Source organism: Rana temporaria, chromosome 9 (genome assembly GCF_905171775.1).
Source record: "Rana temporaria chromosome 9, aRanTem1.1, whole genome shotgun sequence".
Taxonomy (NCBI): Eukaryota; Metazoa; Chordata; class Amphibia; order Anura; family Ranidae; genus Rana; species Rana temporaria.
The window spans coordinates 167,410,695-167,554,873 of record NC_053497.1 but is presented as its reverse complement, the minus strand read 5'-3'; the positions used below and the strand labels follow the sequence as shown (position 1 = coordinate 167,554,873).

The window sequence follows — 144,179 nt, the reverse complement described above, 5'->3', positions numbered from 1 at the left end:
GACCTTTCTGCAAGGCCTCCCAAAGATGTTTCATCTTCTGCTCCCTCTGCGCCAGCAAGCTAAGGACCGCAACCTTACCCTTGTAACAGAGATCAAGGAGGGTTGCCAGCCAGTAATAATCCCTCTCCTTGATAGCACGTACACGAGGATCCTTCCGCAGGCTTTGCTGGGAGGCCATACAGCGTAGGTTTGCTGAGGCAATCGGTGCAGAGTCCTCTGGGTCACTGAGGATGACATGATCCGCAGCCACCTCGTCCTAGCCATGTACAAGTCCATGGGTTTCTTGGGACTGTAATTGATCCCTTGAAAACTGCTGCTGATGCTGAGTGCTAGGCTCCACCTCCATGCTGACACAATCCTCCTCCTCCTCCTCCTCTTTCTGTGTGATAGGCGGGCAAGCAGGAACACTGTCTGGATAAAGGGGGCCTTGAGAGGTAAGGAAGTCCTCCTCTTCCTCCTCTGTTCTGCCTTAAGGGCCCTGTCCATTATTCCACGCAGCGTGTGCTCCAACAGGTGGATAAGAGGGACAGTGCCACTGATGCATGCACTGTCACTGCTCACCATCCTCATGGCCTCCTCAAATGGTGACAGGACAGTGCATGCATCACTGATCATGGCCCACTGGCATGGGAAAAAAAAACAAGCTCCCCTGACCCTGTCCTGCTGCCATATTGGCACACTCATTGATGGCCCTCTGCTGCGTGTGCAGCCACTGCAGTGTGGGCATGTCACAGATTAGGCGGTTCTTGGGCAGGTTGTATTCCTTTTTGGAGGTCTGAGCCGAGCACTGGCATTATATGACCGTCAGAAATGCACACAGAGTTTCCTGGCCTGCTTCAGGACACCCTTTAAGCCCGGGTACCTTCCCAATAACCGCTGCACCACCAAGTTAAGGACGTGAGCAAAACAGGGCACATGGCTCAGTTGTCCCTGTCACAGGGCAGAGAGGAGGTTGGTGCCATTGTCACAAACCACCATTCCTGGCTTAAGCTGGCGTGGCGTCAACCACCTCTGAGCCTGCCCCTGCAGAGCTGACAGAACCTCTGTCCCAGTGTGGCCCTTTCCCCCAAGCACACAGCTCAAGCACCGCATGGCATCTCTTTGCCTGCGTACCTGCGTAGCCCCTTGAACGCCTATGGAGCACCGCTGGTTCCGAGGACACATCAGCACAGGAAGAGGCCACAGAGGAAGGAGAAGAGGAGGGGGTGGAGGAGAGAGGTGTGTCACAACCAGTAGTAGCATTTTGGAGGCGTGGTGGCAGAACAACCTCCAACACTACTGTTACTTGTCCTGCATCCTTCCCAGCTGCCAGCAGAGTCACCCAATGCGCCGTGACAGATAGGTAACGTCCCTGTCCATGCCTGCTGGACCATGAGTCAGCGATAATCTGCACCTTACCACTGTCCGCCCTGTCCAGCGAGGCATGGACATTGCCTTCCACATGCCGGTAGAGAACCGGAATCGCCTTCTGTGAGAAAAAGTGGCGTTTGGGAACTTGCCACTGAGGTACCGCACATTCCACAAACTCACGGAAGGGGGCAGAATCTACCAACTGAAAAGGCAGCAGTTGAAGTGCTAGCAATTTAGCTAAGCTAGCATTCACCCGCTGGGCATGTGGATGGCTGGGAGAAAGCTTCGTTCGGCGCTGCAGCAACTGGGGCAGGGAAATTTGTCTGGTACAATCTGGCGTCGGTGTACCGATAGTAGATTGCCCGCAAGTACTTGGCTGTGACACACCTAATTCTACACCTTCAGTCCTATCAGTGCAGGCTTCAGAGAGGACGGAAGGTATAGTGGGGTTGGAGATCCCAGCAGATGAGGAGCAAGGAGAGGTCCGCTTTGTTCTTTGGTGTGGGTCTTTGAGGTACACTTGCCAACGAACTGCATGGCAGGTCGACATATGTCTGGTCAAGCATGTGGTGCCCAAGCGGGTGATGTTTTGGACATGCGAGATACGCTTGCGACATATGTTGCAAATAGCAGCGGTGCGATCTGATGCACTCGTCTCAAAAAAGGCCCACACCAAATAACTTTTGGAATAACGCTGAGAGACAGCAGCGCCCTGCACATGCGGAGCTCTGTGTTGTGATGCAGTCGGTGTGCTGCCCTTAAGCTGGCCCCTGGAGGGCATCCTGCCTCGTTGGAGATGTGCCTTCTCCTCTTTCCTATCAGGCACTCACGTGGAGTCAGTGACCTCATCATCCCCTCCCTCCTCATCACTGTAGAAAACCTGGCAGCTGGCGGAACATGACTGCCAGATTGCTGTCCTTCTTGGGCACCCACTCTCTCTGGGCCCACGTTACTGCCTTCCTCTAGCTGCGTACCATCATCGGAGCCTTCAAAATGCTGCGCATTCTCCTGCAGCATGTACCCAACACTGTGGTCAAACAGTTCGGGGGACTCCTCAGGAGGACATGGTGGGGCTAGGGAAGGAGTGACTCATGCCATTGAGCAGAGGGAAGAGGCCCTGAGCCTGGGTGAGAGAGGATGAGGACGGCTTGGTCATCCACTCTACCAAGTCTTCGGCATGTTGCGGCTCAGCACGGCCAGCTGCCGAAAAAAAGAGGAGGAGCGTGTCCCACGGCCACGTGCTGATGAGGATGCACCGTGTCCACGACCAGCACTGTTGCCTCTAGATGCAGAGCCTGCTTGACCTCTTTTATCGGCTCGTGACTCTCTGCCTCTCCTTGTTGTCCTTCCAGACATACTAATGGCCTGCAGGGAGATGTAGCTGCACAAATACTGACAATACCTGCTGATCCCTGCCTGTGGTATTAATATGAGCAGGTCTCTGCCTGTAGGAATCAATAAGAGAACACCAGCTTTACGTAGCTTTAGGTGCACACTGTGCAGAGAACACAGACAGTACACCACGTGAAAGTACTTGCAGAATGATCCCCTGCCTGTGGTATTTAATATGAGCAGATCTCTGCCTGTAGGAATTAATATGAGAAACACCAGCTTTACTTAGCTTTAGGTGCACACTGTGCAAAGGACACAGACAGTACACCACGTGAAAATACTGCAGCTAGCACAATCACCTGCCTGCCTGTCAGTATATTAGGAAGAGCGGATCTAGCTAAACTTAATACGGTGTATAAATATATATACAACACCTGGGATGCATATATATCCTCTACACACTCTGGCCTGGATTCAGAAAGGAGATACGACGGCGTATCTCTGAGTGTGCGGCGTCGTATCTATGCGACTGATTCATAGAATCAGTTACGCATAGATTTCCCTAAGATCCGACCGGCGTAAGTGTCTTACACCGTCGTATCTTAGGCTGCATATTTACGCTGGCCGCTAGGTGGCGCTTCCATATATTTACGCGAGGAATATGCTAATTAGGTAGATACGACGATTCAGAAACGTACGTCCGGCCGGCGCATTTTTTTACGTCGTTTACGTTAGGCTTTTTCCGGCGTAAAGTTACCCCTGCTATATGAGGCATAGCCAATGTTAAGTATGGACGTCGTTCCCGCGTCGAGTTTTGAAAAATGTACGTCGTTTGCGTAAGTCGTTCGCGAATAGGGCTGTGTACGTAAGTTACGTTCACGTCTAAAGCATTGACGATTTGCGGCATAATTTCGAGCATGCGCACTGGGATTTTTTCACGAACGGCGCATGCGCTGTTCGTAAAAAACATCAAATACGCGGGGTCACATGTAATTTAAATAAAACACGCCCACATCATCCACATTTGAATTAGGCGGGCTTACGCCGACACACATACGTTACGCCGCCGTAACTAAGGGCGCAAGTTCTTTCTGAATACGGAACTTGCGCCCTAATTTACGGCGGCGTAACGTATCTGAGATACGTTACGCCACCCGGAAAGATACACCAATGTATCTGAATCCGGCCCTGTAACTATAACTGATTAGCCTGCCTGCCTGTCTGCTCTATCTAACTCCAAAAAATGACACTCTCTCTTTCTCTGTAAACCAGTGGTCCCCAACCTTTTTGGCACCAGGGACCGTCTGCGTGGAAGAAAATTGTGCCAAGGACCGGGGGGGGTCGCGATTTTTCGCGGGCAATGGCTGGGGTTGTCGCTTCAATCATCCCGGTACCATGCTTGTTATGGTGTCAGGGTGATTGAAGCACATTTTTTCTATTATTACATTGTAGTAATAAATTAAATAGTTCAACTCACCATAATGTAGAATCGGTGGGAGCCCTGAGTGTGTCACTTGCCACTGTCGCCTGCTACCAGATATGGATAGTCACTTGCCACGCTGCCTGTCACCAAATGCGGAATGTCACTTGCCACATGACCTGCCACGCTTACTGCCACAAGATGTGGATTGTCACTTGCCATGTTGCCTGTCACCACAAAGCTCATCCCTACTACCGACACAGTCCATGCCTTATCATTGCCCATCAGTGCCACCAGTGGCGGTGTGTCTATAGAGGGCGCTGGAGCGCCGCCCCCTCTGGCTCCCGCACACGCCACTGATTACAATAACATAGATTCATGCATTGCATGAATCTGTTATTGTTGCCGGCCGCTGGTCTATTCAGATGGCCGGACGGTGAGTGCCGGCCACTTGAATAACGGCAGCTGATTGGCTGTGCGGAAGTGCCTATCAGAGCCGCTGGCTCTGATAGGCTTTCCGAGTTCAGCCTTCAGCCTTCTGGATGCTTATCCAGGGGACGTACGGGGGGTGCGTTCCTTGGATAAGACTGACAGGTGTCTCAGCCAATCAGGTTCACCGGTTCTGGTTACCGGTAACCTGATTGGCTGAAGCGTCATCGAGGGCGGGAGAAGACATCGAGGGACGTGGAAAAAGGATGGCTGACTCCCAGAAAGGTAGGTGCCAGGCGGGGGGGGGGCATTTTATAGGGCACAGTGACATCAATGGGCACAGTGGCGACAATTAAAGGGCACAGTGACATCAATGGGCACAGTGGCGACAATGGGCACAGTGGCGACAATTGATGGGCACAGTGGCTGCGTTTGATGGCATAGCACAGTGGTGACAATTGATGGCACAGTGGCTGTGTTTGATGGCATGGCACAGTGGCTGCATTTGATGGCATGGCACAGTGGTGACAATTGATGGCACAGTGGCTGTGTTTGATGGCATGGCACAGTGGTGACAATTGATGGCACATTGCATGCATTTGATGGCATGGCACAGTGGTGACAATTGATGGCACAGTGACTGCGTTTGATGGCATGGCACAGTGACTGCATTTGATGCCATGGCACAGTGGTGACAATTGATGGCACAGTTGCTGCATTTGATGAAAAAAATAAGGAAAAGTTGCGCTAATCATGAAAAAATATGAGTGTAAATGCTAGCAGCCAGCACCAACAATGGAACAATGTTGTATGCAAAAATAAAAGAAAAAAGTGCAGCGCTAAGTGATATCTGGTATGAAACCAAATATGCAAAGTTTGTACTCAAATCAGATGCGCCCAATAAGGAGAAAATAGATGAGTATACTAAAATAAATGAGTGTAAATAAACAAAGTATTAAACACAAATTATAATAGAAATAGATGTGGTACCACAGGATACTACCAGGGTGCTCGCAATCAAGTGAGAATGGATATCACAGGTGAATGTGTCAAATACCTGGAAGGAATGTAACCAAACTAAGAGTACAAACAGTATCAATGAATGTCACAAAAGCAATATACATGGAAAAGATTCAAAAAAAAAACCAGCAAACAAAAACTATTGTTATAAAAAGTCCCAATGCAAAAATAAGAAGACCGACGTTGAGGCAAACTCAATTGCAAAAACGTGTGAGGAGAGTCTTCTCAAACACAGGAATCAGATACACTTCAATATTCAGGCAGGTAATAGAAGCCCCATCCAGAGGTCACATTCACAGTATCTGCAAAAACATCCAACCGGTAAATATAGAAGATGGATACCTTTACCAGATGGAGTGGACACACTCGTCAGCGACGGTGTGTCGATCAGGCATGTACGAACTCCTGGAAACGATGATGTCAATGGGAAGCCGTTAGAACAGCAGGCAATCGATCATCAGAAGTCGGATGGATCCAGTATGGAATAAATCACTCAGGAAAACCTCATGGATGGTGGCATATAGCAAGTATGCCAATCATGGAGTCATGGAAAGGAAGAAAAAAACACAGCTCCACATGGTGTGGTTACTCCCAATAAAAAAAACCTTTATTAGGCAAGAAAAGATATAATTAAATGACAAAAAAATAAAGTTCAATAAAAAGGTACAGGACTATGGAAAGACCAATACAGGTGATCACATAAGAAATGCAGCGTGGTTGGCAGGTAGCGTATAGGCTATGTTCCCTTTTTAACCCTCCAAGTACCACAGCATCCTCAATCAAGGTTTTCCGAGACCTTGTTCTTAAAGATTTGGAGTCAGCATCCAAGAAGCGAACATATGATCACCCTGATATTAAGGTTGGCCTTGAGTCCTTGTGTGAAAGGAAGGATTTAATAATTCGGCCTGCCGACAAAGGGGGGGGTCTAGTAATTTTGGATAAAAGTGATTATCATCTAGAAATGTGCCGCATTTTAGAAGATACAAGCACCTATTCCCCTTTGGCTATGGATCCAACAAAAACACTTCAGGCTTTATAGATGGGATTTTGGATAAAAAAGAAAAAGATTATCTTGTACCGACCGTTCCCCGCATTCCGGTCATGTATTATCTTCCCAAGATCCACAAAAGTATTACAAATCCCCCAGGTAGACCCATTGTGAGTGGGATTAATTCAGTGACCTCCCGTGTTGGGAGGTACATTGATTTTTGCCTACAACCCCTGGTGCGTTCTGTCCCCTCTTTTCTAAAGGATACTGGTGACACTATACGCAAATTACAAGCTGTCGATTACCAAGAGGGTTGCCTACTGGTAACGGTCGACGTAACATCTTTGTATACGTGTATTCCACACAAATTGGGTTTTAGAGCCTTTTCTTTCCAAGGATAATTCACTTCCAGCTGTGCAACAAAGATTCATAATGGATTTACTCAAATTTGCCACCCAAGGCAATTATTTTTGGTACAATGAGCGGTTTTTCCTTCAAACACGAGGTGTCGCAATGGGGGCCAAATTCGCCCCCAGTTTGGCGAACCTCTACATGGCCCAGTGGGAGGAGGATGTCGTCTATGCTCTTCAGCGTCCAGAAATCCTGCTGTGGGCCTGTTACATAGACGACATCCTCCTCCTATGGCAAGGTGATGAGGAATCGTTGCACGATTTTATGGTCACCCTTAATGACAATGTGATGGGCATCATTCTAACCTATGAGCTGAGTCACACTCTGATTCACTTTCTTGATCTCGAAATATCGGTGGAAGATCGCCGGCTAGTGACAAAAACTTTTTCAAACCGACCGATAGAAACGGATACATTCCTAACGACAGTTGTCATTACAGCTCTTGGCTCAAGTCGATACCCTATAGCCAGTTGCTCCGCATCAGGAGGAACTGTACGAATGTATCCGATTTCTATACACAAGCAGAGATTCTTAAGGTTAGATTTGTTGAAAAGGGCTATGTACCAGCTAAGGTTGATGAGGACATAGATTGTGTTTCCAAACTTGACAGGGATTCTATTATCTCAGAAAAACCTAAACGCCCTCACGATACTAAGTTCAAATGGGCATTTACTACTCAATACTCAGTGCAACATAAACAAATTAAAAATATATTCAATCGGCATTGGAATGTGCTAAAAAGTGATTCTCTTCTGGGCCCGGTCCTTCCTGATAGGCCTGGTGTTGTCTTTAGAGGGGCTATGTCGCTTAGAAACAAACTTGCCCCCAATGTATCGGACCCTCCCACAAAACCTTATTTTTTCCTTGAACTGAAGGGATTTCATGCCTGTAGAACGTATGTCTTTTGAATACGCTTACAAGTAGAAAAATAGAAAGTTTCTCTTCCACGGTAACATCTACTGTCTACAGGATGAAAGATTTTGTTACATGTGACACTCGCTATGTGGTATATCTTCTCACATGCCCGTGCAAAAAACAGTATTTCGGTAGGACCATACGCACATTTTCCATCAGGGTTAATGAGCACATTGCACGTATTAGGCTGGGTAAGACTAACCATAGCGTGCCTAAGCACTATCTGGAACACCACCATAAAAATCCAGAAGTAACGAGTTTTCAGATAATTGGGAAATTTACCTCCCACTGGAGAGGGGAATCCAGAGTTAGAGGTGTGTCCCAACTCGAAATGTTTTGGATTTACCAACTTCGATGTTTTTTTCCACATTTATTAAACATCGAATGGGACATCAATGCATTCATTAAAGAGGAGTTCCACCCAAATTTGGAACTTCCTCTTATCCCACTCCTCTCCCCCTTACATGCCACATTTGGCATGTAATTTTTTTGGGGGGGGAGTGGGGGCTTCAGCACGAGTGGGACTTCCTGTCCCACTTCCTCCTTCCTGTAGGCGACTAAGCTTAGTCGCCTTCAGGAAGTGGCTGCTGTAGGCGATCGCCTAGGACACGTCACAGGTCCTAGGCGATCTCCTGGCCAATTACAGGGCGCGGCGCCGGGCCGCGCCGCTCGCGCATGCGCAGTGCCGCGCTGCTCGCGCTCGCGCATGCGCAGTGGGTGCCCGGCCGTGAAGCCGAAAGCTGTCACGGCCGGGTGCCCACACTGAAGATGAAGACGCCGGCCGGGGAGGGGGGGAGAGGAGCGGAGCCCCGGCCGGCGCGTCGCTGGAGCGCTGGAGCAGGTAAGTGCCTGTTTATTAAAAGCCAGCAGCAACACTTTTGGTTGCTGCTGACTTTTAATAAACATACAAATGGCTGGAACTCCCCTTTAACAAATCCTAGATTGAATTTTGCTTATATTTCTGTATACATCTCTGTCTCAGGTTAGGCTCATTATGACTATTATGTAGTTTAATTTCCTCTTTTCACTCTATTTACATACAATGGCCCAGATTCAGGTAGCAATTGCGTCCGCGCAACCATAGGTTGCGCGGCGCAATTGCTGACTTGCTCCGGCGTAGCGAATGCTCCTGATTCAGGAACATCGCTACGCTGACTGGAGCCTAAGATATGACAGGCATAAGCCTCCTTATGCCTTCATATCTTAGGCTGCATTCTTGCGTTGGCCGCTAGGGGGTGCGGCCATTGTGATCTGTGTATAGTATGCAAATTGCATACTATCACCGATTCACAAACTTGCGCGGGCCCTGCGTACGCAAATTACGTAATTTGCGTACGTCGGGTTTCGCGTAACGTTACACATCCTAATACCAGGCGCAGCCAATGCTATAGGATAGCAACGTTCCCGCGTCGCAACGTTTGAAATCTACGTCATTTGCGTAAGTGATTCGTGAATGGCGCTGGACGCCATTCACGTTCACTTAGAAGCAAATGACGTCCTTGCGACGTCATTTGTCGCAATACACGTCGGGAAAGTTTCCCGACGGAGCATTCGCTCTATGCTCGGCGCGGGAGCGCGCCTAATTTAAATGATTCCCGCCCCCGGCGGGATCATTTACATTAGGCGCCCTTACGCCGGGCAAATTAACACAGCGCCCCCGCAATTTACGGAGCTACTGCTCCGTGAATTGCGGGCAGCGCAGCAAATTTGCGCGGGCGCAGGGCAAAAACGCTGCCCTGTGCCTGCGTAAGAAAGGCGCAGATTCTTTCTGAATCTGGGCCAATGTTATACATGTGACATGATGTTTTAACATTTTGCGGTTTTTTGGCTTAGGCTCTATTTTATATCTTTTAATATGTACATTAAATTAGATTTTCCGTTTGTTTTCAGGCGGCAAATCTTTGTTTTTTTTTTTTTCACTTTAATGTTTTATTTTATTGATGAAGAGATAATTTAATACAATGTACAACATGAAGCTCTCAGTACATTCCAAGTCAAAAAGTCAACGACAAATAAATAGTGAAGATACAATACAAACTTCAATTTTCATTTTAGATTATTCTAGCACCATAAAGGGGGAGCAATTAAAATATAAATCGATGTCCCCGTAGGAGATCCCCTACTCAACTATATGTAGGCTGGGCTAAAGAGGGGCGGGGAACCCAATCAACGCTTTCCGTACAGAGTCTCATCCGACACCCCGTAAAGGGAGCAAACTGTGTCGGATAAATGGGTAGCATAACTAAGTATTGGTAAGAGACTTCTGTGACCCCAGATAACCTAGGACCCCGCCCAAAATGTGGAAAAGAGCGCTAGACAGCCCATCCCTTCCCAAGGGACCTGTGAAGAAAAAGACCTCCCACTCCCCACCATACTCTCCCCCTCTCCCAGGGCGCTCCCATGAAAGTATTGCCTATTAACAGACTAGTATGATAACTAAATCAAAGATCTCGAGGAGGAGAATGTACCAAGGTTAGCATAAAAGAAGGAGGGAAAGAGAAAGAGAGGAAAAAAGAAAGATAGAGCAAATGAGAAAGAATGATTGCCAGTAGGCTAGTTAAGTGCCCGAAGGGGACGGCGCATGACCCGGCGATAGAGATACGCCAACATGTCTGGCCCAAGGCTCCCATGTGGCCTCAAATTTATCGCTTGTATTAGAGATGGAGCTGACCATTTTTTCCTGTGTCATGATCCATGAAATCTTCCCCTTAGCTGCCAAGAAAGAGACCCTAGGTTGCTTCCAGGCCGCCGCTAAAGTGGTTTTAGCTCCTATGAGCATGAAAGCTATCAGTTTTTGTATGGGTTTGGAGACCCGAGGGATCTCGGATCCCAGCAGAGCTATCTGCGGAGACTTCACCAGCGGTACCCCCGTGACTTTTCTGATAAGGCAAAATATTCTGTTCCAAAACCCCCTGATTCTGGGGCACTCCCACCAAACATGAAGCATCGTGCCTTGGGCTTGGCAGTTGCGAAAGCATAACGGGGAAGACGTAGGAAACATCGCAGCCAACCTACTGGGGACCAGATACCACCGCATCAGAACCTTTGTGTTGGCTTCAGCTAATGAAGTATTTACTAAACCTTTGAAAGATTTCAAACCTACCTTGTGCCATCTACTCAGGTCCCAGGTCATCCGCAGGTCTCTCTCCCATGCCTCCATGTATGAGAATTTTGTGGACACCTCAGATAAAGCTATATATATTATAGATATTCCCCCCTTGTGTTCCGTCATTTGTTTACACCAGCTTTCGTAACTAGTAAGAGTTGCGTGCCTGAAATTGTCAGTCCAGAAGGATGACACGAAATTAAAAATTTGGGTGTACCGGGCTCTTTCCGTTAGGGGCAAGTCAAGTGTCCTCACACAATGTTCCAGTGAAAGTGGGCCCATGGGTGTCAGAAAGTCGCCTATTCTATAGATCCCTTTGTCCAGCCACCATTGGAAAGCCGAAATGTCCATCCCTATGGGAAACTGAGGGTTGAGAAAGATCCTTGTCAAAGGCTTAGTCTCCGAGACCAAAGAAGGAAGGTGTCTCAGGCCGTCCCAGAGTCTGAAGGATTGCGACAATGTGGGGGATAGTATTGAAGGTCTAGTTTTTTGGGGAGACCAAAAAAGGCTCTCTATCGAAAGATTAGGGATCGCCAACCCCTCCATTTCTATCCACTCTGGTTTTTCACATTCCGCAAAAATAGCAGAAAATTGTGCTAGTCTGGCAGCTTGGTAGTATTTAAACAGGTTTGGTAGTCCTAGGCCCCCTTGTGTTCTGAGCCCGTATAGGACATTTTGTGCCACTCTATAACCCTTGCCCTCCCAAACAAATTTCAGGATTTTACTCTGTAGTGGTCTGAGTTGGTCTTTTTTAACCGCTATTGGTAGAGCTCTAAACAAGTAGAGTAACCTTGGTAGGAGAGTCATTTTGACTGCGTTAACTCTACCTGTCCAAGAAAGTTTGTGTCGATCCCACGTCTGTAGATCTAATTCTAGTTTACGAAATATAGGGGGATAATTAGCCTGGTAGAGATGTTCAATTTTGGTTGTGAGGTTTATACCTAAGTAACGAATGGATGATTCGGCCCACTGGAATTCAAAAAAGGGTTTCAAGTGATTGATCACTGAGGGGGGGGTGGAGATGTTTAAGGCTTGGGATTTATTCCAATTAACCCGCAAACCCGAAATCTTCCCGAAAGACTCCAGTAAGTTGCAAAGAATTGGAAGGGAGGTGATCGGGGAGGAGATATACAGAAGAAGGTCGTCTGCAAAGAGGGCGCATTTATGGATTTGGGAACCACATGATACCCCCCTAATATCCGGGTCTGACCTGATCGCAACAGCAAGTGTCTCAATCGCTATTGCGAAAATCAGGGGGGACAAGGGGCAGCCCTGTCTAGTACCCCTAGCAATTCTAATGGGGCCCGAAAAAAATCCCTGTAGTTTGACCCGTGCACTGGGTTCAGAATAGAGAGATTTCAACAATCCCCGGAATTGTTCACCAAAGCCCCAACGCCGCAAAATCTCGAAGAGGTAATACCACGATACAGAGTCGAACGCCTTTCGTAGGTCTAAAGAAAGGAGGAGTCCTTCCTGCCGCGGGTTCCCGTCCCAGCCCGACTGAAGCAGAGAGATAATATCAATTGCTCGCCTCACCTGGTCTGGACCTTGCCTACCAGGGACGAATCCAACCTGGTCCCTATGGATATAAATGTTTATAAAAGAATTTAACCTGTTGGCTAGTATCTTGGTCAATATTTTTAAATCGTTATTGATTAGGGAAATAGGTCTGTAATTTTCAACGAGCTCTGAGTCCTTATCTGGTTTGGGGATGACTGAGATAAATGCCTCATTCAAATTCGGGTGCATGGATCCGCCCTCCCTTCCCCGTTTTGAATTAAAAAATTTAGTGAGGTGAGGGGCCAAGATTTCACAGAAAGTCTTGTAATATGGGACTGAGAAACCGTCTGGTCCAGGGGCCGAACCATCCTTAAGTCCCCTAATTACCTCTATAGTTTCTTCTGTGGAGATCGGTGCCTCCATCAAATCTACATGACTCTCCTGTAGGTTCGGGATCGCTAACCGGTCCAAAAAGGAATTGACCTCGGGGTGTCTGGCCATCCCCGACCCCCGATATAGGGAGGTATAAAAGGTTTCGAATTCTTGCAGTATGCGTTTAGGGTTAAGGGTTGTTGTCCCGTCCCTGGTCTTAATCTTGGGCAGAGCAAACGTTCGGAACCTCGGCGAGAGCTTGGTGGCTAGCATCGTGTTCATTTTGTTCCTGTGTAAATAAAATCTAGCGCTGGACCAATTTAATGATCGTTCCGCCCTAACCGTCAAGGCTAAATTTAAAGCTAGTCGAGCGGCATCAAGCTGCGAAGCCTGAACCGTCGTTTGGTCCTTCTTATGTTGTCTGCGCAGGGTTAAGAAATCTTTCTCAAGCCTCGTCACCTCCGCAGACTTTTCCTTCTTTCTTTTAGAGGCTATCTGGATGATCCTGCCGCGAATGGTAGCTTTATGAGCTGCCCACAATATCTCGGCCGAGGTCCCTTCAACGCTGTTAAATCCAAAATATTCCTTGATGGCCCCTTCAATCTCTAAGACCACCTTAGGGTCGTGTAGTAAAGTTTCGTTTAATTTCCAGTGTGATTTGTGAGGATCTGAGTTTTGAGTTTGTAGCGAGCAAACCACCATGGAGTGGTCCGAAAGGGCTGTGTCCGTTATATTAGCTTTCGTGATCAGGGGAATATGTCTAGCAGATATAAATATATGGTCAATCCTAGAGTACGATCTGTGCGGATGGGAATAGTGGGAGTAGTCCTTTTTGTTTGGGTTGAGTTCCCTCCAAATGTCTACCAGGTTATGCTGATATATCAGTTTTGCTATGTGTGAGCTAGCTCTAGTTGGGCGTGTCAATGCTGTGCTATAGGTTTGGATTTGTCCAAGCTTAGGTCGAATGCAATGTTGGAGTCTCCTCCGCACACTATCATTCCCTCCAAGAGAGGTTCTAAGGTATCAAACATAGTTTTAAAGAATTCGGTCTGTCCTCTGTTGGGAGCGTAGTATGAGATGAATGACACTAGAAGTTCATCCAATTCCCCCTTAACCAACAGGAACCTACCATTAGGATCTCTGTGAGTCAGGAGCGGATTAAATTTGCAGGATTTCGCGAAAAGGATAGCCACCCCTCTCGTTTTATCCTCGGCGTTAGCCAGAAAAAATTGTGGGTATTGTGCATGAAGAAAGGAGGGCGTGTAAGTGGCCGGAAAATGTGTCTCTTGTAATAAGACGACTGACATCCTCCGGGAGTGGTAAGAATGAAACACCTTCCTTCTCTTAACGGGTGAATTCAAGCCCTGAACATTGTGTGAGGCAACTCTAATCAAGTTCGGCAAAGTCGGGTTATGTGGTGAAGTCATTGGGAGAACAAAGTGGGTGCAATTTGGAACTTACCCCTTCAACATGGAGGCATGGGAGACAGCAGAGCGGAGCAGAGCAGGAACCGAGCCGAGGCCTGGAATACTATGGGCAGGATGACACAAGCACGGACTGGCAATCAAGAAAAAAAGGTTAGTGAGAAGAGAGATAAGCGAGCAAACAAAAGAAGAGATAATACATTTTAAAATATAAAGTTTGTCCTCACAACGAACGTGGAAGGGAAAAAGATCCGTTCCACCTTCGTCAGACGGACCAATAACGTAGCCCTTAACTCGGGCTACAGGACCAAACCCCGACAGTGACATAGTCCCCGTCCAGGGATGATCTGAGGCGCAAGGCAACTGCCTCAGCCCCTATCAACCCTTTAGAGTCAACCAGGAGACGATAGCTTATCATATAATACTCTAAATGTATACTATTGTGATACATGAAAAAAAATATACGGATCACGGTCAGTGCGGAGAACATAAAACTAGGAAACAAAACAGTCTCAATAAAAAACTGTGTGGGGATTTCATGGGTCCCCAGCCACGGATAGGGTACCCGTAACCAATATACCTAACAGGTATAATATCCTCCGTTAGAAACACCAAACAGAGGGAAACTCCAGAACAGTGAGCAGGGCCACTATGATGATTATTTCAGGTCTTTGTGGTATCTTTGGTGCGTCTGCTTTTGCTTGTGTGCCAGGTGGGGGATAAAGGACTTGCCGGGGTGGATCGTTTGGATGAACCTGGTGGAAAATTTGACGTGTCCATTGCTGAGTCCAGTGAGATCAGTTTCAAGGCTAGCAAAATTTTTTCTCCTTCAGATAGCGTGGTGAAGGCGTGGGTTTTGCCCTTGAAGGCGAATTTTAAGGCAAACGGAAATCCCCACCAATATTTGATGTCCTTTTGGGACAAAATCAGCAATAAAGGTTTCAGCGATCTGCGTCTTTGTATGGTAGCTGCAGAAATGTCAGCGAAAATTTGAATATCCTGACCCATGAAGGATATGCGGGGTTGCTGACGGGAAGCCCTCATGACCTCTTCCTTCACTGAGAAGTAATGGGGTTTTACTATGATATCCCTGGGAGATCCGTCCTTTCTCAGAGGGCCCAGGGACCTATGGGCCCTGTCCAGCTCCAGCTTGTGGGGTGCAATGGAGGGGATCATGCTTTTGATGAGGTCCTGGATAGCTTTAGGGATATCTGTAACGGACTCAGGGAGACCCCTCACCCTGAAATTGTCCCTTCTGGAACGATTCTCGAGGTCGTCAATTCTAATAAGGGCCACGTCCAGTTGCTCCTGAAGTGATTGTATTTGGTCGGTGTTCTGGTTAGTTCTAGATATAGTGATGTCCAATTTATTTTCAATAATCTCCATCCTGGAGCCCAGATTCTGGAAGTCAGCATGTATTTCCCTAGTAATATTAACTGCTGTTTGGGCCAGGCCTCGTTCAAGTAGTTCAGAGAACTTCAAAAAGAGCTCCCCTGCATTCTGAGGTATCTCAAGTTCTGAGTGACCAGCAGCCATAGAGACTGGTAAAGCCTGTGTTACCCCCTGTGCAGGGCCAGTATAGTGGACCAGTGGGGAGTCCGACTGGGTACCTGAGGCGGCTGATATTGGTGACAGGGAGCCTGGTGTGCCTTGGACCAGCATAGGAGGAAAGTTTAAGGTGGCAGGGGCGATCACTTGCCTCAAGTCTGTGCCTCCTTCTGTGTGAGGTAACTGTGGCTGAGGCGCGGCCGCCATCTTGGAATCGGCCTTAGTTTCCAGCGCCGTGAAACTCGTCCCCAGGCCCCTCCGGACCGCGCTGCTGTACATGGGGAGCTCGACCGAGCGTTCCCCTATCGATTCCGACCCTCGGGGAGCTTGGCACCGCCGTGAATCCGGTGCTAGGGCTGACGTGGGGCTGAGGCAGAGCGGAGCTCCTGGCTTACGCGGCCATCTTGGACGCCTCCGCGCATGCGCCTCGCAAATCTTTGTTTTATTTACATTTTTTTCGATGAGTAATTATGTCATGCAGCCTTTTTGCATATTAGGGGTTACCTAATATGAGAATGACACTCCCCCCTAATAGCAAGTCGGTGTTCTCTATCCCCATTGGTTAGCCTATTTTGTTATGGTCCAGTGAGGTTACATGTAACGCATTGTGTGTGGCGCGGCGTGATGACATCACGACGCCAACTTGTTGACACAGTGCGCTGTCCAGTTGCCCTTCCACGATTGGCTGCTCACAGTCCAGCTTGGAGCGCAGCGTTGTCACGTTGGGGGCGTGATTGCGTCATCGCGGGTGCACGCGATGACGCGCACGCACCTCGTGACCCGCCCTCTGATCCATAGCTGTGCCTGTGTAGGCACCCTACCATCACAGTCTGGTTTGGAGTGTATTGACGCCGCGTTGGTGGCGTGATTGCGTCATCACGGGTGAGCGTGATGATGCATGCGCACCCCGCGGCTGTCCCTCTGACCAATGGCTGTGCTCGTGGGGGCAATACTGTATGTGATTTGCACTGTGTTATGTGGCTGTTCCCTGCTGACATTAGTGGGTGTTGTCAGCAGGACACCACTGTGATTGGCCCAATCCCCTTTAGCTGTGTTTCACAGCTGATTCGGCTCACCGACATCATTGCTCTAATCTTATGCAGTATAAATATATGGCGTGGTGCAGATGTATGGGTTTATGCCCCAGTTGAAGAGCTATCTGCTCGAAACATGTCGGGTACATAGCCTATACGCTACCTGCCAACCACGCTGCATTTCTTATGTGATCACCTGTATTGGTCTTTCCATAGTCCTGTACCTTTTTATTGAACTTTATTTTTTTGTCATTTTATTATATCTTTTCTTGCCTAATAAAGGCTTTTTTTATTGGGAGTAACCATACCATGTGGAGCTGTGTTTTTTTCTTCCTTTCCATGGCTGCATTTGATGGGCACAGTGAGGCTGCAATTTTTTTTTCTTTCGTTTGCTCCCCCAAAAATTTTGAGCACCAGCCGCCACTCAGTGCCACCCTATTAGTGCCCATCAGTGCCACCCTATCAGTGCCACCTATCAGTGCCCATCAGTGCTGAATATTAGTGCCACTTTCACATTAGTGCCACTGTCACATGTCACAAAAATATCGGTAATCGGTATTGGCGAAAAAAGTATCGGTACTTGTACTCGGTCTTAAAAAAGTGGTATTGGTGCAACGATAGATCAGATTATAGTACAGTCACTGCAAAAGTGGTATTTTTCGTCCAATTTTCTGATTGTGTCTACTAGGCATAAGAGGCTGAAATGTTTTGCAGATGGATGCAGCTTGACACTGTACTGAGTAGTTATCAAATTTAGGGTAAGGATTTTCAAAATCAAATCCAGGGACACCCTACTGACCATGCCCCCTTTTAACCACACTTACAAAGTTACACCCCTTCTGTAGCCACACCCACAAAATGACACAAATTTTTAATGACACACACACAAACAGTTGGTCACAGAATTTGGGATTGAGTAGCAAACATTAAAGTTACAAAGAAAAAATTAACAGTAATAAATAAAGCAACAAGATATGTATGTGAACATAATTTATTTATTCTGGAGCAATGCCCATGTGCCCTGGGTTTGAATTTAAAGCAGTGTTCCAGCTGTAACATTTGTTTTTAAAAAGTCAGCAGCTACACTGTAGCTGCTCACTTTTAATAAGGACACTTACCTGTCCAGGGAGCCTGTAATGTCGGCCCCCCGAGGCCGATCTGTCCATCCGATCGGGTGCCGGCGCCACCATCCTCACTAAGGGAAACAGGCAGTGGAGCCTTGTGGCTTCACTGCCCGTTTCCTACTGCGCATACAGAGCTTTCTGAATGGTCGGCTGTCTTCTGGGACACACACAGCTCCCAGAAGACAGAGTGCCCATATTTGCCAGAAGACAGTGTGCCCAAAATTCCCAGAAGACAGCGCGAGGAGGACAAGAATGAAAAGTGCCGCGTTATAGGAAGTGTCAGATTAGGAAGACTGCCTAGCAACAGCCATTTCTGGTAAGTAAAAAATTATTAGTTTTTTTCAAATGTTTTTTAATGTATTTTAAGGAGCGCGTTTATGTAATTTTTTTTTTTTAGGGTGGACCTCCGCTTTAAGGGAATGCCAGAGAGAACAAGCCCCTGTGACCACCACTGCCTAGGGATGAACATGGGTGAACCTAAAGTGGTTGTAAAGGTAAAATGTTTTTTACCCTAATGCATTCTCGATTGATACGTGTTTTTAATGCTTTTTGCAGAAACGCATCTAATTTTTTTAACATGGGTTCCTATAAAACACGTTTAAATCAATGCATTTTTGTGTGTTTTCGGAAAGGGTCGGGGACTTTTTTTCCGGCAAAATGCAGCGTTTTGCATGTACTAGACTTCAATGGACCTGCATCCAAAGTGCAAGTACTGAGTTTTAACCGCGATTTGTGTGTTTTTTTTTGCTGTTACATTCACTGGCCCAGATTCAGGTACATTTGCGCTTTATTTGCGGAGGCACAGAGCAACGATTTTGCCCTGCGCCGCCGCAAATATTTTGCGCTGCCCTCGATTCACGGAGCAGTAGCTCCGTAAATTGCGAGGGCGCGCCGGCAAAATAGCCCGGCGTAAGCGTGCGCAATGTAAATGATCCCGCCGGGGGCGGGAATCATTTAAATTAGGCGCGCTCCCGTGCCGAGCGCAGAGCGCATGCTCCGTCGGGAAACTTTCCCGACGTGCATTGCGGCAAATGACGTCGCAAGGACGTCATTTGCTTCAAAGTGAATGTGAATGGCATCCAGCGCCATTCACGATTCACTTACGCAAACGACGTAAAATTTGAACGTCGCTACGCGGGAACGGCGGGTAGAATTGGCTGCCCCTACTATTAGAAGGGGCAGCCTTACGCTAAAGACGCCTTACGGAAACTCTGTAACTTGCGTACGCAGGGCCCGCGCAACTTTGTGAATCGGTGTTAGTATGCAATTTGCATACTATACGCTGATCACAATGGGAGCGCCCCCTAGCGGTCAACGCAAGAAGGCAGCCTAAAATCAGCGTGGCATAAGATCCTTATGCCACGCAGATTTTAGGCTGCAGTCGGCGTTACGATGTTCCTGAATCAGGAGCATTCGTAACGCCGGAGCAAGTAAGCAATTGCGCTGCGTAACCTATGGTTACGCAGGCGCAATTGCTTCTTGAATCTGGGCCATTGTATATAGCTGATTGCTAAGGAACGGGCCAGGAAGCTGGCCGCCGTGTCCTTAACAATCGATCAGTTATCAGCTGTCAGCAGGCTTCCCTGCTGACAGCTGATAACTGATCGGTTGTTAAGGAGACAGCTGAATGTAAATAAATTATTTGCCGGCTAAACAAATTCACAAAATACACAGCATGGGGTCCCCCCAAAACCACACCGGACCCTTTGGTCTGGTATGGATTTGGAGGGGACACCCCCGCGCCCAAATTCTTTACAAAATGGCATGGGGTCCCCCAAAATCCATACCAGACCTTTATCTGAGCGTGCAGGCAGGCAGTTCAGGAAGGGGAGTCGATGAGCAAGCGCCCCCTCCCCACTCCTGAACCATACCAGGCCACATACCCTCAACATAGGGGGGTGCTGTGAATGAGTATAGGGTACTCATATAAAAAAAGAGTAGTGTAGTGTGACAAAAAACAATAGACCGTTTTTGACGAGTCCTTTATTCCTCCAGTCTTCTTCTTTCCCCGCTTCTTCCTCTGGTCTTCTCCTTCCCCAGCTTCTTCCTCTGGTCTTCTTCTTCCTTCAGTGTTCTTCCTGCTCTGGTCTTTTTCTTTCTCAGATCTTCTTCTTTCACTGGTCTTCTTTCTCCGGTCTTCTTCTTCCTCTGCCAACCCGCTGAAAATAAAAAAAATGACCCTCTCCCAATGCTGCGACCCGCCGATCTGTCCGCTTTAATGTAGCACATTTCATATATAACTGTGGGGTGTGGTCATCAGATGGTGTTACGGCATCATGCCCCGGGCGGTGACTTCACAAGGAGGCTTGGTCTCCGAATGACGTCATCCACCCCATCGCAGCATCGGAGGAGGTTCTTTTCCTATTTTCAGCAGGTCGGCGGCGGAGGAAGAAGAACACCAGAGAAATAAGAAGAGGACCAAAGGAAAAAGCGAGGGAAGAAGAAGACGGTGGAAGAAGTGGAGGAAGAAGAAGACATTTTTAATAAAACACTTTAACCACTTCCAGACCTGCGCACGGCAATGTACGTCCTCTTTTTAAAGATGGATATCTCGGTAACGGCAGCAGCTGCTGCCACAACCGAGGTATCCATCTTTAGTGTGCGCGGTCCTGTACACGATAACGGCGGTCTTCGCGGCGGATTCTCCGCAAGATCGCCGTTATCGGTGGCGGGAGAGGGCCCCCCCTCCCGCCACTCTCCCGCTCCCTCCGCCGCTTACCGGAGCCGTCGGTAGCGGCGGAGGACATCGGGTGCGTTCGGCTGCTGACTGGGGACGAGACTGAAGGAAAAATCTCCTTCACCCGTCCCCATAGCTCTGCTGGGCGGAAGTGACGTCAAAACGTCAGTCCCGCCCAGCGTCTTAAAGAAACATTTCTTTTTTTGTCATTTGAAAAAATGACAGTTTCAATTTTTTTTTCTTGCATTTTAGTCTAATTATGAGATCTGAGGTCTTTTTGACCCCAGATCTCATATTTAAGAGGACCTGTCATGCTTTTTTCTATTACAAGGGATGTTTACATTCCTTATAATAGGAATAAAAGTGATCAAATTTTTTTCAGTGTAAAAAGTAATAAAATAAATAAGAAAAAAAAAAACATTTTTTAAAGCGCCCCGTCCCGACGAGCTCGCGCGCAGAAGCGAACGCATACGCGAGTAGTGCCCGCATATGAAAACGGTGTTCAAATCACACAAGTGAGGTATCGCCGCGATCGTTAGAGCGAGAGCAATAATTCTAGCCCTAGAGCTACTCTGTAGCTCAAAAAATGCAACCTATAGAATTTTTTAAACGTCACCTATCGAGATTTTTAAGGGTAAAAGTTTGACGCCATGCCACGCGGGCGAAATTTTTAAGCATGACATGTTGGGTATCATTTTACTCGGCGTAACATTATCTTTCACAATATATAAAAAAATTGGGCCAAATTTATTGTTTTCTTATTTTTTAATTCAAAAAAGTGATTTTTTTCCAAAAAAAGTGCGCTTGTAAGACCGCTGCGCAAATACGGTGTGACAAAAAGTATTGCAATGACCACTATTTTATTCTCTAGGGTGTTAGAAAAAAATATATATAATGTTTGGGGGTTTTAAGTAATTTTATAGCAGAAAAAAATGTTTTAGTCTTGCAAACACCAAATCTGAAAAACACCTAGGGCCAAATCCTCAAAAGGGATACGCAGGCGGAACTGCTGTTCCGCCTGCGTATCCCTGTGCCTATCTTTGGAACTGATCCTCAGAAGCAGTTTTCCAAAGATAGGCAGAAGATCTGACATCTGTAAGACACTTACACTGTCAGATCTTAGGATGCAGTACCGCATCCACCGCTGGGGGCATTTCGCATTGAAATGCCGCTTTGCGTATGCAAATGAGGACTTACGGAGATCCACAAAGCTTTTCAGCTTTGTGTTTTCTGCATAAGTTTACGTTTGCATACGTAAAATTAGTTCTGCTTTTACAAAGTGTAAACTAGTAACACCTTGTAAAAACAGACCTTTTTTTCGATCGCCGCGTTTTTTTTAAAATTTTGAATTTTTTTTCCCGGCACGTAACTTTTTTTTTTTTACCCGACGCAACTTTATTGTCCCGTCGCAATCCACAAAGCCCGGCGTAACGTAATTTTGCGCGCTGCCCGTCGGGAAAATGATGTCACGAGCATGCGCAGTACGGCCGGCGCGGGAGCGCGCCTCATTTAAATTGTCATCGCCCCCTGCAGAAGAGGACCGCCTTGCGCCGGAGACATTTAAGTTACACGGCCTGAAATTTCTAGGTAAGTGCTTTGTGGATCGGGCACTTAGGTAGAAATTTTAAGTCAGTGTAACTTAAATGGGAAAAGATAAGTTAGGCAGGATTTTTGAGGATTTGGCCCCTAAGGTCTGGAAGTGGTTAATAAAACACCAAAAAACTGTATTGTCTTACTACACTACTTTTTGGGGGGAATGGGTAGGGGTACCCCATACTCATTCACATGGGGGGAGGATCTGGGGGCCCCTTGTTAAAAGGGGCTTCTGGATCCTGATAAGCTCCCCCGCCCGCAGACCCTCACAACCACTGGCCAGTGTTGTGGGGAAGAGGCACCACACCCTTCATGTTGAGGGCATGTGGCCTGGTATGGTTTGGGGGGGCTCGCTCTTCCCCTCCCTTTCCTGACCTGCCGGGCTGCACGCTCGGATAAGGGTCTGGTTTGGATTTTTTGAGGTGACCCCACGGCATTTTTTTTTATTTTGGCGTGGGGGTGTCCCCTCCAAATCCATAGCAGACCAAATGGTCTGGTTTGGTTTTGGGGGGTGACCCCAATGCTGTTTTTTTTTTCGTGAATTTTTTTTACATTCATCTGTCAGCAGGGAAGCCTACTGACAGCTGATGACTCATCAGTTGTTAAAGAAGCGGTGGATGGCTTTCCAGCTCTCTTCATAGGAACTGGCTATATACAGTTATTGTAAAAAAATAAATAGAACTCAAATCACAGTAAAAAGCATGCGATCCATTTGCTCTACTTGTAAAGTAGTACACGCACTATGGACTGAAATTGCACTGCACCCGGATCTCATGTGAAATGCACAGGGATGCACAGTGTACGCTATGGGGCCAATTAGCACTGTAAATCATACCAAAGTAGTGCAAGGAACCTTTTCCAAAATGGCACCATGCTGTTACCATTGAAAATGATGGTCTGGATTCAGGTAGATTTGCGCTTTTTTTACGGAGGCGCAGGGCAACATTTTTGCCCTGCGCCCCCGCAAATTTACTGCGCTGCCCTTGATTCACGGAGCAGTAGATCCGTAAATTGCGTGGGCACGCCGGCAAAATGCCCGGCGTAAGCGCGCTCAATTTAAATGATCCCGTAGGGGGCGGGAATCATTTAAATTAGGCGCGTTCCCGCGCCGATCGTAGAGCGCATGCTCCGTCGGGAAATTTTCCCGACGTGCATTGCGTCAAATGACGTCGCAAGTACGTTATTTGCTTCAAAGTGAACGTGAATGGCGTCCAGCGCCATTCACGAATCACTTACGCAAACTACGTAAATTTGAAATTTAGCGACGCGGGAACGACGGGTATACGTAACATTGGCTGCCCCTGCTAATAGCAGGGGCAGCCTTACGCGAAAACCGCCGTACGGAAACAAAGTAAACTGCGTACGCAGGGCTCGCGTAACGTTGTGAATCGGCGTTAGTATGCAATTTGCATACTATACGCTGAGCACAACGGGAACGCCACCTAGCGGCCATCGCAAGAATGCAGCCTAAGATATGCAGGCATAAGAGCCTTATGCCGTGCATATCTTAGGCTGCAGTCGGCGTAACGAGGTTCCTGAATCAGGAGCATTCATTACACCGGGGCAAGTAAGCAATTGCGCTGCGTAACTATGGTTACACAGGCGCAATTTGCTTCTTGAATCCATACCAATGAGATTTCCCTGAACAGTGTATGCACTACTTTTGGTGTGATCCACTGCAATTTCAGCCCATGAAAATTGCACTGCACTGGTTCGGCGCAGGAATGTGGACTGCACTCCTGTGCTATTCAGTATACGGTTAGGTGTAAACCAGTCCTATAGCTCTGTCCACACCTGGGCATTTTGAATCTCAGACAGAATCGCTGCGATAACGTCCGCAATCCCAAAATGCTCTGCAAAAAATGACAAATCGCACCAAGTGTGTTTAGGTGCCATTTAACCTTACTACAGAAGGATTTGCTGTTGAATAACTGATACCTCTCTTTCATGCATGTACATGTAACCAAAGCCATCTACCCAGCAACTATTGTGTAATAAGCAACAAATATTCCTATTGGCTGAAAAACAGAGAAAATTGCTTTCTTTTTATGTCTTGGGCGGAGTTGCTCTTGCTCAAATCTACGTGAACTGCGGACGCTTATTAGAATCCTTCTGAAGTTGTGTTGTTTCACTACAAGAACAAAATGCCTGCAAAAAAATGTGTGTTATTGATGATAAGTGTGTTCTGTCTACACAGCGGAGAAGCCGTGAAACGTAAGTTGAAACTTTAAACATAATACATGTTGTTAAGACATTAGTGAATGCAAAAAAAATATGTTTTACTAGAAATACATTACAGATTTTTTTTGGACATTTTTATTTGTGTTTATATTTTGACATTTCAGTTACTGTGCTTATCAATAATGAAAAATATTGAAAAAATGTCAAAGGGGATTTTTATTTACACAAACACCATCAGAACTACAACTTTTCTATATGTATTTATGTAAATAGTGTTGACTGTTTTGAAACAGTAAGTTGCAAAGAATACAGAATAATCAATAGCTTACAATCTAATGTACCCCCTACCTGAGTCATATACACTATTTGACCAATTTCAGTGGAAGCCACTACCAGAATGTTTTTTTTTTAATTGTGGAGGAAAACTGGGTCATCTGAAGGAAACCTTATGCCCCATACACACGAGCGTTTTTCCCGTCGGAAAAAAAGAATTCCTCTCAAGCCTGCCTTGCATACACACAGTCACACAAAAGTTTGGTTAAATATTGACTGCCAAGAACACGGTGACGTAAAAGAGCATGCACGTTTTTTCTTGTCGGAAAAGCATACAGACGAGCGGTTTTCCCGCTAGGATTTTTCCTGATGGTGGAAAAAAAGAGATCCTGCTCTTTTTTTTCCCCCGGCAGTTTTCCTGTGGGAAAAGGTCAGATGGAGCATACACACGGTCGGGATTCCCGACTAAAAGCTCTCATCACAGTTTTTCAGACGGGAAAATCGATCGTGTGTACGGGGCACCAGGCTACTCAAAAGGTGATATTTCAGTGATAGATTCTGGAGATATAAGCAGGTTCTTAAACCTCTTGGAGAGTGTTGCTGAGATTTTTGAGTTGAGTTTCTGGCTCTTTTGGGTGGACCCTTTAAACTTCTTTGTGATTTTTAAACCCAGCAAGATAAGACGGCTAGTCATTTAATCATCATGCATCCCATGAGATAAATAAATAGAATGGCCAAGGGTGGAGGGAGTGGACAAACAACACTAGGGCTTCTAAAAGAACCACAGCACTCATATCCACAGCAGGTTGGAAGTACAGCTAGCCACTTCAGCTCTGGAAGATTTACCCCCCACTTCCTGACCAGGCTATTTTTTGCGATTCGGCACTGCGTTACTTTAACTGACAATTGCATGGTCATGCGATGCTGTACACAAATAAATGGGACATATTTTATGTAATTTTTATTTTTATTTTTTTTACTAGTGTTGTGGAATTTTTTTTTAATGTATGTTGCCAGATGTCCCCCAGTGTCTGTTTTGTGAGCGTATTCGCACATACAGATGTTGGTGGAAGACCATTGGCACGAAAACCTTCCCATGGACACAGCAGATTTGCACGCTCCTTTTAGGGACATTTATTTATGCCTCAGCAAGGGACTGACCACTTCTTGTCGACTGCATTAACCACTTAAGCCCTGGAACAATATTCAAGTAAAGGACCTGGCCCCTTTTTGCGATTCGGCACTGCGTCGCTTTAACTGACAATTGTGCGGTCGTGCAACATGGCTCCCAAACAAAATTGGTGTGCTTTTTTTCCCACAAATAGAGCTTTCTTTTGGTGGTATTTGATCACCTCTGCTTTTTTTTTATTTTTTGCGCTATAAACAAAAATAGAGCGACAATTAAAAAAAAAAAAAACAATGGGCTGGATTCAGCAAAGAATTACGCCGGCGTATCCATAGATACGCCGCGTAAATTCAAAGCTGCGCCGGCGTATCTACTTTCTGTATTCAGACAGCTAGATACGCCGTCATTAGCCTAAGATCCGACTGGCGTAATTCTATTACGCCGTTGTATCTTAGGGTGCATTCTCACGCTGGCCGCTAGGTGGCGCTTCCGTTGTTTTCGGCGTAGAATATGCAAATTACCTAGTTACGTCGATTCACAAACGTACGTGCGCCCGGCATTCGTTTTTTACATCGTTTGCGTGAGGCTTTTTCGGCGTAACGTTGTGCCTGCTTCTATGAGGCGTATGCAATGTTAAGTATGGATGTCCTTCCCGCTTCGATTTTTGAATTTTTTACGTTGTTTGCGTAAGTCGTTCGCGAATAGGGCTGGACGTAATTTACGTTTAAGTCGAAACCAATGACGTCCTTGAGACGTCATTTGGAGCAATGCACACTGGGATATGTACACGGACGGCGCATGCGCCGCTCGTACAAAACGTCAATCACGTCAGGTCAACACACATTAACATAAAACACGCCCCCTTACACATTTGAATTATGCGCGCTTACGCCGGCCCCATTTACGATACTATTGCTTTGTGAATACTGCACTTGCTCCTGTAAGTTGCGGCGGCGTAGCGTAAATACGATATGCTGCGCCGCCGTAAGATCAGGCGCAGATACCTGAATCTAGCCCAATATTTTTTACTTTTTGCTATAATAAATATCCCCAAAAATATATATATAAAACTTTTTTTTCCCTCAGTTTAGGCCGATACGTATTCTACCTATTTTTGGTTAACATAAATCACAATAAGCGTTTATTGATTGATTTGCGCAAAAATTTATAGCGTTTACAAAATAGGGGATAGTTTTATGGCATTTTTATTAATATTTTATTTTTTACTACTAATGGCGGTGATCAGTGATTTTTTTCGTGACTGCGACATTATGGCGGACACATCGGACACTTTTGACACATTTTTGGGACCATTATAATTTTCACAGCGAAAAGTTTTTTTTTTTTTTTTTTTTTGAAAAGCCTATGGCGTGTGAACACACCCAAAAACTCCACCCGGTGCAGAAAAATGTGCACACACATAAAGAGTGTTCACAAAAACGTGCAGACGGGTGCAACGTCAAGTGGTCCTCCTGTGAAGAGGGACCCAAACCCTGATCCCCCGGGGCGTTAGGCTCCAGACGGGGACTAAGGTACTGTGGTCCGAGCAACCGAAGCCGACACGGACCCAACTTCCTCGGAGGGACTGCCGAAACAGAACCCTCCCAGTACTAGGTGGGGCTCCCCCGAAGGGAGACCCCATGAGAGCAAGTGAACTAAGCCAGAAGGCCATGTCCACCTACTCCCAAGACGTTCAGGGCTGGCCCGAGGACCGGCACCCTACTGATCACACAGTGTCACAAAACGTGCACAACAAAAAAAGACAAAAACGTGACAAAACATAGGCAATAACTTAAATAAAGTGGGGGAAAGGGATAGTGAAGAGGAGAGTGAAAGAAGTGGCCATTGTGTTCAACAATGACCAGGCCCTCTGGCCAGGAATAAAAAATTCCTCCGGTCCTAGCCAAAAGGCCCGGCCCAGGAGGCAGGTGCTAAAAAAAGCGCTTATAAAAATGCAATGATTACTGTGAAAATGACACTGGCAGTGAAGGGGTTAACCAGGAGGGGAGCTGTAGGGGTTAAGTGTATACTAAGGGAGGGTTCTTACTGTGGGGGGGGACGTGGCTGTGCGTGTGATGTCACTGATTTGTCTCACAGAGAGCATGGCCTCTATACCCAGCCGTTTGCTCACATCACTGCTAGCATTCTATTTGAATATATACATGTCTGTGATTGGTTCTTTTGAAAGAAAACAAAATGTCTGATTGGCTGTTTTGTAAAGCCACCACCTTCTTTTGTTACTCATGTTGACACTATAAATAAAGGGAGCAGGCTTTCCTAGAGAGGACTCTGCTAAGCTCAATGTAATACCAGCATTTATGTCTGTGTTACTAAGAGATACTCCAGCGCGCTGAACCCGGCATTATACAAGAGAGCTATATTTGTGAATCAAAAAATTAGGACGGGGGGAGCACTCACATTTACCAACATCCGTAAATTTTGCTTTTAAGCGCAAGGAAATTATTTGCTAGAGGAGAAACTTAATATTTCCCAGACACTAATAATAGCGGCGATCAGTGATTTTTAGCAGAACTGCGACATTACGGCAGACAAATCTGACCCTAAGGCCCCATACTCACGAGCAAACATGTCTGCTGAAACTGGCCCGCAGGCCAGTTTCAGCAGACATGTTTGGTCGTGTGTGGGCGCGAGCGGGCCGAATTCCAGCAAACATTTGCCCGCCGGGCCTTTTCCCAGCAGACAAATATTCCTGGACTTGTTTTAAAACAGTCCGCTGGAATTCTGCCCGCTCGGACATGTACGGTCGTCAGTACAGACCTACCGTACATGTCCAGGCGCCCGCCGTCCCTCGCATGCGTCGAATGACTTCGACGCATGCGTGGAAGCATTTTAAAGGCGGGCCGCCCATGTCGCCGCGTCATTGTCGCGGCGACACCGCGTCATCGACGCGGCGACACCGCGGACACGCCCCGCGTATTGTTTACGCGCGGACTTCTGTACGATGGTGTGTACAACCATCGTACAGAAGCCCTCTGGCAGACATGTATGGTGAAAACGGTCCGACGGACCGCTTTCACCATACATGTTTGGTCGTGAGTACCCGGCCTAAGGCTGCATTCACACCTAGGCGTATTTACGCCCGACGCTCGTGCCGCTGGAGGGGCGAATTTACATTGATGTCTATGAGATGGTTCACATCTCACGCCAAACGCCGTACGCCTGCCGCCTAAAAAAACAAGTCCCGGACCCTTTTTTTCAGGCAGCGTTCGGCATAGACATCAATGTAAATGTTTTGTAAAAAAAAAAAGTTTACAAATCGCTGCAAAATGCGCCGCGTTATAGTGTGAATGCAGCCTAAGTGATACTTTTTGGGGGACGAGTGACACCAATACAGTGATCAGTGCAAAAAAAAATGCACTGTCATTGTACGAATGACACTGGCTGGGAAGGGGTTAACATCAGGAGCAATCAAAGGGTTAAATGTGCTCCCTGGGAGTGCTTTCTAACTGTGTGGAGGATGTGCTTGTACTGTGGGAAGATAGAGATCCGCATTCCTGCTTAACAGAAACAGAAGATCTCCATCTTCCCCAGAACCGAGATCTGCCTTGCTTACATAGGCAGACCGCTGTTCTGCCTCTCTCGGGAATGCTGGGTGCTGTCGAACACCGGACCCGCTGATTGGCTCCTGCTGTGTCCAATCACAACGGGAGTGGGTCGCTGGCGGTGGGCGTCCCAAACCCCCTGATGTGAAATCATGTACATGATTTTGCACTGCTACAGTAAATGTACATGGGGCAGGAGCTGAACTATCTGACATGAATGAAAGTATGAACTTTTATTAACAGGCAGCAGTCCTGGAGGAGGTGTACACCTCATCAGAGGTAACTCTTTTATACAGAAGAACTTACTTAAATCAATTTACCTAGAGTTCCCCTTTAAGGTGCCTTTAGTGCTTGTGCAGATAATGTAAACACTTTATTATGCATTTTCTGGGCACAGGTGCATTTTAAGTCACAGACAAATAGCTAGATTCAGAAAGAGTTAAGCCGGCGTATCAGTAGATAAGCCGTCGTAACTCTGAATCTAAGCTGTCGCATCTTCATCAAAATGAGATACACTTAAATCTTAGCTAAGATACGATGGCCTGCGCCGTCGTATCTTAGCTTTCTACTTAGGCCAGCCGCTAAGGGTGTGAACGCTCATTTACGCCTAGAATGCGTAAATCAGCGAGATACGCCTATTCACGAACGTACGCTTGCCCGTCGCAGTAAAGATACGCCGTTTACGTAAGGCGTTTTCAGGCGTAAAGTTAGTCGAACAAAAAGCTGGCCTAGCCAATGTTAAGTATGGACGTTGGTCCCGCGTCGAATTTTGAAATTTTTACGTCATTTGCATAAGTCGTCCGTGAATGGGGCTGGACGTAATTTACGTTCACGTCGAAACCAATAAGTCCTTGCGGCGTAATTTGGAGCATGCGCACTGGGATACTTCCACAGACAGCTCATTGCGCCGTTCGTTCAAAACGTCATTTACGTGGGGTCATGGTTAATTTACATAAAACACGCCCACCTCTTTACAATTTGAATTAGGCGCGCTTACGCCGGCCCATTTACGCTACGCCGCCGTAACTTAGGAGGCAAGTGCTTTGTGAATACAGCACTTGCCTCTCTGACTTACAGCGGCGTAGTGTAAATACGATACGCTACGCCGGCTGAAACATACGCCGCCCTACGTGTCCGGGTCCGGATGCGGACCCAGGGAAGATTTGTGTTGTTCTCGAGTGGAGGCGCGTCGGACCTCGGACTGTCCTGCCCCGCTGCTCGGAGCTGGCCGTCCGGATCCTGTCCTTCATCCGGTGCAAAAAGTGCAGGGCCTATTTGTTCCAGATTGAGCCACAGACCAAAGCTCCCCGGGAGTACAAGGTGGACTGGACTGCCGGGACTGTGACCGCAGAGGAGGAGGCCCCATGGCCGGAGCCCTCACCATCTTCGGTAGTTGCCGATTCGGAGATTGTGACCATCTCATCCACACTGACTCTGCCATCGACTGCTGCCCTAATAGTTCATTTGGAGGTAAGCGACACGGATGAGGGAGAGAATGTGCCGGTATGGAAGCTGATGCCGTACCGGAGGCGACACCATCTACTGTGGTGTCTGTGTGGCACGCTAGGGCTAGCATAGGCCCCGAACAGGCCTCCCACGGCTGTGGTAGAGGACTACCAGTCTGCCCGAGGGATCGAACCGATGTCCCTATTAGTCAGCGCACCTACTTGCCTGCGGAGGAGTATGCATCCTCAGACCTGGACCCGAACAAATGGTTCGAGCCCGAATTTCCCGAGTCTCGATTTGGAGGAGGTTCCCGAGCCAGAAGGTCCCAAAGGTGGAAGAACGCTCTGGCCGGAGCGCACTGAGCGCAAGTGCACCACAACTGACGTGGGGAGTTGGTGCGCCCAGCGCCAGTGTCGCCAGCCCCCAAAGTTCTGCTCTTGTACCAGTAATTAAGAGGGCTCCTGATGCCATCGTGTTACAAGGCTTTGGAGACCCTCATACTCTACCTAAGTTGGCGCGCCTGCAGCGTATCTTTATGAGGACGGTGGCCAAGGATTACAGATGGGAGTTCCCGTACGTGCCTGCAGACCTGATGCAGGAAATTGAGGTAAAGCGTGAATAGGGTTGCCACCTGTCCGGAATTCACCCGGTTTGTACGGGTCTTGAATCATCTGCCCGGGTTTTGTACTGCCTGTAACCCAGACACATGATTCAGCCCTGAACAGGGACAGACCATTTGGGCAGGGGGGACTATCAGCACACCTGTCACTGTGAGACAGCAGCAGCGGCGGCATTTGGTTGTAAAGAATACACTGTGACTGTAGTGTGTGTTCTCAATCCAAAGCTCCTTTCTGTCTCCCCCCCAGAGTCCCTGTTATCTGACTCAACCCCCCCCCCTCCCCCCTCCAATCACCAGTGTGGTGTGCTGTGAGCAGGGCCAGATTAAGAACATCATGGGCCTGGTGCTGAGGATTTTGGTGGGGCCTTTTAGGCTGCATTCACACCTCCGCGACAAGTAACGCCGCATACGCGGCGTATTTTGCTGCGAATAGTGTAACTTTTTTTTTACAAATCCTTCCTATTGCTTTGTATGGCCGAACGCCAAAAAAAGGGTCCGGGACTTTTTTTCATGCCGCAGGTGTACGGCGTCTATGAGATGTGAACCATCTCATAGACAGCAATGGGAATTCTCCCCTCCAGCGGCACGAGCGGCCGGCGTCGGGCGTTTTGTCGTGGAGGTGTGAATGGGGTGTAATAAATAATAAATAAATGCGTGGGAATGACATGAACGCAGCCCAGCCAAGGCAAGTGACCAAAGGCACAGAACCCAGAAGGAAGACCGGGTGAAGATGGAAGCGCCCGGGCCCCGCCTGATTCAGCGCAGCACTGGAGGGCTCAGTCTGAAAATTGAAGTGTACACTAATGTGCTAATATGCTGTGCATACTTGTACGTTGTGGCATAACCTACCCCAGGGCCTCTAAAAAGTAGTAATGTCAGGAAAGTTTACTACCGCTTTATTATCACAGGATCCCAGGAGCCTCTCATGGGGCCCCCTACTGACCCGGTGGACGGTGGCCCTTGGGCAGTGCCTAAGTGCACAGTTGCCAACATTTAAAAAATATTTTCAGGGCCACTTTTTTATATAAGTGCTATATTTAGAGTAGCTGAGATCCCCGATGTTCCTCTATACATCATAGTAGTAATCACAAAATTAAAGGAGTACTAATAATGGGGCAGAAAAAATATGAGAACTGATATTTCCTTTAGTTGAACTAACAAAAGTGTGTCCATTCTAGAGCTGGTAACATTGAGGATATTCATTATAATTTTAAATAACTGTTTTTGTGGGTAAGCGACATAGGGGAGGAGTATGGACGGTATATAAGTGGGAAGTATGTGCAGGTGAGGGAGAGGAATGTGGAGGGTCGAACAGTGGGCACTATGTACAGGAGAGGAGTGCAAAGGGTACGGAAAAAAGCACTATGTACAGGAGAGGAGTGTGAAGGGTATGACAATGGGCAGTATGTACAGGAAGAGTGAAGGGGTATGACAGAGGGTAGTACGTACCAGAGAGAAGTGTGGATGGTATGATGGGGCAGTATGTACAGGAGAGGAGTGTGGAGGGTATGACAGTGGGCAGTATGTACAGGAGAGGAATGTAGACGGTATGATAGTGGGCTCTTTGTATAGGAGAGGAGTGTGGAGGGTATGACAGTGGGCACTATGTATAGGAGAGGAGTGTGGAGGGTATGACAGTGAGCAGTATGTACATGAGAGGAGTGTGGAGGGTGCGACAGTGGGCACTAAGTACAGGAGAGAAGTGTATGACAGCAGGCACTATGTACAGGAGAGGAGTGTGAAGGGTATGACAGTGGGCGCTATGTATAGGAGAGGAGTGTGGAGGGTATGACAGTGGGCACTATGTACAGGAGAGGAGTGTGTAGGGTATGACAGTGGGTACTATGTATAGGAGAGAAGTGTGGAGAGTATGACAGTGGGCACTATGTACAGGAGAGGAGTGTGGAGAGTATGACAGTGAGCACTATGTACAGGAGTGGAAGGATATTTAGGGACTGAGTAGTGGTTAAGCGGGTCATACATGGATTGAAATTACGCCAATTATGCAGAGACCAGCCATAGTCAATCGATGTATGGGCTAGCTGGTTTTACACAAGTCAATCTATTAATCAACTTGAGTACAACCAGCCTGTTTTTTTTTTCTTAAAACAATCAGTGCTGCCAGCTAAAGTAAGCAACACTGATCATTGTACTCACTGGCAAAACACAATGGGCCAGATCCACAAAAGAGATACGCCGACTTAACTCGATTTTTCTAAATTTACACGGCGTGTATCTTTGCGCCCGATCCTCAAAACGAGAAGCGCCTGAAATTCGGGCTTTTCCGTCCTACCTAAAAATATTACGCTGGCGCATTCTCGTGCGCAAATTACGCTAGGCACGCCGCTTTATTTGATAGGCAAAGATGCAAATGAGGGAGATAGGGCGATCCACAGAATTAAGTGTGTGCGCCGTAGATTACGCCCTGTGCGCACCTGTTAGTTTTTTGGTGGGATTTTACACATTATAAAAGCAGCCCTAATTTTACACATGCCGTCTGAATGTCTGCTGAAGCAACACCATTCAGGAAGAGCTCAGCACACAAACGTTCAGGACTGAAATCTCTCTGCCAAAATGCCAGGACCAGCAATGATACTAGCTGCATTAGTTGATATAGAGACACAAAGAAGGAGGAGGGCACAGAGGAGGAGGATGAGGGCACAGGAGAGGGTCTACCGCCCACGGCAAGATTTGTTTGGCATGCCTGCTTGTGAAGTTTACCGCACCTACAGATTTACCCGTGAGGCCATCCTGGAATTAACATCAATACTTCAGGATGATATTACCAGTCCAACCCAACGCTCCCATGCCCTGCAGCCACTCACCAAAGTACTGGCCACTTTGCATTTTCTGGCCACTGGCTCATTCCAACGCACAAGTGGAGGCGTGGCTGGGATGGCACAATCCTCCATCAGCAGGTGTGTGCACCAAGTGGTCCCTGCAATCCTGCTGCGCATGGGAAATCAGTTTCAGAAACCCACCCAGGAGGATCAGCGTTTAAAGTCAATGACCGACTTTTACAACCTTGCCAGATTTCCACGCACCATCGGGGCCATTGATTGTACCCATGTGGCACTACAACCACCCCATGATACTGAGCACATGTTCCGGAATCGTAAAGGCTGGCATTCCATTAATGTGCAAGTCATCGTCGATGCCCATGGCCTCATCTGGCACGTCTGTGCTAAATTTCCTGGATCCTGCCATGATAGTTACATTTACCGGCAGACACAGATCTCAAGAGATTTTGACCAGAACATGTATGGAGACAGCTGGCTGATTGGTGAGTGACATGTGTGTCAGGTATGTCCCCCCCATGATGCTGACATCACAAGGGGCACATGCATGACTAATATCCTCCTGTCTTTTCCCTTACAGGTGACTCTGGATATGCCTTGGGACCTCATCCAATGACCCCATTCAGGAACCCCCAAACCCCAGGAGAGCAACGCTACAACCAGGCGCACATACAAACCCGGGGAGTGGTTGAACGGACCTTTGGGCTTCTGAAGTCCCGCTTCAGATGCCTGGATAAGTCTGGGGGTACCCTGCTGTATTCCCCTGACTTTGTGTGTCAAATAATTGGGGCATGTTGCATACTCCATAACTTTGCCCTCAGAAGGGGACTGCATATTGACTTATGTAATGACCTGACCCCTGACCCAGGCAATACTATCCCAACCAACTCTACCCGGTCTGCTGAGGGCACAACAGCTAGGAGACGCCTTGCAGAAGGCATTTTTTCCCAGTAAATGCACATGATTAATGTCACAATAAGTATGTTTTTTTTCACTGTAAATGCACATGATTAATGTCACAATAAGTATGTATTTTTTCACTGTAAATGCACATCAATAAAGTCACAATGATAATGCATGAATGCACACCACTGTGGTTCCTTGCACAGACACATCACATGCACATCGAATTGGATTAGATCCAAGTCCCCCCCCCCCCCCCCTTGGGACTTGGGAGCAGTAACGCCACGCCACGGCTCCAATTATGTCACTGTGCATTCATACACCATTCAGGAACCTGGGATTGCACTTCTCCCTGGTCCTGGGGATCCCTTCTCCACCAAAACTGAGGGTGACAACCTTAATTTCTTAGGAATGCCACCCCCCCACATTCACACATCATTCACACACATAAACCAAATCATAAGTACAGAAGACCAAATAAAAAAAAAAAAAAATGCATAAACCAAAAAAACAAGTATCCCAGCAAATTTTTTAGCGGCGGCGATTGCTACGCCTTGGCTGGGCAGGGGCACGGGCAGGGGCACGAGCACGGGCAGGGGCACGGCCACGGCCACGGCCACGGCCACGCCGTCGCGGAGGATGTCCATTGGGGGGGTGTTGAGCTGGGGAAGGAGGAGCCTCCTGGGGGTGTTGAGCTGGGGAAGGAGGAGCCTCCTGGGGGGGTTGAGCTGGGGAAGGAGGAGCCTCCTGGGGGGGTTGAGCTGGGGAAGGAGGAGCCTCCTGGGGGGGTTGAGCTGGGGAAGGATGAGCCGCCCCTGCTGGCCTGCCCTCCATGGCCCCTGCAATGCGAGTGAGACAGGCAGTGAGGGCAGCCGCATTGGCCTGGCCAGACCTTGTATTGTCCTGCACAGCCTGGGTCAGGGCACTCAGCTCATGGGCCACGCGCGTTGTGGCGGTCTGTATGTCATTCAAACATGTTATGACCGCCGTTGAGTTGGTGGCCACATCACCGAGTGCCTCCATCATTTCACCATGGCTGTGCTCCATCTGCGTCAGTTTTTCCAGAATTTTACCAAGAATGCGGGTCTGCCGGGCATTGTCCTTCACCACACTGGCCGACAGATGCTCGCCCACAGCCACGGTCTCCTGGGTTGTCCCCCTGGCTGCCGCTGAGTCTTGCGGGCCTGGAGGAGGGGAGAGAGTGACCCTGGTGACTGGAGGCCTGTTGGGGGAGAAGTGGGAGGGGCTACCCCTGATGGTGGCCTGACTGGTGCCAGCCTCAGGGGTAGTCTCAGGGGAAGACTCAAAGGTCATCATATCAGTGGCCAGGAGGACTTCCCGGCCAATCTGCATATTTTCCTCCTCCTCCCCCTCATCATCCTCCTCCCACTCAACCTCAACCTCCTCCCCCTCAACCTCCTCATGAGTGTAGGTTTGGCCAATCCCCTCCCCTGGGGAATCCTGCCCTTCTTGGGACTCATCATCTGCCTGTCTTGGGGGTGGTGCTGCAGCCTGGCCCGATGGGCCTGCAACCTCCTGGCCTCCAACCTCCTGGCCTCCAACCTCCTGGCGTGGAACCTCCTGGCCTCCAACCTCCTGGCGTGTAACCTCCTGGCGTGTAACCTCCTGGCGTGTAACCTCCTGGCCATCTGTGGAGGACACAAAACAATCACATGTTTGAGGAACCACACACTTGGCACATCTTCCCTTCCCCCACCCACACATGCTAATCAACAGAGAATAAACCAAAAAACATACCTGTCCTCCTAGGAACATCTGACGTATAGCCAGGCAGGCCCACCACCTGCTGTGGGTGGAAACACTGGGCCACTGCCCATTCCTCCTCCGTCAGTCTGACTGGGCAGGGTCCCCCTCCTCCAGTGCCCCTGGTATGGGCGTCGATCCTTGCCATCTTAGTCCGGACGACGCTTCTCAGATCGTTTATTTTTTTCTGTATGCCAGCGGGGGTCCTAGTCTCCCCCCCCCCCGCCGCATTGATCTGGTCCGTTATCTTTTTAAGAAGCTGCCTCCTCCTGGCCGGGGTGGTGTTCTGGCTCTCAGGGCCATGCAGAAATCGCCCATATTTCACAATGCCCCGAGCAAGAATTTGCTTCTCTCCCAGGGTGAAATTAAGCTTCCTGCGTTTAGGGGGCATCTCATACACCACCCAGCAACAACAAACACACCCGACAAACAATCGACAATACACACCCAAAAACCTGACAAAAATCTATACCACAAAAAAATCAAGAAAATCTAAACACACAAGGACACAGCTAATAGTAATTCAAAAAGAAACACGCACCAACAAACAAACAAAAAAGAAACACCAAAAAACAAACACCAAAAAACAAACACCAAAAAACAAACACCAAAAAACAATCAGCAAAAAACAATCAGCAAAAACAATAACAAACAAATTAAATAAATACACTTCTCAAACACAAACAACAACTAGACTCTCCAACTCCTCAAACACTTTTCTCACAAACACAACTTACCAACACACAAACAAACAGAGCAGAAGCAAATTGCTCATGGAAGGGGAACAATGGGATATACTTTAGCAAGGGAAGTGTGTGTGTGTGGTGCTTTTTAGACACAGGGCGATCCTCAAACTAAGTACACTTGGCCTTTTACCTATCTCACTGATTGCGCCGAGATAAGTTCTGCACATGCCCAGTGAGGTCCCGATTCGTGCGCGCATGCGCAGTAGGGCCGGCGCCTCATTTGCATGGGGTCACGGCTCATTACAATGAAGCACGCCCACTTCCTTCCCACTTGCAAAAACCCCGCCTTACGCCTCTGAATTTAAGTTACGCTGGCGCACATTTAGACGCAAATGCGCTGTGGATACGGCACTTACGACACCAACTTAGGGCAACGTAACTTAAATCACATAAGTTAGGAAAAACTAAATTTGCACCGCTGGCTGAGGATCTGGCCCAATAACACTGCAGGAGTGATTCCCCCATCCACAGGTCAGCAGGTGAGAGTGTGTGTGGGGACAGGCTGGGGAGAGATACTAGTCAGTGGCTGGGTAGGCACTGGCTAGTATCAGAGCCAGATACACACAGGTTACATACGCCACGATCGTTAGAGCGAGAACAATAATTCTAGTACTAGTCCTCCTCTGTAACTCTAAACATGTAACCTAAAAAAATGTAAAGCATCGCTTAGGATACCAAAAAAAAATTGTGCTAACTTAACTAACTAACTGTTTTTTTAATGAATGAAACATTTTTTTCCAAAAAAACATGTTTGAAAAATTGCTGCGCAAATACCGTGCTAGAGCTGCACAATTAATCGTTAAAAAAATCGTGATCTCGATTCAACCCCCCTGACGATCTTCAATGCAGAGTTTGCTGATTCTTTCATATAACAAGTGGAGAGACTTTCAGCTGTCAAAAGAAAATATCTGGGCAGTCTGCCAAGTTTTTAACAGGAAACATTGTAACTGACACTTCCTTCTTAGATCAAAGGGATACACTTCTGTGTGTAAAGAAAAAATCTGGGCAGTCTGCGAAGTTTGTAAACAAAATGAAACATTGTAACTAACTAACATTGTAACTAAATTTAACCACTTAAAGTCCAACACTTGTTTCTTAAAGCGGATGTGCCATGGGAACAAAATATTAAAAGTCAGCAGCTACAAATACTGCAGCTGCTGACTTTTAATAATAGGACACTTACCTGTCCTGGAGTCCAGCGCCGATCGCAGCAGAGCACGAGCGATCGCTCGTCACTCTGCTGCTCCCCCCGCCATCCATGCTGAGGGAACCAGGAAGTGAAGCGCTGCGGCTTCACTGCCCGGTTCCCTACGGCGCATGCGCGAGTCGCGCTGCGCCCGCCGATTGGCTCACACGCTGTGTGCTGGGAGCCGAGTGTTCCCAGCACACAACGGGCGACAGACGGGATGTGACGGAATGCCCGTCTTTCGCCCGTATCGTGTGGCCGGAAGTGGGTGCAAATACCTGTCTTTAGACAGGTGTCTGCACCCCCCTCCCCCCTGAAAGGTGTCAAAAGTGACACCGGAGGGGGGGAGGGTTCCGATCAGCGGGACTCCACTTTAGGGTGGAGGACCGCTTTAAGTTAGAAAGCAATATTATTTGCTAGAAAATTACTTGGAACCGCCAAACATTATATATATTTTAGCAGAGACTCTAGGGAATACAATGGCTATTGCTGCAATATGTTATGTCACACTGCATTTTCCCACTTCAATGAATAATAAAAACCATAAAAACAAAACAGTGAAGTTAGCCCATTTTTTTGTTTTGTTTTGTTTTAATGTGAAAGATGATGTTACGCCGCAACAATCGTGAGAGAATCGTGATCTATCTTCTAAGCAAAAAAATTGCAATTCTCATTTTAGCCAGAATCGTGCAGCTCTGTACCCTGCAACATAAAAAGTGCAAAGACCACCATAGAGTAATTTTCTAGCAAAAAACAAATGATGATTTTTACATGTAGTAGAGAAGTGTCAGAATTGGCCTGGGTGGCAAGGGGTTAATTACCATGAGTAATATACAAATAATTATTATAAGCACTGTGATCCTATCAGTCTGCTGCAGTGTGTCAGCTTGTATTTATATTGGCCGCTCTGAATGTAGCTTCTGACAGGCTGTGCACGCAGGCCCGTATCTCCGGAACCATAAATGATAGCCGTCCCATATTTTAACCAGTTGTGGGGTAGCTCTTCCCATGCCTACCCCCAAATGTGGGGTTTCTGTGACCTCTGGTCATCGAGCTACAACCCCCCAAATTCGATCTTAAAAAAAAAAAAAATTATTTTTTATTTTTTTATTTTTGGGCAAATGGGCCTATCTTGAGAAAGGGGCCTGGAGCTGCAGCTCCATCAGCCCCATTGTTAATCCGGCCCTGGCTGTGAGACCTGGAAGGCGGAGCTCACTGTAGCTCCTGTCGGGCTGGCCAGAGGAAGGGAGGAGGTGAGTGAGCTGAATTTTTTGTGGGAGAAGTCTTCTAGGGTGGATAGTTTCAAAGTTTCAGGAGGATTTGTTCTTCAGGAGATGCAGTGAAGGGTTAAGTTGTCAGGAGACTCGAGGAGATAGTGAGTGTGGGGGAGGGGGGTTGGCAGCCCATCACATTTGACAGGTAACTTCTAAGCCTGAAGTCTGTGCAAACATCCCCCAATTGTTCAGACTAGATAATGTGCAGTAATTAATGACCATTCATAAAACCTGTATATATGTGATGAGTTTACACTTCTGATTGGCCAGACTCAGAGCCTGGAGAACACAGGGTTACATGAATGGTCATACATTACCTTCACATTATCTGGGTATGCAGAGTGATAGGAGCTGGACTACATAGATCTGTACTTACAGTTTACAGATTGTTTCCATCAAGTAGTACTGTTATATGATTTATTGTTTTATGTTCCTCTCCTATACATACTGCCCCCATCATCCCCTCCACACTCCTATCCTATACATACTGCCCCCATCATCCCCTCCACACTCCTATCCTATACATACTGCCCCCATCATCCCCTCCACACTCCTCTCCTATACATACTGCCCTCATCATCCCCTCCACACTCCTCTCCTATACATACTGCCCCCATCATCCCCTCCACACTCCTATCCTATACATACTGCCCCCATCATCCCCTCCACACTCCTCTCCTATACATACTGCCCCCATCATCTCCTCCACACTCCTCTCCTATACGTATTGCCCCCATCATCCCCTCCACATTCCTATCCTATACATACTGCCCCTATCATCCCGTCTGCACTCCTCTCCTATACATACTGCCCCCATCATCCCCCCCACACTCCTATCCTATACATACTGCCCCCATCATCCCACTCCGCACTCCTCTCCTATACATACTGCCCCCATCATCCCCTCCACACTCCTATCCTATACATACTGCCCCCATCATCCACTCCACACTCCTATCCTATACATACTGCCCCCATCATACCCTCCACACTCCTCTCCTGTACATACTGCCCCATCATCCCCTCGACACTCCTATCCTATACATACTGCCCCCATCATCCCCTCCACACTCCTCTCCTGTACATACTGCCCCCATCATCCCCTCCACACTCCTATCCTATACATACTGCCCCCATCATCCCACTCCGCACTCCTCTCCTATACATACTGCCCCCACCATCCCCTCCACACTCCTATCCTATACATACTGCCCCCATCATCCCACTCTGCACTCCTATCCTATACATACTGCCCCCATCATCCCCTCCACACTCCTATCCTATACATACTGCCCCAATCATCCCCTCCACACTCCTATCCTATACATACTGCCCCCATCATCCCCTCCACACTCCTCTCCTGTACATACTGCCCCCATCATCCCCTCCACACTCCTATCCTATACATACTGCCCCCATCATCCCACTCCGCACTCCTCTCCTATACATACTGCCCCCATCATCCCCTCCACACTCCTATCCTATACATACTGCCCCCATCATCCCACTCTGCACTCCTCTCCTATACATACTGCCCCCATCATCCCCTCCACACTCCTATCCTATACATACTGCCCCCATCATCCCCTCCACACTCCTATCCTATACATACTGCCCCCATCATCCCCTCCACACTCCTATCCTATACATACTGCCCCCATCATCCCCTCCACACTCCTCTTCTGTACATACTGCCCCCGTCATACCCTCCACACTCTTCTCCTGTACATACTGCCCCCGTCATACCCTCCACACTCTTCTCCTGTACAATACTGCCCCCGTCATACCCTCCACACTCTTATCCTGTACATACTGCCCCCGTCATACCCTCCACACTCTTCTCCTGTACATACTGCCCCCATCATACCCTCCACACTCTTCTCCTGTACATACTGCCCCCTTCATACCCTCCACACTCTTCTCCTGTACATACTGCCTCCTTCATACCCTCCACACTCTTCTCCTGTACATACTGCCCCCTTCATACCCTCCACACTCCTCTCCTATACATACTGCCCCTGTCATAACCTCCTCCTGTACATATTGCCCCGTCATCCCCTTCGCTTTCCTTCCTGTACATACTGCCCCCGTCATCACCGTCGCATTCCTCTCCTATACATACTGCCCCCGTCATATCCTCCGCACTCGCGTATGTGTGCGCCAGATTCACAAACCAATATACGCCGGCGTAGCGTGGGCACAAATATGGGCTGGACACATGTCGCTTCTCCCATTGATTAGTCATTCAAATATGCAAATGAGGGAAATACGGCGATTCACGAACGTGTGTAAGCTTGGCGCATGCTACGTGGGGCGCATGTAAGTTGTACGTCCGGCGCAAAGTTATTCCCCATAAAGGAGGTGCAACCCGGCAACAGACGTGCACTGGTCAGCTGGAGAGCAACTGCAGCAGCACCGTTACGGACGAGCTGAGCAACCACACTTGCAGGACAACACATCTGTATGCCAACATGCCAGGGGCAACCATGGTCATAGCACTACTGCGTCCACAGGCACGGAGGAGGGCACAGGAGAGGATATACCGAACACGCATTAACGTCTTTGGCATGGGGGAATCGGAGGTGTATCGCATCTTCCGATTCAGCCCTGATGCCATCCTGGAATTAGCCACAGCCCTGCATGATGAAATCACCAGCCAGACAGAACGCTCACATGCAGTGCAGCCACTGGTCAAGGTACTGGCAATAATCCATTTTCTTCGCCAGTGGACCTTTCCAACGTACAAGTGGAGTCGTGTCTGGGATGTCACAATCCACCATGAGCAGATGCGTGCACCAGGTTTTCCCCGCAATCCCCACACGCATGTCCCACCACATCATCAAACCCACCCATGAGCATCTGCGGCAGAAGGCAATGCAGGATTTCTCCAGAATTGCCGGATTCCCATGCACCGTGGGGGGCCATTGATTGCACACATGTGGCACTACGGCCCCCCGTGCCACAGAGCACATATACCACAATCGTAAGCAGTGGCATTCCATCAACGTACAGGTGATAGCCGATGCCCAATGCCTCATATGGCACGTCCCTGCCAAACACCCAGGGGCCAGCCACGACAGCTACATATACCGTCAAAGCAACATCCCAACAGAATTCGAACATAACGTGTACAGGGACAGCTGGCTGGTTGGTGAGTGACATGGGAGTCAGGCATGACTGTCCGACCCCATGATGCAGACATCAGGAGGGGCACATGCACGACTAACATCCTCCTGTCTTTTCCCTTCCAGGTGACTTGGCATATGCACTTGGGCCCCATCTCTTGACTCCATACCGGAATCCCCAAACCAGAGGCCAGAGAAGATACAATGCTGCACACATACGCACCCGTGCAGTGGTGAAGCGCACATTTGGCATCCTGAAGTCCCGTTTCCGATGCCTGGATAAATCCGGGGGGGCCCTGTTGTATTCCCCAAACTTTGTGTGCCAGATCATCGGTGCATGTTGCGTGCTGCACAACTACGCCATGAGAAAGGGCCTGAAGATTGACATATGTGATGACCTGACCCCCGAACCACACAGTCCCCCCCTGCCTGAGGCTACCCCATCTGCTGAAGGAACAGCAGTCAGGAGTTGCCTCGTGGAACGCATCTTTGCACGTTAAACACACACATTCATCATGGCACACAGACAATGCACGCATGCACACCACTGTGGTCCCTAGCTCACACACACCACATCCACCTCACATTGGTTTAGCCCAAGTCCACCGCGCGGGACTTGGGAGCAGCAACGCCACGCCAAGGCCCCAATGATGTTGCTGTCCATTTATACCACATTCACACGGTCGTGGGGATAACCTCTCCCCGACGATCCAAGGTGACACCCCTTGCTGGCAGGAATGTCACACACACATACACACCAGTCACACTGTAGCATCACCGGGCAAACCCTGCCCCTGCAAACTGGTGTCCAGTCACCACTTCTGCACACCTGACCGTGTGCAATGGTGCTGTGACTAAAAAAAAAAAAAATAGGGATCATGCCATTGTCCGACATGGCATGCCCTTACAGGAGGAGGGCACATGCATCTGTGCACGTCACACAAAACAAAAATAAAGCTCATACTCTGAGCTGCAATCTTCCAGAGGAGAGTCATTTGCCCTCTCGTGGGCCAGGCCTCGTGCCCAGGGTGCGGCTCCTCAATTGCCATGGCGACGACTCGGGTGGGGGGGGGTGGGACATCACGAGGAGGTTCATCCCCTGGGCTGTCGCTCCTGGAGCTGATGGCAGATGTTGCCTGCATCCCCTCCAAGGCAACGGCAATGCGTGTGTCAGGGAAATGTCCGTAGAAGTACTGGCAATCTTGCCAGTAGAAGAAATGGCTATAGAAGAAGTACTGGCAATCTTGCCAGTAGAAGAAATGGCCATAGAAGAAGTACTGGCAATCTTGCCAGTAGAAGAAATGGGAGCCATAGGCTCAACATGTGACAGGAAGATCCTCCATTTGCTAGCCTATAAAAGGCTGCCACTGTCTGATCCAAATTGCTGGATTGTCATCAGCCTTCCTGAGTCTCTGTATTACTGCTGTTTGGATTTCCTGTTGTGACCCGGCTTGTTCCTGACCTGTCTGATCCGCTCTCCTGGTTTGACCCCCTGGCTTGCTTTACGGACTTGTTACCTTCTCCAGCACCTGATCCCGGCTTGTTTCACGGACTTGCTTCAGTTATCTGTTCCTGCCTGTTTTCCAACACCAGACCTTTGGCTTGTCTCCACTCCTGCAAAACCTGCATCTCCTGCCTGGATCCACAGTGTTTGATCCCCAGCCAGCTTCCACTATTGCTCCTTGTGCACACCTTGCTAAGTGTTACCGAGGACTCCTAGAGACTGCAGCCCAGCGGTGTTTCCTGTATTCTCCAGTATTCTTCAGGCACCCACCAGCTCTTCTGTCCTGGATCCATCTGGCAACCAGTGCTTCTCTGGGCACTACACCCTCTGTACCCAACCTCAGGGGTGTACTGCACTTAGCCGCAAGGGGAGCCCTCTCGGCATTTCGGCCTCCAACCAGGTACGTGACAGTACAATCCAGCCATGACCGAGGCTGACAGAGGTGCTCCCCTGCTCGAGATGATGTGCCAGCAAGTCACCACCTTTACACAAGCCATCCAGAAACTCCAGGATGGTTACGTTCATTTGGAAGATCAGCTGCAGCATTTGCCTGTTTCTCCAGCGTTGGTGGACTCCAGCTCATCTTCCACTAACACATCATCAGCCTCCCTGCCTCAAGAATCTGCTAACCCGACCCATACAGTGATGATGCCCTCTCCTGAACCACGGGTACCAACACCCGAACGATTCTTCGGTGACCAAAAGAAGTTTCGGGCTTTTAAGAATGCGTGTCTGCTGTACCTGGCCCTCCAGCCTAGAACTTTTTCCTCTGAGTTTGTAAAAGTAGGATTCATAATTTCCCTACTATGCGAGGAACCCCAAGCTTGGGCTCATAACCTACTAGAACAAAGGAGCCCAGCTTTGAACTCTATGGACACTTTCTTTGAGGCTATGACTCTTTTGTATGATGACCCCCAGCGTATGGCCTCCGCTGAATCTGCCTTAGTCGCCTTACAGCAAGGAGAACGCCCAGTGGAGGATTATACAGCGGAATTCCGCAGATGGTCCACTGATACTAGCTGGAATGAGGCAGCACTCAGGTTTCAGTATCGCCAAGGAATATCCGAGACCCTTAAAGATGAACTAGCCCGAGTTGCTGTTCCAGACACTCTTGACAAACTTATCCATCTAGCCATTCTGCTTGACAGGCGCCTGCGGGAGCGGCGGTCGGAATGCGCTCAAACCTTCCAGCCTACCAAGAGGCCACCCAGGTCTCCACCTGCTGCTGAACCCACGCCTGCCTGTTCTGCAGGTCCCAAAAGAGGTCCAAAGCAAGTTGGCCTTGTCCGTTCTCCCCTTACCTTTGATGAGAGGCAACGCCGTCGGCGGGCCTATCTCTGCCTGTACTGTGGAGGGGCCGGACATTTTTTACGCAGCTGTCCCATAAGACCCAGTAAGGCCTACCCACCAAGTTCCACTTATCTGCAAGTCTCTGTATCCTCCCATTCTTACCTTGCTCTTCCTATCTCCTTACAAGTGGCAGGAGGGGAGGTTCGACTACCAGCAATTATCGACTCCGGGGCATGTAGTTGCTTTATGGACTTATCTCTGGCCAAGAAACTTGGTGTGCCCCTTTATGAGAAAAAACAAAGACTGGAAGTTCTATTGGCCGATGGTTCCTTGCCCAGTTCTGGACTTGTCTCCCGTGAAACCATACCCATCTTCACAACTACTGATACCGGTCACCAAGAATTTATCCGTTTTGACATTTTATGTTCTCCCATGTTTCCCATCATCTTAGGAATTCCGTGGCTACAGGCACATAACCCACGAATCAACTGGGCCAAGAAGGAAATCTCTTTTTCTTCAGACTATTGCTTGCAACATTGTTTTCCTCCCAGTTCCAGTAAGCCTGCTAGCTGTCTGGCCATGCAACCTTCTCCTGATAACCTCCTGCTTGTCCCTTCTGCTTATCATGAGTTCATAGACGTTTTTGACAAGAAAAAGGCCGATGTCCTCCCACCTCACCGGCCTTATGATTGTCCAATTGAACTGCTTCCAGGGGCTGAGATCCCATTCGGACGAATCTTTCCTCTATCTGAGAACGAGCTGGAAGCCTTACGTTTATATATTGATGAGAGTCTTGAAAAGGGGTTTATCCGACGCTCTTCTTCTCCTGCTGGAGCGGGTATTTTCTTTGTGTAAAAGAAGGACGGCACATTACGGCCATGTGTAGACTACAGAGACATCAATAAAATTACCGTAAAAAATCGATACCCTCTCCCCCTTGTTCCTGAACTCTTTCAAAGGTTCCGAACCGCCCGGATCTTTACTAAATTAGATCTAAGGGGCGCTTACAATCTTGTCTGCATCCGCCAGGGAGACGAGTGGAAGACAGCATTCCGGACGAGGTTCGGCCACTTCGAATACCTTGTCATGCCGTTCGGATTATGCAATGCTCCAGCCACGTTCCAGCATCTAGTGAACGATATCTTCCGGGAATTCCTTGACTACTTTGTAATTGTATACCTCGATGATATTCTTATCTTTTCTGCTTTTTTGGAACTTCACCGAACCCACGTAAAGATAGTGCTCCTAACCCTGAGAAAACATGGTCTTTATGTCAAAGCAGACAAATGTGATTTCGAAAAGACATCTATTCAATTTCTGGGTCTCATCATCTTCACAGAAGGAATTGCAATGGACCCAAAGAAGGTGGAAGCAATACTTAACTGGCCAGCTCCCTCGGACAAGAAGGGTGTCCAGCGCTTCATAGGGTTCTCCAATTTTTACAGGAAATTTGTGAAGGGTTTCTCCAACACCATAGCACCCATCACTCAATTGACCCATCAGACGATCCGGTTCCAGTGGTCCCTAGAAGCTCAGGCAGCCTTTGACAAATTAAAGAATCTGTTCACGTCTGCACCAATTCTGCAGCACCCAGATCCAACTCTTCCCTACGTTTTGGAAGTAGACGCCTCTGAAGTAGCTACAGGGGCAATCCTGTCCCAACGGCAAGGACCCAAGGCTCTTCTTCACCCCATTGCTTTCTTTTCCCGAAAGATGAGCCCACCAGAGAGAAATTATGACGTTGGGGATCGAGAACTATTGGCCATTAAATCTGCCTTAGAAGAATGGAGATACTTATTGGAGGGTGCCGCTCATCCCATTATGATTTTTACAGACCATAAGAACCTGGAGTACCTCAGGACAGCCAAAAGTTTAAGACCTCGGCAAGCCCGATGGGCTTTGTTTTTCTCCAGGTTCAATTTTCATCTTACATATCGCCCAGGTTCCAAGAATGGGAAAGCGGATGCACTTTCTCGAATGTTTCCAAACACCCCTGAAACAACAGAGCCAAGTACGATCCTTTCAGCTCAAAATTTTTTACTCATCCAACCTGACTTAAAGACTTTGATTAAACAAGCCTCAACCCAGTGCCCTGGGCCAGAAATATCCTCATTGAGAAGCCAAGATGGATTTTTATGGCACCAGGACAAGATTTTTGTTCCCCAATTAGTTAGACTCCAAGTTCTAAAGATGTCACATGATCACAAACTTGCCGGACATTTTGGAATACGAAGAACCACTGAACTTGTTCAGCGCTCTTTTTGGTGGGCTAGCCTAAGACAGGACTGTAGAAAATATGTTAACTCCTGCACCACGTGCCAGCACAATAAGGGTTCCAATGCCAAACCATGGGGACTTTTGAGGCCACTACCCATCCCTGAACAACCCTGGAAAGAAATATCCATGGATTTTATAGTAGACCTGCCTCCCTCTGGGGGATGCACCACCATCATGGTAGTGGTAGACCGCCTTTCCAAAATGGCACATTTTCTCCCAATGATTGGCACACCTTCCGCCTCGGAGACAGCAGACATGTTCATTAAAGAGATCGTCAGATTACATGGACTACCAGATAGTATTGTCTCTGACAGAGGGGTACAATTTACCTCCAAGTTATGGAGAGATCTCTGCAAATCTCTATCAATTGAAGTATGTCTTTCCTCAGCGTACCATCCCCAGAGCAATGGTCAAACAGAAAGGACTAACCAGACCTTAGAACAGTATCTTCGATGCTTCTGTACTTGCTCACAGGATGACTGGATCTCCCTTCTTCCCTGCGCTGAGTTTGCATATAACAATTCTTTGCATGCAGCCATCAATCAGTCTCCCTTCTGGGCAAATTATGGATTTCACCCTTCCTTCCTTCCGAATACTATACCTGAAACATCTGCCCCCGCTGTCCAGGATCGGTTAAAGTTCATTCAAACCAACTACAAAATACTTCAGGATGCCATGCGAATAGCCCAAGAGGACTATAAGAGGTTTCATGATAAAAGAAGAAGAGGGAATCCTGGGCCAGATCCACAAAAGAGATACGCTGACTTAACTTGATTTTTCTAATTTTACACGGCGTGTATCTTTGCGCCCGATCCTCAAAACGAGATGCGCCTGAAATTCCGGCTTTTCCGTCCTACCTAAAATAATTACACCGGCGCATTCTCGGGCGCAAATTACGCTAGGCACGCCGCTTTATTTGATAGGCAAAGATGCAAATGAGGGAGATAGGGCGATCCACAGAATTAAGTGTGTGCGCCGTAGATTACGCCCTGTGCGCACCTGTTAGTTTCCCGGTGGGAATTTACACTTTATAAAAGCAGCCCTAATTTTACACATGCCGTCTGAATGTCTGCTGAAGCAACACCATTGCTGAAGAGCTCAGCACACACACACTTTCAGGACTAAAATCTCTCTGCCAAAATGCCAGGACCATCAATGATCCTAGCTGCATTAGTGTCTATAGAGGCACAAAGAAGGAGGAGGGCACAGAGGAGGAGGAGGAGGGCACAGGAGAGGGTATACCGCCCACGCCAAGATTTGTTTGGCATGCCTGCTTCTGAAGTATTCCGCAACTACAGATTTACCCGTGAGGCCATCCTGGAATTAACAACAATACTTCAGGATGATCTTACCAGCCCAACACAACGCTCCCATGCACTGCAGCCACTCACCAAAGTACTGGCAACTTTGCATTTTCTTGCCACTGGCTCATTCCAACGCACAAGTGGAGGCGTGGCTGGGATGGCACAATCCTCCATCAGCAGGTGTGTGCACCAAGTGGTCCCTGCAATCCTGCGGCGCATGGGAAATCAGTTTCAAAAACCCACCCAGGAGGATCAGCGTTTAAAGACCATGACAGACTTCTATCACATTGCCAGATTTCCACGCACCATCGGGGCCATTGATTGTACCCATGTGGCACTACAACCACCCCATGATACTGAGCACATGTTCCGGAATCGTAAAGGCTGGCATTCCATAAATGTGCAAGTGATCGTAGATGCCCATGGCCTCATCTGGCACGTCTGTGCTAAATTTCCGGGATCCTGCCATGATAGTTATATTTACCGGCAGACCCAGATCTCCAGAGATTTGGACCAGAACATGTATGGAGACAGCTGGCTGATTGGTGAGTGACATGTGTGTCAGGTATGTCCCCCCCATGATGCTGACATCACAAGGGGCACATGCATGACTAATATCCTCCTGTCTTTTCCCTTACAGGTGACTCTGGATATGCCCTGGGACCTCACATGATGACCCCATTCAGGAACCCCCAAACCCCAGGAGAGCAACGCTACAACCAGGCGCACATACGTACCCGGGGCGTGGTTGAACGTACCTTTGGGCTTATGAAGTCCCGCTTCAGATGCCTGGATAAGTCTGGGGGTACACTGCTGTATTCCCCTGACTTTGTGTGCCAAATAATTGGGGCATGTTGTATACTCCACAACTTTGCCCTCAGAAGGGGACTGCATATTGACTTATGTGATGACCTGACCCCTGACCCAGGCAATACCCCCCCAACCAACTCTACCCGGTCTGCTGAGGGCACAGCAGCCAGGAGACGCCTTGCAGAAGGCATTTTTTCCCAGTAAACGTACATGATTAATGTCACAATAAGAATGTATCTTTTCCCTGTAAATGCACATCAATAAAGTCACAATGATAATGCATGAATGCACACCACTGTGGTTCCTAGCACAGACACATCACATGCACATCGAATTGGATTAGATCCAAGTCCCCCCCCCCCCCCTTTGGGACTTGGGAGCAGTAACGCCACGCCACGGCTCCAATTATGTCACTGTGCATTCATACACCATTCAGGAACCTGGGATTGCACTTCTCCCTGGTCCTGGGGATCCCTACTCCACCAAAACTGAGGGTGACACCCTTAATTTCTCAGGAATGCCACCCCCCCACATTCACACATCATTCACACACATAAATCAAATCATAAGTACAGAAGACCAAATTAAATAATAAACAAAAAAAAATGCATAAACAAAAAAACAAAAGTATCCCAGCAAATTAATTAGCGGCGGCGATTGCTACGCCTTGGCTGGGCAGGGGCACGGGCAGGGGCACGGGCAGGGGCACGGCCACGCCGTCGCGGAGGATGTCCATTGGGGGGGGGGGGTGAGCTGGGGAGGGAGGAGCCTCCTGGGGGGGGGTGAGCTGGGGAAGGAGGAGCCTCCTGGGGGGGTGAGCTGGGGAAGGAGGAGCCGCCCCTGCTGGCCTGCCCTCCATGGCCCCTGCAATGCGAGTGAGACAGGCAGTGAGGGCAGCCGCATTGGCCTGGCCAGACCTTGTATTGTCCTGCACAGCCTGGGTCAGGGCACTCAGCTCATGGGCCACGCGTGTTGTGGCGGTCTGTATGTCGTTCAAACATGTAATGACCGCCGTTGAGTTGGTGGCCACATCACAGAGTGCCTCCATCATTTCACCCTAGCTGTGCTCCATCTGCGTAATTTTTTCAAGTATTTTCGCAAGAGTGCGGGTCTGCCGGGCATTGTCCTTCACCACACTGGCCGACAGACGCTCGCCCACAGCCACGGTCTCCTGGGTTGGCCCCCTGGCTGCCGCTGAGTCTTGCGGGCCTGGAGGAGGGGAGAGAGTGACCCTGGTGACTGGAGGCCTGTTGGGGGAGAAGTGGGAGGGGCTACCCCTGATGGTGGCCTGACTGGTGCCAGCCTCAGGGGTAGCCTCAGGGGAAGACTCAAAGGTCATCATATCAGTGGCCAGGAGGACTTCCCGGCCAATCTGCATATTTTCCTCCTCCTCCCCCTCATCATCCTCCTCCCACTCATCCTCCTCCCCCTCAACCTCCTCATGAGTGGAGGTTTGGCCAATCCCCTCCCCTGGGGAATCCTGCCCTTCTTGGGACTCATCATCAGCCTGTCTTGGGGGTGGTGCTGCAGCCTGGCCCGATGGGCCTGCAACCTCCTGGCGTGCAACCTCCTGGCGTGTAACCTCCTGGCCTGCAACCTCCTGGCCATCTGTGGAGGACACAAAACAATCACATGTTTGAGGAACCACACACTTGGCACATCTTCCCTTCCCCCACCCACACATGCTAATCAACAGAGAATAAACAAAAAAACCTACCTGTCCTCCTAGGAACATCTGACGTATAGCCAGGCAGGCCCACCACCTGCTGTGGGTGGAAACACTGGGCCACTGCCCATTCCTCCTCCGTCAGTCTGACTGGGCAGGGTCCCCCTCCTCCAGTGCCCCTGGCATGGGCGTCGATCCTTGCCATCTTATTCCGGACGACGCTCCTCAGATCATTTATTTTTTTCTGTATGCCAGCGGGGGTCCTGGTCTCCCCCCCCCCCCCCGCCGCAATGATCTGGTCGGTGATTTTTTTTATAAGCTGCCTCCTCCTGGCCGGGGTGGTGTTCTGGCTCTCAGGGCCATGCAGAAATCGCCCATATTTCACAATGCCCCGAGCAAGAATTTGCTTCTCTCCCAGGGTGAAATTAAGCTTCCTGCATTTGGGGGGCATCACATACACCACCCAGCAACAACAAACACACCCGACAAACAATCTAGAATACACACCCAAAAACCAGACAAAAATATACACCACAAAAAACTAACCAAAATCTAACCACACAAGGACACAGCTAATAGTAATTCAAAAACAAACACGCACCAACAAACAAACAAAAAACAAACACCAAAAAACAATCAGCAAAAACACTAACAAACAAATTAAATAAAGACACTTCGCAAAAACAAACACGCACCAACAAACAAACAAAAAACAAACACCAAAAAACAATCAGCAAAAACACTAACAAACAAATTAAATAAAGACACTTCGCAAAAACAAACAACAACTAGACTCTCCAACTCCTCAAACACTTTTCTCACAAACACAACTTACCAACACACAAACAAACAGAGCAGAAGCAAATTGCTCATGGAAGGGGAACAATGGGATATACTTTTGCAAGGGAAGTGTGTGTGTGTGTGGTGCTTTTTACACACAGGGCGATCCTCAAACTAAGTACACTTGGCCTTTTACCTATCTCACTGATTGCGCCGAGACCAGTTCTGCACATGCCCAGTGAGGTCCCGAATCGTGCGCGCATGCGCAGTACGGCCGGCGCCTCATTTGCATGGGGTCACGGCTCATTACAATGAAGCACGCCCACTTCCTTCCCACTTGCAAAAACCCCGCCTTACGCCTCTGAATTTAAGTTACGCTGGCGCAAATTTAGACGCAAATGCGCTGTGGATACGGCACTTACGACACCAACTTAGGGCAACGTAACTTAAATGACATAAGTTAGGACAAACTAAATTTGCACCGCTGGCTGAGGATCTGGCCCCCTGTCTTTAAGGTTGGGGACAAGGTATGGCTTTCTTCAGTAAACCTCAAGCTCTCATGTCCAGCCCGGAAGCTTGGACCTAAGTTCATTGGTCCCTTTGAAATTAAAAAAGAAATAAATCCAGTGGCTTTTGAGCTGGCACTACCCAATACCTACAAGATCCATCCAGTGTTCCACATCTCCCTGCTTAAGCCCGTGGTACCCAGTCCATTTCCTGGAAGAGAAGAGCCACCTCCACCTCCAGTCCTGATAGAAGGGGAAACTGAATTTGAGGTTGAAGCCATTATGGATTGCCGGAGGAGAGGTAGACAGATCCAGTATCTCATCAAATGGAGGGGATACCCTCCCGAAGACAATTCCTGGGAGCCTGCAAACAATGTGCATGCTCCTAGACTGGTACGGGACTTTCATAGCAGACATCCCGAAGGATCGGCCCGTTGTGGCATCCGGAGGCTGCCCCTTGGGGGGGGGCACTGTCAGGGAAATGTCCGTAGAAGTACTGGCAATCTTGCCAGTAGAAGAAATGGCTATAGAAGAAGTACTGGCAATCTTGCCAGTAGAAGAAATGGACATAGAAGAAGTACTGGCAATCTTGCCAGTAGAAGAAATGGGAGCCATAGGCTCAACATGTGACAGGAAGATCCTCCATTTGCTAGCCTATAAAAGGCTGCCACTGTCTGATCCAAATTGCTGGATTGTCGTCAGCCTTCCTGAGTCTCTGTATTACTGCTGTTTGGATTTCTTGTTGTGACCTGGCTTGTTCCTGACCTGTCTGATCCGCTCTCCTGGTTTGACCCCCTGGCTTGCTTTACGGACTTGTTACCTTCTCCAGCACCTGATCCCGGCTTGTTTCACGGACTTGCTTCAGTTATCTGTTCCTGCCTGTTTTCCAACACCAGACCTTTGGCTTGTCTCCACTCCTGCAAAACCTGCATCTCCTGCCTGGATCCACAGTGTTTGATCCCCAGCCAGCTTCCACTATTGCTCCTTGTACACACCTTGCTAAGTGTTACCGAGGACTCCTAGAGACTGCAGCCCAGCGGTGTTTCCTGTATTCTCCAGTATTCTTCAGGCACCCACCAGCTCTTCTGTCCTGGATCCATCTGGCAACCAGTGCTTCTCTGGGCACTACACCCTCTGTACCCAACCTCAGGGGTGTACTGCACTTAGCCGCAAGGGGAGCCCTCTCGGCATTTCGGCCTCCAACACTGCCGTCTGGATGGCGGCAGTGTTGGCCTGCACAATCTCCCCCAAGCTCCTAACCTCCGCCAGGATCCCTGTTGCTGTGACCTGCAGCTCCACAATAGCCGCGGTGTGCCAGTCCTGGGTGGCCTGCACGTCCCCAGATCCCTGGTCCACAGATGTTGAGGGACCCCCTGCTACCATGTGGTGATGCATGGCATCGAGGGTCTGGGATTGGTCGCAGAGGCATGTGGCCATGGCTGCTCAGTTGGCATTCACCTCCTGCAGGCAGTCCGAGATGGCCAGGGTATGTGCAGCCTGTTGGGTGAGGCACTGCTGCATAGCGGCTGCGGTGCCCTGCACAGCTACTGTGCACTCAGCCTGGGTCTTGGCCGAGGACCCAACAAAGGAGGCCAGGCTGTCAGCCACTCGGTGCAGGTCGCAGGCAATATCTGCCATGTGGCGCATCTGGCGGGCCTGTTCCCTCTCAAGCCCTTCTTGGAGGGATCCGGCTACACCCCTAGTCTTGCACTGAGCCTTCCTAGGAGAAGTAGCCGGTTGTGTCAGTCTGGACGGGGTAGCCCTTGAGGGGGTTACCCTGGATGGTGTAGCCCTTGAGGGGGTTACCCTGGATGGGGTAGCCCTTGAGGGGTTCCCCCGATGGGCGTCGAGGACGTCAGGGGGTCCACCATCTCGGAGGGTCCGGCAAAGATGGAATCCTCTTCAAGGTAAACACATTCCTCCTGATGGATGTCCACCTGCTCCTCCTCAACGACCTCAAGACCAGATGTTACGGGCTACCCAAGGGGGCAGACTCAGGAAGATGTTGTTCCCTGGATCGCGTGGGTCATCCAGCAGCAGAGGATGGCCCAGCTCCCTCCAGCACATCTGTGGATGACACAAAGCATTCATATGTTGGTGAACCCACACACTTGTCACATGTTCCCTTGCACCCCCTCACATGCTACACACCGGATGGGGGATGAAACACACTTACCTCTCGTCAAGTCCTGTTCACTGGAGTCAAAACCTTCCAGGCCCTCCACTTGCTCCTGCTCCAGGCAGCTGCCGATCACCTCCTCCTCAGCTGTCAGCTTGCCCCTGAGGTGCCTTCTCACCCTGGCCAGCTTCTCCCTGACCTGCCGACGCATATCGTTTATCTTTTTTTGGACCTCCTTCCAGGTCCTGGTTTCATGGCCAAGTGTATTGATCTCCAGGGTCACCTTCTGCAGGATCTCTACCTTCCTGGCCTTGCTGGTACTCCTGCTCTGTGCGCCATGGAGGAAGGAATCGTATTTGAAGGTGGCAGAGGTCAGGATTGCCCTCTCATCAGCTGAGAAAATGTTCTTCCTCCTCCCTGTCAGTCTCAGTATCTGACATCTTGGCACAGATCACAAAAGTACGTCTGCACCAGGGAACAAGCGGGTGTACTTTTGCGCTGGACGGGCGTATGGCTGAGCGTACTTATGTTCTCGGCGTACGCCGGTGGGCCGGCGTATCTTAGGCAGTTGTGCCGGCGTGGTTGTGAGCATGCGCATAGGGGTGCTGTGCGCATGCACAGCACCCCTAGCATACGTCACCACAGCATACGTCACGGCGCATGCGCCGTTCATGATATGCCGAGCCTAAAACACTGCACCACGCTCAAGCCATCATTTGCATGGGGTCACACCCACTTCCACCTATGCTGGCCTGCGCCTTCAAAAACTACGCCACGCCAACGCAGCGTTGGGAGCAAGAGCTTGCTGAATGCGGTGCTTGCCTCTCTGCGCTGCGTCGCTGTGGCGTACGGCGTTTGCGCTACAGCGGCGTAATGTGCGCCCACACTCTGGGCCTTATTTTATATGTTCATTTTTTTTTTGCAACATAGGTAATGCCTAGCACTTGCTGATATCTCTTTGGGAGGAAGGGAAATTTTGTCCTCTGGCTAGAGGGTGCAGCTTCAACTCCAACCTTAGTGATTGTGTATATATATATCTATAGTTAATATATGTGTGTGTGTTTTCCATTTATTTGTTTTGCAGGTTGTTGATCATCTATCAAGACTGTCGGAGAATGGGGCAGACTAGATAGTTAGGAGTGTTTAATGTTGTGATGTATCATTGTGAATGCTGTACAGAATAATGTTTTATATTCTTGTGTTTTTCTTTCTTCTATTCCTTTCCTTTTACTGTCAGAGCAGGTTCAGGTTCAGGTGTTCAGGCTTGAACACTGGTTATAGGACACTGGGGACAGTGTCTATTTTAGTGGGGGGAGTGTGTAGCGCCTGTGTACTTTCAGGTACAGGTGCTGCTCTAAATGTAAGGGGAATGAGAGAGTTAATTAGCTCTCATCCAGTTAATTGGTTTAAATTGAGTCTCTGCTCCTGCTGGGCTGTGCTGTGGGTCATCCTATTGTTTTCGGGGTGCTATACCACCCCAAGGCGATGGGTGGCGCAGGTGGTGTCCAGGCTGGGGTGTCTCTTGCCAGCAGCCAATCATGAGGGAGTTTCTCTCGCAGGGCATGCTGGGAGAGAGTACTTCAGGGGCAGACGCCATTAAGGTGGGGTCTTGTTCCTGGTGTGGCACCCACCTTCAGGGTGTCCACACATCACAGCCCCCGGCGATGTGGCCTTCCAGGCCGGGGTGCGCATGCCACGCGGTGTTCCTGGACCATGTTGGCCCGGAGCAACTGAAGCTATGGCAGGGCCCCAGTAATCTACTGGGTCCCCAAATTCTGAGAACAGATCCCAAGCGAGTTAGCTGTTCGGTGGGGAGTCAGCCTGAGGAGAGCCAGGGAGGCAGGCAATCCAACAGGGCCTTGACAATCCATCGGGGATCAAGGTGACCGGACACTGAGAGGTTGGATGTCAGCAACCTGTCAGTCGGTGACCAGTTGAGAACTACCTGAGGGAGATTCAGGCACTAAATTCACTAAGGAAGATTTCTACTTGATCTACATTCTAGGGAAGGGTCTGTGGCAGAGACTTGATTCCCTCCAAAAGTTCCGAGTGATACCCTGGCTGCCAGGTCGGTGTGAGAGGCCTGTCCGGGTACACTATACCCACTCCGGCTGGAGTGGCGACGAAAGCAAAGTGCCGTTAGAAGCAGAACTGCTTCTGTATTGTTTAAGCCTGAATCTGCTATTTTCCTCTCCTCATACATCTTTTCCTATCTACCTCAAGTTTATTGTTTTACCGTGTTGGGTAAAATAAAGCACAAGAAAAAGACACCTGCTGTTTGGACATTCCATCATTGCTGCTCTCATCAACTACCCTAGACATCGGAGCTATAGAGGTAACACGCCATCCCAATTCTAACCAGCGGCTCCTGCGGGGGTGAGCGCTACACTAGCATACAGTACTGCTGTGTGCAAGCTTCTTTGGTAGAGGGGAAATTATAGTTCTTTTGTATATATTTTTTCCTCTTGTTTTTTTGTTGCCAAATATATTGTATTTGTACTGATTTAAAATGATTGTACCCTTCGTTCACCCCTTTGCGTTTCTTAGTGCTTTTTGGAGTTTGCAGAAACGCAATACAGTCCATTTAACATGGTTTCCTATGGTACTAGTTCACACCTATGCGTTTTGCATCCGGTGCGTTTTTGGAAAGGGCCTGGACTTTTTTCCTGTGATTTGCAGCTAATAGACTTTAATAGAGCTGCACCAGAAACACAAGTGGTACATTTTTGATGTGTTTTGCGGTTCTTATTTTACCACTGTATATAGCTGGTTGCTAAACAGGAGGTCGGGAAGCCCGCCACCGCATCCTTAAAGGATCACTAAAGGAAAACATTTTTTTTGCTGAAATGACTGTTTACAGGGTATAGAGACATAATAGTTAACTGATTCCTTTTAAAAACGATTAAAATAGATAAAAATCAATCATATAATGTGCCTCTTAGATGCAAAAACAAAACTGAAAGTAGTTTAGTCTTTGCATGTTATTTTATGCCTCTGTGCTGGACAGTGCCATAGAGAGTCATGGCTAAGAAAACTAAACTAAACTCTCCCATGACTTTTTTCATAAGGAGCTAGACAACTTGCCCTACTGCAAGGGTGAAAGTAAACGGGATAAAATCAGATACTTTCCCCATCCTGAATGGAACCCGACAGGGTTGCCCTTTCTCCCCTATTATATTTATCCTTTCTTTGGAACCATTTCTGAGAGTAATTAGAGCAAACACAGACATAAAGGGGTTACGAGGTAAGGGAGAAGAATACAAGGTGGCAGCATATGCCGACGATCTACTGTTTACAATAACCGCCCCAACAACATCGTTACCATGCTTACTAGCAGAAATAAAAAGATATGGGGAAATATCTAATTTTAAAATTAATTACAACAAGTCGGAGGCGATGGGAGTGGAGGTAGATAGTCGGATGAAACAGCAATTAGCAGCTAACTTCCCTTTCAGATGGACAGACTCCCATGTAAACTACCTAGGAACTAAGATACCAAAGAAGCTAAGTAGGATTTTCGAACTAAATTTTGCTCCTCTGATAAAACAAATAAAACTCGATCTGCAAAAGTGGGACAAAGACATTTTTTCTTGGTTCGGCAGAATAAACATAGAGTATTCTTGGCATCACATTCATTTTTACTATCTGTTTCAGACTTTACCAATAAAAATACCGCCGGGATTTCTGAGAGAAATGAGAACCAGATTTATGAAGTTTATATGGGCAGGCAAACCTGCAAGAGTGCGGAGGAACATATTGAGCCTACCTAAAGAAAAGGGGGGAGTTGGACTCCCAGACCCAATGGGCTATTATGATGCCTCGCACCTAGCCCGTATAGCGGACTGGTGCACACATCAGGAAGACAAACCATAGGTTAATATGGAACGTGAGGTGTGTGGTATCCCATTGGAGGGGCTGGCATGGATAGCAGAAAGTAAAACACCTCAGAGTGTAAAAAAACACCCAATGATAAATGCTACACTTAGAGTGATTAGAAAGATCGCCAAGAAAACAAAACTGTTGAAATATATGGGCCCTTTGACACCCATTCTGGGTAACCCGAGCTTTGAGCCTGGTCTGAAAGACCGATGTTTTAAAAATCTGAGACGGAAGGGAATCAGTAGACTGACACATTTTATGATTGACAATCATGTGATGCATAACGAAGAGATGGAACAGGCATATGGGGAGGATATAGATTTATGGAGACGAAATCAGTTGAGAGCCTTTATAGGTTCTCTAAAAATCCGAGAGGAAGATATAGGAGCACCGTCGAAATTTGAAGAAATCTGTTTAAAAAAAGAACCAAAGAGACATATGCTATCATATATGTGCAATCTACTGATTGAATCAAGCTCGCCTCAAGAACTAATCTTTATACAGGCATGGGAAAGGGATCTGGGTATAAAGTTTTCAGAGAAACAGAAAAATAAGATCTTTTTATTCACACACAAAGCGTCAATTGCATCGAGATACCAGGAGGGGGGATACAAAGTACTGACCAGGTGGTACAGGACACCAACGTTATTGAATCGGATCTTCCCTAACACATCAAATATTTGCTGGAGATGTCAGAGAGAAGAAGGCACCATGATACACATTTTTTGGAGCTGTCAAAAACTAAAAGAATTTTGGGAGATGGTCTCAGACACTATTCGGGAGATTACTGGGGTAAACCTAGGAGATAGACCTTCAGCATTTTTGCTTTTTGACATCCCACAGTCACTGGAAAATTACAAGCAATCGTTGCTAAAACATTTATTAACAGCAGCGAAGGCTTGTATACCAATCTTATGGAAGAGCACGATCCCCCCAACAAAGGCACAATGGCTTAGCAGAATAATTGAGATCCAGCTGATGGAAAATCTTACTATGGGTCTTAGGGAGCGAGAGGAGGAGTATTGGAGGACTTGGACTCCATATATTGAGTATGGGGGGCGTGGTGACTAGGAGGGGGAGTGGGGAGGGGATCGGAGAGAGAGGGGGGAAATTGTTTCTGCTTTTCCTTTTTTTTTTTTTTTTGGGGGGTGGAAGGGAGGGGGGGATGGGAGGGAAATGATTGTCTTACTATGGTTAAGATGCTCCCTCGAAGGCGGTAGCTGTGGGAAGTGAGAATATGTAGAGACTGTACCAGAGCCAAGGAAGGGGAGAATTTTTTTGATATAGAGTGTAGATATTTAGAAGGTGGAGCATTAGTCATTTAGTTAATGATAAAAATGGTTGTTATGATATAGATGAAACCGAAATGGCTGTATTTTACTTTCTGTATATGGTAAAAGAAAAGATATATAAAATAAAGAATTATAAAAAAAAAAAAGGAGCTAGACAACCAGGAAGTGTCCAGAACAGAGTAGTATTACAGCAACATCAGAACAAAAACGAGCAATGAGGACATGAAACCAGGACTGCAGTAAGGTAAAGGAAGCTATTTAGCTAAAAAAAAAAAATCCTTTAGTGATCCTTTAACAGCTGATGAGTAATCAGCTGTCAGCGGGGTTTCCCGCTGAAAGAAAAAAAAATCATAGTAATTTTCCAGCGAAAAAAATGGCAATGCCAACATTTTAAAAACAAATATGGCATAGGGTCCCCCCAAAATCCATACTAGACCCATTATGAGAAAAGTCAGGGAAGGGAGGGGATGAGCAAGTGCGGCCGCCCTCCTGAACCATACCAGGCCGCATGCCCTCAACATGGGTGGGTGCTTTGGGGCAGGGGGGGGGGCAGATGTAACCAATAATCATTCACACGGAGGGGGCAGGATCTTAAAGGGGGCTTCCAGATTCAGATAAGCCCCCTGCCTGCACACCCCGATAACCACCGGCTAGGGTTGTCAGGAAGAGGCCCTTGTCCTCATCAACAAAGCACCCATCCCCCCCCCCCATGTTGAGGGCATGCAGCCTGGTATGGTTTAGGAGGGGAGGGGCCGCTTGCTCTTCCCCTCCCTTTTCTGACCTGCTGGGCGGCATGCTTGGATAAGGCTCTGGTATGGACTTTGGGAGGAACCCATGCCATTTTTTTTTTACATTTTAGCATGGGGGTCCCCTCTGAATTCATACTAGACCTGAAGGGCCCTGTATGGACCTGGGGGGGGGAGCCCCCACGCTATTTTTTTTGCCAGCAAATTTGTTATTTTATTTTTTACAGCTGATGACTCAACGGTTGTTAAGGACACAGCAGCCGGCTTCCCAGCCCCCTCCTTTGCAACCAGCTATATACAGTGTGTTTTAGTGTGCGTTTAAAGAGAAAAAAACGCAAACCACGAAATGCATGAAAACTGCATGCAAAAATACATAAAAAACTGTTGTTTAAAAATGCAAAATGCACTGAAAAACGTGCTTGAAAAATGCATCAAGCACAGCCGCAAAGATGTGAACCTAGACTTAAGGAAGATTTTTTTTTTTTAACTACTTCCAACCCAGGCAAATTATGACATTTTGAATACAGTGGATTCCGCGCCAAAATTTAAAAACCTAAATGTTAAATTATTTTAATGTAAGCGCTTACATTAAAAAGTGACCAAGCCCGGCACTGGGGCTGCAGGCTTGTCAGTGATAGCACAAATTCTTCCACCTCCATGTCGGCATGCGTTCCATGTTTTTTATTTTATTTTTTATTGCACTATGGAAGTATCTTTCTGTTACATGTCTCATCTATAACATGCCGGAGGAAAGAGGTCTTCGCATTTCACACCTGTCTATTGATATGTTTTGACCATCTGAGGTCCACACAATCTGATAAGCACACTACAATTACCTGTGCACTTTGGGTGTCGTACCTATGATTAACATGGTGAAGGATTAAAGTCACATTACCTTATTTTGGAGATATCATCGAGCACAGCAAAATTTGTTGTTAGTGGTTGTTGTTTCCATAGGATTTGAAGCATTTATTATGTTTCATCTGACACAAGTTGGGACTCTATAATTATTTTTTTGGTTTGGCATCGGTTATCACACTGGACACTAATTTAATATATCATTTAATTTAATAATATATATTTTTTATCACATGATAATACTAATGAATTAGCAATTGATATCAACACTGTACACTTAAAGGGGTTTTCCACCCATTTTTTAAGTTTATTAAAAGCCAGCAGCTACAAAAAGTGTAGCTGCTGGCTTTTAATAAACTGACACTTACCTGCTCCACGTTCCAGCGATGCGCCGGCCGAGGGGGTCCGCTCCTCTCCCCCCCTCCCCGGCCGGCGTCTTCATTGTCACTGTGGGCACCCGGCCGTGACAGCTTTCGGCTTCATGGCCGGGCACCCACTGCGCATGTGCGAGCGGCACTGCGCATGCGAGCGCGGCCCGGCGCTGCACTGTTTGATTGGACAGGCGATCGCCTAGGACCTGTCATGTGTCAGGGAGGGGCTGCCAAAAGGCGAAATGATGTATACAGGGCCGTCTTTACCGCAGGGCAAATGGAGCAGGTGCCCTGGGCCCTGTCACTGTTGGGGGCCCAAAGCAACCCCCTTTAAAAAAAAAAAAAAAAAAAACATTTTTTTTTTTTTAGGGGTTCGGAGGCCCCCTGGGCCCCAGATGGCAACCCCCCCTTTTTTTTATTTATTTTTAAATAAAAAAAAATATTTTTTTTTAATATATTTTTATTTTTTATTAAAGGGACAATTTTTTTTAGGGGTTTATTTTATTTTTTTATTAAAGGGACAATTTTTTTTTAGAGGTCTGGGGGTCCCCAGGGGCCCGTAGTTCCCCAGGGCCCTGGATGACAACCCCCCTTTTTTCATAAAAAAAATATTTTTTTATATATTTCTTTATTTCTTTTATTTTTTAATTTTTTTAATATATATATATATATATATATATATATATATATATATATATATATTTTATATAAATTTTATTATTATTATTATTATTATTATTATTATTAAAGGACCCAGAGGTCCCCAGGGCCCCGGATGGCAACCCCCCTTTTTATTTTATTTCTTTTTATTTCTTTTTTTTATATATATATATTTTTATTAAAGGGCTCAGAGGTCCCCAGGGCCCCATGTGGCAAACACCCTTTATTTTTTTTATAAATGTTTATTTTTTTATTTTTATTTATATATATATTTTTTATTTTTTTTTATTAAAGGGCCCAGAGGTCCCCAGGGCCCTGGATGGCAACCCCCCCCTTTTTTTTATAAATGTTTCTTTTTTATATATATTTTTTTATTTTTTATTAAAGGGCCCAGAGGTCCCGGATGGCAACCCCCTTTTTTTTGTAATTTATTTTTAAACCCCCTTTTTAAAATATATTTTTTATATATATTTTTTATTTCTTTTTTTTCTTTTTATTAAAGGGCCCAGAGGTCCCCAGGGCCCCGGATGGCTACACCCCTTTTTTTATATATATTTTTCTTTATTTATTTATTTTGTAAAGGGCCCCCTGCTTCTAAATTCGCGGCAGCCCCCCCCCCCTGCTTCTCAATTTCAGGTGGCAGCACCCCCCCATCCCGGTTCTCTGCTCCAGGGGGCCCATGCCTGAAGCTATGTAAGTGGCCCCATAATTCCTGATGGCGGCCCTGCCGCCCGTTAAGCCCCTGTGCTGCCCACAAATCAGGCTGAAAATCATCAGCGGCACGCAGCCAGTGACAGTACTGCTTCCCTTCCCAGTGTTTTAAAATGTACAGCACCCCTGGCTTCCCTTTAGACGTGCACTTCTCCCTTCCTGCCACTGGGTGCTGCTTGTATATAAAAGTGAATTAGAATGTGAATTTATAACATCCCCAGTTTGCTCTTCCTGAGGCTGACTTCTTCATGTCCTGCTCCTCAAGGTATGTCACTGTTTGCTAATCTTTATTGTAAATAGAAGTTTTCTGTAGAGTGTGCCCAAAGTCTTTATAATATTTGATCATTCACTGCAGGTCTGGTCAGTGTTTTAAAAAGTTCCTCTATTTTACACATGGCATGGCATGGGGTCACAGCACCGTCTGTCCATTCTGCTTTAGCACCATGGGACCCCATGCCATGTGTAAAAATGAGGAACTCTTTAAATCACAGACCAGACCTGCAGTCCAGGCTGAGTAAGGCCTCAGAGCACATGGCATTACTGTCTGTATTTAACTGCTTGATGGGCTTATTTTGGGCCTGGCTGGTTCACATATATGTGTTTTGGAGGCCCACATTTGCGCAGGCACAGCAGCCCATTCATTTGAATGGGCCGCCATGCCTGCGTTTCCTGCAAAGAAAAGCGCATGCCTCATGTAATAGGCTGCGCACACGGCACGCCTAGGCCCATCAAGCACTGAAATACAGCACTGTCTGTCCATTATGCTGTCTGCTGTGACTTATCTGCAGTTCCCGCACTGTCAAACTTGCTGCATTTTTAGATGTTTAGGTCATGCTTTTAAAAACACAGTGCATTTGCGTGTGCAAGAACTGCAGGTAAGTAGCATGGTGCAAAAGCAGAATGGATTTCAAGGCAACTGTATTTTTAAAATGCTGAATGCACCTTTTTTCTGCAGGAAACAAAGGCATGGCAGCCCATTCAAATCAATGGGCTGCTGTACCTGCACAAATGAGGACCTCCAAAACATACATGTGAACCAGCCAGGCCCAAAATAAGCTGGAGGGGGGCCCAAAAAAAATGTTTGCCCAGGGCCCAAACCATATTAAAGATGGCCCTGGACGTATCGCCTTTGCAGCCCCTCGGCGGAAGGAGGAAGTGGGACAGGAAGTTCCCTTCTCCTGAAGCCCCCACTCCCCCCCAAAAAAAATTACATGCCAAATGTGGCATGTAAGGGGGCGAGGAGTGGGTTAAGCGGAGGTCAATTTTGAGGGTGGAACTCCTCTTTAAATATTGTTACATCAACTAGCGCCCCCTATCGCATAAAATTCTGACATTTCTCTCCTACATGTATGTGACGGTATCGGTATGATATCCCCGTCAAGCATTCCCTCCTCTCCATACAAGAACATCACAGGATCATCCATACATGAGTCAAGACTGAAGGCTGGAACCAAGACTGATTTATTGGCAGCTTGCTGCTGGTTATAAATACAGTTTTACAAGCTAAATCCTTAATCAAGGAACAATGGGAGCTCCACCCCCTTTTCACCCACTCTGGAGTTCTCATACAGAATATAGCCAGACAATTCGGAGCCGACCTGAAAACACATTTTCTTTAGATAAGGACATCAGTGGAGTTAATTACTAGGTGTAACAGCCTGACCACAATGAAGCAATCAGAATAATTAACATGAGCCACTTATCTAATCATTGTAAACAGTAAGGCCGGTCTCCTTCCCACACACAATAAATCAATTACCATTTGAACTAGGGAGCTGGCTGAGGAAGGGTCATTAACATATCAATCAGCCTGTAACACATGAACCCTTTTTACCTCTAACACACACAATATATCTAAAACAAGCAGGGAGAATTACATGCTTCACAATGGCCCCCCTTTTTCTCCCTGCTCCGCCAAACCCGGTTGGACCTTCCCTGGTCCAGTAGGGTTGACGGGTTCAGAGCTTTTAGTCCGAGGTTAACTCCGTTTGGCGTGACTGACCTCCCTTTGCAACTGCTTCCGACTCAGGTATGTCACCGGGTCGTCGGATCACACGCCGGTCAGTCCCCAAGTCTTTGTGCGATCTGCAGAGTCACCAGAAGTCAGTGTGAAGATGGCGAATGGGTCTGTGCGCCGCTATCTAGGTGTCCCGCTATGGGAGGGGCAGGTTATGGCTCTGAAGTGACAATCACAGGAGATTCATAAAAAGAAAAAGTTATATTTGTTGAAATGCTGTAGCACTGGTGCTCAGAGTTCGGGGGGGGGGGGGGATCAGTGCCCCATAGGGTCAGCCACCCTCTGCTCCCTCCGCAGCCACCGGTTCTCCTCTTTGAGCTTCTCCAGCTCCATCTCCAGTTCATGGAGCCTGGGGGGGTCAGCCTGCTGTGACCTCAGGTGGTTGTTCTCCTCCTCCATGCGGCTTATGCACTCCTCCAGCTCTATGTACTCACGGATCAGCTCCTGCTTGCTCATGTCCTGCAGGCTCTCCACGTGGTCCTTCATCATCAGGAACTGGGTGGTGGTGTAAGGGGCCACCGGTGGGCCCTTGGCGAACATCTCGGCCCGCATCTGGGACGCCCGCTGCGACTCCCTCTCCTCCAGTCGCTTCTTCTCCTCCCAGGTCTGCTGGTTATATGACTTCCAGGACCTCTTCTTCTTGGAGGGTAGCTGGCGGTGCCTCTTTCTGCCCAGCTCCCTCCAGGGCCCCTCCGGCTCATGGCTGTCGCCCATGACCAGCTGACAATGGTGTTCCCTGTTGTCCGTAATAACAGATTGTACCATGAGGGCTTCGTAAGGGGTGCCCAATGGTTCTTCCCGACCCAGCTCCTGGGGATCCCAAGCCGAGTCTACACAATGGGCTGCTGCTGGTGGGCGGTACCCAGGTTGAGACCAATTTGACCTGGTGTTGTCATTCAGGGGGCTTGTCATTCAATTCTGCTTGAAGTGACCCAACTGTTTGCACCGGAAGCAGCGTTGTTCGTTGTCCTCCTGGCGTGGATAGCGAGGGCTAGATGTCACCGGTCTGTTAGGAGGTTGGTATCTAGCGGCTGGTGGGTGTGAGGGCGCCGTTGGTCATGGAGGTTGTACCCGTGGTGGGACCTGGTTTGTCTTGCGAGTATCCGCATATTCATCCGCCAACTTCGCGGCCTCTGGTAGAGTCATGGGCCTGCGATCTCTCACCCAATCTTTGACATCTGTCTGGATGTGATTGTAAAATTGCTCCAGGAGCATTAGTTGCAAAATGTCCTCTGCGGTGGTGGCCTGGCTGCTGTTAACCCAGTTAGAGGCCGACAGGGACAACTGGCATGCCCATTCCGCGTAAGAGTCTTTCGTGGTTTTGCGCGAGTCCCTGAACTTCTGTCGGTGGGACTCTGGGGTTACTGCATAACGAGCCAGGAGCACTTCTTTAACCCGGGCGTAGCTATGGATATCCTGATCTGGCACGGTCCGGAAAGCATCAGAAGCTTTGTCTGACAGTTTGCCTGACAATATTGCAACCCACTCTCTTCTAGCTATTCGGTGCAGGTTACATTGTCGCTCAAAGTCTGCCAGGTAGTTATCAATCTCACAGTCCTTTTCATCAAAAGCTTTAAAAGCGCTAAACGGAATCTTCCTTGCGTCTGCTGTGCTGTACTCACTGTTTGGAGAATGTGCGGCTGCTTGTCGGACTGCTGCCAGTTTTAACTGTAGCTCTGCGTCTCTTATTTGTTTAGTTTCCTCCGCTAACAGGTCCATCACTTTCAGCACCACATCCGGCGTTGGGCTCGGGCCGAACCACGCTAGCTTCTCTCTCATTAGCTTGTTGGTTGGTGACTCCTCCTGAATCACTGGTGTCTCCATCTCTTGTACTGCTGGCGTTGCTGCAATCACGTCCTCCTGGTCTATCTCCATTGATTCTGCTATGATGACCCGCTTGGTTTTGTTGCTAGCAATCCTTCCACGAACTTCCAGTAGTTCTTTCAGTGTATTTCTTTTAACTACTTGCCGTCGCCGCACCGTCATAATACGTCCACAAGGTGGCTCTCCTAGGCGAGATCACGTATTATGACGTCCTACCCTTTAGCCGCCACTAGGGGCGCACGCGCGCCGCCGGAGGCGCGCGCACGCGCCCCCCGCTCGCCCCCGACTCCCGTGCGTGTGCCCGGCGGGCGCGATCGCCGCCGGGCACACGCGATCGCTCGGTACAGAGCGGGGAACGGGAGCTGTGTGTGTAAACACACAGCTCTCGTTCCTGTCAGCAGGGGAAATGCTTTTCTTCGGTTCATACACTGTATGAACCGAGGATCAGTGTTTCCCCTAGTGAGGCCACCCCCCCCCCCACAGTAAGAACACACCCAGGCATACTTAACCCCTTCCCCGCCCCCTAGTGTTAACCCCTTCACTGCCAGTGGCATTTTTATAGTAATCTAATGCATTTTTATAGCACTGATCGCTATAAAAATGCCAATGGTCCCAAAAATGTGTCAAAAATGTCCGAAGTGTCCGCCATAATGTCGCAATACCAAAAAAAAAAATCGCTGATCGCCGCCATTACTAGTAAAAAAAATATTAATAAAAATGCCATAAAAATACCCCCTATTTTGTAAACGCTATAACTTTTGCGCAAACCAATCAATAAACGCTTATTGCGATTTTTTTTTACGAAAAATATGTAGAAGAATACGTATCGGCCTAAACTGAGGAAAAAAAATGTTTTTTTATATATTTTTGGGGGATATTTATTACAGCAAAAAGTAAAAAATATTCATTTTTTTCAAAATTGTCGTTCTATTTTTGTTTATAGCGCAAAAAATAAAAACCGCAGAGGTGATCAAATACCACCAAAAGAAAGCTCTATTTGTGGGAAAAAAAGGACGCCAATTTTGTTTGGGAGCCACGTCGCACGACCGCGCAATTGTCTGTTAAAGCGACGCAGTCCCGAATCGCAAAAAGTACTCTGGTCTTTGGGCAGCAATATGGTCCGGGGGGTAAGTGGTTAAGCAGGGTGTAGCAGCCTTCCATTCACTGTTCCCAGTGTCTGCTTGGAATCCTGGTGTAAGGGAGAGTAGAAGGGAAGATCCCGCTGCTGTCATCCAATTGTGACAGTATCGGTATGATATCCCCGTCAAGCATTCCCTCCTCTCCATACAAGAACATCACAGGATCATCCATACATGAGTCAAAAATGAAGGCTGGAACCAAGACTGATTTATTGGCAGCTTGCTGCTGGTTATAAATACAGTTTTACAAGCTAAATCCTTAATCAAGGAACAATGGGAGCTCCACCCCCTTTTCACCCACTCTGGAGTTCTCATACAGAATATAGCCAGACAATTCGGAGCCGACCTGAAAACACATTTTCTTTAGATAAGGACATCAGTGGAGTTAATTACTAGGTGTAACAGCCTGACCACAATGAAGCAATCAGAATAATTAACATGAGCCACTTATCTAATCATTGTAAACAGTAAGGCCGGTCTCCTTCCCACACACAATAAATCAATTACCATTTGAACTAGGGAGCTGGCTGAGGAAGGGTCATTAACATATCAATCAGCCTGTAACACATGAACCCTTTTTACCTCTAACACACACAATATATCTAAAACAAGCAGGGAGAATTACATGCTTCACAATGTAAAAATCTGTATTTTTTTTGCTAGAAGCTCCAAGACCCTAGAGAATGAAATGGTGGCTGTTGCAGTTTGTTATGTCACACGGTATTTGAGCAGCGATTTTCAAACACAATTGTTTGGGGGAAAAAATATATTTAATTAAAACAGGGGTGTCCAAACTTTTTTGAAAGAGGGCCAGATTTGATGAAGTGAACATGCGGAAGGGCCGATCATTTTGCCTGACATTCTTTGAACCATTAAAATTCGGTCTAATGCCACGTAAACACACAATCGGATTTTCCGTCGAAAAAACCTTGGATGGTTTTTCCAACGGAATTCCGCTCAAGCTTGGCTGGCATACACACGGTCACACAAATGTTCTCTGAACTTTCGACCGTCAACTACGCAGTGACATACAACACTATGACAAGCCGAGAAAATTAAGTTCAATGCTTCCGAGCATGCGTCGGAATTTTGCACGTCCGAATTGCTACAGATGATCGGAATTTCCATTTGGAATTTTTCCTGTCGGAAAAATAGAGAACCTGCTCTCAATATTTTGCTGCCGGAAATTCTGACAGCAAAAGTCCGATGGAGCCTACACACAGTTGGAATTTCCAACCAAAAGCTCACATCAGACTTTTGCTGCCGGAATTTTCGACCATGTGTACGCGGCATTAGTGTGTTCTTCCGAGCACTAATACACCGCCCAACAACAATTCTCTTGCCTTCACTTTAACTACTTCAGCCCCGGACTATTTGGGTGGTGAAAGACCAGGTCACTTTTTGCGATTCGGCACTACGACGCTTTAACTGACAATTGCGCGGTCGTGCAACGTGGATCCCAAACAAAATTTACGTCCTTTTTTTCCCACGAATAGAGCTTTATTTTAGTGGTATTTGATCACCTCTGCAGTTTTTAGTTTTTGCGCTATAAACAAAAATAGAGCGTCAATTTTGAAAAAAATTCTATATTTTTTACATTTTAATAAATATCCCCCAAAAATATATATAAAAAAAGTTTTTTTCCTCAGTTTAGGCCGATACATATTCTTCTACATATTTTTGGTAAAAAAAAAAAAAAAATCGCAATAAGCGTTTATTGATTGGTTTGCGCAAAAGTTATAGCGTTTACAAAATAGGGGATAGTTTTATGGCATTTTTATAAAAAAAAAAATAGTTTTTATTAGTAATGGCGGCGATCAGTGATTTTTTTCATGACTGTGACATTATGGCGGACACATCGGACACTTTTGACACATTTTTGGGACCATTGTCATTTTCACAGTAATCAGTGCTATAAAAATGCACTAGGTGGCGCTGTAGGGGTTAAGTGTTCCCTGCATTGTGTTTCTAACTGTAGGGGGATGGGCTTTCTGTCACATGACACTGATCTCCATTCCGAGTACACGGAGCTGAGATCAGTGTCATTCTCACGAGGCAGAGCAAGGAGATGCTTGGTTACACAAGCATCTCCCCGCTCTATACCTCCGTAAGACGATCGCGGTGATCGAGTCCGCATGACCCGCAGTCCAACTCACGGGGAAGGCGGCAGGGTCGCGACCACACTTGTCCGTGCCATTCTGCCGACGTATATATACAGTGGGCGGTCCTTAAGCGGTTAAGAGGGAAGTTTCAGGAAAATGTTTTTATTTTAAATAAAGAACTGTGAAGCAAAATAAGGGTCGGTGCCCATCAATGCAGCCTAATCAGTGCCCATCTGCAGCCTCACGAGTGCCAGAATGCAGCAGCCCCACCATTGCCATAAATGCAGCAGCCCCACCATTGCCATGAATGCAGCAGCCCCATCATTGCCATCAGTGCAGCCTGATCCGTGCCCATCTGCAGCCTCGGAGGGGACAGGGAGGGGGGCGGGATGAGCGCCAACAGATTACATACAGGAGAAACTCCTGTTTTCTCGGCAGCCTCTTTAATACAAAGTCCCGCCTCCTTTGATAGACAGAACAATGGAATGGTAGACGGGACTTCCTATTACAGAGGCCACCTGCAACGTAAACAGGCAATACTCCTGCAAGTACGGCACTCCTTCCGCCCCCTTCCTGTCCCCCTCAGAGGCAGCTAGAATATATATCTTTTGTGGCCCCGGCGCTCGTAGATTCGTTGGGGGCCACAAAAGATATATATGTCCAAATTACCAGGCGGGTCGTTCGAAAACGGAACGCAGGCCGGACTTTGGACATGTCTGCCTTAAAGGATATGTTCACGTTTGGGAACATGTAACCTCTTCCCTCTCCTGCAGCCAATCCCCTCCTCCCTGTGACAATGGGCTGGGAATCTTCTCCCTATATCAGCTGTCCCTATTTGGAAAGAGACCAGCCGTGCGGGGCTCTGTCCACACGACTGTATCATTCATTCACAGTTTTGTGGATGAATGAACTACAAGTTCAGACAGCCTTTTGCGGCTGATGGCTTGTAGTTCTTAATGAACTACCAGGGTGCTGTTAAGCGCTCTAGATAGTTTATTGATGCTTCCTGTCAGTGTGTAACTGCCTGCCTGTACGGGGAATGAACAGACAGCTTACACTGACAGTCTGCCAATTGTGGCTCGCGGACTGGATATTGGACATGCCTGAATTAAAGTCATTGTTAGGTCTGATGCATTTTGCGTTTTTCAATACATGCTTTTTCTCCATTGAAGTCTATGGGACCAAAAACCAGAAAATAGTCCCTGGTCCTTTCCATAAAGCGCACAGATGTGAACTACATCCATAGAAAACCATGTAGGACTGTAGTGTGTTTCTCCAAAAGTGAAAACGCGCTAAAAAATGCATAGGTGTGAACCAGGCCTCAATGATCACCTTGTAAAACAACCCATTCAATGTAAAATAGAAAAGAAAGACAATACAAACATTTTGTATAGATACCGATTTTTGTCTGGCATTAATTTCCGCACCCGCAACCACCGCTGCAGAATCACCATGAAGTTTCCCTGTGCCCGCATTTTTATAAAAAAGGTGCATACACCTCTTTTGTGCGTTTCACAAGCAAACACTGGATGCACAGCCTGCACTAGTTTAAGGCCGCATTCACATTGTAACGCCGCGTATGCGGCGTATTTTGCCGCGATTTGTTTACTTTTTTTTTTACAAATTATTTCCATTGATGTCTATGCCCGAACGCCAATGCCGCCTGAAAAAAAGGGTCCGGGACTTGTTTTCAGGCGGCAGGCATACGGCGTTTCGCTGTGAGATGTGAACCATCTCATAGACATCAATGGAAATTCGCCCCTCCAGCGTATCGAGCGTCGCGCTTCAGGCGTTTTGTCGCCTAGGTGTGAATGCAGCCTAAGTGAAACTGCAAAAACAAACAGGAAGGTGCAAGCGCTAGAAGTGACTGCTTTTTGGTGTAGGGGTTTTAACCCTCCCTTTATTTAACCAAAAAAATAAATAATGAAGTACTGTAGTTTGTCGCCTTTTCATGAGCGTGCACACTTTTAAAGTGTGATTTTATCAGGTATCTATTTACTCAGCGTAACATCATCTTTTACATTTTACTAAACAATTGTATATTATATTGTGTTTTTATACATTCAAGTTCATTAAAGGGTCACTAAAGGAATTTTTTTTTTTTAGCTAAATAGCTTCCTTTACCTTACTGCAGTCCTGGTTTCATGTCCTCATTGTTTGTTTTTGCTTTGATGTTGCTGTAATTCTCCTCTGTTCTGGACACTTCCTGGTTGTCTGTTTCCTGATCACCACAGTACTGGGAGATTTCTTACTGTGGTGACTAATCAAGGAGGTGTGATTACTGTTTGTAAAACGAAACTGGATTGGTGCTGAGGAGTTTTAGACAAAGCATCACTGCCCTCTATTGGCTCTTCTGGCTCTGTACATCAGAGAACCAGGAAACAACAGCAAAAACGAAACTAAACTGTAGGTACATTATATGATTGGTTTTTACCTATTTTTAATCATTTTTAACTATTATGTCTCTATACCCTGTAAACAGTCATTTCAGAAAAAAAAATTCCTTTAGTGACCCTTTAACCACTTCCATACTGGGCACTTAAACACCCTCCTGACCAGACCAATTTTCAGCTTTCAGCACTCTTACACTTTGAATGACAATTACTCAGTCATGCAACATTGAACCCAAATGATTTTTTTGTCCTTTTTTTCCCACAAATAGAGATTTCTTTTGGTGGTATTTGATCACCTCTGCGTTTTTTATTTTTTGCGCTATTAATGAAAAAAGACCGAAAATTTGGGAAAAAAATGATTTTTTTCTTAGTTTCTGTGATAAAATTTAGCAAATTATTAATTTTTCTTCATAAATTTTGGCCACAATTTATACTGCTACATGTCTGATAAAAATAACCCAACATTTTTGGAAATTATTTGGTCTGTGTGAAAGTTTTAGAGTCTACAAGCTATAGTGCAAATCATAAAAAATTATCACATCTGATCACACCTGATCTACTGAAGGCCTATCTAATTTCTTGAGACCCTAACAAGCCAGGGAAGTACAGATGGCACTGATGAGGCGGCACAGATGGCACTGAGATGGGTACTGATGTGCACCGATGAGGCCTGTGTACTGGTGGACACAGATGAGGCGGCACAGATGGCACTAATGAGGCGGCACAGATGGCACTAATGGCACAGAGATGGGCACTGATGAGGTGGCACAGGTGGGCACTGATGAGGTGGCACAGGTGGGCACTGATTACAGATGTGCACTGAGGTGGCAGATGGGCACAGGTGGTACTGGTGGCATAGGTGGGCACGGTGGGCACGGTGGCACAGGTGGGCATGGTGGTACTGGTGGGCACAGTGGTACTGGTGGGTACGGTGGTACTGGTGGGCACGGTGGTACTGGGGGGTACTGTGGGGGGCACTGTGGTACTGTGGGGGGGCACTGTAGTACTGGGGGGCACTGTGGTACTGTGGTGGGGCACTGTGGTACTGTGTGGGGCACTGTAGTACTGGGGGGCACTGTAGTAATGGGGGCACTGTGGTACTGTGGGGGGCACAGGTGGTGGCACTTGTTAGTCACTTTTTTTTTTTTTTGTGCTGGTTACCGATCTCTTTCCCTCCTCACACGCGCTGTCTGTGTGAGGAGGGAGACCCGGCAATGAGAGATGATCTCATATGTTTACATATGAGATCATCTCTCATTGGCCGCACAGATCGCGCTGTAAATAGCCGCTGTGATTGGCTATTTACCGCGATCTGTGTTTGGCTGTGTCCAAGGGACACGGCCAGCACAGCAGTTCCCCGCTGCGCGCTCGGGAGCGCGCGCGGGGAACGAGCAAAGGGGCGGCCGTAAAAAGACGGCCTGTTAGAGATTGGGAGCCGCGCTGCGGCCGTACAAAGTCGTACGGCCGTCAGCTAGTGGTTAAAGTGTATTTTTTCCCAAAAACTTGTGTTTGAAAAACCACTGCGCAAATATCGTGTGACGTACAAAAATTGCAACTGTGTGCAGCAGCCCCCCTAATACTTACCTAAGCCCATTTAGATCCACCGATGTTGGAGGAGTGTCTTGGCTGCCCAGGACTCCCCTCCTCATTGGCTGAGACAGCAGCGCCATTGGCTCCCGCTGCTGTTAAAGTCAGTCAGCCAATAAGGAAAAAAAGGGGGTGGGCCAGGCCGCAGCTCCTTGTCTGTATGAACACATGGAGCTGTGACTTGGCTCGGGTACCCCCATAGCAACCTGCTTGCTATGGGGGCACTCAGCAGGAGGAAGAGGCCAGGAGAGTCGAGGGATCCGAGAAGAGGAGGATTGGGGCTGCTCTGTGCAAATCCACTGACACAGAGGAGGCAAGTATAACATGTTTGTTATTTTTCACAAAAAAAAGGAGAATTTACAATTACTTTAAAGTCCAGCCTGTGTGACAACCTCGGCTATTTTCATAGATATAATGGAGAAATCTGTGTAGCTGCAAAGGGTAGGAAGTGTGTTATTTTGCTGGATAACAAGGTGAAAAAAAAAATGAATGGGGAAAAAAGCCTGAAAAAAAAAATGAATGCCGCCATCGCATCTCAAGATTGGTTAACTGCATTATATTACTTTATTTGGGTTTAGATACACTTTAACCACTTAAGGACCGCCACACGATGATATACGTCGACAGAATGGCACGGCTGGGCACAAGTGCGTACATGTACGTCCCCTTTAAGAACCCAGCCGTGGGTCGCGAGCTGTGACCCGGTCTGAAGCTCTGCAGACCCGATTGCTGCCGGTGTCCCGCGATCAGGTCACAGGAGCTGAAGAACGGGGAGAGGTGTGTGTAAACACACCTTCCCCGTTCTTCTCTGTGGCAGTGACACTGATCGTCTGTTCCCTGTCATAGGGAATGACGATCAGTGATGTCACAGGTCCAGCCACGCCCCCCTACAGTAAGAAACACACAATAGGACACACTTAACCCCTTTAGCGCCCCCTAGTGGTTAACCCCTTCACTGCCAGTGTAATTTTCACAGTAATCAGTGCATTTTTATAGAACTTTTTGCTGAGAAAATGACAATGGTCCCAAAAATGTGTCAAAAGTGTCCAATGTGTCCGCCTTAATGTCGCAGTCACAAAAAAAAAAAAACGCTGATCGCCGCCATTACTAGTAAAAAAAAATTATTGATAAAAATGCCATAAAACGATCCCCTATTTTGTAAACGCTATAACTTTTGTGCAAACCAATCAATAAACGCTTATTGCGATTATTTTTTAACAAAAATATGTAGAAGAATACGTATCGGTCTAAACTGAGGAAAAAAAATATTTTTTTATATATTTTTGGGGATATTTATTATAGCAAAAGTAAAAAATATTGTTTTTTTTTTTAAATTGTTGCTCTCTTTTTGTTTATAGCGCAAAAAATAAAAACCGCAGAGGTGATCAAATACCACCAAAAGAAAGCTCTATTTGTGGGAAAAAAAGGACGCCAATTTTGTTTGGGAGCCACGTGACACGGCCGCGCAATTGTCAGTTAAAGCGATGCAGTGCCGAATCGCAAAAAGGGCCCAGGTCCTTTACCTGCATAATGGTCTGGGTCTTAAGCGGTTAAATACTTTAGGGGCCAGTTCATACCACATGCAGTCCAGTGCGTTTTTTTTTCTGCATCAAAAACGCATGGAAAATAGGTTATATGGTTTCCAATAGTTCACACCAGTGCGGTCAGTTCCAGGGCTTTTCAGTTCCAGAAAAAAAAAGTAGAACATGCTGAATTTTTCTTGGACTAGACTGTACTGGAACGTGGTAAAATGCATAAAAAAAAAACACTGGAATGCACTGTAAAGCATGTGGAATGCATCCGGAAACGCATCAAAACACACCGAAACTCGTTAAAAACATGCATGCAGAAATGCATCCAGAACAGATCTGGAGTGAGTTTTTGTGCCGTGAACCAGCCCTAAAAGATTTCAGGCTTATTTTAACTGCTGCAGTGGTCAAATCTATACATATAATTAATCATGTTTTTTTTTTCTTCCACAGGTGAAAATGTTCTGACGCAGGCCGTCTTTTACCAGACACTGGAACCATCAGGAGAATACATGTTTCAGTTTGACAAAGATGAGATCTTCTATGTAGATTTGGATAAAAAGCAGACCGTGTGGAGGCTCCCACAGTTTGGTGAAGTGGCCGGCTTTGAGGCAGCTGCAGCTCTGCAGAATATGGCTGTGCTGAAACATAATCTTGATTCTTATAAGCAGCGGTCAAACTTCACAGAAGCAAAAAACGGTAAAAATAATTTTCTATGTATTAAATGCACTGTGCACTGTAAAATTTACAAACGTGAGTGACCTTTACATTTGTTTTTTGAACCAGGTGCGTCCAGCTGTAAGGCTCGGTTGGTTCACATATATGTGGTGCGGGAAACGCAGGGAATCCTGTGCATTTCCTGCACCATATTAAAATCACACGCATGAACCGCAGGGAGTGTCAATATGAAGTTAACGACACCCCAAAAGGTTTTGCAAATCACAGTGCGGTTGACAGAATCGGATGACGTAGGTCTGAACACCCATGCGATCCGATTCCAGTGCGGGAAAAAAAAAAGGATCCTGCACCTTTTTGTGTTTCCGATGCAGTGCGATTTGAGCCATACAAATGAATTGCTCAAATTGCATTGCACAGACATCGCATGGGATTTAAATGGGAATGCGGTGCGATTCCTATTTGAATCACATGCGATGTGCCACACCACATGTCTTTATAGACCTTACTTTGTGCACTGGTGTGCTGTCATGTTGGAACAGGAAGGGGTCATCCCCAAACTGTTCCCACAAAGTTGGGAGCATGAAATTGTCCAAAATGTCTTGGTATGCTGACGTCTTCAGCGTTCCCTTCACTGGAACTAAGGAGCCAAGCCCAACCCCTGAAAAACAACCCCACACCATAATCCCTCCTCCACCAAATTATTTGGACCAGTGCACAAAGCAAGGTCCATAAAGACATGGATGAGCGATTTTGTGGTGGAGGAACTTGACTGGCCTGCACAGAGTCCTGACTTTAACCCGATACAACACCTTTGGTATGAATCATGTGGCTCTCCTCTCCTCATGCAGAAGTTGTCAGTGAGGAGAGGAGAGCCGATCGCTGCAGCTGGCTGGTGATCAGTGAGTATGAGCTGTTTTTTAAAGCTTTTTACTCACTGATCACCATTCTAGTGTCACACACAATGTAAAACACAAAATAAACAAACATGTCCCCAAAACACATATCCCCACACATGTCCCCACATATGTAACAGTAAAATCACATGTCCCAATGATAATATGCAAACATATGTCCGTGATCACCTGTGCACATCTGTACATGATAATTTGCGTACATGTCTGTGATCACACAAACCAATTATTATACACTTATTATTATACACTTAACAGGATATTTTTTACCAAAAAAATGTAGAAGAATACATTTGGTTTAAATGTATGACAAAATTTGATTTTATTGGATTTCTTTTAAAATAGAAAGAAGAAAATATTGTTTTTTCCAAATTTCCACTCTTTTTTCGCTTATATCGCATTTATAAATAAAAAACGGAACCGTAAATAAATACCACCAAAAGAAAGTTCTATTTGTGTGAACAAAATGATAAAAATTTCATTTGGGTACAGTGTAGCATGACCGCGCAATTGTCATTGAAAGTGCGAAAGCTGAAAATTGGTCTGGGAAGGAAGGGAGCGAAAGTGCCCAGTATTGATGTGGTTAAACCTGACAAATAGTAACCCACGTTTAAAATGTCCGTTTTGCCGAGTTTACATGCCGCGGTTAGCAGCGATTTGTCGCGTTTGGCATCTGGAAATCTCTGGCGTCTGAACTCATTTTTTTGCTTTAAAAGAAACGCTGTTAAAAGCAACTGCCTAAAAATGACTGTAAACGGGACTGTGTACATTGTCACATAAGATAACATTAAATGTGTTCAGAGGCAGTTGAAAAAAGCGTCCCACTGCCTCTGAAAGTCCATTTAACAGCGTCCCGTGTACATGGGGCCTAAACTGAGCACCAAAAACTAAAAGTACTATTTAACCCCTTCCTTACCGGCGCATTGTAAAATGACGCCGACAGGAACCCTCCCTCGATCCGGGTGGACGTCATATGACGTCCTTTGTTCCCGGCGATGCCTGCGGCACTGCTCGTGACCCAGCGCACGTGCCTGGCGGCCACGATTGCCGGTGATCACAGCAGGAGTGTGGATCTGTGTGTGTAAACACACACAGATCCACCTCCTGTCAGAGGTGAGGAGACCAATGCTGTGTTCCCAGTACAGAGGAACACACATCTGTCTCCTCCCCTTGTGAGGCCCCTCCCCCCTACAGATAGAACACACTTTAGGGAACATTTTAACCCCTTCAGCGCCCCCTAGCGTTAACCCCTTCCCTGCCAGTCACATTTACACAGTAATCGGTGCATATTTATAGCATTAATCGCTGTGTAAATGTGAATGGTCCCAAAAACGTGTCAAAAGTGTCCGATGTGTTCGCCGCAATGTCACGGTCACAGAAAAAAATCTGCGCCAATACTAGTAAAAAAAATAAATAAAATAAAAATGCCATAAATCTATCACCTATTTTGTAGACGCCATAACTTTTGCGCAAACCAATCAATATATGATTATTGCGATTTTTTTTTTTTTTTTTTTTTTACCAAAAATATGTAGAAGAATACGTATCGTCCTAAACTGAGGAAAAAAATATTTTTTAAAAAAAATTGTGATATTTATTAAATAAAAAGTAAAACATAAAAAATTGTCGTTCTTCTTTTGTTTATAGCGCAAAAAATAAAAACCGCAGAGATGATCAAATACCACCAAATGAAAGCTCTATTTGTGGGGGGGGAAACATAAAGATTTAGTTTGGGTACAGTGTTGCATGACCACGCAATTGTCATTCAAAGTGCAACAGCGCTGAAAACTAAAAATTGGTCTGGGCAGGAAGGGGGTGAAAATGCCCTGTATGGAAGGGGTTAAGACCCGGACCATTACGCAGGACCTGGCCAGTTTTTGCGATTCGGCACTGTGTCGCTTTAACTGACAATTGCGCAGTTGTGCGACGTGGCTCCCAAACAAAATTGGCGTCCTTTTTTTCCCACAAATAGAGATTTCTTTTGGTGGTATTTGATCACCTCTGCGGTTTTTATTTTTTGCACTATAAACAAAAATAGATTTCAATTCAATTTTGTAAAAAAAACTATAACAATGTATTGTTTACTGTGAAAATCACAATTGCAGTTTATGAGTTAACCACTAGGGGGCGCTGAATGGGTTAAGTGTGACCTCATATGTGTTTCTAACTGTAGGGGGGTGGGGCTGGATGTGTGACATCACTGATTGCTTTTTCCTATATCAGGGAACAGACGATCAATGACATTGCCACTGTGAAGAACGGGGAAGGTGTGTTTACACTCAGCTCTCCCTGTACTTCAGCTCCTGTGACCGATCGCGGGACACCGGCAACAATCAGGTCCGCGGGTCCCACGGAGCTTTGGACCGGGTCATCGGCACACGCGCAACCCACGGCTGGGCACTTAAAGAGGATATACTGGTACGTGCCTGTGCCCAGCCATGCCATTCTGCTGACGTAAGTGTGCAGGAGGCGGTCCTTAAGTGGTTAATGAATTTTTAATGTTCAAAGCAAACTCATGCATCCATCCATGTCTCCATGCTTTATGTTGCTGAGAACCCTCACACCTAGCCATGGCCATCTTGAGTAAGGGCAGATGATTCATGTAGCATTTACCATCTGCCCTTAGTTCAGGCATGCAGACTGAAATTTAAAGTTTGACATGTTGGGTACCTGTTTAAATTTGTCTTTTATATTTTATCAAAAATTGTGTAATATATTGCGTTTGTGTGTCCTTAAATTAACTTTAGTGCAGTTTTTACTGATAGTTTGCACTTGATAAACTGTTGTGCAAATATCATGTGACATAAAAAATTGGAATGATCAGGAATGATCACTTTTTAATTTTCTAGTGTGTCTGCTTTCAGAAAATATATCTTTGGGGGTTTCAATGAAACTTTCTGCCTAAAATTATTTTCTCTTTCGTTCATTGACGGACTAGAGGTGCGCATCTTCGCTGGTCTCATGATTCCAGTCGATTACGATTATCCTGTCAACTATATGAATCGATTTTGTGATGCACTATGGTGACTGCCCATGGTTTTCCTCAAAAATTCAAACAGTCAGAAGAACTTCATTTTATTTATTTTTTTAATCTGCTCTGGTATGTAGCAAAGTCAGAACACGGCAGACAACAACTTAAAGAGGAGCTCCTGGCTCCACCTAAAATACTACAGGAGATGGTCAGAGACTGCAGACAAGATACAAGAAAGGGTCAGGGAATGCAGACATGATACAATAGATGGTCAGAGACTGCAGACATGATACAAGAGATGGTCAGAGACTGCAGATATGATACAAGAGATGGTCAGAGACTGCAGACATGATACAGGACATGGTGGGAGACTGCAGACATGATACAAGAGATGGTCAGAGACTGCAGATATGATACAAGAGATGGTCAGAGACTGCAGATATGATACAAGAGATGGTCAGAGACTGCAGACATGATACAAGAGAGGGTCGGAGACTGCAGACAATATACAAGAGAGGGTCGGAGACTGCAGACATGATACAAGAGAGGATCAGAGACTGCAGACATTAAAAAGAGAGGGTTAGAGACTGAAGACATGATACAAGAGAGGGTCAGAGACTGCAGACATGATACAAGAGATTATCAGAGACTGTAGCCCTGATACAAGAGATGGTCAGAGATTGCAGACATACTACAGGAGATGGTCAGCAGGCACGTACTGTATGATATATATATATTTTTTTAAACCACTTAACGACCACCCACCACAGATACTGTGACAGGGCGGCTATATTGCGCGAATCACTGTACCGGTACGGCACTTCATGTAATAGATACATACAGCAGGCACACGCCAGAAACATTGTTATAATTTTTTTATATATCTATACAAAAATGTTTTGCCTTTCTATTTTAAACTGAATGGGTTGTTTTAAATATATCAATCAGCAACTCAGATGCTAGTTTTGAGTGCGCAGGACACAAAACAAAAATCAAAATGCAGGAGACTGTAAAACCAGATACAGTATAAAAGAAACAAATAGTTTGGGACATAATATTCTGTTCTTCCCTACAGTTCCTCCTGAAGTTCATGTATTTCCTGAAAGCTCTGTGATTGTGGGTGAGCCTAATATTCTGATCTGTCTGGGTACCAAGTTCTTTCCACCTGTGATCAAGATGAGCTGGCAGAAGAACAGTGTGCCTGTGACAGAAGGAGTGTCAATGACGGACTTCTACCCCACACCAGATGGATCATTCAGCAAGTTCCTGTACTTAACTACCATCCCACAGGATGGAGAAGTGTACACCTGTTCTGTGGAACATGCTGGAAAGACTACGAACACTTTCTGGCGTAAGTAGTGGTCACATAGGTAAAAATCCGATCTCTCATTTAAATTTTGATTACAGAATGTGCACAATGCTATAGATGTCGTGTTTCTGAGCAGGTATACATGGGTGCCTGTTATGTGAAGATATGTATTGTACTCAAGTCTCAATGTATATTATTTTTGCAGCTCAATCATTGTTAGGTATTTTTATTTTAACGAAAAGTTTTATTATAGAACTTTACAACATCAGACAGAAAAACACAAAAACTTCCACCATGGATTCAGAGAAAGGTTGAGAAAGTTAGATCAGTGTATGGATTTATTTATAGAAGCCTTAAAGCAGGGGTGTCCAAAATTTTTTGAAAGAGGGCCAGATTTGATGAAGTGAACATGCGTGAGGGCCGATCATTTTGTCAGACATTCTTTGAACCATTAAAGTTTGTTCTAAGTGTGTTCCCCCGAACACTAATACACGGCCCAACAAGAATTCTCTTGCCTTTGTGGCTGTGTGTGGTGAAGAGATGAGCTTGGGCGTATTATTTGGATATACCGTATTTATCGGCGTATAACACACACCTTCACTTTAAGGCTGCATTCACACCTGAGCGACAAAACGCCCGACGCCGGACGCTTCTGCCGCTAGAGGGGAGAATTCCCATTGCTGTCTATGGAGATGGTTCACATCTCATAGACGCCGAACGCCTGTCGCCTGAAAAAAAGTCCCGGACCCTTTTTTTCAGGCAACAGTGGCGTTTTCCCATTGACAGCAATGGGAAGACTTTTGAAAAAAAAATAAAAAAAATTGAAAGTTTCACACCCGCGGCAAAATACGCCGCTACCGCCGAACGCGGCTGTCGCTCAGGTGTGAATGGGGTCTTAGAGGGAAGTTTCAGGGGGAAGAAAAATTAAATAAAGAACTGTGAAGCAAAATAAGGGTCAGTGCCCATCAATGCAGCCCAATCAGTGCCAATCTGCAGCCCCACCATTGCCATGAATGCAGCAGCCCCACCATTGCCATGAATGCAGCAGCCCCATCATTGCCATGAATGCAGCAGCCCCACCATTGCCATGAATGCAGCAGCCCCACCATTGCAATGAATGCAGCAGCCCCATCATTGCCATCAGTGCAGTCTGATCCATGCCCATCTGCAGCCTCGGAGGGGACAGGGAGGGGGGCGGGATGAGCGCCAACAGATTACATACAGGAGAAACTCCTGTTTTCTCTGCAGCCTCTTTAATACAAAGTCCCGCCTCCTTTGATAAACAGAACAGTCGTCCAATGGCAGCGCAGTAGACGGGACTTCCTATTACAGAGGCCGCAACGTAAACAGGAAATACTCCTGCATGTACGGCACGCCTTCCACCCCCTTCCTGTCCCCTCCGAGGCAGCTAGAATGTATATCTAGGAAAGAGGTTACATGTTCCCAAACGTGAACATATCCTTTAAGGCAGGCATGTCCAAAGTTCGGCCCACGTTCAGTTATCGCCTGGTAATTTGGACATATATATCTTTTGTGGCCCCCAACACCTACGAGCGCGGGGGCCACAAAAGATATATATGTCCAAATTACCAGGCGGTAGCGGAACGCGGGCCGCAATTGGCCCGCAGGCCGGACATTGGACATTTCTGCCTTAAAGGATATGTTCACGTTTGGGAACATGTAACCTCTTCCCTCTCCTGCAGCCAATCCCCTCCTCCCTGTGACAATGGGCTGGGGATCTTCTCCCCATACCAGCTGTCCCTATTTGGAAAGAACTCAGTTTAATAGATGCCCATTGATAAGTATACAGGGTCACATTTGAGTACCAATGTATTAGCAATACCATGCCACAGCATTTACTTGAGTGCAACAAATTGCTTAGTTTACAGCAAGGTCTGTTCACAACAAAACAACACAAACAAATCCAGCCTTTGAATGTTTTCCACAATTTCGTCAAAATTTTTTTGTCTAATGCTGGTACTTATGGTTGCTGTAATAATGCTCGTAATTATTTTCTTTACATTCAGCTGTCAGTGGAAAAAAATCCACTTTTTTCCTTTTGGAATTTCCAATCGTGTGTACGCGGCATTAAAGGACCTCTCAATGCCTGGTCACCTATATATGTTGTATAGGATTAGATTACCATAAAATGATTTCGATTTGTATACAGTAGAACCTCGGTTTACGAGCATAATCCTTTCCAGGAGAATGCGCGTAATCAAAAGTACTTGCATATCAAAGCGAGTTTTTCCCATTTAAGTCAATGGAAATTAAAATAATTAGTTCCGCATTGACTTCAATGGGATAAAATACCGAATGCGGCCAGAGGTGTGGGGGGGGGGGGGGTAGGCCAGAGAGCACCAAAAACGTCCGAAAAGGCTGACCTCGGCAAACATCGGAAATGCACAGAAACTGAGTATTTCCGTGTCTTTCCGAGCATTGCTGAACTGCGGCAAAAGTCGCTGTTCGGCTCTGCTTGGCTCCTGCGCCCCCGTACCTCAGGCTAAATGCGGTACTGCAGCAATTGCTCGCAAATCAAATTGCTCTCAAACCAAGTTGCTCTTAAACTGAGGTTCCACTGTATCTTTAGAACCCATATTTTAGATTGGTGTTTAAACATTTAAAACCTGTTTGTTCCTTTATGACAGACCCTGAGGTATCCAAGCCGATTTCTGAGGCCACTGAGAACGTGATCTGTGGTCTGGGTCTGCTTTTTGGCATGTGTGGTGTCATTGCTGCAATTGTGCTGATCTGTAAAGGAATGAAGAGTATGAATCAAGGAAGAGGGCACTAACACTGCAGGTATGTTATATTTACTTTTATTGCTGTTTCTGCACTCTGCTCTTGTTCTAAAATTTCTTTTGATTCGTATTCTAGTGACAGTTGGTCAAAAGGACAAATAAATAAGGAAGAATTTCACAAACAAGTACACATTAGCATTAGGAACCTGACATTAGTTCTAACTAGTGCTGTCAAACGATTACAATTTTTAATCGCGATTAATCGCATTAATGTCATAGTTAACTCACGAATAATCTATCTAATTTATGACGAATTTCCCCACAAATATCGCACAATTCTGCAAGTGATTATAATTTATGATCGCTGTTTTCTAGCTGATCTAAAACCATTTTTGACATAAAGGGACACTTTTGGACAATCTACAGTTTTTCAGGCAGAAAGAATAGTTTTTATTATATAAAAGTACATGTAGGACACTGGGCAGACCACTAGGGACAAGGGGGGTGTGTATTTTTTACATACAGTACTGTAATCTATAAGATTACAGTATACTGTGTGTATTGTGTTTGTTGACTTTTTTGAATTTGGCGCCGTTCTCCGCTCCCGTGCGTCGTAACGTCGCAGGGAACAGAGATCGGCGGCACACAGGCACTGTGAATCGAGCGAGGAGGACCCGCCAAGCGAGGAGGACCCGCTCGATCACACAGCGGGGTGGCATCGCTGGATCCAGGGACAAGGTGAGTAACTTGCCTGTGAATCCAGCGAAAAGGTAAGCCGCGCCGCGCCGCTGCACACTCTGCACGTCCACCCCGAGCGCTCCTGCGTTAATCGCGCGATAAAAATATTGACGTCGTTAACATGGGTTTGCGTTAACGTCGTTAATATCGCGTTTAACGCACAACCCTAGTTCTAACCATTCCCCATTCTAACCAGCACCCCATTCTTAGACCCCTTTCACAATGAGGAGTTTTTCAGGCGGTACAGCACTAAAAATAGCGCTGCTATACCGCCTGAAATCTCCTGCCCAGCAACCTCAATGTGAAAGCCCGAGGGTTTTCACATTGAGGCGATGCGCTGGCGGGAGAGAAAAAAATCTCCTGTCAGCAGCATCTTTGGAGCGGTGAGAGGAGTGGTATGTATACTGCTCCTTCCCATTTAAAACAATGGGATACTGCGGAGGCGCATTGCGGGTGCTATTAACCCTTTATCGGCCGCAAGCGGGGGTTAATACCGCACCGCTAGCGGCCGAATCCCGCGGCAATTACAACGGTATAGCTCCCACCCCATTGTGAAAGGGGCCTAAGTCATCTGCTGACATTTTGGTGTTTGGCATCGATCCTTTCCCACGCAAGAGATATATTGTATGTCACTGTGTGTCACTGTTGGAGCAATGGGAACCCATAAACTGTATATGTTCTCACTGGCAGATGGTTTTCTGAAGATGTGTGATGTGGTCAGTTTTATACAAATCATTTTGATTGAATTCTGTAACTTTCTCAAGTAATATTTTTTTGGTCAAATGTGTAGTTAACTTTACTATGTTGAAACTATCAAAATAAAAAGATAAGATAAAGATATTCTAATTTTATAACACAGTAAATAATGTTCATTTTTTTTCTTTGTTTTATAGGTTTTGTCATCACTCTTTAATGCTTCTGAGCTGTTCTCATATTTAAAGTTTTCAAAATGCTAATTGAAATGCTGGATGAAGAAATAAGCATTATAGGAGATCATCTGATACTGAAGAGTCATCACACTGCACTTTCTCTCAATTCAAAGCTTTTAGTACCATAACCTTTATCCCATGCTTTAAGAGAACAGAAATAAATGTACTAAACATTTTACTATCAGCAGTTCTAAATGACAGCTTTTGTGATTTCCCCCCTTGAAAATAAAAGAGAAGAAAAGAAAAACATTGATTGGTGCAAATTATATTCCATAATATATACAAACATATATATGATTAAATGGTGGGTGAAATAATGATTGTTATACATATTGAGGCTGATAAACCCATGTAGATGTAGATGTGCACAATGAGGTTGTCCTACCATTTGAAAAGCAAATTCCTGTTTAATTATTTAATCTGCACATGATTAACCACTTCAGCCCTGGAAGAATTTACCCCCTTCCTTACCAGAGCACTTTTTGCGATTCGGCACTGCGTCGCTTTAACTGACAATTGCGCGGTCGTGCGACGTGGCTCCCAAACAATATTGACGTCGTGTTTTTTCCCCCCCACAATCAGGGCTTTCTTTTGGTGCCATTTGATCACCTCTGCGGTTTTAATTTTCTGCGCTATAAACAAAAATAGAGTGACAATTTTGAAAAAGATGCAATATTTATAGATTTATTGGATTTTTATTTATTTCATTTTTTTTACTAGTAATGGTGGCGTAGTGCGATTTTTATCGTGACATTGCGGCGGACACATCGGCACCTTTTACACATTTTTGGGACCATTCACATTTATACAGCGATTAGTGCTATAAAACTGCACTGATTACTGTGTAAATGTGACTGGCAGGGAAGGGGTTAACACAGGGCGCCAGGTCGCAGTTGCGACAAGAAATTGTGACCTGGCGCCCGCCGGTAATTGAGGCCGTGGCTTTGTGGCCTACAAGGTCGCAAAGGTGTGGCCTCAATTACCGGCCGTCGCGAGCCCGCCGCGATCGCGCGGCGGGGGAGGTGGGGGCGCACGGAGGCACAGGATCCTGTGCCTCCGTGTGCCCCCACCTCCCGCGGCGGGCCCGTGACGGCCTGTAATTGAGGCCACGGCTTTGCAGCCTTGTGAAGTCCCAAGCTTCCTTCTGTGACCTGCGCCATCTGGTGGTGGCCGTTGGCATTTCAAGTAAAACAGCAGTTCTAATGTGTAATTTTTCACTCTTTTCACTGCCCTCTAATTAGAACCCCCAAACATTATATATATTTTTTATTCTAACACCCTAGAGAATAAAATGGCGATCATTGCAATACTTTCTATCACGCCGTATTTTTTATTTTTTTTTTGAAAAAATACACTTGTTTTAATTAAAAAATAAGAAAATAGTAAAGTTATCCCAATATTTTTTTTTTTTATATTGTGAAAGATAATGTTACGCCGAGTAAATTGATACCCAACATGTCACGCTTCAAAATTGCATCCGCTCGTGGAATACCGACAAACTTTTACCCTTTAAAATACCTCACATGTGTGGTTTGAATACCGTTTACATATGCGCTACTCACGTATGTGTTTACACATACTCGTCGGGACGGGGCGCGTTTTCTGGCTCCTAACTTTTTTAGCTGGCTCCTAGATTCCCAGCACATTTGTCAAACCCTGGGTTTACACTAGGGGGCGCTGAAGGGGTTAAATATGTTCTCTAGTGAGTGATTCTACCTGTAGGGGGAGGGGACTCACAAGGGGAGGAGACCGATCTGTGTTCCTCTGTACTGGGAACACACATCAGTCTCCTCACCTCTGACAGGTGATTACTGTGATTGCGGGCAATCGTGGGTGCCCGGCGGCCGTCAGGCACGCTCACCGTGTCCCGAGCAATGCCGCGTGCCCCCTAGACAGCCAGGAAGCCCAGGACGTCATCAGACGTCCAGCCAAGATGGGAGATCCCTCCTGCGGATGTCATTTGACGATGGGCGGGATGTGAAGTGGTTAAACAGTGAATCTTCTGTCCCTTTTTTGAGTGAAGATTTTCAGCTCTTTTGATAAACCAGCCTTACTGCTGTTCATATTCATACTCATACAGTTCAAAACATGTGCTCATGCAACTGAAGTTGGTGTGAGACCATCAGGAATCTAGGCATTACCTACAAATTGTATTTAAATCGCTCATCACTAAAAATAAATAAATAAAATAGCTCTTTCTCAGAGTCTAGCTTTGAAACCTTGGGGCTTGAAAGGTTTTGCTGAAATGAATGGCTTAGCACACATTTCAGAATTTACCAAATACTGAATGAATCTGTGCTCACCTGAAAGTCAACATTCAGGCCACACTAAGCCATTTCAATTAAGTATACTTAGGTAGATTGAGGTAGATAGGATTAACTTTAGGGCGGCGTAGCCTAGCCTTTTTAGGCTACGCCGCCGTAAATTAGCTAGGCTAGTAATGATTCTAAATCAACTTACCTGCTAATCTACGGCGGCGTAGCCTAAAACGAGCGGGCGTAAGGGCGCCTAATTCAAATTGTTTGGAGGGGGGCGTGTTGTATGGAAATGAGGCTTGACCTCACATTTTTTGAAGTTTTTTGCTACTGCGCATGTGCCGGGCGCCTACATTTCCCAGTGCGCATTGCGGCTAAGTACGCCGTACGGGCCTATTGATTTCGACGTGGACACAAACGACGTAACTCCAGATTCGCGGACGACTTACGCAAACGACGTAAAAAATTCGAACCTCGCGGTGGGAACGGAGGCCATACTTTAACATTGTTATTCCACCTCAGAGGTGGAATAACTTTAGGCCGCCTAAGGCCTTACGGAAACGACGTAATTCGACTGCGGCGGGCTGGCGTACGTTCGGGAATCGGCGTACAGGCTCATTTACATAATCTACGCCGGCCGCAACGGAAGCGCCACCTAGCGGCCATCCGAAAAATTGCAAGCTAAGATAGAACGGCGCAAGCCGTCCTATCTTAGCTTTGTTTAAGCGTATCTCTGTTTGAGCATACGCTTAAACATACGGCGGCGTAGATTCGGAGTTAGGTCGGCTTATCTACTGATAAGCCGGCCTAACTCTTTCTGAATCTACCTAACTGTATCTAAACTTCTAGAGGAACTTCCCTTTAGTTTTGGCCTTTCCCCTACAGTGAGGGTACAGACATGCCTCAGGGCTCATGCCCAGCCTTCAATTCCTGACAGAGCCCTGTGACATGTCTGAACACATGCGGGTAGATTGCCTGCACTTGCACAAACACATACAGCTTTGCACTTCCATACTAGCCCAGTCTTTGTGCATGCACAGGAAATCCCATGCATGCACAGATGTGCCACAGGGCTCTTCCGGGATCCAAAGCACGCACAGTATCTAGGGAGGCAAATGTCATTCTTGCTTAGGTGATAAATATGGAAGTAAAAACTCTGAGTGGGAAAAAAAATTAAAAGAATATCCAAATGTGTGAGCTGGAGGGGTTAGAAGACAGGGGAGAATAAATGGCAATTTACGTTGAAGGTTTGCTTTAAAGTGGAGTTCCACCCAAAAATGGAACTTCCACTTTAAGTGAAAGTGACCCCCTGTCATACCACATTTGGCATGTAATTTGTTTTGGTAGGGGGGTGGATACCTTCTTTTTAGGGGCATATAGCTCCTACTTCCTCCCTGGGCTTTACGGCGCCAGAAGGAAATGTGCCTTTCCCCCTTTCGTGCAATCTTCTGGGACATGTCACAGGTCCCAGAAGATTGCCCGGCCAATCGCTTTGCACCTTGCGCCTGCGCAGTGCGTGCCCGGCTGTGAAGCCACAGCCGGGCGCTCACATTCACAATGCCGGCACCGAGGAGCAGGGCTTCTTGCATCCGCATTGCTTGACTGTGGTGAGTGTCTGATTATTAAAAGTCAGCAGCTACACTTTTTGTAGCTGCTGACTTTTATATGGGTGGAACTCCGCTTTAAGAACAAACATTTATTTATGCAACTTTCTGGTCCTTAGATGTTGTGGTTGCATTCGTTTTTTCTTTCATGCCTTTGTGTCATTTATTTTCACCTGGTCATCCTGCAAGATTCCTATTTTTTGCATATTTGTCACATTTAAATGACTCAGATCATCAAACAAATTGTATTATAACACAAACATAACACGAGTAAATACAAAATTCTGTTTTTTAAATGATGGTTTCATTTATTAAGGCAAAAAAACTGTCCAAACCTGCCTGGCTTTATGTGAAAAAGTAATTGCCCCCTAAACCTAATAACTGGTTGTGCCACTCTTGGCAGCAACAACTGCAATCAAGCATTTGCGATAACTGGCAATTAGTCTTTCACATCGCTGTGGAGCAATTTTGGCCCACTCTTCTTTGCAGAATTGTTTTAATTCAGCCACATTTGAGGGTAGTGATGAGCTTGTCGTTCGACTCGAACATATGTTCGACTCGAACATCGTCTGTTCGTACGTTCGACGAATTTCGAACAAAACGGGTCGTTCGCGCCAAATTCGAGTGACGCGCATCGGCCCATAATTCACTGCGGCATTGCGCGCTGATGATTGGTCAAGCATGCACCATGACCCTGCATGCTTGGCCAATCACAACGTGCAAAAAATGAAGAACCATAATTGGCCAAAGCCAGGGTGGCTTTGGCCAATTATGGCTCAGGGGGTTTAGTACACGAAAACTAGAAAGAAGGGGGATTAGTACACGCCCCACACTATATAAGGCCGCCTACAAGGCGGCCTCGTGTAGTGTGTTCCGGCTTTGTTAAAGAGAAGTCAGTCAGACAGTTAGAGAGAGAAAGAGAGAGAGAGAGAGATAGATAGAGACACAGGGGCAGATTCAGATAGAGATACGACGGCGTATCTCCTGATACGCCGTCGTATCTCTGAGATCCGACGGTCGGATCTATGCGGCTGATTCATAGAACCAGGTTCCGCATAGATCCCCCTAAGATCCGACAGGTGTAAGGCTGCATTCACACCTGAGCGACAGCCGCGATCGGCGGTAGCGGCGTATTTTGCCGCTAGTGTGAAACTTTCGATTTTTTTTTTCTAAGTCTTCCCATTGCTGTCAATGGGAAAACGCCTATGTCGCTTGAAAAAAAGGGTCCGGGACTTTTTTTCAGGCGACAGGCGTTCCGCGTCTATGAGATGTGAACCATCTCCATAGACAGCAATGGAAATTCTCCCCTCTAGCGGCAGAAGCGTCCGGCGTCGGGCGTTTTGTCGCTCAGATGTGAATGCAGCCTAAGTGACTTACACCGTCGGATCTTAGGCTGCAATTCCCGGCCGGCCGCTAGGTGGCGCTTCGGTTTTTTACGCGACAAATATGCAAATGCCGATTTCCGCCGATTCAGAAACGAACGCCCGCCCGTTGCTTTTTTTTTACGTCGCTTGCGTTCGGCTTTTTCCGGCGTATAGTTACCCCTGCTATATGCGGCGTATCCTATGTTAAGTATGGCCGTCGTTCCCGCGCCGAGTTTTGATTTTTACGTTGTTTGAGTAAGTCGATTCAGAAAAGCGCTGGACGCAAGTTACGCTCACGCCGAAACCAACGAGTTGGGAGCAATGCACGCCGGGAAAATTTGCGGATGGCGCATGCGCAGTTAAATCGGCGCAGGGACGTGCCTGATTTAAATACTACACTCCCCCTAGCCGCGGAATTTGAATTCCCCCGGGGGATTTATGATATGCCGCCGCAAGTTTTGAGGTAAGTGCTTTCTGAATACAGCACTAGCCTCTCAAACTTGCGCCGGCGGATCGTAAATCAGATAGATCCGCTAATCTATCTGAATCTACCCCACAGTGTCTTTTCTACCAGATAGATAGATAGAGCAGGCAGGCTAGTCAGTTTAGTTAAATTTCCAGTGTGTAGAGGATATATATACATCCTAGCGTTGTACATATATTTATACACTGTATAGCTTAGCTAGATCAGCTATTCCTATTCTTAGGCAGTAGATTGTGCTAGCTGCAGTGCTATAACGTGTTGTATTGCCTGCATAGTGTTTTGTTTACACCTAAACATAGTACTCAGTGTTAGTGGACGTGTGCTATTTAATTGCACATACACACAGTTGCTGTTATTGCACGTGTGCTATATAATTGCACATAAACACATTAGCTGTTACTGCACGTGTGCTATTTATTTGCACATAAACGCAGTCGCTGTTAATGCACATGGGCTATTTAATTGCACATAAACGCAGTCGCTCTTACTGCACGGGTGCTGTTTTTTAGCCCATAAACGCAGTTGCTGTTAGTGCACGTTTGCTGTGTTTTTGCCCATAAACGCAGTCGCTCTTACTGCACGTTTGCTGTTTTTATGCCCATAAACGCAGTTGCTGTTAGTGCACGTTTGCTGTGTTTTTGCCCATAAACGCAGTCGCTCTTACTGCACGTTTGCTGTGTTTTTGCTCATAAACGCAGTTGCTGTTACGGCACGTTTGCTGTGTTTTTGCCCATAAACGCAGTTGCTGTTAGTACATGTTTTCTGTGTTTTTGCCCATAAACGCAGTCGCTTTTACTGCACGTTTGCTGTGTTTTTGCCCATAAACGCAGTTGCTGTTAGTGCACGTTTGCTGTGTTTTTGCCCATAAACGTAGTCGCTCTTACTGCACATTTGCTGTGTTTTTGCCCATAAACGCAGTTGCTGTTAGTGCACGTTTGCTGTGTTTTTGCCCATAAACGCAGTTGCTGTTAGTGCACGTTTGCTGTGTTTTTGCCTATAAACGTAGTCGCTCTTACTGCACATTTGCTGTGTTTTTGCCCATAAACGCAGTTGCTGTAAGTGCAAGTTTGCTGTGTTTTTGCCCATAAACGCAGTCGCTCTTACTGCACGTTTGCTGTGTTTTTGCCCATAAACGCAGTCGCTCTTACTGCACGTTTGCTGTGTTTTTGCCCATAAACGCAGTTGCTGTTAGTGCACGTTTGCTGTGTTTTTGCCCATAAACGCAGTTGCTCTTACTGCACATTTGCTGTGTTTTTGCCCATAAACGCAGTTGCTGTTAGTGCACGTTTGCTGTGTTTTTGCCCATAAACGCAGACGCTCTTACTGCGCGTTTGCTGTGTTTTTGCCCATAAACGCAGACGCTCTTACTGCGCGTTTGCTGTGTTTTTGCCCATAAACGCAGTTGCTGTTAGTGCACGTTTGCTGTGTTTTTGCCCATAAACGCAGTCGCTCTTACTGCACGTTTGCTGTGTTTTTGCCCATAAACGCAGTCGCTCTTACTGCACGTTTGCTGTGTTTTTGCCCATGAACGCAGTCGCTCTAACTGCACGTTTGCTGTGTTTTTGCCCATGAACGCAGTCGCTCTAACTGCACATTTGCTGTGTTTTTGCCCATAAACGCAGATGCTCTTACTGCACATTTGCTGTGTTTTTGCCCATAAACGCAGTCGCTCTTACTGCACATTTGCTGTGTTTTTGCCCATAAACGCAGTTGCTGTTAGTGCACGTTTGCTGTGTTTTTGCCCATAAACGCAGTCGCTCTTACTGCACGTTTGCTGTGTTTTTGCCCATAAACGCAGTCGCTCTTACTGCACGTTTGCTGTGTTTTTGCCCATAAACGCAGTTGCTGTTAGTGCACGTTTGCTGTGTTTTTGCCCATAAACGCAGTCGCTCTTACTGCACGTTTGCTGTGTTTTTGCCCATAAACGCAGTCGCTCTTACTGCACGTTTGCTGTGTTTTTGCCCATGAACGCAGTCGCTCTAACTGCACGTTTGCTGTGTTTTTGCCCATGAACGCAGTCGCTCTAACTGCACATTTGCTGTGTTTTTGCCCATAAACGCAGATGCCCTTACTGCACGTTTGCTGTGTTTTTCCCTATAAACGCAGTCGCTCTTACTGCATGTGTGCTGTTTATTTCTGATTTTTGTCCTGTGCAGGCTATTAAAATGTCTGGAAGGACAACAAAGAGAGGCAGAGAGTAGGGATAAGCCGAACATACCCGGGTTCGGTTCGCACCAGAACGTTCGAACAGGCCGCTGGTTCGTGCGAACTGGTTCTAAACCCCATTGAAGTCTATGGGACTCGAACGTTCGAATTCAAAAAAATTTTAAAGACCAATATTCAATTTAATGTTGGAAAACGTCTTTCAGAACCCGGGTCTTGCCCCAGGGAACATGTATCAATGGAAAAAAAAGGTTTAAAAACGGACATTTTTTCCGGAGCAGCGATTTTAATGATGCTTAAAGTGAAAAAAAAAATGAAAAATTCCTTTAAATATCACACCCCCTGTGTGTCTATAGTAGTGGCACGTGTTTAGAAATGTCCCTGCACAACATGAAATTATTATAAAAACAAAGTCATTTAATACTGCTTGCGCACGTGCTGTGTGGCAACAATATCTTGATTATTTTAGGGGTGGTGGGGGGGCCATTATTTTTTTGTGAAATCAAAATTGTAGAAAAAAGGGCACCCCTCAAACATACTGTAATTGGAGCGCAACAAAGAGCCACGTGCAAAGTATTGCATCAAAAATTGTTATTAGGCGCCCCTGTTAAACAGGGGCAGAAAAATATGTCCTTAGGCACAACACAACACTGCAACCCCTCCCAATTACTGTAATCGGAGCGCAACAAGGAGCCACGTGCAAAGTATTGCATCAAAAATTGTTATTAGGCACCCCTGTTAAACAGGGGCAGAAAAATGTGTCCTTAGGCACAACACAACACTGCAACCCCTCCCAATTACTGTAATTGGAGCGCAACAAGGAGCCACGTGCAAAGTATTGCATCAAAAATTGTTATTAGGCGCCCCTGTTAAACAGGGACAGAAAAATTAGGCCTTAGGTACAACACAACACTGCAACCCCTCCCAATAACTGTAATTGGAGCGCAACAAGGAGCCACGTGCAAAGTATTGCATCAAAATTATTTATTAGACGCCCCTGTTAAACAGGGGCAGACAAATTGGGACTTAGACACAACACAACACTGCAACCCCTCCCAATAACTGTAATTGGAGCGCAACAAGGAGCCACGTGCAAAGTATTGCATCAAAAATTGTTATTAGGCGCCCCTGTTAAACAGGGGCAGAAATATTGGGACTTAGGCACAACACAACACTGCAACCCCTCCCAATAACTGTAATTGGAGCGCAACAAGGAGCCACGTGCAAAGTATTGTGTAAAGTGAAAAATTCCGCGCCTAAATAATAAATTAATAAACAATATAAGCTGCTCCTCACAAACAATGAAAATTGTACATATGTGAAAATAGAAAATAGAGGGCGCTACGCCCATACAAATATTTGTATAGTGCCGTGAACCAATCCAATAGGATTGGCAATTAGTTAACAATCCCTGGTAAATAATTCAATATAAATACAAAATAAATAATAAAATAAAGTCCCATATATTGCAGACAGCGCTGCACATTCAAAAACAAACAGCGTGAAAGTTCCAATGTGATCAATGTGAATATATAAATCCCAAAGAATAGGGGAAATTATTGCAGTCCACTATGTTCGTTGTGATTTTCTTTAAAAGGAGAGAAAGTGCCACCACCGCTCTATAGAACTTCAATTCCACCCAAGGTGCTTGAAATTAAATTGCTCTTACCAGAGCTAGTTGACCAGTTTAATGAAAAAATGGTCAAACTAGCTTTTGCAGGATTGTGCCTGCGCACATAGGGATATGGACAACCAATAGACAGATCCAGGAGCTCCACATGGGATACGTTATGCAAGAGAAGAAAGCCAGGAAAGCCAATAGCGTAATAACGTTTATTAAAAGTATTAAAAAACACATAAAAACAGCCAAATGGCCTCTTACTTCCAAGGGTGCCCACCCGGCACTGAGGCTGCGGACTTGTCACCGCCAATCTGCGGTTTCAATTGTGGGATTCGGAAAGGGGGAGAAAGCCGCCGCTGTCTCACCACCAATGGATCCTTACCGACACTCCAACAGCGCAGGGGGGACGTCACGTGACCAGGTCTGCCTCCGACGTACGTTTCGTTATCCTAACGTCATCAGGGGGCGCCCCCCTGATGACGTTAGGATAACGAAACGTACGTCGGAGGCAGACCTGGTCACGTGACGTCCCCCCTGCGCTGTTGGAGTGTCGGTAAGGATCCATTGGTGGTGAGACAGCGGCGGCTTTCTCCCCCTTTCCGAATCCCACAATTGAAACCGCAGATTGGCGGTGACAAGTCCGCAGCCTCAGTGCCGGGTGGGCACCCTTGGAAGTAAGAGGCCATTTGGCTGTTTTTATGTGTTTTTTAATACTTTTAATAAACGTTATTACGCTATTGGCTTTCCTGGCTTTCTTCTCTTGCATAACGTATCCCATGTGGAGCTCCTGGATCTGTCTATTGGTTGTCCATATCCCTATGTGCGCAGGCACAATCCTGCAAAAGCTAGTTTGACCATTTTTTCATTAAACTGGTCAACTAGCTCTGGTAAGAGCAATTTAATTTCAAGCACCTTGGGTGGAATTGAAGTTCTATAGAGCGGTGGTGGCACTTTCTCTCCTTTTAAAGAAAATCACAACGAACATAGTGGACTGCAATAATTTCCCCTATTCTTTGGGATTTATATATTCACATTGATCACATTGGAACTTTCACGCTGTTTGTTTTTGAATGTGCAGCGCTGTCTGCAATATATGGGACTTTATTTTATTATTTATTTTGTATTTATATTGAATTATTTACCAGGGATTGTTAACTAATTGCCAATCCTATTGGATTGGTTCACGGCACGTGCAAAGTATTGCATCAAAAATTGTTATTAGGCGCCCCTGTTAAACAGGGGCAGAAAAATGTTTCCTTAGGCACAACACAACACTGCAACCCCTCCCAATTACTGTAATTGGAGCGCAACAAGGAGCCACGTGCAAAGTATTGCATCAAAAATTGTTATTAGGCGCCTATGTTAAACAGGGGCAGAAAAATTAGGCCTTAGGTACAACACAACACTGCAACCCCTCCCAATAACTGTAATTGGAGCGCAACAAGGAGCCACGTGCAAAGTATTGCATCAAAAATTGTTATTAGGTGCCCCTGTTAAACAGGGGCAGAAAAATTAGGCCTTAGGCACTGGTGGCGGAGCCCAGAAAAACAAAATTTCTTACTAGCTATCAGCAAGAAAAGTGAGGAGGAGAAGGATATTCCATCAGCAGCATAACAGGACAGTCACTCAGCATCAGCATACGCAGTCTCAAAGGGATCTGACATTTCAACAAAAAATTATTATTCAGCAACATCAGCATCAGGTGATTGGTAGCTGGTGTTGATCCAAGCCTGATTCATTTTGATGAAGGTCAGTCGATCAACAGAGTCGGTGGAGAGGCGCACCCTGTGATTGGTCACAAAGCCTTCAGCAGCACTGAATGTGCGTTCTGAAAGAACACTGGATGCAGGGCAAGCCAGTAGCTCAATTGCGTACTGTGCAAGCTCTGGCCAGTGATCCATCCTCAAGACCCAGTAAGCCAGTGGATTTTCGGTGGTGGAAGGTGTCCAAGTCGGATCTTGCCCCTAGGTATTCCCGGACCATGTAAACCAGACGCTGGCGATGGTTGCCGGAACCGGTCAGACCTTGGGGCTGCGGACTAAAAATTTGTCTGAACGCATCGGTCAGACGGCCACCTTCTCCACCGCTCCCTCTCTGACTCACCGAAGCCTCAGCAAGACGTTGTCCAGGGCCAGGTTTTGGTAATCCCCCCGGTTCTGGGAACGCATTGCACAGACCCTTCTGCAAGGCCTCCCGCAGAAGTCTCATCTTCTGCTCCCTCTGCGATGGCAACATAAGGTCCGCTACCTTACTCTTGTAACGTGGATCAAGGAGAGTTGCCAGCCAGTAATGATCCCTCTCCTTGATAGAACGTACACGAGGATCCTTACGCAGGCTTTGCAGGATCAGGGAGGCCATGCAGCGTAGGTTTGCAGAGGCATTCAGGGCAGAGTCCTCGGGGTCACTGAGGACGACAGGATCCGCAGCCACCTCATCCCAGCCATGTAAACGTCCACATGTTCCTTGGGACTGTAAATGATCCCTTGAAGACTGCTGCTGTTGATGCTGAGTGTTAGGCTCCACCTCCATGCTGCTGATACAATCATCCTCCTCCTCCTCCTCCTCCTCCTCTTCCTGTGGGCAAGCAGGAACAGTGTCTGGATAAAGGGGGCCTTGAGAGGTAAGGAAGTCCTCCTCTTCCTCCCTCTGTTCTGCCACGTAGGGTGTGCTCCAACATGTGAATAAGCGGGACAGTCTCACTGATGCATGCGCTGTCACTGCTCACCATCCTCGTGGCCTCCTCAAATGGTGACAGGACAGTGCATGCATCCCTGATCAAGGCCCACTGGCGTGGTGAAAAAAACCCAAGCTCCCCTGACCCAGTTCTGCTGCCATATTGGCACAGGTACTCATTGATGGCCCTCTGCTGCGTGTGCAGCCGCTGCAGCATGGCCAACGTAGAGTTCCATCTGGTGGGCATGTCACAGATTAGGCGGTTCTTGGGCAGGTTGTATTCCCTCTGGAGGTCTGTCAGCCGAGCAGTGGCATTATATGACCTCCGGAAATGCACACAGACTTTCCTGGCCCGCTTCAGGACATCCTGTAAGCCCGGGAACCTGCCCAAGAACCGCTGCACCAGTTTACCCTGTCGCAGGGCAGAGAGGAGGTTGGTGCCATTATCGCTGACCACCATTCCAGGCTTCAGCTGGCGTGGTGTCAACCACCTCTGAGCCTGCCCCTGCAGAGCTGAAAGAACCTCTTCCCCAGTGTGGCTCCTGTCTCCCAAGCACACCAGCTCTAGCACCGCATGGCATCTCTTGGCCTGCATTCCTGCGTAGCCCCTCGTACGCCTACGGAGCACGGCTGGTTCTGAGGAAACATCACCACAGGAAGAGGCCACAGAGGAAGAAGAAGAGGAGGGGGTGGAGGAGAGAGGTGTGTCACAACCAGTAGTAGTGTTTTGGAGGCGTGGTGGCTGAACAACCTCCAAAACTACTGTACCTTGCCCTGCGTCCTTCCCAGCTGCCAGCAGAGTCACCCAATGCGCCGTAAAAGACAGGTAACGTCCCTGTCCATGCCTGCTGGACCATGAGTCAGCGGTAAGATGCACCTTACCACTGACCGCCCTGTCCAGCGAGGCATGGACATTGCCTTCATCATGCCGGTAGAGAGCAGGAATCGCCTTCCGTGAGAAAAAGTGGCGTTTGGGTACTTGCCACTGAGGTACTGCACATTCCACAAACTCACGGAAGGGGGCATAATCTACCAACTGAAAAGGTAACAGTTGAAGTGCTAGCAATTTTGCTAAGCTAGCATTCAACCGCTGGGCATGAGGATGGCTGGGAGTGTACTTCTTTCGGCGCTGCAGCAGCTGGGGCAGGGAAATTTGTCTGGTACTATGTCACGGAAGCATGAATCAGACGTACAACAACAGATAAATGAAATAGGAAGGCTTTATTAAAAACCAAACAGCAAGGTTAAAGTCCAAACGGATGATCAAACAGTCAGCAGAGTCTTCCACCGGAGCCAGGGTCGATAGCCAGGAATGAGAGTCAGCCAAGCCGGAGTCCGTAACAAGAGAGAGGTGGTGAAACGAAGCCGAGGATCAGGAGCCAGAAGGATCGTCCGTGGGAGCCGGGTCGGTAACCAAGAGCAGCAGCACAATCTCAGGAGCATGTGTATACAAGAGGCCCAAGCAAGGAAATGCAGCAACAGCCCTCATAATATATATGCAAGGCATCCAGCTCCTCCCAGTGGGAAGGAGGAGCCACAGGGTGTGGTAAGTTATAAGAACCCCAGGAAGCAATATGGCCGCCAGCACATGTCAGTGATAAGAAGCCTGCAAGGAGGTAAGACCATGACAGTACCTCCACCTCAAGGGCCCCTCCTCCGCGGCGCAAAAAACGGTCTCTGGGGGAAGCGCGCGTAGAAGGCTCGGAGCAAGACAGGAGCATGGACATCTGCGGAGGGAACCCAGGAACGCTCCTCTGGACCATAACCACGCCAGTGGACCAAAAACTGCACCCGACCGCGGACCAAGCGTGAGTCCAGGATATCGCTCACCTCATATTCCTCATGATCGCCCACCTGGACCGGACGAGGCCGAGGAACCGAGGAGGTGAAGCGATTGCACACCAGTGGTTTCAACAGGGAAACGTGAAACACATTGGAGACCCGCATGCCAGGTGGGAGCGCAAGGGCATAGGCAACCGGGTTTACCCTGCGAAGCACTCGGAAGGGACCAACAAAGCGAGGAGCCAGCTTAGGAGTGGGCACTCGAAGGTTGAGGTTGCGAGTGGACAACCATACACGGTCTCCGACCTGGTAGGAAGGAGCAGGCGCCCGTCTGCGATCAGCCTGGAGTTTCTGGCGCTGCGCAGAGACCTCGAGGGACCCCTGGATCTGTACCCAAGAAGCACGTAGAGCGGAAAGGTGATCCTCCACAGCCGGAATATCTTGGGGAGAGAATTACTCCGGTAACACGGCAGGTTGGAACCCATAATTGGCCATGAAGGGAGACGTCCCAGAGGAAGAGTTAACCGCCGTGTTCCTGGCAAACTCAGCCCATGGCAGAAGGTCATGGGCTGAGTTTCGGGAGCAGTGAAATTAATAATGCTTAAAGTGAAACAAAAAAAGTGAAATATTCCTTTAAATTTCGTACCTAGGGGGGGGTGTAATGTCAGCATGTGAAATAGCGCATTTTTACCGCACTTAGAACTGTCTCTGCAAAAAATGACATTCTGAAGGAAAAAAGCCATTTAAAATTCACACGCGGCTATAATGAATTGTCGGCTCCCGGCAATTCTAAAGGGATTCATTCATAAAAAAAAAAAAAATGTATGTGGGTCCCCCAAATTAAATTACCAGGCCCTTCAGGTCTGGTGTGGATTTTAAGGGGAACCCCGCCATAAAAACCAAAAAAAAAAAAGACGTGGAGTCCCCCTAAAAATCCACACCAGACCCTTATCCGAGCATGTTAACCTGGCCGGCCGCAGAAAAGAGGGGGGGGACAGAGTGCGGCCCCCCCTCTCCTGAACCGCACCAGGCCACATGCCCTCAACATGGGGAGGATGTCCCCATGTTGATGGGGACAAGGGCCTCATCCCCACAACCCTTGCCCGGTGATTGTGGGGGTCTGCGGGCCGGGGGCTTATCAGAATCTGGAAGACCCCTTTAACAAAGGGGACCCCCAGATCCTGGCCCCCCCCTATGTGAAATGGTAATGGGGTACATTGTACCTCTACCATTTCACCCCAAAAAAAATGTCAAAGTGTTAAAAATGACAGTAGCCGGTTTTTGACAAATCTTTTAATAAAATCTTCTTTTCTTCTTCCATTCGGGTTTCTTCCGCTGCTTCTTTCTTGGGTCTTCTCGTCCACATCTTGCCCGACGTCTTCTTCTATCTTCCCTGTCCGTCCTTCAGCCTTGTCGTCTGCCTGGTGTCTTCTCCTATCTTCTTCTCCTTCCGTCGGCCTCCTCGTCCGCATCTTGTGTCTTCTCCTGTCTTCTTCTCGGTCCGCCAGCCTTCTCCTCCACATCTTTTTCTTCCCCGGACGCAGCGCTTGAATTTGAATTGGCCGCCGTGTTCCGCTCCTGGGACCCGCCCCCCTCTGACGCCACAAGTAAACTCCTTAGAAGGTCATGTGCGTCAGAGGGGGACGGGGTCACAGAGCGTCACACGGCGGGGGAATTCGATTTCAAGCGTGACGTCCGGAGAAGAAAAAGCCGCCGCAGCTTCCAATTGAAGTTCCCGCCGTGTCACACTCATGTGACCCCGCCCCCCTCTGACGCACATATGCCACACGCGGACTTTCATATGAGTTAACCTGTGGCGTCAGAGGGGGGCGGGTCCCAGGAGCGGGAACACGGCGGGATCTTCAATTTCAAGCGCAGCACCCAGAAGATCAAGAAGATGCAGGACGAGAAGGTCGATGGACAGAGAAGAAGATGGGAGAAGACGGCAAGACGGCAAGATGTGGACGAGGAGACACAAGAAAGAAGCAGAGGAAGAAACCCGAATGATAGAAGAAGAAGGACCAGCGGAAAGAAGATTTTATTAAAAGAATTGTCAAAAACCGGCTACTGTCATTTTTAACACTTTTGTCACTTTTTTTTGGGGTGAAATGGTAGAGGTACAATGTACCCCATTACCATTTCACACAGGGGGGGGCGGGATCTGGGGGTCCCCTTTGTTAAAGGGGTCTTCCAGATTCTGATAAGCCCCCCGCCCGCAGACCCCCACAACCACCGGGCAAGGGTTGTGGGGATGAGGCCCTTGTCCCCATCAACATGGGGACATCCTCCCCATGTTGAGGGCATGTGGCCTGGTGCGGTTCAGGAGGGGGGGGCCGCACTCTGTCCCCCCCTCTTTTCTGCAGCCGGCCAGGTTAACGTGCTCGGATAAGGGTCTGGTGTGGATTTTTAGGGGGACTCCACGCCATTTTTTTTTTATTTGGGGTGGAGTTCCCCTTAAAATCCATACCAGACCTGAAGGGCCTGGTATGGATATTTGGGGGGATCCCACGCCATTTTTTTTTTGTTTTTTTACGGCGGGGTTCCCCTTAATATCCATTCCAGACCTGAAGGGCCTGGTAATTTAATTCGGGGGGACCCCCATACATTTTTTTTTTTTAGTTTTAATGAGCAACGCCTGTATTCTTTATAGCCATGAGTACTTTAAAATTACTTTTTGTTTTTCACTTCAGAAATGACATCTTGTACAGGGACAGTTCTAAGCACGGGAAACATGCGTGTAAACCCCCTTCCCCCCTGTATGAAATTTAAAGGAATATTTCACTTTTATTATTTCACTTTAACCACTTCCATACAGCGCCTATTCTGGCACTTCTCTCCTTCATGTAAAAATTATATTTTGTTCCTGGGAAATTACTCAGGACCCCCAAACATTATATATAATTTTTTTTTTTTTTTTTTTTTTCTTTTACGCCTCAGAGAACTATCAGGATACTCAATCACTTTAGCGTTCAATTTGCAGTCTCCTTTGTTCGCATCATGGTTGGAAATTTCTTTCTTTTTTTTTTTTTTTTTCTTTCCCTTTGAACATATGTCAATAATATACAAAAGGAGACAAAGGAAAAAAAAATTCTTAAGTACATAAATAAATACATTAGTGTCCCCTAGCCGAACAAACCCTCATCCCACCCTCAAGCCACCCCCAACCCTTGAACCCGCCCTCCCACCCTCCCCTATCTCCGGAGTTCTGTCTCCTATTGAATCACTCTTTGCCCGTTGACCTTCCTACACTATATCATCCTATCACTATACCTTGGTGCAAGTTTAAAATTAACCCAATCCTGCCATTTCCGTTTAAATCCACATTCTCCTTCCTCTCCCATGTACCTGAGCTGTTCAGCATAATATATATCGTTAATTCTGCGAAACCAGCTCTTTACTGTCGGGCTCATAGGGTCCTTCCATTGTTTGGGGATCAGACTCTTTGCTGCATCTAGTACGTGTGGAAGTAAGGTTCTCATATACTGTTTAGTTGACATTTCTGTCCCATGAAACAAGCAGACCCATGGATCAGGAGGTATTTTAATTCCGGTAATCTCCTCAATTATTAATAGTACATCATGCCAGTATGTTTTAATTTTTGGGCAGGTCCACCATATATGTGACATAGTGCCCACTTCAAGACAGCCCCTCCAACAGTATTTGGAAGTGTCGTCTTGGTAACGGTGTGCTATGGCCGGGGTTATATACCATCGTGCTAAACACTTAAAGTTCATTTCGATCAGTGCACAATTGAATGAAGTTGAATGCGTCTTTTTTAATATTTTCCTGACCACTGTCTCGGTTTTTCCCGTTCCCAATTCCTCTTCCCATTTATTGATATAAGGAGGGAAACCGGGGTCTTTCAGTCCCATTAATATTTAATAAATTGCGGATATCGCGCCCCTTCCCCCTGGTGCCAAACACATACGCTCCAAAGGGAGCAAGTATCTATCTGACCTCAGGGGGGAGGGGAAGGAATCCACAAAATGCGTCAGCTGAAGGTATCGCCACTTGTTCAACTCAAACAATTCTTTTTTTTTACTTAGTTCCTGATAGGTAAGAATTTTGCCGTCTTTTAATATGTCTTTTAATTGAGCATCTGATTTTTTAATCCATTTACCAAACAGGTCCGTTTTCCCTGGTGCAAAGAAATTTGTGTCAAATAGAGGGATTAATGGGGAGTTATAACCCCATCCATGTTTTTTATGTGCCCTATCCCAAATAGACATGGATGCCAATGTGATTTTGTGCATGTGCGGATCTATTTGTCTAAAATGTGGCGGTATCCAAATTTCTTTTCCTAACCGTGAGTTATTTGAACAGCTTTCTAATCTCACCCATCTTTTCTCTCTTTTATCTCTGACCCAATCAACCACCCGTGCCATGTGAATAGCCATATAATATGTGTAAATATCAGGTACTCCCAAACCACCATGTTCCTTATCTCTAATTAACACCTCCATACTAATGCGCATTTTTTTGTTCCGCCATATAAACCTATTTAGTAACTGTTTTAGTATTTTGAAGTAAGCACCCGGTAGTGCGATTGGTAACATTTGAATTATGTATAATATCTTGGGGAGAGTAAACATCTTAAAACAGTTTATTCTCCCTAATAGGGATCTTTGTCTCAGTGCAATTCTCTTTAAATCTTTTTTAATATCATTTAATAGTGGTATATAATTCTGTAGATAGATTAGGTCAGGGGAAGATGTGATATTAACTCCCAAATATTTTATCTCGGTATCTTTCCAAATAAATGGAAACTCTTGCTTATATCTCCGTACGTCCTGTGCTTTCACATTTATATTGAGGATTTCTGATTTTAGAGGATTGATTTTAAAATTAGATACGTCTCCATACAATTTGAGGGTTTTTAATAGATTCGGGAGTGTTATAGTTGGATTCGTTATGAATAATAAAATATCGTCGGCGAATGCTGCGAGTTTATGTTCCCCATCATTTGTTTGAATCCCCCTAATATCAGGGTTATTTCTAATCCCAGCCAGCAATGGTTCCAGGGTTAAAATAAATAAAAGGGGCGACAGGGGGCACCCCTGTCTAGTCCCATTGAACATTTCAAATGTCCCTGACAATGTCCCATTTACCTTAACTCTTGCCGTTGGGTGTTTATACAAAGCGCTTATCCACCCCATCATTTTTGGACCGATCCCGATAAACTCCAATGTGTTCAATAGAAATCCCCAGTCTACCCTGTCGAAAGCCTTTTCGGCGTCTATCGACAGGAGTAGACCTGGGGATTTACTATCTTTTATTATCTGTGTCAACAGAAGTGTTCTGATGCTATTGTCCCTGCCTTCCCTCCCGGGGACAAAGCCTACTTGGTCAGTATGTACTAAATCTTTCATGATTGTTTTCATTCTCCCTGCTAAGATTTTGGCGAACAGTTTTACATCTGCATTTAAAAGCGAGATGGGTCTAAAACTAGAACATAAGGAGGGATCTTTACCTATCTTAGGGATTACTGTAATTGCAGCCTCTAATGCCTCTTGACGAAAATCCCAATTTAAACCAATACCGTTTATATAAGAACACATCCTGGGGATCAGAATGTCACTGAACTTTTGGTAATATGCAATTGTTAACCCGTCGGGGCCTGGACTTTTCCCCTTTGGTGACTCCTTTAAATTATTGCGAATTTCCAATTCCGTTATGGGTTCTTCTAAAAAACTAATTTTGTCGTCTGATATTTTATTTAGACATGTGTTATTTAAAATTTTTTTTATATTAACGCTTCTCCTTTTGGTTTTTTCGGGGGTGTCCCCATGCGATATAGAGTACAGCTTCCCATAGTATTCTTGAAATACTCTTGCAATTTCTGATGATGTATGTACTTTGCTCCCTTTGCCTGTTTGAATACTTTCTATAAAATTACCCTTAAATTTGTTTTGAAACCCTTTTGCTAGGTATTTACCCGATAAGTCACCCCATTGATAATTCTCTTTCTTACGTCTGTAAGAAGCCGCTCTATTTTCATATTCAATAAGATCTCTTAATTCCTCTCTTTTTAAGATAGCGGTGCTCTCCGCTTCATGCTCTCCTGTTAGTTTATGAGTCTGTTCGAGGTCCAAGATGGTTTTATATAACTCATCATATTTCTTCTTAATTTCTTTTTTTTTTTGCTGATCCTATTGCAATCAGTATGCCCCTGATATAGGCCTTGTGAGCCTCCCAAACTATTGATTCCGACACGTGTTCGGAGCAATTAGTCTTGAAATACCATTCTAATTCCTGTTTTATCCTTTTTACAGCCTCTTCATCCTGTATTAAATCCTCGTTAAGTCTCCATTTGGTGTTACTTTTGGGAGCTCCCTCAATTTTTAAATTAATTGAAACTGGGGCATGGTCCGACAGGGTAGTTACCCCAATTCCCGAACTTGTCACTACGTCCAATGAGCTGTGATCCACTAAAAAAAAGTCGATCCTAGAGTACGTCCCGTGTACAGCGGAGTAGAATGAGTAATCTCGTATTTTCGGATGCTGTATTCTCCAAACATCTATCAATTGGAGTTGATGTAATTTTTTTTTAAGTAATTTTCTTTGTGCATCTCCAGTCCGCTGTGCACGGGACGTACAGTCGAGATCCAGATCCAGACAGAGGTTCATATCACCCGCCACAACTACCCTGCCTGTCCTGAAGTCCATAAACATCTCGATGACCCCCTTAAGAAATCTCATGGAGTTCTTATTTGGACAATAAATATTTGCAATAGAATAATCCACCTCATTTATTTTTCCTCTAAGTAAAAGATATCGCCCCTCGGGATCTGCTTTTCTCTCTACCAGAACAAATCTAACTTCCTTGGCAAACCCTATGGCAACCCCCTTTGCCAATTTAGTCGGTGAGTCTCCATAGTACCATAATGGATATTCTGGTGAGCTTATTTTAAGATTTGACTCCTGCGAGATATGTGTCTCTTGTATGAGTACTATATCTGCTTTAAGATGTCTAATTTCTCTTAAAATATTACCCCTTTTTAGCGGTGAGTTTAATCCCCTTACATTATATGAGAGTATTTTTAAGGTTCCCATAATATCTACCAGATAATCGCTTGCCCCCCGACCACTCCCGTTGCATTGTTATTATTATATTCGGTCACGATAAATTGAGTCATAAAACTCGACATCTTATATAGGCAGAATTTCCAGTATGCGTCAAGGCAAAACCACGACAGGCAGCTTATTTCTGAGATCGATAGCCGGAGAAACTCCCCCCCAAACCCTCTCCCACACCCCCCCACCTTCCCCCATTTACTCTGTACTATGACCCCTCCCATCGCCCAAACCTTCCCCCCCTCCCTCCCTTCCCCCACCAATAGGGGCATTACGGCCTTAAATAGGCCCCTGGATCCGTGGCCAACCTACTCCACCTGGCCCACGGTTCTCGCCCCAGAGGTTGAGCTCTGTGAGTGTGACTACGTCCCGAACCGCCACCGCCCTCCCCCCAATCCGAAGGATGGGGGTGGGTGAGTAGCCCCAGGACCCCAGGACTCCCCGGGCTCCCACCAGCCGGTCCCCCCCCGTCCCCCCCAACCCCCCCCCCACCCCCCAGCCCCCCACATCATCATCTCCGTTTTGTTATTTATCTGGTGTGGATGTTTTCTTAATTATTTTCCTCTTTTATTTCCTGGGATAAGGCTCCATGTCTGATGGCCCGGTGTAGGTGGTATCTTCTCTTGAGGTTCATTCCAACCAGGTATCTCTATCAATGGGATGTCCAGTCTCTTGCAGAACTTAGTCATCTCTTCGGGGAACCTTAAGGTCGCGGATCTACCCTCCTTCTTCCCGATTAAACACGCTGGATAACCCCAAGAATATTGGATACCATGTATTTTTAAATGTTCAAGTAGCGGTTTTAATAGTCTCCTTCTAGAAAGGGTCTCGGTGGCAAGGTCCGGAAAAATCTGTAATTCAGTCTCGTTGAATGTTACCGGCCTAATGGTTTTAAGACGCTGCCAAATCTGTTCTTTATCTTGAAAATTGTGAAATCTTGCGATCACGTCTCTGGGTATTCCCGCTGCCAATTCCGCCGGTTTTCTAATCCGATGAATTCTTTCGAATTTGATTTTTTCCGTTTCTATTTTACCCAAGATGTGGCCGAATAATTTATCGAGTTTTACTTGGAGGTCTTCTCCTTCCAGGTCAGGTAAACCACGGATCCTCAAGTTCTTCCTTCGGTTCCGATTTTCTTGATCTTCCATTCGGTACCTCAAGTTCCTTTGTTCTATTTGTAATTCCTTCATTTGCATTTTTAACTCTAACACCTCAGCAGCTTGACTGTCCAGTTTTTCTTCAGTTTCTTCTACTCTTCTCAGTAAATGACTCATGTCTTCGTGTACAATCGTTATCTCATTTTTTAACGAGACCTCCATTCGTGAGATTGATAATTCTAGTCGCGAAAACATCTCTAATAACTCTGTTTTTGATGGAGGTAAATCTTTATGGGTGTCACCGTGTGGTTCCACAACATCCACCTCAGACTCTCTGGTTGTCACTGTTTCAGAGTACCTTCTCCGTCCGTTTTTTTGTTGGCCCATTGATAGTCTGCTTTTGGCCCCGGATGTTTCACTAGGGCAGTCTTTGGAAGTGTCTTGTGTCATGTATTTTTTTATAGTTCCAGGGCTGGCACTTATTTTGGGGGCGTTGGCCACAGCACCCCTAACTGGGCGGCCTCTCATTTCTTATACTCTGTTAGTCACACAGGGAGAAAAAAAAAAAAAATGATCAAGAGACCCCCCAAATACTCTTGACACGGCCGATTTAATCGACTATGGGGGCTTCCAATTCAGAATGGTTGAGCCACTATTGACCCCTCAGGCAGCTCAACCGATAAAAAGCGGATAAGTAGTGGGGCTGTTAATTCCCCTCAGTTGGTGTGCTTCTGAAGATAGAAAGGTGTCCTCAAATATCCTTATTTTTTTTTTTTTTTTTCCTTCCCTTCTTCTCCTTTATCTTCCACTTTATCTCATGTCTCCTACTCCGGCATCTCGCAACCTTTAATATTTAAAGTAAATTGACTACCAGTGAACTGTGGGGGGTAATTTGAGCTGGTAGGTGTGCTTGCACTGGAGGGTGATAGGGGGCAAGGAATGATAGGTGATAGGGGGCACTTCTCTCCTTCATGTAAAAATTATATTTTGTTCCTGGGAAATTACTCAGGACCCCCAAACATTATATATAATTTTTTAGCAGACACCCTAGGGAATAAAGTGGCGGTCATTTTTTATTTGATTTCCAACGGTATTTGCGCAATCATTTTTCTAACGCCTTTTTTTTTGGGCCCAAAAAAAAAACACGGTCCATGAATTAAAAAATAACAAAACAGTAAAGTTAGCCCAATTTTTAGGGATAATGTGAAAGATGATGTTACACCGAGTAAATAGATACCTAACTTGTCACGCTTTAATATTGTACACACTCAGGGAATGGCGCCAAACTTCGGGGACATAAAAATATCCATAGGCGATGCTTGTTTTTTTTTTTTACAGGTGACCAGTTCAGAGTTACAGAGGAGGTCTAGGGCTAGAATTATTGCTCTCGCTCTAACGCATGTGTCAATACCTCACATGTGTGGTTTGAATGGTGTTTACATATGTGGGGACTTACATGCATATTCGCTTCTGAGTGCGAGCTTCTAGGGACAGGGACGTTTTTTTTTGTTTTTTTTTTAGCTCATATTTTTCGTCTTGCACTTTTTTGTCATTTTTTTTATTTCGGATCACTTTTCTTCCTATTACAAGGAATGTAAACATCCCTTGTAATAGGACTAGTGTGTGACAGGTCCTCTTTATGGAGAGAGGCGGGGTCAATAAGGCTGGAAAGCATGATATTGGAAATAAAAAAAAGATCTCATGCTTTCAGCTGCAATCATGTTCGTTCAGCACAGTGGTGTAGTGTATAGCACTTTGACCTAGCAGCAAAAGGGTCGATGGTTCGAATCCCGCCCGTGACACCATCTGCATGGAGTTTGCATGTTCTCCCTGTGCCTGCGTGGGCATGGGCGTCCGCTGAAATTTTTTCAGGGGGGGGCGCTTCAGCAGCGGTGACACACAGTCACATTTAACCCTTTCTTCAACCGCTAGCGGAGGTTAAAAGTGCCCCCCCCCACGTTAAAATGTAAAAACGCCCCACTGTGCCCCCTGCATCTTTCAATTTCTCTTTGTCACTACTGTGTACCCCTCTCCACAACTGCACCTCTGGACACCTTTACATTACACAGCACCCCACAGCTCTGGACCCCTTTACATTACACAGCACCCTGCACCTCTGGGCCCCTTTACATTACACAGCACCCCACAGCTCGGGACCCCTTTACATTACACAGCACCCTGCATCACTGGAACCCTTTATATTACACAGCACCCTGCATCATCGGACCCCTTTACATTACACAGCACCCTGCATCACTGGATCCCTTTACATTACACAGCACCCTGCACCTCTGGACCCCTTCACATTACACAGCACCCTGCACCTATGGGGCCCTTTACATTACATAGCACTGCACCTCTGGATCCCTTTACATTACACAGCACCCTGCGCCTCTGGACCCCTTTACATTACACAGCACCCCACAGCTCTGGACCCCTTTACATTACACAGCACCCTGCATCACTGGACCCCTTTACATTACCCTGCACCTCTGGACCCCTTTACATTACACAGCACCCTGCATCACTAGACCCCTTTACATTACACAGCTCCTCACAGCTCGGGACCCCTTTACATTACACAGCACCCTGCATCACTGGAACCCTTTAAATTACACAGAACGCTATACATTACACGGCACCCTGCATCACTGGACCCCTTTACATTACACAGCACCCTGCATCACTGGAACCCTTTACATTACACGGAACTCTTTACATTACACGGCACCCTGCATCACTGGACCCCTTTACATTACACAGCACCCTGCACCACTGGACCCCTTTACATTACACAGCACCCTGCACCTCTGGACCCCTTTACATTACACAGCACACTGGACCCCTTTACATTACACAGCACCCTGCATCACTGGAACCCTTTACATTACACAGCACCCTGCACCACTGGACCCCTTTACATTACACAGCACCCTGCACCTCTGGACCCCTTTACATTACACAGCACACTGGACCCCTTTACATTACACAGCACCCTGCATCACTGGAACCCTTTACATTACACGGAACCCTTTACATTAAACGGCACCCTGCATCACTGGACCCCTTTACATTACACAGCACACTGCATCACTAGACCCCTTTACATTACACAGCACCCTGCATCACTGGACCCCTTTACATTACACAGCACCCTCCACCTCTGGAACCCTTTACATTACATGGAACCCTTTACATTACACAGCACCCTCCACCTCTGGAACCCTTTACATTACATGGAACCCTTTACATTACACAGCACACTGCATCACTGGACCCCTTTACATTACACAGCACCATGCACTGTGCAGGGCATTAATACATGAGTTACCATGACCAGTGCAGGACATTTACCCCCCCCCCCCCCACCATGCTGCATAGTAAAAAAAAAAAAAAATCACAGAAAGTCATCACAGTTAATAATGCCATACGGAATGCAGTCTGAAGATTATGAACTGTGAATGTGATTTTTTTTTTTTTTTAATATGCAGCATGGTGGGGGGGGGGGGTAAATGTCCTGCACTGGTCATGGTAACTCATGTATTAATGTCCTGCACAGTGCATGACATTAATACATGTGTTATTACTATGACCAGTGCAACTGTGCAGGACATTTAGGACATTTTGTGATGAAAGTATATGTTGTTGGTGCTTGCCTGGTTTGTTCCTCGTCGGCGGCGCTGGCTCCTCCTCTACACTCCTCTCATCAGTGCCGTCCCAGTCAGCCCTGAATGATAATCCCCGCCCGCCGTGAGTGACGTCACGCCGCCAGGACGGGCGCCGGGCGGGGGTGTAAACTAAGGTTAGCAGCTCGGCAGCACGATCACATGATGATCATATTGGCCAGGCTGGAGCCTGGTGTCGGCAAACAGGGGCGGGCCGCGGGAGCGGAGTAAATACACTGACAGACTGCAGACTAAAATAATCATTGCAGTGACACTCTTACACGATCTCAGGGGGGGGCAAGCGACCCCCCTTGCCCTATGGAGCGGACGCCCATGTGCGTGGGTTTCCTCCCACACTATAAAAACATGCTGTAAATCGGATCCGGTCTAAATAAGCCCTAATATGCAGTAGTATATTTAGGTTTTGTGCTGCCCTAGGCCTGACTACATTTCTGCACCTCCTAATATAAAAATGACCCACCCCTTCCTGTGTGACGATCCTGTCTTGATATATGTGATTTGATTAATTGGATCTCAGCTGCGGAGGTTTCTCAGGTGTAAACCAATTAGTCACTCTAATATATGATAAGAGTTAATGGTTTATATCATCACAACCTCAAACAGAGCACCAACACAATCAAAGGAGCTTATTATTTCATAAGCTTGAATTCTGCAGCAAAAGAATATAGTAGAGTATGTGAGTGAGTCCTTAATATTTATGATGAGGGTTGCAGTGGTTCTAAACAAAGTCTCTGAAGCAAACAGTGATAGTGAATCAGTAATTAGGCAATCCCAGATTATACAAGTGTAGCGCTCACCCCCGAAGGAGCCGCTGAATTATCGGGTCTTCTGTCTCACCTCTGTGACACACCACAAACAATGAATCCACAGCACACCAGCACACCTTGTGAAGTTTTATAACAGATTTAATGACTGTGGGATAGAGCAAAAGCCCTTAATGTCTCCCCACTCTAATATAATACAACTAATAACAGAATGAGATAATACGTTTAGATTGAATGCGATGAACAGTAATATATCTATATACTTAGCAGTATCGACCCCACCCTAAACTAATGGCCAGTAGTACTGTCCTAGGCTAGCCAACGTTGGGGCCCTGGATGTATGACAGATGTAGGAAATACACTTGTTGCAATGGCCAAAGGCCGCTCACCACTTCCAATGTCTCTTTGGGGAAGGAGGATGGTTGTCTGCGGAAGCGAGTGTCCCTCTCTCCTCAGACCGACGTCTGTGAAATGGATGCAGTCTTTTAAAGCCTCCGGCAGGACATCTCAGATCGTCTAGGGGCCGTCTGGGGAATCTGGCAATAACCTCCGTCAGCTGTACTCACTCAGTTGGGCAGGCTGGATTACTCCGGTGGCTGGATCGGCCCTGCGACCAGGCCTCAGTTCGATCGCTCAAAACACAGTCTCTCTCTGTTTCAGTAGACGAACATCAGTCTCTCCAAGAACTATTGCATAGAGCCTGTGTCTCAGTGGCAAACACACAGCACTGACACAAGCTGTCTTAAATCACTCTGTGATGCAGATCTGTGTTCCCTGGTCACTGTTCCAGACTCCCTCTCCTCACTACTTCCTCCTGACTCCCCTCTCTCCCGGAACTTCCTGTCTCACAGCCTCCTGGGAAATGCAGTTTTCCAAATCTGTGCTCTCTGGCTCCACCTGCTGCAATATATATATATATATCTACATCCTCTTAAATGGCTGAAAATCACAACAGGGCTACATTCTCCCCCTACTTAAAGTCTTTGGGGTCCCCCCCAAAGGGTAAACTGTATTTGTAAGTTCTACAGACAATATATACAGTATGAAAGGCACATATAAAGTTTATACTAGACCATCTGAATACCTTTACTGCGCATAGATAGATGCAGTCTATGACAACGTCTAGCAAGTGGAGGGGGCAGAGGAACACTCCACCAAGGTGTGCTGATGGTCGGGATTGGACACAAGTCCTTTGATACCTCTGTGGTTAGGGTGGACACTTTGGGTGATCTGCGTACAGTAGTGATAGCTTCCTCTGTGCTGTTCCCTGGTGAGTCATAAGTGAGTCTCTGAGGAGGTCGCACCAGTCGTTTGGACCTTGATTCTAAAAACCCGGATGGGCCTTCATCTGCTGAGTCCTCTTCTACTTGCTGTGTTAACTGAGGGAATTCAGTTTCCTTTTCAACTGGCTGAACAGGGGCATCTTCTAGCACTGAGGTTTCCGGCAAGAGACTTTCCACTTGAGAGGGTACAGAATTATCCTCGTTTGCTTGAGGCACAAACTCAGGGGCATCTGGTCTCAAATTGCTCAAATCCGGCTCAGGAGTCATAATAGTTGGATGAACATCCATAGGTTCAGATGGCCACATCCAACTCGGACACACATCTTCCTCATCGCTGTCGTCTTCACTTTCTCTTGTAGAAGGTGGCTGTTGGGACCGAGTAACAGGTGCTTGACGGGAAGTGGATGGAATGGGTGAAGGAGACTCATCTCTATCTGGTACCCGCACAGCTTCATTCAGAGGTAGGAGATGATTCCGATGCCAATTCTTTAGTGGCCCGGTCTTTCCCTCTGGTCGAATCTGGTACACTGGCAGGCCAGGCAATTGTTTACAGACGATATAGATCTGAGAGCTCCATCTATCAGCTAGTTTGTGCCTGGCCGAAGCACCCAAATTTCTCAATAGAACTCGATCACCTGGCTGTAAATCCTGTACCCGAACCCTCAAGTCATAGTTCCGTTTGTTTCTTTGTTCTCTACTCCCGGATGTCAAACGGGCCTTCTCAAATGCAGAAGCCAGGTTTCTCCTCAGTCTATCCACATAACCCTGGTGAGAGGCAATAGACGTCTGGTCAAGGGAGAGGCCAAAAGCTAAATCTACTGGTAATCGGGCTTCTCTTCCAAACATGAGGCGGTACGGTGAGTATCCTGTAACATCACTTTCTGTGCTATTGTAAGCATGCACAATGGTAGAGATATGCCGACTCCAGTGCTGTTTCTCCCTGATCGACAGTGTTCCCAACATATTGAGCAGAGTCCGATTGAATCTCTCCGGTTGTGCATCACCCTGGGGGTGATAGGGGGAGGTTCTTGACTTCTGAATCCCCAATAGATCCAAGAGCTGCCTGATGAGTCGACTTTCAAAGTCTCTGCCTTGATCAGAATGGATCCTCTGAGGTAGACCATAATGAACAAAGAACTTTTCTACTAGGACTTTGGCTACAGTAGGAGCACGTTGATCTTTGGTTGGAAAAGCTTGAGCATAACGGGTAAAGTGGTCTGTCACCACTAGGATATTTCCCTGTCCACTAGTGTCAGGCTCTAAGCACAGGAAGTCAATACACACCAGGTCCATAGGCCCTTGACTCTGTAGATGGCTCATTGGAGCAGTCCTAGAAGGTAAAGTTTTCCTCTGGATACATCTTAGACAGGAATGGCAGTAGCTTTCAACTTCGGTTCTCATGCAGGGCCAATAGAATCTGTCTCGGACCAGTTTAAAAGTTCTCTCTGCTCCTAAGTGACCATGGTCATCATGCAAAGCTTTCAGCACATTTTCTCTATGCTTCTCTGGGAGGAACAACTGCTGCTTTTCTTCTAAGTCATCCGAGGGGCCCCTTCGGTAGACCACCCCGTCTAGCAGTTTCAACCGTTCCCACTCTTTGTGGACCAGACGAGCCTCTTTTGGTGAATCAGTTAGTAGGAGCCCTCTTTGACCCGCTTTCATTGCTCTCAGAGTTAACCCGATCAAAGGATCTTCAGCCTGATCTACTCTCAGGTCCTTCTTCGTGAAAGTAGGCAGGCCCTCACTCCTCAGCTGTGTAGGGTTACAATACATTTTAGGGACACCGGCAGCCATGACTCCTATGGCCTCTGCTCCAATCATTCCTTTGGTTCGGCACTCCACCCCTTGGCATAGGGCTTGAACTCCATCTGGAGTCAAATGAGTCCACTCTGTTTCTGGGACCCCTGTGCTATAGGGTCTCCTGGATAAGGCATCCGCATCTTGGTTATTGACCCCAGGGCGATATTTGAGGCTGAAGCGGAATCCTGACAGGGCAGCCAACCACCGGTGCCCAGTGGCATCCAGTTTGGCCGTAGTGAGAATGTAAGTGAGTGGGTTGTTGTCAGTTCTGACCACGAAATTGGCCCCGTACAGGTAGTCTTTTAGTTTGTCCACCACTGTCCACTTCAAGGCCAGGAACTCCAACTTGTGAGTGGGGTAATTCTTCTCAGAAGGGGTGAGACCCCGACTCACATATGCCACCGGTCTCAGGAGGCCATCATATTCCTGGTATAGTACTCCTCCTAGCCCTTCTCTGCTAGCATCCACATGTAGTTCATAAGGCTTGGCAGGATCAGCGTAGGCAAGGACAGGAGCCTGTGTTAGACTTCCTTTCAATTGGAGGAAAGCTCTTTCACATTGGTCGGTCCATTCCTCCTGGATTGATTCACGAGGCTTCCTAGTTCCGTGGGCTGATGAACCCGGCTCAAAGGGCATTGATTCATCTTCTGCTCCTTCCATTCTTAGAAGCGTGTTCAGAGGCTGAGCTATCTTGGCAAACCCCTCTACGAACCTCCTATAGTATGAGCAGAATCCTAGGAAGGACCGGAGTTCAGTAATATTACGAGGTCTCGGCCATGAAGCCACAGCTTCCAACTTCTTAGGGTCAGTTGATATGCCTTCTGCTGAAACAACATGTCCCAGGTACGTGACTGAAGGCAGACAGAACTGACACTTCTCTAAGGAAAGTTTCAATCCTTCTTCATGCAGCCGCTTCAAGACCTTTTCCAACCGCTGCTCATGTTCTTCCAGTGTTCTTCCGAAGACTATTAGGTCATCCAGATACACTAGTACCTCGATCAGGTGCATGTCTCCCACCGTCTTTTCCATTAGTCGTTGGAAAGTTGCTGGGGCTCCTGTGAGGCCTTGGGGCATTCTATTAAACTCAAAGAATCCCAGTGGACAGATGAAAGCAGTCTTCTCTTTATCTTCAGGATGCATGGGTATCTGGTGATATCCACTTCGCAGGTCAAGTACACTAAACCACTTTGCTCCGGACAGACACTGTAAGGCATCTTCTATTCGAGGAGTAGTGTATTGGTCGGGAATGGTTCTTTGGTTGAGTGTGCGGTAGTCTATGCACAAACGGATGGAACCGTTTTTCTTGCGAACTACCACGATGGGTGAGGCATAAGGACTCCTGGATTCTTGGATTATCCTGGTCCTTTTCAATTCAGCCAGCTGTTCCCTTAGGTCATCTAGATCTCCCAATGGGACTCGCCGTGACCTTTCTCGAAAGGGCTTGTCATCTTGGAGGCGAACGCGGTGCTGAGTGCTCCTAGCACACCCCACATCAAACTCATCCTTGGAGAATAAATCTTGCCACTTGAGGAGCTGAGACTGAATTCGCTTCTTCCACTCAGGCGAGACAGGGGCATCTTTAGGATAGAATCGTTCAGCTGGGATCTCTCTGTCTACTCCATCTATCAATTCAGTGGGTGAGAGGGGTGTGGCAGTGGCCACTTGTCCAATCGGCATCCGTGCCTTCAAGGTCACTGGGGAGTCTGACACATTGCATACACTTACAGAGACTCTCCCACGGGCCCGCTGTAGAGCTCTGGTGGATATTATCTCAGGCACCAATTCCACTCCAGATCTCTTCATATTTCTGGGATCAGTTTCCAGGACCACATAGGGGCCTGGTTGTGACCAATTCAACTTGACTGAGGCCCGGAAACTAGTCATTTCTCCTGGCTGTAAGACCTTCTCTGCTCTTTCTAATCTCCAAAGCCGTCCCACTTCTGCAGGGGCCCTCGGTTCTTGAATAATCCGCTGGTAGATTGGCCGCAACATCGGGTGCATCTCCTCTGAAGTAGAACTCTCTTCCGTCACTAATGGAGTTATAAGGCGTCTCACCAAGTCAGTATTTGTTCCCACAATCATAGAACTTCGATTAGCTCCTGGTGGGCGGGGACATACAATGGCTAAGGCGTCACAGACCCCTGGTTGTCCAACAGTTGCCGAACTGAACTCCAGCTTCACTTGTAGACACCCATCATATGGAAGCTTCTGAGTCCCAATACCCCAGATTTCGAGATCCTCTAACTCCATCAGGGGTAGATGCTTCAAATGCTTCTGGTAGAAGTCCCGGTAAATCAGTGTTACTTGAGCACCTGAATCGAGGAGAGCCTTTGTGTAAACCCCTTCTACTTGAACTGGGATAATGGGTGAAGGGCCTATCAACTGGTCAGGGAACTTCTTCGGAGTAGTAGAAGGCATAGACCCAGTCGGCTGCACTCTAGCCCTCTTCCTCGCTTGTGGTGGTTGTTTTCTTCCCCCTTTCGGGTGTTTAGGTTGTGGGTGTGCCTTGCCTCCCTCTGACACAGGACCAGACGCCAGGGGAGGGGATCTTTTTGTCGTAGCAGGTGAGGCTCTGGGTAAAGACTTGGGCCTCTTATTGGTATCCTGGGAATCAGAGCAGTCTTCAGTAGTTGGGCACCCAGTTTGCTCCCTCACTGGGGCCCTCTGTAGTTTCCCGCCGGTCGATAACTTCCTCTTGAATTCGATGGGCTCGGACAGGTATTTCGGTAATGACCCACTCCTCCGCAATTATAGCAGATGTTTGACGGTTTCTTGATAGGCACCACCTGAGTAGTAGATTCAGGAACTGGTTCTGAAGTGACTTTTTCAAGGGGCGACTTGACACCTGCAGACAATAGGGTTAGCATTTGCATCAGCTGGGAAACTTGAGCCTTTAATTGCTCCACTTCTGAATTCCCATTCGACACATTGAGCGTTCGAACCTCAGCAGGAAATGAAAATCCTGAGCCCTTCTTTTTCTCCTCTAGGATAGCCTCTTCCTCCCTTACCATCTTAATGAGATCAGAGTATCGCAAAGAGGTACCCCCTTGTAAGGTCTTCAACTGGATCCAGATAGGATCGGAACTCAGAGCGCCTCTCAGGATCTGTTTCATTCTAACTTGATCCATATCCCTGGCTTCTATTCCTTTCTTTAGTACAATCTGGTATAGCATTTTGTTTAGTCGTCGAATATACTCGGAAAGCTGCTCATTTTCCCGTTGAAACATGTGTTCAAATAGGAAGATTAGATCTGTAGCTTTCTCTGTGCGCCCAAACTCATCTTGTAGCATGCGAAGATAGTCATATGCTGTACAAGACTCCTGACTGAATTTCAAATTTCGGATGGCTTCTGCTGCAACGCCTTTCAGACTTTCAGTAATGCGTTGTTTCTTTTGAGCCTCTGGAACATCCCATTCTTCCAGTGCTTGCATAGCCTGTTCCATCCAGGTTTCATACTCTTCTTCTCCCGGAGGTACAGGCTGCACTCCAGAAAAAATTCTCAACTTCCTGTAGCCATAGTTCACAGATGGCGAGGACATTTTTCTAACGCTCTCTACCAGTTTTCCTATGTCCATGAAGAAGGAAGCTGGGGGGTAGTTAGTGGTTGGTACAGAAGTGGTAGTTACTTCCACTGTGTCTGACATGGTCTGGCTTGGTCCCTCCAGACAACTTGCTGAGGTGAGTAGAGGGAATAACCGTGCTTTAACTTCTCCGGCTAGCTGGATGCTATCACCCTGGAAGCAGGTTGGGACTCCTTTCTTCCATTCTAGTAGGGCATAGGTATGGGAGACTTTTTGATCTATTTTCGTGTCTATTACAAACACTTTCTGGTCAGGTGCTAGTGTAGTTACTGCTTGACGGATCTGTTCCTCTGTCCATTTGTCAGCAGGAATGTCCATTACTATACTCAGCCCTAATTGGCCATTTTGTTCTTTGCACCACTCTGCTGCGGTGTTTGGATCCATTGCTGGCTCGTTTGTGCGGTTATCACTTTGCGAGAGGTATCAGAAGAAATCCCGGACGAGCACCCCACGTGTAGCGCTCACCCCCGAAGGAGCCGCTGAATTATCGGGTCTTCTGTCTCACCTCTGTGACACACCACAAACAATGAATCCACAGCACACCAGCACACCTTGTGAAGTTTTATAACAGATTTAATGACTGTGGGATAGAGCAAAAGCCCTTAATGTCTCCCCACTCTAATATAATACAACTAATAACAGAATGAGATAATACGTTTAGATTGAATGCGATGAACAGTAATATATCTATATACTTAGCAGTATCGACCCCACCCTAAACTACTGGCCAGTAGTACTGTCCTAGGCTAGCCAACGTTGGGGCCCTGGATGTATGACAGATGTAGGAAATACACTTGTTGCAATGGCCAAAGGCCACTCACCACTTCCAATGTCTCTTTGGGGAAGGAGGATGGTTGTCTGCGGAAGCGAGTGTCCCTCTCTCCTCAGACCGACGTCTGTGAAATGGATGCAGTCTTTTAAAGCCTCCGGCAGGACATCTCAGATCGTCTAGGGGCCGTATGGGGAATCTGGCAATAACCTCCGTCAGCTGTACTCACTCAGTTGGGCAGGCTGGATTACTCCGGTGGCTGGATCGGCCCTGCGACCAGGCCTCAGTTCGATCGCTCAAAACACAGTCTCTCTCTGTTTCAGTAGACGAACATCAGTCTCTCCAAGAACTATTGCATAGAGCCTGTGTCTCAGTGGCAAACACACAGCTCTGACACAAGCTGTCTTAAATCACTCTGTGATGCAGATCTGTGTTCCCTGGTCACTGTTCCAGACTCCCTCTCCTCACTACTTCCTCCTGACTCCCCTCTCTCCCGGAACTTCCTGTCTCACAGCCTCCTGGGAAATGCAGTTTTCCAAATCTGTGCTCTCTGGCTCCACCTGCTGCAATATATATATATATATCTACATCCTCTTAAATGGCTGAAAATCACAACAGGGCTACACAAGTATATGTTCAGGCAGAGTTCAAACTGAGTAGCTATGTCTATATGATAGGCAAAGTTCCATGACACTACAGCATAGCTAGATAATAATAATATGTCTTATAAAGATACTTGCGGTACTGCTGGTTTGTCAGTTCAGATAGGTATAACCAGGTCTCCTGAGTGCAAGCTGTAAGGAATCCTCCCTGTAGTGAGTTCCTACGCTGGGATGTTATGCCTGGAGGGTTGAGCCTGTAAAGGGTGAGTTGGAGACTGAAGGAGGTGCAGATGCGTCTTCTGGCTGAGAGGACTGAGCCTCACTGCAGCAGGTTCTCTGGGGTCTGTAGAGCGGTTCCCGGGGGACGGCAGGGGTCCAACAGAATAGTGGAACACCCTGCCGTCATCTCTGGCGATTTAAATACCCGCCAGGGCGCGGGAATCAGCAGAGCACGCTGGGGCGCGCTTCCGCGTTCCAGCGTGGAACGCAAACACTGGCGCGGCGGAAGTGACGTGGCCAGTGCAGAGAGAGGAGCGCAGCCGATGGAATAGGTAAGGCTGCGCTCGTTTTATACTGAATAACGCCAGTGGCGTTACATACTCCCCTCCTCAAGGGGGCTCTTCCAGTGCCAGTATTTGGTGATGGACGAGTAGGATACCTACGATGAAATTGCTTAATCAGACGGGGAGCATGTAGGTGCGAAGAATCTTCCCAAGAATCTTCAAGTTGAGAGTAACCTTTCCAACGTATTAAATATTGAATTATAGAACCTCTTTTTCTAGAATCCAGAATTTTTTCAATTTCATATTCGGTCTCACCCATAACTTCAACTGGAGGCAGGGGACGTGAGATTCTGTTAGAGAATGGGTTAGGTATGAATGGCTTAATAAGAGAGACATGGAATGAAGGATGTATTTTCCAATCAGGAGGTAGCTGTAGTCTTACTGCATTGGAGTTAATCACTTGAGAAATGGGGTAGGTTTCGATGAATTGACGTCCTAATTTTTTCGAGGGTAGATTTAGGCGTAAATTTCTGGTGGAAAGCCACACTAAATCACCCACTTTATAGACAGGAGGTATTGATCTGTGAAGATCATAGTTAAGTTTTTGGCGTAACTGGGCAGCTTCTAAATTTGAGCGTAAGATAGGGAGTGTTTCCTTTAGGTTAGTGAGATAATTTCCTACTGCAGGTACATTGTTTGAGAGAAAGGAGGATGGTAAACTATTTGGGTGAAAACCATAATTGGCATAAAATGGTGATAATTGAGATGAAGAGCTGGTAGAATTATTATATGCGAATTCCGCGTGGGGAAGTAATTGATACCAGTCATCCTGAAGATGGGTGCAATAGCAACGTAAATATTGTTCCAAGATCTGATTGATGCGCTCTGTCTGCCCATTTGTTTGTGGGTGGTAAGCGGTGGACATGCGGTGATCAATTTTTAGTGCATTACATAGAGCTTTCCAGAACTTGGAAATTAATTGAGATCCACGGTCTGAGATAATCTGAGAGGGTAACCCATGCAGTTTGAGGATGTTATTAACTAAGGCTGTTGCTGTCTCAAGAGAGGTTGGTAGGTTCTTTAAAGGAATGAAATGTGCCATCTTTGTAAGTAGGTCTACAGTGACCATGATGGTGTTGGCACCATTTGATCTAGGAAGATCGACAATAAAATCCATTGATACAACCTCCCATGGTCTATTTGGTACTGGAATGGATGTTAGAAGACCAAATGGAGGTTTTCTTGAGAGTTTATTGCTGGCACAAATCTCGCAGGAATTGACATAGTCATGGACCATTTTAGTTAAATGGGGCCACCAGTAATGTCTTTTTACAAGATGAATTGTTTTAGTGATTCCAGGGTGGCCAGCTAAGGGGGAATCATGTAGTTGTTTAAGTAGTGACAACTGTAATTGTGGAGGAACGTACAACTTATCTTTGTAAGTGTATACTCCGTCTGATCGCTTTAGGACTGCCTTAGGTAGGTCAGATGAATCCTTGGAAATAGAGTGAGAGAGTAATTGTTTGAAGAAGGTGGTTACTCCAATGAAGCGGTTTGAGGGTATGATGGAATGTGGTGGAATCTCAGTAGTGTCATCTTCAAAGATAGGGAATCCGCCTTTAAATTTTGTGAACCTGGCCTATAAAAAATATAAAAGTCAAATCTATCAAAAAATAAACTCCACCTCACCTGTCGGGCAGACAAGGTCTTGCAGGCCTTTAAATGTTGAAGATTACGATGATCTGTCAGTATGGTGATTGGGTACTTAGATCCCTCTAGAAGATGTCTCCAATTGGCTAAGGCGTCTTTAATAGCGAGGAGTTCCTTTTCTCCTATTGGGTAGTTCTTTTCTGCTGACGTTAGAGTTCTAGAATAGAAAGCCACTGGGTGTAGAGGTTCAGACAAACTTGCTTGTTGGGAAAGTACAGCACCCAAAGCGAAGTGAGAGGCATCGACTTCCAAAGTGAAATGAAATTGAGGGTTTGGTAGTTACATAGTTACATAGTTAGTTAGTCAGGTTGAAAAAAGACACAAGTCCATCCAGTTCAACCACAAAAAACAAAATAAAAAAACACAGTAAAATCCTATACACCCAACTCCATACCCACAGTTGATCCAGAGGAAGGCAAAAAACCCCAGCGGAGCATGATCCAATTTGCTACAGCAGGGGAAAAAATTCCTTCCTGATCCCCCGAGAGGCAATCGGATTTACCCTGGATCAACTATACCTACAAATCTTAGTACTCAGTTATATTCTGTACATTTAGGAAAGAATCCAGACCTGTCTTAAAGCAATCTACTGAGCTGGCCAGAACCACCTCTGGAGGGAGTCTGTTCCACATTTTCACAGCTCTTACTGTGAAAAAACCTTTCCGTATTTGGAGGTGAAATCTCTTTTCCTCTAGACGTAAAGAGTGCCCCCTTGTCCTCAGTGATGACCGTAAAGTGAATAACTCAACACCAAGTTCACTGTATGGACCTCTTATATATTTGTACATGTTGATCATATCCCCCCTTATTCTCCTCTTCTCAAGAGTGAATAAATTTAGTTCCTCTAATCTTTCCTCATAGCTGAGCTCCTCCATGCCTCTTATCAGTTTGGTTGCTCTTCTCTGCACTTTCTCCAGTTCTCCTATATCCTTTTTGAGAACTGGTGCCCAAAACTGAACTGCATATTCCAGATGAGGTCTTACTAATGATTTGTACAGGGGCAAAATTATATCTCTGTCTCTGGAGTCCATACCTCTCTTAATACAAGAAAGGACTTTGCTCGCTTTGGAAACCGCAGCTTGGCATTGCATGCCATTATTGAGCTTATGATCAACTAAAACCCCCAGATCCTTCTCCACTACAGACCCCCCCAGTTGTACTCCCCCTAGTATGTATGATGCATGCATATTCTTAGCCCCCAAGTGCATAACTTTACATTTATCTACATTAAACCTCATCTGCCACTTAGTCGCCCAATCAGACAGAGCATTGAGGTCGGCTTGTAAATTGGAGACATCCTGTAAGGACGTTATTCCACTGCATAGCTTGGTGTCATCTGCAAAGACAGAAATGTTACTTTTGATCTCAGACCCAATATCATTTATAAATATATTGAAAAGTAAGGGTCCCAGCACTGAACCTTGGGGTACACCACTCATAACATTGGACCATTCAGAGTAAGAATCATTAACCACGACTCTCTGAATTCTGTCTTTCAGCCAGTTTTCTATCCATTTACAAACTGATATATCCAATCCTGTAGACCTTACCTTACACATGAGCCGTGTGTGCGGAACTGTATCGAACGCTTTTGCAAAATCCAAATATATCACGTCCACAGCCACGCCTCTGTCCAGGGTTTTACTTACCTCTTCATAAAAGGAAATCAGGTTTGTCTGACAACTTCTGTCTTTCATGAATCCATGTTGTCTGCTGCTTAAATAGTTTTTTTCCTGCAAGAACTCATCCATGTGGTCTTTTATTAAACGTTCCAGTATCTTCCCAACTATAGAAGTTAAACTAACAGGTCTATAGTTACTTGGTAAAGACTTTGTTCCCTTTTTAAATATGGGCACCACATTGGCCCTGCGCCAATCCAGTGGTACTATTCCTGTCTTTAATGAGTCCCTAAATATTAGATACAGTGGCTTTGAAATGACAGAGCTCAACTCACCTAGGATCCGTGGATGGATAGGAGCCGTAGTATAAGAAAGTTTCAGAGATTCAAAAGATCTTTGTGCATCATTAGACCAAGTGAAAGGTGTGTTTTTGCTAGTTAAAGCATTTAGAGGTTTGACAATCTCTGAGAAGTTCTTGATAAACTTCCTGTAGTAGTTAGAGAATCCAAGGAAGCGCTGCAAAGCCTTCCTTGAAGACGGAATAGGCCAAGAGAGTATAGAATCAACCTTTGAATGATCCATCTGAATACCTTCAGGAGTGATTTGATAGCCAAGAAAATAAATAGATGTCTGACTGAAAACACACTTTTCCAGCTTGACATATAAACAGTGAGTTCTGAGTCTGCCCAGAACCCATCTTACATGTTTAGTGTGTTCTTCAAAAGTGTCAGAAAAAATTAAAATGTCATCCAGATAAATTACAACACAAATGTCTAATAAATCACGAAAAATGTCATTGATGAAACGCTGGAAAGTTGCAGGTGCATTACATAACCCGAATGGCATTACCAAATACTCAAAGAGTCCATAACGAGTCTTGAATGCGGTCTTCCACTCATCGCCTGGGCGAATCCTGATTAAGTTGTATGCACCTCTGAGATCTAATTTTGTAAAGATCTTGGAGGTCTGCAAACGTTCTATTAATTCTGGGATAAGAGGTAGGGGATAACGATTTTTTACCGTGATGTTGTTCAATGAGCGATAATCGATTATAGGTCTGAGTGAACCATCTTTGTTTTTTACAAAGAACATGGCTGCACTTGCCGGAGAAGTGGAAGGTCTGATAAAACCCTTTCTTAGGTTATCATCGAGATAGTCCTTGAGATGGAACAGTTCTGGCTGAGATAGTGGGTAGATTCTAGCAGTTGGAATAGGCCTATCTGGGATAAGATCAATAGGACAGTCATATATTCTATGAGGTGGAAGTGTCTCTGCATTGGTTATGCTAAAAACATCGGAAAAATCATGTAGATAAGTTGGAAGACCCTCACAATTTACAGTAGTTAAAAGTATGTTATAGATTGGGTAGCAAGTTTGTTTACAAAATGTAGAGTCTAAAGTAATTGCAGTATCGGACCAATGAATAGTTGGGTGGTGAAGATGTAACCATGGTAGGCCTAACACTATAGGGCAGGGATAAGCAATTAGCGGACCTCCAGCTGTTGCAAAACTACAAGTCCCATCATGCCTCTGCCTCTGGGTTCATGCTTGTGGCTGTCAGAGTCTTGCTATGCCTCATGGGAATTGCAGTTCTGCAACATCTGGAGGTCCGCTAATTGCATATCCCTGCTATAGGGAATAAAGGTGATGGTATGACATCAAAAACCAAGGTCTCAGTATGGGCATTACCACTAGTAACCAACAGGGGTACAGTTTGAGATTTGACTGGGCCAAAAGAGGAAGTAGAGCCATCAATGAAAATGACAGACAAAGGGGTTTGCTTTACCACACAAGGGATTTTATTTAAATGAACAAAATCTAAATCAATAAAGTTGCCACAGGCACCAGTGTCGACCATCGCATCAATGGTTTTCCTGTCTTGATCCCACTGTAAGGTAAGGGTGAGAGAAATATAATTATTAGTGGTAGAGGCGGATGTAGTACTAGCTCCATTGAATTTACTAATGTTAAAGTTATTACCTTCAGACCTATTCTTTAGGATTGGGCAAGAAGACACCATGTGGTCAGGGGCGGAACAGTAAAGACAAAGATTCTGGGCTCTTCTTCTTTGTTTCTCAGCTGGGGATAATGGGCCCTTGATTGTACCAACTTCCATAGGTACGTCCTTTGGGGGAGATCTGGACCTCCTAAAGGGTGTAGGTTGATAGGAAAAGGCACGTTCAGCCTTTCTTTCTCTGAGACGGCGATCAATAGAGAGAGAGAGAGAAGCATAAGATCCTCCAAAGATGTAGGAATTTCCACACGGGCGAGTTCATCCTTCATAGACTCAGATAACCCGAGACGAAATTGATTTCTGAGGGCTATATCAGTCCACAAAGTTTCACAACACCAACACTTGAACTCTGAAATGTAGTCTTCTACAGGTCTTTTTCCTTGTTTAAGGTTACGGATAGAATTTTCTGCTGTTAATTGTTTGTTAGGGTCTTCGTAAAGGAGAGACATCTCATCTATGAAAGTGTTAAGAGCACCCAGAAGATCACCATGCTCATCTACATAGGCATCAGCCCAAACTCTTGGTTCTCCTTTAAGGTAAGAGATCAAGGTCAGAATCCTGACTCTGTCAGAGTAATAGGTACGGGGGCGTAACTCAAACATAAGACGACAAGAACTAATAAATTTACGGAAATTTTTTCTGTCACCTGAAAACGGTTCTGGAGGGCAGACCTTGGGTTCAGGTCGCTCCCTAGCTTGAGGAAAATTTTGATTACGGAGAACCTCATTCTCTAAACTGAGATCATTCAAATTAGTGGTGAGAGTGTCCACACACTGTGATAGTCCCACTAAGTGGTTTGCAAGCTCCGCTGGATCCATTATTTTTAAGGTTCCACTATTATGTGACGATCCTGTCTTGATATATGTGATTTGATTAATTGGATCTCAGCTGCGGAGGTTTCTCAGGTGTAAACCAATTAGTCACTCTAATATATGATAAGAGTTAATGGTTTATATCATCACAACCTCAAACAGAGCACCAACACAATCAAAAGAGCTTATTATTTCATAAGCTTGAATTCTGCAGCAAAAGAATATAGTAGAGTATGTGAGTGAGTCCTTAATATTTATGATGAGGGTTGCAGTGGTTCTAAACAAAGTCTCTGAAGCAAACAGTGATAGTGAATCAGTAATTAGGCAATCCCAGATTATACAGGTATATGTTCAGGCAGAGTTCAAACTGAGTAGCTATGTCTATATGATAGGCAAAGTTCCATGACACTACAGCATAGCTAGATAATAATAATATGTCTTATAAAGATACTTGCGGTACTGCTGGTTTGTCAGTTCAGATAGGTATAACCAGGTCTCCTGAGTGCAAGCTGTAAGGAATCCTCCCTGTAGTGAGTTCCTACGCTGGGATGTTATGTCTGGAGGGTTGAGCCTGTAAAGGGTGAGTTGGAGACTGAAGGAGGTGCAGATGCGTCTTCTGGCTGAGAGGACTGAGCCTCACTGCAGCAGGTTCTCTGGGGTCTGTAGAGCGGTTCCCGGGGGACGGCAGGGGTCCAACAGAATAGTGGAACACCCTGCCGTCATCTCTGGCGATTTAAATACCCGCCAGGGCGCGGGAATCAGCAGAGCACGCTGGGGCGCGCTTCCGCGTTCCAGCGTGGAACGCAAACACTCGTTTTATACTGAATAACGCCAGTGGCGTTACATCCTGTCAAAGCCACACCCTGTTTTTGTATCACCCGCCCAGGAATTTTCAGGGCACACACACACACACTATTTCTGGGGGGGGGGGGTTACTGGACTCCCTTAATTTGCATAGTTTTTCTCTCACTTCCTGTTTGGCTATGGGGCAGGAAGTGAAGGCAAATCTCCCCAATTGGACACAGATAATACAAAATAAACTGACAGGGCCTATAACCCTCCTGTTGATTATAGTTCTAGTCAGGGGCGGACTGACCATTGAGTCACTCGGGCACTGCCCGAGGGCCCCATGCCACTAGGGGGCCCCATCAGGGTTGCCAGGCTCAGTAAAACCAGGGACAGTATGTAAAAATCTGTTTTTTTTTTTAGATCTGTCCCTGATATGTCCGAAACTAACATGCTTTTAATGTGAATATCCCAAGATTTTAGCTGCCCTGCCTCTGCACTGCCTCCTGGCGTGGTGGCCATCTGTAAGCCAGAGGGGCCCCATAATCTTCTATTGCCCGGGGGCCCCATGAGTTGTCAGTCCGCCCCTGGTTCTAGTTTAAGCACAAATTTCATAGAGTTTTATTGAGGCCTAAGAAAATATAACCATGCCAATAGGCCAGGATACAGTGTTGCTAATATGTATGAATGTGTGTGTTGGGCACCCCACAAACACCACCCAATGTTAACTAAAAAATTATTAATTTGCAAATAAGTATTATCTGCTCATTTTTTGGGGATGTCTGCACCCCTGATAGTGACAACATTTGTGAGGTGTCTTCACCCTTTCTAATTCAAATTCATTCACTTCCTGTCACATAGCCAAACAGGAAGTGAGGGTAAAACCTTACTAATATCTTTTCTTGGGGACACAGAGATCAATCTAAATAGTTTCCCATTATGTAAATTGCACTCTAGCATTTTGCTGTGTACACCCCAAATTATTAGGGATCTTGGACTTTGGGGTCCATTTACTAAAGGCAAATCCACTTTGCACTACAAGTGCAAAGAAAGGAAGAAAACAAAACAACTTTGCTTCTACAGGATTGGATGTTAAAACCATCAGTGCTTCCTCTCTGATTTTCAGCAACTATGCTTGTACTTGCAGAGTGGCTTTGTCTTTACTAAACCCCAAACTAAATAATCATTTGGGGCAGGGAAGCCAATTTTAAGAAAAGGGACACAACTCTCAACCCAAAAAAAACACAAGCAGGGGTTCTAACACTCACTTGGCTTCCCTCAAACACCCACAATTTGAATAGGATTGCCTTGCGCTAGATTTAAGCACAGTGCTGTAAATCAGCACGTCAAGCCTGTCCACCAATAGCAAACCCCCCCCCCCCCCCCCCCCCACAGGCCATGTTTGCAGGTTTTCCTTCATCTTGCACATGTGCTTTAAAAGACAGTCTGGACAGCAATTCTTGATAAGAGAAATCCACAAAACATGTCCTGTCGGGGGTACTTGAGGGCTGAGGACCACTGCAGTAAAAAGAAAATACTTACCACTTTGTCTTTAAAGTCATGGAGAATAAACATGGCAAACATTTCATGATTACACACCAGGAAAGAAGCTTAGACAAAAATCACACCTAATTTGTTAGGCCCAAACCTATTTCAGCTGCAGCTGTCAAAATATGTAGCATGAAAAAGTAACAAAAAAAACTTCAAAAATTGAAAGTAATTTTTATTGGTCAACAAAACAAGGAAAGCAAAAAAAGACAAACAAACAAACACACACACACACACAAACAAAAATACATTTCAATAATCACAATAAACATAGGTTAACCGTCCCAACATCTTCAGAAATTTTTATCAAAATAAGGCAGCAGAGACAAATACATCAAAGTGAACATCATTTAAAAATAAACAAAAACCATTGGCAAAATAAAACAAAAACATGCAACAAACCACATTTGTGTTTGGCAACAGCATTTCTGCCTGCCTGCCCCTATGAGGGCAGCTGAGGACTGATCGACCTACGCTTTTTATAACAGTGCTAGTAATGAAGCAATTGAAATCACATGAACAAATTGCAGTCTCTAGTTTGGGTGAGCTTTTTAAGTGCTTCCACCTGGTATTAACCCAACCAAGCTTCTATGACCATCCAAGTGATTTTCACCTTTTAAAAAGAAAGGATAATTTTTTTCTAAGTGTCTGAGCAGACTCAGTTCATCACACATGTAGGAACAAAGCTGCAATGGCATGAGAGCTTTTTTTTTTTTTTCCCCCTGAATTCATGCTTTCCAGCCTGAAGGGGAGGTCTTAGTGAATTATTACGTAACAAAACTAAAGAATAAGAATTAAAATGCCCCTGTCCTTACAGACAGAAGTGAACACGCACATTTAATAATCTATTTGTGGGAAAAAAAAGGTTGTCAATTTTGTTTGGGAGCCACGTCGCACGACTGCGCAATTGTCAGTTAAAGCGACGCCGTGCCGAATCACAAAAACTGGCCCGGTCATTGACCAGCAATATGGTCCGGGGCTCAAGTGGTTACAAATTAACAAAACACTAAAGTTAGCCCAATTTTTGGTGATAATGTGAAAGATGATGTTACACAGAGTGAATAGATACCTTACATGTCACGCTTTACTATTGCAAACACGCCTGGAATGGGGCCAAAATTCATTACTTGAAAATCCCCATAGGCGACCTTTTTTTTTCTTCAGGTTACCAGTTTATAGTTACAAAGAAGTTCTAGTGCTAAAAGTATTGCTCTCGCTCCAACGCACGCGTCAATACCTCACATGTGTGGTTTGAACGATGTTTATATATGTGGGTGGGACTTGCGTAAACTGGTAACCTGAAGAAAAAAAAAAGGTCGCCTATGGGGATTTTCAAGTAATGAATTTTGGCCCCATTCCAGGAGTGTTTGCAATAGTAAAGCGTGACATGTAAGGTATCTATTTACTCGGTGTAACATCATCTTTCACATTATCACCAAAAATTGGGCTAACTTTAGTGTTTTGTTAATTTGTAACCACTTGAGCCCCGGACCATATTGCTGGTCAATGACCGGGGCAGTTTTTGTGATTTGCACGGCGTCGCTTTAACTGACAATTGCGCAGTCGTGCGACGTGGCTCCCAAACAAAATTGGCAGCCTTTTTTTTCCCACAAAGAGAGCTTTATTTTGGTGGTATTTGATCACCTCTGCGGTTTTTTATTTTTTAGAGCTATAACCAAAAATAGAGCGACAATTTAAAAAAAAAAAAGAATAATTTTGACTTTTTGCTATAATAAATATCCCCAAAAATATATATTCTAAAAAATAAAAAAATCCCTCAGTTTAGGCCGATACATATTCTACATCTTTTTGGTTCCAAAAAATCGCAAATAGCGTTTATTGATTGTTTTTGGCAAAAGTTATAGCGTCTACAAAATATGGCATTTTGGTTATATTTTTTTTTTAACGAGTTATTGCGGCGATCAGCGATTTTTATCGGTACTGCGACATTATGGCAGACACATCGGACACTTTTTTGGAACCATTGGCATTTTTCGAGCGATCAGTGCTATAAAAATGCATTACTTACTATAAAAATGCCACTGGCAGGGAAGGGGTTAACACTAGGTGCGAGGGAGGGGTTAAATATGTTCCCTGGGTGTGTTCTAACTGAAGGGGGGGTGGGACTGACATGGGTAAATGACAGATCGCTGTTCATGAAGGGTAACTCCAGACCAAAAAAAAAGTCTGGTGCCACACCCGCGGTAATTGATTGGGGAGTGGACGTGCTGCAGGAGTGCTCTCTGACTTCCAGGAGCTATGGAGGCTGTAAGCCCAGGAGTTGGCCCTAGTCCCCAGCCTGTGCCTAGGATCATACCAGCGGTGAGGTCTGATGCAATTTCGGCAGCAGTGGAGAGTTTGAAACCTAATGATGTGGATATTCTCTTCCTGGAGGCCCAGGGGAGGACTAGTTGGCAGAGACCCGGGCCAGCAGAGAGGCCTGAACAGACTGAGGACCGTATCCTGTTTGTCCATGAAGCCATGGACAGGATCGTGACCTATCTGGAGATGGTGCATAGCGAATTGGCCCGGCTGAGGACTGCAAGGGATTTGGTCGGTCAAAACAGACGGAGGGGGTACCGGCAGAGTATTTTGACGCTCAAGGCGACCCTCAGTGAACATGTTGCAGTGATGAACAGTGTGTCTAGTGCGGCTGATACAAGTTTCCCTGCATTGGAGGAATGGTTTCACCGTTTGGCGGTTGCTAGTCGCAAAGGTAGCCAAGCTGTTCGTCGTTCCCAACCTGGAGTGTCAACTTCTCTTCAACCAGCAGGGGGCGCACAGTCCGGAGGTCTGGCCGGAGCTCCCGCGATCGCCGCGGAACCGGAAGTAGCGGGTCCGATGGCCGCCGAGGATGCAGTGGAGTGTGCGATGGAAGTCGGAGCTACGGAGGACAATGCTATGACGGGTGGAGCCGCGAGCGGGAGCGGGACTATTGCTGTGGATACCGCAGGAGGTGAGATACCCGTTGCTGCCTTTGTTATGGACTCTCAGGGTGGAGGTGCGGTGGCTGCGGGTGAGGTGGCTGCTGGAGTGCCGCTGCCCATGATTGGACTGCCTCAGGCTGGTGATGTGTCTACTGCTGTTCCCCCCCCTGATCCACCGGCCTCTGTGTCCCCAGCCTTGACACCCCAGGCTGTGGCAATGACCCCCCAGCGGGCTGAGTGGGGTGGCTGTGAACCGGGTGTTACATCTTGCTCGGATTTCACTATAAACTCCATTAGGCTGCTGGAGGGAGAGCCAGACAGAATGGATCAGAGCGCTGTTATCCAGGACATTGTTTTGCCCCTAGGGCCCTCAGAGGGTCTAGGTCAACCCCAAATGGGTCAAATAGGTGGTGCAGGGACCCCTCTGGTGGTCAGTATTTCTACCGAGGGTACTCCTGGCAATGATGCTTCTGCTGAGCCTGCTGAACCTATGATCCCGGGGGATGACCAGAGTACAGTTATGAATATGTCAGTTATGGAAAATGTTATATTGAATGCTGGTCAACCCCAAATGGGTCAATCTGGTGGTGCAGGGACCCCTCTGGTGGTTAACACTTTTACTGAGGGTACTCCTGGCAATGATGCTCCTGCTGAGCCTGCTGAACCTGTGATCCCCGGGAATGACCAGAGTACTGTTATGTCATCAAATGCGGTTATAAGGAATGCCATAGGATGTGCTATTGGTAATAATGTGGTGAATGCTTTGGTGTCCCCTGTTTCCCCAGTTGTTCCTGTCCCCCTCCCTAGAAGAAGGAACCCCCCGGGTTCACTCTCTGGTCCCTCCCCCCCTGGTCCTCTCCCTGTTTCCCCCCCTCCTTCTGGTTCCCCCCTTGCCCCCTCCTCGTCCCCCCCTCACATCAGTGGGTCCCAGGAAGCAGGGGTGATGGCCGCTTTAAAAGCTGGCAGATCATTTGCTGATGTCACTGGTGGTCGGGTACAGCTTGGGCGCTTTTATGATGCCCATGGCACCATGACCTTCAGGGGCTCGGTGCCAGCTGCCACTAGGGTGGCGGGTATTGAGAGGAAGAGGCGCAATGTGGTTCAGTTGCGGTGGCAGGGAGATCCTGGTCGTGCTCCGGGGAGGGATGCAGTGGTGGATATGGTGCTGGCGCTCGGTTTCGAGGCGCCGGATATTTTTGCCATTATCCACCCTGCAGGCTCCCCGGAGTATGACGTGAGCTTCACCACTCCTGTGTTAATGGAGAGTTTTATTTCCAAGCGGGAGGTGGTGAGGACTCAGGTAGCATGGAAGCCATTCAAATTGATCTCTCTGTCTAGGCAAGAGGAGATAAAGAAGGTTACGATTCTGGTCAGAAATGAATCTATACCTGTTGAAGATATTGTCACCTGGTTGGGGCGTTATGGCCAAATAGTGTCCCCACCAAAAAAGGACTTGGACTCTAAGGGTATTTGGACGGGAGGCTGGTCTGTCCCAGTGAAACTCAAACGTGCAGGCCTGTCTGTAACCCACATACCATCGTCAGGGTATATTGGGAGGGACAGGATCTTGGCTTTTTACATGGGACAGCCGAAACTCTGTTTCAAATGTAGTAGTCCTTTGCACTTAAGTGCAAGCTGTAAGATGTCTCGCTGCTCAAAGTGTAACGAGGTGGGGCACCTGGCGGATGGGTGCAATAAGATACAATGCAATCTGTGTGGGGTGTTGGGACACACTTTCAGTCGCTGCCCTGCGGCTTTTCGGACGCCTGATGCGTCTGGAGGGTCTGGTGGGCCTGTGCCTCCAACCACTGTACCAACCGTTTCCCTTCCCCCACTTCAGCTTGCCGGTGCTTTGCCAGTTCAAGCCCAGATGTTTGTGATAGGCTCCAGAGATTTGGAGTCTTCATCAGACAAGGGAGTGACTCCAAAGCCTGGTTGTTCCAGGGATTCTCTCCCTAAACAGGATCCTATTAAAAAAGTGTCCCAGAAGGGTAAAATAAGATTGGTTCAGGAGCCTGGGGAGGTGTGGCGTCCTCCACAAAATCAGGATTCGCAACCCATCCCTACTTGGACCCAAGTTGGGGTGGATGTGGACGTTGGCCAACTTTCGGAGTCTGACTCCCCAGATGCTGCCCCGATTCGTAAAGGGAGAAGGAGGAAAAAAGCAGTTAAAAAAGCTTCCCAGTCTGAAGTAAAACCATCTGCCCAACCACCTACCCAACCACCTACCCAGCCACTTGCCCAATCTCCTATCCAGCCAGATAAAATGAGCAAGGGCAATATGTGGGTGACTGTGGGTAAGAAAGGCTCTAAGCCTACTGTGTTACCAAGCTCCGGTTCTGGTCCTGGCCCAGGCGTTGTTCCCCCAAGTCCAGGGGCTGGGGTGCCTAGTGGTACTCAGGCCCATGCATCCCTTGTAATACCTGTGCAAAATGTTTGCAGCCCTGGATCCCGTGGGGGATCCCGGTGAGGGGATGGATACTGGGGTGAGTGTTGGAAATTAATAAATAGAATTGAAAAAAAAAAAAAAGAGGAAAAATTTAAAAATATATAATATTTTTCTTGCATATGTTAAATGTGTTATAAGTTTGTCTTTTGAAAGTTAGTAGTATTGTGTTGGTGTTAATATATTGAGTAGTGATCAGTGTTATAATATTGTAAAGATGGATTATGTCATTTTGTGTTTATGGCCAAATGTGGCATGTTTTTGTATATCTGTTTCTTTTGGAATGTATGGTAGCAGTCTTTTAATAAAAATTTCCAGACCAAAAAAAAAGGGGGTTCCCCTCCAGGTGCATACCAGGCTCTTGGGCTTGGTCTGGAACATAAGGGGTTAAACCCGCGCAGAAAACCAGCGTGGGGTCCCCCCCAAGATCCAAACCAAGCACTTATCCCAGGCACGCAGTCTGGCCGGACAGGAATGGGGGTGGGGACGAGCGAGCGCCCCCCCCCTCCTGAGCCGTACCAGACCACATGCCCTCAACATGGGGGAGTGTGTGCTGTGGGGGAGGGGGGCACTGCCCCCCACCCCAAAGCACTCTTGTCCCCATGTCGATAGGGACAAGAGCCTCTTCCCGACAACCCTGGCCGTTGGTTGTCGGGGTATGCGGGCGGGGGGCTTATCAGAATCTGAGAGGCCCCTTTAATAAGGTGGCCCCCAGATTCCGACCCCCCACCCTATGTGAATGAGTATGGGGTACATTGTACCCCTACCCATTCACCTGGGGGGAAAAAATGTAAATAAATAAAACACCACACATAAATTAATTTATTAGTCAGCCGGGGGTCTTCTGCCGGGGCCCCCCACCACCACCCCATTAGGCCCCGGGCTTCACCGTCTTCTGCCGGGACCCCCTTCACCATGAGGCTCCTGCCTATGGGGGAGGGCTCCGGGCTTCGTCGATTTCTGCCGGGGGGGTGTGCTGTAGGCCCCCCCCGGGCTGTTTTCTGCCGGGACCCCCTTCACCATGAGGCTCCTGCCTATGGGGGAGGGCTCCGGGCTTCGTCGATTTCTGCCGGGGGGGGTGTGCTGTAGCCCCCCGGGCTGTTTTCTGCCGGAGCCCCCTTCACCATGAGGCTCCTGCCTATGGGGGAGGGCTCCGGGCTTCGTCGCTTTCTGCGGGGGGGTTCACCTACCCCCCCGTCTTCTGCGCCGTATTTCCCCGGGATCCCCTTCACCATGAGGCTCCTTGTTGCCTATGGGGGAGGGTCCCGGGCTTCGTCGGTTTCTGCGGGCGGGGGTGCACCTGCCCCCCCCTGTTTTCAGCGCCGTATTTCGCCGGGACCCCCTTCACCATGAGGCTTCCTGCCTATGGGGGAGGGTCCCGGGCTTCGTCGGTTTCTGCGGGGGGGCACCTGCCCCCCGTCTTCAGCGCCGTATTTCGCCGGGACCCCCTTCACCATGAGGCTTCCTGCCTATGGGGGAGGGTTCCGGGCTTCGTCGGTTTCTGCGGGGGGGAAGAAAGCCCTGGCTCCGCGGGGGAGCCAGGCAGAAGAGGGAGCAGAGAAAAGACCGGGGAGTTGGCGCACCCCCGGGAGAAGACCAGGAAGACCGGAACCCTGGCGGAAGGCACCGGAAAGACCGGGGGATAGGCGCCATCCCCCGGCAGAACTCGCCGAAGTCCGGATGCCCCCCTAATGTAAAAGAGCTTAAATGGGGTGGGGGCCCCCGGCGGAAGGCTCCGGAGAGGACCGAGGGATGGCGCCCTCCCCCGGCAGAAATCACCGAAGCCCAGGGTCCCGGCGGAAGATCGGGAAAGAAGAAACCCCCCCTTGTGAAAGAGCTAAAGAAGAAAGGGGGCGGCCCGGAGCTGATTAATAAATTATTTTATTCTGTGTGGTGTGTTTATTTTACTTTACACTTTTCCCCAGGTGAATGGGTAGGGGTACGATGTACCCCATACTCATTCACATAGGGTGGGGGGCCGGCATTTGGGGGCCCCCTTATTAAAGGGGGCTCGCAGATTCCGATTAGCCCCCGCCCGCATACCCCGACAACCAATGGCAAGGGTTGTCGGGAAGAGGCTCTTGTCCCTATCGCTCAGGAGGGGGGGGGGCGCTCGCTCGTCCCCACCCCCATTCCTGTCCGGCCAGACTGCGTGCCTGGGATGAGGGCTTGGTTTGGATCTTGGGGGGAATACCGCGCGCGGGTTTAACCCCTCACGTTCCGGACCAAGCCTAAGAGCCTAATGTACCCCTGGAGGGGGACCCGCGCCGATTTCAAGTTTGAAATTTGGCACGGAGTTCCCCTTCATGGCTGAAAACAGGTCGGAGATTCCCGTGCGCCGCATCACGCAGCGCAATCACGGGTACGCCGCTTGGTATTTACCAAGATTTTCTCGGCGTACTGACAAGGTGCACGGGAATCCCTGACATTTTTCTCTACGCATGCCCAGTATGCAAATGAACCTCCCAGAGGTTCAGGCGCACTGTGTAAGCGTACGGGATCTGTTTTCAAAAAACATTTTCAGTTTCAATTCGGCCCGCCAAACACTTTAAAACACATGTCACTTCACTTCCCCTGCATCACCCCACCTCCCCCCTAATAAACTCCCGCCCGAATCCCCGATATTTACATTTCAATGTGCCATGCGCCAGGTTATAGTGGTGCACAATGCACCCTCTCCTGGGCGCACTGAGCACATTAGTAACTACTGAAATACACTGCACTAGCAGCGTATTTCTTTAGTAAATGGCAAAACGGCTGCTACTCCTGCTTTTACTCCATGAGTCATGGAGTAAAGGCTTGGTAAATCAGCCCCACTGTCTCACAATTAAAATATATGGTATTAGAAGGTATTGAAAGAAACAGGAGAGGTGGTGATCGTGAACTTACCTTGAGGAGACGTGAAGTATATTGGATACATTTTCTTAATACTATCACACCTAATGGACTAAACACTGATTTGGATTTATATTTATTTATATGATTTATAACTTTTTGATTGATTAATATTTGGATTTACATTAATTTTTTTCTTTGGGTTTTTATTATTATTTTCTCAATATATATATGTTTTGATTCTTTCATGTATATTTAATATCTAAAAAAAGTTTTTTGTATGATATATGTCATTTTTTTAGACCGACACTGGGATTGCTCCTGGAGAATTTTGAGGCTGTGGCCAGCTGGATTAACCCTTTTTTGTATCTATGGTGTGAAATACTTGAAATTACCTTGTGTGAATTTGATCTGATTAGTAGGCAATTAACCATGTAATTGATTCCATATGTGATGTAATGTGTGAAGTGTTTAAAATCACATGACTTTGATGAAATTGTTAGATATGTTCTGACTTGATCTGAAGAAGGGCGGTAGCATGTAAGCCCGAAACGCACATCCATGTCTGAATACTCTGGTATGTAACCTTTACGAGAAGATTTGAAAAATAAAACGATTTTAAGTGCAGCAAATCTTGAACTTTTTCTCTTATATATATGGTCGGTGGGAAGACCTGTTTGCTGGCACTTGTTATATACCGTGTGCAGTTCTCCTCCATTGCCTTGTGAATATATATTTTTGGGGATATTTATTATAGCAAAAGGTAAAAAATATTCATTTTTTTTTCAAAATTGTCGCTCTATTTTTGTTTATAGCGCAAAAAATAAAAACCGCAGAGGTGGTCAAATACCACCAAAAGAAAGCTCTATTTGTGGGGAAAAAAAGGATATTGTTTGGGAGCCACGTCGCACGACCGCGCAATTGTCAGTTAATTGTCAGTTAAACGACGCAGTGCCAAATCGCAAAAAGTGGCCCAGTCATTGACCAGCAAAATGGTCCGGGGCTAAAGTGGTTAAGGACCACCTATGCCCTGGAGAACAGGGGTCTTCAGATCCTTTCATTATACACGTCTGAACTTGGGGATTCACAGTGGCCAGTCGTTTGACCAAATGGATAGGCATGTGTTCCCTTGATGGCTACAATCAAAAGTGTTTTCTTTTTTTTGAGTTTAGGATCAAGTGGGAGGGGTTTTAGCTCCAGTCAGGTGTGGATGTTTCTATGTTAGGGAGATTACCCCTCCCTGTTTGTCCTGCTGTCATCTGTCACTGAGGCAGAAATTCTGGGGAATTCCAAAAGTTTGAGTTGTCATTAAAACAGGAATAGTGGGGACATTTTTTAATGAGGACACTTGGGGTGACAACTGTTGACCTGTTGTGTCTCCATGACAGGAAATGAAGGGGAAAAAAACTGTCCCTACTTTACCAAAACTAAAAAGAAAAAGTCTGGGCTTTAGGATAATGTACAAGCTTCCTTTCCAAAGGAGATTTTATTACCGTAAGCAGTTAATGGCTACACCCTTCTCCTTTTATTCTACCAAGAAACATTTGGTGTGTTATAATTAATGTTTCATCATATCTCACCAGGAAGTGTGATCGGGGATTTCCAGTTGTATAAAAACAACCAAACCTCAATTTAACTGAACTGAAAGTACTGTAGCCGTTTCTGCTTCTGCAAATACCGTGGAGTTCATAAACACAAAATATCCAGAGTGCAAAATAATATCCTGAATTAAAGAGAACCTGTCAGTTCCCTAAACACATCCAAATGGCAGCTTCTTGCCATGGAAGAATTAGTAGTTTGGCTGTCTAGGGGGCCGATGCCTCTTACATCTCTTTCATTCAGGTGCTGCAGCCTCTGTTATGCCTCGTACACACGGCAAGACTTTCCGAGAAAAAAACTCGTCCATAGGGGGGGCTGGAGCGCCGCCCCCTCTGGCTCTCACCGCCACTGAGTCTAATAACACAGATTCATGCATTGCATGAATCTATGTTATTTTCGCAGCTGCCGCTGTTATTCAGATGGTCGGCGCTCATGTCCGGTCATCTGAATAATGCGAGCTGGTTGGCTGTACGGAAATGTCTATCAAAGCCAACAGCTCTGATAGGCTTTCCCAATACAGCCTTCGGGTCCCGGAAGCTTATTCTCGGAGCACACAGACTGTACGCCCCTTGGATAAGATGACAGGCGTCTCAGCCAATCAGGTTGGCTGGTTCTGGCTACCGGTAACCTGATTGGCTGAGACGCATGTCAGTCATCGAGGGCGGGAGAAGACATCGTGGGACGTGGATGCCTGACTTCAGTAAAGGTAAGTGCCGGGCGGGGGGGGGAGAAAGCAATTTACAGGGCACAGTGGGGACAATTGGCACAGCGGCGACCATTGGCATAGCGGCGACCATTAAAGGGCACAGTGGTGACAATTGATGGCACAGTGGCTGCGTTTAATGGCATGGCACAGTGGTGACAATGGATGGCACAGTGGCTGCGTTTAATGGCATGGCACAGTGGTGACAACGGATGGCACAGTGGCTGCGTTTAACGGCATGGCACAGTGGTGACAATGCATGGCACAGTGGTGACAATGGATGGCACAGTGGCTGCGTTTAATGGCATGGCACAGTGGTGACAATGGATGGCACAGTGGCTGCGTTTAATGGCATGGCACAGTGGTGACAATGGATGGCACAGTGGCTGCGTTTAATGGCATGGCACAGTGGTGACAATGGATGGCACAGTGACTGCGTTTAATGGCATGGCACAGTGGTGTGAATTGATGGCACAGTGACTGCATTTGATGGCATGGAACAGTGGTGCAAATTGATGGCACTGTGGCTGCGTTTGATGTCATGGAACAGTGGCTGTGTTTGGGCACAGTGAGACTGCAATTTTTTTTTTTTTCTTTGCGCCCCCCCAAAAATTTTGAGCACCAGCCGCCACTGCTGCCGTGTCTTGTAGTGACATAGGAGTTGAAGCTTGGAACCACAGTACTCAGCAGGGGATATAGGGGGTTATTTACTAAAGCCTAATCCACTTTGTACTACAAGTGCAAAGTGCACTTGAAATTGCACTGAAAGTGCATTTTGGAAGTACAGTCGCTGTAAATCTGAGGGGTAGATCTGAAATGAGGGGAAGCTCTGCTGATTTTATCATTCAATCATGTGCGAGCTAAAATGCGTTTTTTTATTTTCCTTGCATGTCCCCCTCAGATTTACAGCGACTGAACTTCCAAGTGCACTTTGCACTTGTAGTTTTCACTTGTAGTGCAAAGTGGATTTTCCTTTTGTAAATAACCCCAAAGTGTGGCTCGGCCCTACCCTCCGCTCCCTCGTCACTGGCTGTGATTGCCAATAGCCAATGAGGAGGGAAACATCCGGTGGCTAATATTGTGCTGGATCGAGATCAGGCTCAGTTAAGTATTAGGGGTGCTGGGGGACTGCTGCACACAGAAGGTTATTTACCTACATGCATAGAATGCATGCAGGTTAAAAAAAAAAACTTCAGCCTCTGCAAACACTTTAAAGAGACTATCATCAAAATGAAAATCTAAAATGGCCCCATCCAGTTCCGATCCCAGACCTTCTAACAGTTAAAATCTGATGCTTTCAGGTAGTGTCAGAGCTTACTGCAAAGCTCCATCCCACACTCATTGCTATTGGCAGACCACTATACAGCAGGGCTGTCTTTTCCATTGGGCACGCTGGGCAGTTGCCCGGGGGCCTCCCTTGCCTGGGGGGCCCCATCAGCTGCCCAGCGACCCCAGTAAAAAATGGTGGAGAGCGGAAGGTCAGAACTGTAGAACTGTATCGTGTCTACAGTCTCTGAGGAAGAGTCTGGAGAGGAGTCAGGAGTGGGAGTGCCGACGAGACGGGGGTCACGGGAGAAGTCAGACATGGGGAGACTGTAGGATAAAACCAGAGCAGCCAAGCTGGAGCCATCTGACTGAGCCTTGCACGGTGCACCTGAGAGGAGGTCAGTGATGTAAGGAGGGAGTGAATACAAAAATAGTGACCCCCCCTTACCTTAGTGCATTTACTCTACGGAAGGTGGTCTCTGGTCACCAGAGTGCCCCCCACATCAGAGTTCCTGGTGTTCCCCTTTAAATCAGAGTCTGCAGGATTCCTCCTTACAATGCAAGGGGGAACTTAGTCTGAGGACCCTGATGTAAGTGGGAACTCTGATATAAGGTGGTCTCTTGTCACCAGAGCCCCCCTCCACATCAGAGTTCCCCCTTAGATCATGATCTGCAGCGTTCCCCTTTACATAAGAGTTCCCTTTCACTGTAAGGGGGAATCCTGCAGACTCTGATGTAAGAGGAAACTCTGTGCAGGCTGGGTTATAGTAAACTGACCTTCATGCTAATAGCACTAGCTATGTGTTTATAGTTTAAATACTGACATTTGCATTGTTTGGCACTGAAAACTGTAATTTTAGGTACTTTTTTGCAGTGCCAGTAAAAAAATGTGGTTCTGCCAGTAAATTTCATGATTTTTGTCAGTAAATTCTCATGCTTAATTGTGTAGACAGGGCCCCAGTGTACTCTATTGCCCAGGGGCCTATAATGCTCCTAAGATGACACTGCTATACAGGGGTGCATCACTGACTAATAGGAATGTGCAAGAGGCAGGATGGGTCAGGCAAGATCTACCATTGGAAAGTGTCAAGGGTTTATCTGCCAAAATGGCCCAGGATTCAGCCATGACACATAATGCTCATACATCTGTCAAAAATCCGACCGTGCCAAAACGCGGTGACGTAAAACACTACGACGTGCTGAGAAAAATTAAGTTCAATGCTTCCGAGCATGCGTTGACTTGAATCTGAGGATGCATGGATTTTTGTCCGATGGAGTTCCACACAGACGATCGTTTTTTTTCTATCGGTTTTTTATCCATAGGAGAAATTTAAAACATGTTCTAATTTTTTTCAACGATGGAAAACAAACCGATAGGGCCCACACACGATCGTTTTGACCTATGAAAACAGTCCATTGGTCTTTTTTCATCGAACAAACCGATCGTGTGTACAGGGCTTTAGGCCTCTTTCACACATGCGGACTGTTCATTCCATCAGTTCAGTCACATTTTTTTATCATAAGTTGTTGTCAGTCAACATCAGTTTCTCATCCGTTTTAATTTTCGCCTGTCAGTTTTGACGTCGGACCTGAACGGTCCGACCGTGTGAAAGGGGCCTAAGACTAAGGTTGCTTGAGATTTTGCATACTTTCAAAGGGCGCCATCACTAAATGTTGCTATATAGCAAGAAGTCTTTTTCTTTTTTTTGGAGAGATGAATATGTCCGTATAGTTTAATAACTCTTCTGCACTATCATCTTGTTAATGTTGCCGCAGATACTTGATAAACTTTAACACAACAAAGCTAAAATTGTTTGACCGTGAGATGTTCTTTCAGTTATTAGTTTTAATTTACAAACACCTCTCCCAACAATGCAGGTGATGGTTCATTTCACACGGGTTGCACTTTTTATACACTCTG

General features: G+C 46.7%; 1 protein-coding gene across 1 annotated transcript; it reads left to right on the top strand.

Annotated features, from left to right (window-relative positions):
• The first annotated feature begins 24,334 nt into the window (after positions 1–24,334).
• On the top strand, positions 24,335–87,141 carry LOC120914303 (RLA class II histocompatibility antigen, DP alpha-1 chain-like). The gene is made up of 5 exons (XM_040324938.1): positions 24,335–24,457; positions 77,065–77,310; positions 82,247–82,522; positions 85,129–85,282; positions 86,853–87,141. The coding sequence occupies exons 1-4, from the start codon at positions 24,388–24,390 to the stop codon at positions 85,272–85,274; spliced, it is 738 nt and encodes a 245-aa protein (XP_040180872.1). The 5' UTR covers positions 24,335–24,387; the 3' UTR covers positions 85,275–85,282; positions 86,853–87,141.
• The last annotated feature ends 57,038 nt before the right edge of the window (positions 87,142–144,179 follow it).

Coding starts and splice junctions, on each gene's coding strand:
- LOC120914303 (XM_040324938.1), top strand. CDS start 24,388: ATGCCTGCAAAAAAATGTGTGTTATTGATGATAAGTGTGTTCTGTCTA. Junction 24,458..77,064: donor CAGCGGAGAAGCCGTGAAAC/GTAAGTTGAAAC, acceptor TTTCTTCCACAG/GTGAAAATGTTCTGACGCAG. Junction 77,311..82,246: donor CTTCACAGAAGCAAAAAACG/GTAAAAATAATT, acceptor TCTTCCCTACAG/TTCCTCCTGAAGTTCATGTA.